This window comes from Equus caballus, chromosome 5, assembly GCF_041296265.1.
Source record: "Equus caballus isolate H_3958 breed thoroughbred chromosome 5, TB-T2T, whole genome shotgun sequence".
Lineage (NCBI taxonomy): Eukaryota > Metazoa > Chordata > Mammalia > Perissodactyla > Equidae > Equus > Equus caballus.
Window position 1 is genome coordinate 28,971,722 of NC_091688.1, and position 115,914 is coordinate 29,087,635.

Sequence of the window (115,914 nt, forward strand, 5' to 3'; positions counted from 1 at the left end):
ATATTAGTTGTCCCTGTTTATCAACAACAGAAATTGTTTTCTATATTATAGTTGCAGAATTTCAAAATATCATTTAGGTTCATCCCTGCGACACCATCATGGTAGTTATTAGACTTGCCGCTGGATCTTATTATTCCATGTGTTAACAAGGAAGCACATATATATCTATATCACAGATTTGTTTTTACATTTTCGTAACTATGTCTCAATACAGTTTATTTCCTTTGATGTCTTTGCATGTTATTTCATGTACGTAAAAACCTTACTCTGAGAGGAGGTCCTTAGACTCCAGCTTGCTGGAAGGGTCCATGGCACTAAAAAAAGATTAGAAACCCTAACCAAGAAAGGCGAGGGACTTTCATCAGCCAGGGTCCCAGCACATCCTGAATGGTGGGGACCCCTGCCCGGAAGGGGGTGCCAGGCACAACGTAGGCTGTCCCACTGAAGGTGCCCAGAGCCCCACAGAGTCTTCAGCTACAGGAACAGAGGACACGACATCTGACTCCATTTTGGCGCCAGGACTTTTTGATATTCATTATTTTGAGGTCCTAAAAAGCACACAGTTAAGTTTTTGGATCCATTTGAAATTATTGAATAATATGTACAATGAAGATCCTTCTTTACTCCATCCCTGAACCCAACTCATCTCAGAGCCTCACACCATGGGAAGCGTCAGGGTTGACAGAGGCCCAGAAACGGGTGAGTCTCAGTCTGGAAGGCTCCTCGCCCTGGGGTGGGCTAAAGCTGTGAACCCCATGGGGTATGTCTCTGCATCAAAATAGCCTGTTTTGGTTTTGCTAAACCCTCCTCTGGCAGCAGATGAGCTCAGCCAGGGGGCAAGGCTCTAGAAGTGGCTGCAGGGATATCTAGTTTAAGGATTCGTCCCCAAACCAGCCAGCCTCTCCCAAATGACTTGAGCTACAGAGGAGAAAAGGCCTTCCAGCGACTCAGTCTCACCATGCAGCCCAATCACTAGGAGCACAAAAAACAGTCACCACTCCCTGGGCACCTGATGTCCATGCACAGTCCTGCCTCTCTGCCCACATGCCCTCATTCAACACTGGGGACAAAGCAGGGGTCTTGTCCCTGGGTTACAGCCTGCCCAAGACCACACAGCTATTACATGAAAGGGCCAACATTGCAAGTCAGGCCTGTTAAGTCCAGAGTTACTTCCCCCAACAGGCTGCTTCCCTTTTTAGCCAAAGCCAGACAACACTGTAATCATTGAGCAGAAGGGGGGATCCCTTTTACAAAACGCAGCTGATACCAGCTAACCAAATGTAATTTTTAAAACATTTTCCATGATCTTCTCCCCCCATTCTCCCGCCTTCTGCCAACCAAGTGTATATAACCCAGGTCATCCTGATGAGGATTTTTAGGCTGCTTACTTTTAAATGAGGATTTTTAGGCTGGTTACTTTTAAAACTACAGATGAGAGGGAGGCTCCAAGGAGTAGAATTTGCTTGTCCCTTTGTTGGGAAACATTTACATTTCTAAGGGAAACCTCTACCTGTGTACTCTCCACCCAACTTTGCAGCAGAGGCAGCAGAAGCAGCAGAGGCAGCAGCAGAAGCAGCAGCAGAAGCGGCAGCAGCAACATGCGGCCGGCCGCAGCTCCGCCTGCCCATGGGTCCTGTCCCTATGCCAGCGGCGGCAGCAGCAGCTCCCCATGCCAGCAGCATCTCTGACTGCCCGTGGGACCTGTCCCCACGCAGCAGCTCTGACTGCCCATGGGTCCTGTCTCCATGCTATTCTATACTATTCTCTAAATAGAAGAGCACTACTGCCAGATCTTAAGAGTCAAAGAAATCTTTCTTTCAACTCCTCGGCTCACCGACCCCGCATCAATCCTTCCTGTAGTGGCCAGAAAGAATCAGTTCAAGAGCAGAAGACTCATCCCAACTTTCGCCACCAATGCCTGCCCCTGGGGACGTTCCAAGAGGTTGTGCAGGAGGAGAGCGTTGTTTTCTTTTAAGCCCTAATCAGGTCAACGCAGACCTAAAGCCAAGTAGTAGGCTCTCAACCCAGTCACTTTGCCTCTGGCCCCTTGTTTCCTCACCTGTAAAATGAAGGGCTTGGGCTTAAACGGTTTCAAAGAAAACCCTGAGGGGTCCAGCCTAGCAGTGTGGTGGTTAAGTTTACATGTTCCACTTCGGTGGCCCGGGGTTTGCCTGTTGGGATCCCGGGTGTGGACCTACGCACCCCTTGTCAAGCCATGCTGTGGCAGGTATCCCACATATAAAGTGGAGGAAGATGGGCATGGATGTTATCTCAGGGCCAGTCTTCCTTGGCAAAAAGAGGAGGATTGGCAGCAGATGTTAGCTGAGGGCTAATCTTCCTCAAAAAAGAAAAAGAAGAAAGAAAACCCTGAGAATTCTCCAGGGAGAGGCCGGGTGCGACTCAAGACGCGCTCTTGCCGGCTTTACTCACATTTCTGTTCTCTACATCGAGGCTCCAGGTAAGACCTCCAGGTAAGGACTCCATGACTACAACACGCTTGAAGACCACTGGACTAGACGACTCCTACAAGCTTGCCCAGCTCTGAGGACATCCTAAGAACTTCCCCAGGGCAGCTGTAGTTTAGAGTCTCGGGGGGGGGGGGGGGGGGGGGGGGGGGGGGGGCCTTACAACCTAAGAGGGCAGTGCTGGATGTGAATGGCTTAAGAGCAGACTCAAACCCTCTTTCCCATCCCCATGCAGGCAGAGAAGAGCCGTAAGCAGCACAGACACAGTTCTGGGAGGAACGGGCTCCTCAGTGCAATGAACACCACAGATCTGAATGGTCTACATGGCTCCACACACAGGGCCCCTGGTTTCCAACCCCGCCCATGCATCTGACACACCTGTACAGCTGGTTATAAGAGATTCTCTCCCTAGACCTACAGAATCAGAATTCAGGAATGGATCTCACTGATGGCTTTAACAAGCCCCCCAGGAATGATGATTGCCAGCTTGGGGATCCAGCACAATAGACTGTAGCAATAGAGAAACTAAGAGGGTCAGCACCTATCTGCCCTAGTGAATCCCTTGTAGGGGAGGAAGACATTTCCTCTTCCCAAATGCGGGTTCGTCTGGACGGAGAACGAATTAAATTCACATGAGACAGAATAGCAAGAGAAAATTAAACAAAGCTTTATGAGGAACCACGGCCCGGGGCCTTTCTTCCCGAAGGAAGAAAGGGCACCGAAGAAGTGGGGTGCACAGAGTGGTTATATACTCCCAAACAGGATGTTTCACATATGATTGAAATGTCCCTCCCACAATAGTCACAAGATTGCCCTGTCGGCACAGTGCTTGATGGACACGGCAGGTAGTGGTCTGCTGTCTCAGAGGGCGTAGAAGGAGGCAAGTCTATTGTCTGGAGCTGGGCGGTCACAGGTGAGCGCAGCAATCAGTTCCTAGCCTAAGGAAAGATGCTTAATCCTTAAAGAAATGCCAACGTTGGGAGGGGGAGGGAAGTCAGTTACAGGAGGTTACCAGACAAGCACAATAAAATGCAGATTTAAGTCCTTGCCTTTGGCATTGATTAAGAGTTTCTATTGAGAAGGTTATCTCCTTTCTTCTTCCAGGTACAGAGAGGGAGGCACCTTTTACAGATAGAGATTTACCTTACAAATGTAAATGTGTCCTAACAAAGGGCAAGTTCCATTCCTCAGAGCCTGCTTCCCTGTCCCAGTTTATCAAAAGCAATCAGCCTCAAATAATCCTGATGCCAAAGAGACATATCTTGGGATGACCAATTTCAGACCCCCACACCCTTAATAAAGACTTTCCAGGAAAAAAACAAAAAGGAAGTCACATCAGTAGTTATACTTCTCTGGGCACTGTGACAGCTCTCTTAGAAACCACGGCACCCAAGCAAATGACATTAGTCCAGCAACCCAAGGCAAAGCTCCTGTTGAGATGAGTCCCACCACTAGGTGGCAGACACGCACCGGACAGCCTTCCCATACAGCTTGTCCCAGTTATTAGCAGCTTTGGGTTAAGTCTCTTCCCTCAGAAAAACTAGAGCAGGACCGCATTCCTCACATACTTTGTAGGACTGCTTTAAGGATCAAATAAAGTGAAGTGAAAGTAGACTGAAGGCTAGAGAAGTCCGATGTGGATATTACCATGAAAGTTGGAAATTTAAGGAACTGAAAAGAAAGGACATGGAATCTTGAAACATCGACAACTCTACGTTGCTTGAAAGAATCCCAGGCTTTTCAGGATGAAATCTCATCATGACATGTGAGCTTTTCAGGCAGAGGCCATGCTGGCTTTCCCTGGCCTGGGAGTCAGTCAGTCAACAAACACTGCAGGGGACCCCATGCCATTTTCAAATTAGGCAACATATCACAGGTACCACTGATCTATTCCAAACAAACCTTCAGCACAAAAGGGGCACGCCAAGCCTGGACTGGACTGTATGAGCAAACAAGCTTGTGTAAGGCACAGTTTCATGTCCTCCCGCCCCTCACCTCCATTCACTAAGTGAGAATGTGTGTCTGGATTTAGTCTAGCTCCAAGTGATTCACGTGGCTATTTTATGTTATTTTAGCTCATAGTTTATTGAAAAAATATGTAAGCATATATTCAGGCATAGCCCGAGATTTAGCAAGTGGGTTAACTACATTCTGGGTTTTAGAAAATGATCTGTTTAAACTCAGCTTTAAAATAGAAATCTAAACATGCCCCAGATGATGATAGAAACGCGTCTCTCTGGACACATCCTCTCAAAGCAGACTTTCCCACATCCCAGGTCTCCTTCCCCAGCCCTCTTCTTCAAAATCTTTAAGCAGGTCCTAAGAGGTTTCTTTTAATCTCAGCTGATGAATGGTTTGATTAAAGCAGCACTAGTCAAACGGGTGTCTCCTATTGGGCAGCAGAAGGGTGGGCAGACAAAGCAAATTTGCTCAAAGATTTCACTGGCCGGCACCCCTGTCTCCCCAGTTATGACAAAGGAGCCGAACTGAGTTCTGAGAAGTGAGCTGAGTCCCAAGCAAAGTGCAAACTCCAAAGGTGGTCCACGGGGGACAGGGGAGATGTGACGGCAACACAAAGAGAAAACTGGATCACAGCTAAACTGGCTTGCACAACCATTACCTGTGTGACACCAGGCAAGCCACTTACTCTGTGATTCACAGGGTCTCCATCCATCTGAGGATGATGGTCACATCTGATAATACCAGCTCTCACAGAGGCACCTAAGTGTTAAAAACACGGCAGCCTTCTGAGGGTGCATCCTCTTAAACCCTTTGGATCTGCTTAATTCCTTGATGGGTTTGCATCCATCGGTGGAACGAGTAGGCTGGATAGAGCAGAGCTGCTCTGGACAATCACGAGGGCCATTTGTCACCTAGGAGGCAGTGGGGGAAGGGATGACAGGGAAGCTGAGAAAGGTGGAGAGGTGGTGGGGGGCTAGAGAGCTACCAACGGCACAAAAGCCAATTCTTTTAAAATTCTCAGGGGTGGGCAACCTAGGTCTTTAAAAACAGGGAGAGATATGAATACCTCTGTTGACTGACACACAAAGATCAATGAGATGTATTCGTTCAGAAGAATCTCATTCATATACGTGTATTCAACTTGAAGTTGTTCGCATCGGTATAATGTAAACTTTCCTCCAGCCACTCCCAAAAGTTTACTTTATTTAGGTTTTGTTTTGCTTGTTAGTGTAGAAGTTGAGGAAGGCGTAGTGAATGGCCCAGGGAAAGCAGTGAGGGGGAGACTGCATAAACTAGATGACATCAGTAAAAGCAGGGAGCCAGAACGTCCCAGAGAACAGAGCCTCCCAAAAAGGGACAGAGGAGAAATGTGTCAAGTCACTCATCCTGCGCCAGCTGACCAGCCCGGGATGGCGAGGCTTAGTGACAGCATAACCGTAACTGTATCCACTCAGCAAACTCGGGGTGCTCCCCTCCCATCAGCCGCGGAGCCCTCACAGCCCGCTGGCCTCGCTCACTGTGCCGCCTGCCCAAGCACCACAGAGAACGCAAGAGCTGGCTCATTTTGTTCAGTCTTTATTTACAGCAAAGTACATGATATGTGGTCATTTCGTAACTGCTAACAATAAAGGCAGGGCAGCAGAAAGAAAAGGGGAAGAGCAAGCATCTGAAGGAAGAAATACAAGCCTAAGTCTTGATTCAGCTACTCACCCTCTTCCTGAGGCAGGACCGGCTAGGCACTCCTGCCTCTAAGAGCAGCAAAGAAGCTGATCTGTAACACCAGCCACCTGGCCCGAGGAGGGTAGTAGAAGGCCCAGAGACAAAAGATCAAGGGGACTCTGAGCTCTAGGCTCCACGGTGATCTTCCCAACCTCTCTCTCCTTGGTTCATCTGATACCAAGACTGTCTCCCCTACTCCACCCTGAGCACAGGGTGAAGTGCAGGAATGGTAGAGAAGTCCAGTCGGCCCTTCCCAGCAGAGCTGTGGCATCGCTGACAGGCAGCGGGGAGACTCCAGGGCAGAGGAAAATCCATCCTGCAATGGCCTTGGGCGCTAGCACAGGTCTAGGCTGCTAAGTCAAGGAAAGGCGCACAAGGACAGCAAAGGAGGTGATGCAGAAAGCAGCTGGGCTCCAGTCCCTCCTGCTTCCCAACGACTCTGAGGAGCGTGCAAGCCTTCAGCCTGACCTAGTGGCCTAATGAGAGACTGGCAACCCACCCTGGGTGTGGAGACAAGCGCTCAATCCTAAGCCCAGCATCTGCAGGAAGCCAGCGTCCACACGACCTCTGAGCAGCCAAGGCCAGAGGGGGATGGTGCAGGGACGATTGGTCTGAAGGGTGACCTGGAGACCTTTCCCTCTCACCCTCCCCCAGATGGCTCTTCAGAGATCCTGTTGTCTAACCACCACCTCTTCGAGAGCTTATCCTATCCAGTCCAAATCAAAGGACATCTGGGGTCGCAACACTTGCATCTTCCTTATACAGACTCCCGTCTCTCTGCCCCTACTGGTCTCAGGCTGCTCAAGAAAAAGAAACCTGGGTCAGAAGCCCCATTAGCATGAAAGAGTGTGAGGCCAGGCCTTCCCATGACACGAGGCTTGGATGAGTGCGTCCAAAACACTTGGTCCACAGACAATATCTGGCAGGAAGGGAGAAGCAAGCACCATTGGTGGCTCTGAAGCTAAGGGATGCCCATGCACACAAGACCGACATTACCCCACTCTGCTCCTCGGCGTCTCCTCCCTGGACAGCAGAGTACCCAGATGACTCGTGTCATGATTTGCAGTCTAATGAGTCTCCCCCTGACTCTCCAGTGGAAACAGAGAGCTCTTAAAATACCAAGTCCAGGATTTGTCATTTAGAAAGCTCAAGTGCAGATACTCAGTTGGCTAAATGCTGGGGTCGCCAGAGAGGGGCAGAGCTTCCCATCCCTTCTTTGCCTCAGAGTGTGTCACAGAACCAGAGGATTCACCAGCGCTGCCCAGTGAGCACAGCTATTCCCCCAGCCAAGCCACCAAGAACTGGTGATGGTCTTACCAGGAGGCAGGACAGCCCTAGAGCTGCTCCCAAGCTAGGCCTGGGCTACTTAGAGCCACTGGAGGCTTGGTCCCAACACCACAGGTAGATGAAGAAGCGGCTTAGTGAGTCAAGGCTCAGAGATGAGAAGAATCCATCTTCCAAGGCAGTGGGATACACAGCCAAGGCACTAAATGGTTTGGCACCTGGGAGCTTCAAGTAAAGGGGAGCGTGCCACCCACCAAAAGGCCAGGGCTCCCCCAGACGGGGATGGGCTTCCCCTGAGCACACACCAGCCCCATGAAGGCAAGAGGCCCTCGGGTCCTCAGGATCCTACCCAGGCCTGCCATCCACCCTGCATCTCAGAACCCTACAAGGCATGACTAGAAAGATAACAAATACTGATTCTGAAACACACAGTCCAGAACGCATCCATCCTGGTGAGTCCCAGCCCTCAGAGAGGCACCTCAGGGGCCTTCCCTTGATCCAATCAGGCGGTTGCTGCTGCTGGGAGCTCCCTCCAGGGCCTGTAGCACAGTCTCCTGAATGTCTCGGGGTGGCAAAGCTCTGTTGCAGATTATGTCTGACTTTTTGAAAGCAGTGAAAACAGAGTTTAGAATCAAACTGAGTCCAGAAAAGGGGAATCGAAGGGGATGGTGCTGAGTTTAAAGGGACAGTTCAGGGTGACCAGAGAGTAATGGCATCAGATGTATCTGAATGGCTCCAATGGCCTAGGAAAGCAATGGAAGGAGAAAGGTTCCCCATAATGTTCTGGTCAGTGGCAGCCACATGAAATAACTCAGGGCGTGGCCTACCAGGCACTGAAATGGTCAACAGTGAAATGACAAGGCTCTGGCTCTTCTGCAGTTAAAAGCTCAGGCTTTAAGACTTATAATCATACTTTCTCCATCTCACTTGATGCCCCCACCCCCCCGCTTCCTCCACCCCTCCACCAAGAATCTTGAGGAATCTATACTTTTTGCAAAGAAGGAAATTTCCACCAAGAGGGAGCCCCCAGGAAAGCTGGAATTCATCACCCCAAGTGTTTTCAACCTAAGACTCCAACCTATGACTTAAATACTCTATTTCCTCTTCCCTGCTCTACATGCCCAAATCAGCTGGGCTGTGACGCTGCTGGTGACAATCACTGCTGAAAGGTGCATGCTATCTCGCTGCAAATCCCCACATCTTGGTAAACAAAAGCGACTACTCCCTACATGGGCAGAGCTCTCCTGCCACCCTGTGAGGGGCAGCCAGGTGTCCTTCTGCCAGCAGAAGTCCTCAACCCAAGCCCAGGCTGCAAGGGGCCAACTGTGCACTCCACAGTCCAGGGAAGAGGCCAAGGAATGTGATCAGAGACTTCCCTGGGAGGCAGGAGGACCACTCAACAGGCACGGTTCTCCTCCCTCCTTCTCCATTCTCTCAGGAAGCGACCCCATCCAACCTGTATCAGGTAAGAAGAGAGAGGCAGCTCTGGCTCTTGGAGAGACTGAGAAGTGGGAGAGTAAGGAAGGAGGTGTGGAGCTCCCCACGCAGCCAGAGGTGGGGCACAGGGCAAGAAGAAAATGCAGAAGACTTGTTCTCAGTGGGCCTCTTCCCTGAGTTTGATTTTTGAGTGGAGGTCTCACCCAATTTCAACTCAGAAAAAAAGAAAAGAGTATTTCTCATCGACTGTCATTGAGCTCCACTCCAAGAAGGTGGCATCTGGCAGGGAAGGCAATCAAAGGTTCCCAACTCCACTCCCACTGAGCCCCACAGGCACTTGGAGCAGTGAGACATGAGCCTCGGTCCTCGCCCCCCATCTCCCACACAGATGCCTGAGCCTGCCCCACCTGCAACACAATAGGCAGTTTCCCCTCAGTGAGACGCCAGCTCCAGTCCCAAAACACTCCAGTACAGGTCCTCCTGCAAAATACTTATGGCAAACAGCTTTACAGTATTTGTACATTTACACAAAAATAGATCCTTTTATATATATATGTATTTATAACTGGTTACACGTTGGATTCATAATTAGGCATCACCAGTAGTAGTTGGCACAGTTTGTCATTTAAGCTCAGGGTCAAGTTCTGTTTCATTTTGCCGCTCCAAAGTACAAAAAAAAAAAAAAAAAAAATCAAAGGCATTTCATCTCCATGGTGTTTTCTTAAATACAGCAATGTCATAGGAAACCATATGTACAGACGAACAGTGCCTTCTAACCCCTCCTCCTGTCTCTTGAAGATAGGGGCCAGGGTCTGAAGGAGACGGGGGTCAATGTGGCCGGCTGCTGGACTCTGAGGCCTGCCTCTTGCGTGAAGGGGTATAGCCGTTGAGATAGCCATTGGTCTGCCGTTTGGAGATCCCTCCATTCAGGATGTCCTGGATGTGCTGCACGATGAGGTTGATGGCCACTGTGGGGCAGAGACCGGCAAAGTGTTAGGGAGGTGGGGAGGGATGGGAGCACACGTGTAGGGCTGTGTGTCTATTTGGGTGGAAGGGCACACAGGACCCAGAGGCTCAGAACGCTTCCAGGTAACTGGCTCTGCCAGTTGTGGGCAAGTCACTCAAACCTCCAACATGGCTAATATGACCTCCCTCGCAGGAGAGTTCTTAAGACTCAGACAGGCAATACCTGGGACACAGCAAACCCTTAACGAACGGGCTTCTTATCAGGAGATGATCAGTCAGAACTGGATGAAAGCCATCAGCCAGAATTCTGTGGACATGAGGACTAGCCTTCATTCTGACACCATTGACTAGCTGTGAGATGCTTCCACTAGGGAACCTACCAGCTGCCCATCCCAAGTAGAGTGACCCCACAGAAGGCCCTTTCCTTCAAAGATAATAAAGATAGGACTCTCTTTTCTTAGCATTAGAGATAAGTTAGGCACCCTATGAAGTTACCAATGTGCACATCACCAAACATGGGATACACATCAAGTGCTTTCCGAGGTAATGCACGAAGAATATAACATCTCTTCTTGGTACTCTCCGGGCTGTATGCAGCAAATCTAATCATGAGGACACGAAGACAAACCCGAGTTGAGGGCCATTCTACAAAACAATGGAGCTGTACTCCTCAAAAATGTCAAAGGAGATTTTTATCAATATTATGTTTCCTGAATGTGATGATTGCACTGTGGATAGGCATGAAAATGTCCTTATCTTTAAGAAATACGCAGTGAAATATTCCTTGCTGAGATGAACTCCCAAATGACTCAGCAAAAATATAAACTTTTTAAATGGAGGAAAATTGAAAAAAATTATAAAGAGAATGAGAAGACAGGGTCTTCTTGCAGATCAACTCTGCCCCACTATGCCTAAGTCCGGAGATCTATCTGCTTCGTAGACAAGCCAAAACAAATAAATAAATGCACTAGTGGCAGCAACAAGCTCCCTTTAAGAAGGGCCACCTTGATGACAGGTCATTCTTAATTAGATTAAGAAGGAAATCTGCTTTTGCTTAAAAAAAATGGCCTCAGATACAAGGTATCCAATTGTCATCACTGGGGGGATAGACAGAGGTAGTCTACAGCCCTCTGACTTCTGCCAGGGAAGCACAAATTCACATCTGTCCCCATAGACATACATACGTATTCACAGGGGCCTGTTCCCAAGGCCAGACGTGTAGGTGGAAATTCCTCTCTGGCTCACAATGGCCGCCTGGTGGGTCAGCACGTCCATAGAGCCTTGTTTGGGCCACATCTTGCCCCAAAATATGACTTAACAAAGGGCAGAAGTTATGCCCCCACAAGATGACGCCCCATGAGGACTCACCTAGATTATCTGCACCTCTAGGAATTATCACATCAGCGTATTTCTTTGTCTGTGGAGAAAGATATTGACATTGCATTAAAGAGGAGTTCAGAGAGAAACTGGCCCAAGGCCCTCTCTCAGGGAACATGGGGAGGCGCCAGCCTTCTCAGGACTGATCCCAGAGGGCCACAGCTTGAGGCTTCAAACACAGTATTTTTTTACCCATTTTATCTAAATTATAATATATCAGCTTTTTCTTGAGTTCTGATTATTAATGTTCAACATTGTTTCAGCTTACAATGCACAGCTGCACACAGGACATGGTCTTTGAAACCAAACACGTAATTGCCTCTTCCCCACTAGAAAAAATATGAATTAGAAAAATGCAAACTAAAAAGGGAAGCAGTTCACCTTGGACTTCTACACACAGTCTGTCTAGCACAAGGGCAAACCCTGAAAAAGTAATCCCCATTGATGACCATTTTCATTGGCTCTGTTATTACATTATTTTTTTAAAAAGGCCATGATCAGACACAATCCTTTTTTTTTTCTTAATTGACTGAGATTTTGTGGACCATTTTACAAATAACTGTGTGCCGGTGTATACCCTAAGTTTAGGGTAGGAGGATCATATAAACAATGCCTTGGGTATGCGGGCATCTTTATTCTGCAGCATCCACACTAGAACTCCTGAAACGCAGCTGCGTCAGGCTCAAAACCAACTTGACCTGGGCAGACGATTGATCAAGTCCAAGCTCCTGGCTTACATGGGAATGAGTTGATCATCCTTGAGCACAGAGTGGCTGAACAGCGGGAACAAGGAGAAACAACCCAGAAAATGTGCAGAATTCTGAGCTCCATTATGACTAAGTTAAACAGCAGAAAATTGGTAGTTAACTCTAATTTGTGTCCAATAATAAGTTTACTTTGTGTTCTTAATATTAAGATAAAAAGAGTAGGAGAGGTCCTCAGATAGAGAGATGGGTGGATAGAATTTCCAGGCTCCTGGCCCCCTCTGTTCTCTTCCCAGAAACCTAATCCTGTAACCCGAGCCTCTCTAGGGGAAGGAATAGCACATCCAGGTTACTCAGGCTGACTCACAAAGTCTGTCGGTCCCTGATCTGAAACAAAGTCAGGTCTGGTTTGACGCAAAACCTGCTAACAGACCTAAAGAAACAAAGATGGTTTCAGATCTCATTTTTCCAGGAGAGGAGAAAGAAAGAAGTTAATTATTAGGAGAAGCAGAGAAATTCCCACACCCAGCCTCACTCTACACCTCTTCTCAATGCCCTCACAGACTCCGGTCTCCCAAAAGAAGTCACCCAAGCCCAGGCCAAGTCCCAACCTCTCCGGCTGTCCCTCAGAGCCGAATTATAAATCATTAGGGAGACAGACCCTGGTCTGGCCAACCTGGAAAAGACACCTGACACAGGTGTAGGAGTCTCCTGAATTAAATACTCTCATTCACAAACTAGGCTCTGTCCCACGTCTTCCTCCACCACAACCCCACCACTCCACACTTCTTGTCCCTTGGCTGCCTTCCCTCAACATTCACCTGTCTTTCCCTAGAAAGCTGAGGGTGTTTCCTGGGCTGAGGGCTAATTCACTGAAAATTGAGCATTTCCCCTGTCCCCAACCTTCTTTCTCTGAAAGCCACCTCACCAGAGAGTTCACAGCTGCCAAGAGGAGGACTGATGAGTCTGTGCTGTGGCACAAGGATGGAAGCATATTCCAACACGGCTCGACGCTTCCCAAATGGGAACTTTTACAGGGGCCCAAGACAAGCTCAAAGCAGGGCTCAAATGTAGGTGCAGAAGAGATTCAGAAGCGAACACCCATAGCTGAGCTCTCCCGGTACCAGCACTCCAACCATCACAGGTCCAATGGTCGAGTCTACCCTGAGATATGATGCACCCTCAATAAAGGGTCTCACACCATGAGTCCATGAAGCAAGAGGTGTTGAGCTTGCTGGAAATTAGACAGCAGGATCCTAAAGGGCTAGCCCAAAAAAGAGCGGCAGGACAGAGCTCCTGCAGAACACAATGGTAGGACCCAAAGCACCACAGGCTATCCTTTCCTGCGACTTCAGGATAGAGGGTCCCTCAGAGAGAGGAAAGAGATTCAGGCTGGGGAGCACCTTGCATACCTTTATTTGTATGATTAAATTTTAAATTCTAAATTCAACAAAAAACAAACGAAGAACACAACTCACTGGCAAGCAGAATTCCTCAAAGGCAGGCTTGACGAACGTAATGTACTGAGACAAAATCTGCTCAAGGTCCCTTCCTCTTTCGCTGATGTCCCTTAATACTATAAGAGAAGGAAAAACAACAATCAAGAAAATGGTGCGTGAGCCAACACATGTCTACCCTCCACGAGGCAGTCCGGGCTCACGCAGGCTCCACAATGATTCAAAAGCCAGATTCCTGAGAGAGTTGGCCAAGAGTAGGTCAGCAGCAGCTTCAGGAAAAACAAGTTACATTTTTATGTCTTACTGCAGTCAAATTCGGCTAGGACAAAAAGCTCTCTGAGGCAACAGGCCGTCTGGCCTAGGCCAACAGTCTTCTTGTGTCAAGCAACATGTGATCCAAATAAAATTGCATTGTGAACCAAAAAAAAAGCAGGACAGTTCTGGGGAGCTTCAGGAAGGAGATGGGGCTCAGAGAGGTGGCAGGGCTTCCTGGCAAAGGGGGCGAGTTGCCAGCAGACTTTCTCCTTTGCTCACCTTGGTCCTGTCCCCTTGCACACACTTACCTGTGTGCAGTCCAGTGACCTACTGCTGATGTGCCCCCTCATCACACCCAGCTCCCACCCACACTCCATCCCATGTGAGGCGGAAGGCAGGCAGAGGGTCCAGCTGCAGTCAGCCATTCCTGCTGACTTCAAGCACAGAGGTGTGCAGACGGAAAACCATGGTTTAGGAAACTCTGTGCTGGAGCTCTGAAGGAGCCCAGATTGACCCAAACTCACCATTTTCTACCTTCTTCATCCTGGGCAGTGCTATTCAGGGACCTTCATCAGACTTTTTTAATAGTCTTTTGTCAAAAAAATGGGATGGGAGGCTGGCCCTGTGGCCGAGTGGTTAAGTTTGCGTGCTCCGCTGCAGGCGGCCCAGTGTTTCGTTGGTTCGAATCCTGGGCACGGACATGGCACTGCTCATCAAACCACGCTGAGGCGGTGTCCCACATGCCACAACTAGAAGGACCCACAACGAAGAATGTACAACTATGTACCAGAGGGGCTTTGGAGAGAAAAAGGAAAAAAGAAAAAAAATCTAAAAAGAAAAAAAAAAAAAAAAAGGGATAGGGTCTGACCGTCTAAGGAACTGGAATCCTAGATCTGCCATTGTACATGAACCTCCCTGAGCCTCAGTTTCCCCCAAACACAGTAGTGAGTTTGGAAGACTTGTTTTAAATCTTAGTACCATGAGCTATTAAATCTTTCACCCCCACCCCAAAAGGGTATCCTAGCCATCTACAATCATTCGTGATGGCCCCTCGGCTCCTCTCAACCATTTCTCAGGATACAGACTCAAGCGTGGGTTGAAAAGCACTGTAAACAAACACAGGGAGCAGTTGTGAGTGAATTTCTGGAAAGCCATGCCTCTAAATAATTCAGTATTTATGTAGGCACATGGGTGCGTGCATACATGCACGGGCAGGGAGGGGCAGGAAAGAGGGCAAGTGTCATGGTTCTGATCCAGGCTGGCATGACGTCTGTGAGATGGGACAGCTAGGAAACTGTCAGGAAGACCACATGCCAGACAGCGAGGTCACACTGCTCCCACCACCTTGGCTTTTCTACCAGCTCCTCAATTTACAGGAGTTTGTTCCACAAGTGCCCTGGTAATAAAATGGTTGGCTGGTTCCTAATGCGTCAGGACTTGCCTCACAATTCTCCCCGACCAGCAGCGGAGCCTTCCCCAGCCAGGAAATAGTCTTCTCGGATATTTCGACACAGGCCCCGCTCTGGCTTCCCCAGCAGCTCTGCCAGGGAGACTCGGCCAAGAAGGAGCCCGAAGAGCTGCCACGTGGCACACCCCCACGAGCCTCTGGCACGCAGGGCTAATGAACTCAACTCGGCCAAAACACACAGCAGTGTGGCCTCCTGTCCTTCACACGTCTCCAGATAAAGTCCAAAGCAAAAAGGAAGCCAGACCAAAAGGGTATCAAAGCTGGGAAAAACCAAACACACACCCGCACTGTTTAAGCACACACAAGCCCTGGAACAGCCTGATGCCAGGCTTGTTTCGCAAGAATTGGATTTCACACAACTGTGGACAGCTTTAGCACAGTGGGAACCTTCGTCCATTCCCCCAGCACGCGCACACACGCACACACGCTCCTTTCACGGAGCTCTCCCACTGCCCTCAGCCCGGGTCTGCAGCTCCCTGCCATCTCGCAGACCTGATGGCTTCACCTGTTACATCACTGGAGTGAGGATGGACCCCCAGGGAGACGGCAGGTAGAACAAGTGAGTCACACTGAGTCTGCTCTAGAGTCCACGTCACTTCTTGTTCCACCATCTAGAGCCTAAGGGCAAAACTGACCTCGATTTGAATCCGGAACCCACTAACCACTACCTCTGTGATCTCAGACAAGTTCCTTAACCTCTTTGAATCTCATTTTCCTTAACTGTAAAATAGAGACAATATTAGTATCCTTCTCTTCAAGTTGTTACTTAGGAATAGAGGGAGATGTACATAAAAGTCTCTATTTAGCACTGTGGCTGGCACACATGTTCCATAAATCTGAGCTTCTATGGTGATTTCGATGACAACAGAACCTGAGGAAGCTTCAGGAGAGGGACAGCTCCTGATAGAGCAGAACTTTGGGAAACCACCGGGGGGCAGGAACTGTGAACTCGGGTAAACAGGTTAGACCCAGCTGAGAGTGGAGAGCCTGCAGAGCTGCTGGAAAGGTTGGGGTGGGAGCGTGGGAGGAGACAGCAGGACACAAACACATGGGAAGCCGAGAGGGAGACACAGGGAAGACAGGGAGGAGTCATCCTACGCTTTCCACCCTGGAAAAGGAAACAGGAAATGGGTCAGAATGTCGCCCAGACATCGGGAACGTGCAAAATCAAAAGGCATGGCCTGCCACTGCTCCCCAAGAGCCTTCCACCAAGTTATCACCAGACCGGGACCCTTCCTTGAGCCAAGGACAACACAGGACCAGCCAGTTCACTGCGCTGAAACGCCCTGCTCCTCTGGCGCAGGCAGGAAACGGGGCCAAGCCAAGGACTGAGTCAGAAACAAGGCCTTGGCACAAACCGGAAACTCCAGGGACTCAAAGCTGGCTCCCTCCTCATCCCTCTGACCCCGGCACATTTGCTGGGCCAGGACAGGCCCTTTCAGAGAATGAGTGAAGGGCAGAAAACTACAGGTCTACCCACCTTCTCTGCTTGGCTTCTACTTCAGCCCTTCCAAATCCATTAGTGCTCCTTCTGGTCAGCCAAAGCCAAGAAAATTTAGAAGGACCCCAAATAAATACAATTTCTCAATGGTTAAGTCCATTCACTTTAAAAATTAGTTGAGGAAACGTGTTAGTCTAGTAAAAGGACAGACTGACTTTCTCAAGACCCACTGCTGCCCTAACGCTATGTGAACTGAGCCCAGAGAACTATGGCAGGAGACAGACTAGGTGTCAGCAGTCCTAGTCCCCCAGCTCAGGTCTTCCCCGTCCCCAAATTCAAGGGTTGCTTAGGGGAAATAATGCATATAGAGGGAAGGGGAAGGCAAGCATAGCTGGAAGGAGACCGATCCCCTAGAAGTACAAGGGGTCTCCATGGGAAGGAGGTCTTTCCAAGGCTGCAGGACTCAAAGGCAGATCCCCCCTCCCACACGAGGGTCAACTGGTATGTGAGGGTCACATGCCCAGGAGGGTGTGACACACAGATGGGTAAAACCATGGGGCTAACTCGGGGAATGTTCTTATGCCCAACAGCTGCTCCTGACTAAGCCCCGCCTCTCCCTTACCAGGCACCCTCCCACACCACAAAGCAGATGCCAGGCATGGCTTTTGTCCTATGTGGACAGAGAATGAATTTGTAGAAATAGCACGTGGAAAAGTCCCACAAGTCCACCAGGATGAAGTGACTCTCCAGGGGTTGACATGAGAAGACAGCAGATCTCAAAAGAGAAAGCAGCAAGGAGTACCATGGAAGACAGGGGTTACAGAACTGACCCCAAGAAACCCCCAGGAAGACCACCACCACCTCAAGTCTTTCCCCCATTTCACATAAGGATCCCAGTACAAGAAAGGGAGGGAGAATTTTCCATTTAATCTACACCATGTTTATCTGTTTGAATTAGAGGCCAAGATTCATTTGGTTTCCAAGGACACTGCCACTGCACAACCCTGGTTCTAATTTCTTGTGCAACGCCTTGCACTCTCTCCTCCCTTGAGCATAACTGCATCCCCTGGGACCTTAGTATCACCTGCTGGACCAATGATGGTTCAGCCCTGAGGATGTGACCGCTCGTAGGTTCTGATCAGCCCAGACAGAAACTCAGGAACACAGAACAAAATCTACCCCCTCAGGTGAAGCAGATTTCTGATCCACCATGTCGATATTTATCGACTAATGCACTGCCAGGCATTTACCTACATTACCTCTAATCAGCACAACTGTCCTAGGAGTGCTAATCATTAGATGATCAACCAATAGAAAAATGAGGTACAAAGAGGTTAAAACATAATTTGCCCGAAATCACCCATCCACCAAATGCTGAAACCAGGATTTAAGTCCAGTTCATGTGACTCCAACTTTTCCCCCCAACACATCAAGCTGCCCTTCCTAATTTGGCAAGTTAATATGGACATGGAGCAGATCAACCCAGGCAGGACCTGGGTTTGTGGATTCAGGTGATAAACCAGGCCCTGGGGCAGATACATGAGGGATTGTCAGGCTCAGTTATCTCAATTATCTATGAAACCTCACCTGGCCAGAGTAACACCCTAAAAAACAGGCCTGTCTCCCTCATATTACCCACAAAGAAACCCAAGCCTGAGAGGTCTCAAGAACCACCAAAGTCACAAAGCTAGCTGAAGGCTCTGCTAGGACTAGAAGAATACAGGCCTCCCACTCTCCTTCCTTCTTCCATCACAGAGTCCTAGCCCCCCCCCCACCCACCTGGGAGCTGAAGTGTGGCTCCATCTGACTAATAGAGTGTGGATCCTATTACTACCTGGGAGGGCAAAAACCAGGGACTCGTTTCTCCATATTCTGCTGGTTCCGTTTATAGTTCCTGCAATCAGACTACTGAATTGGATAAACTACAAATTTGTTTCATGAACCGAGAAGAGAAAATTTCACAGACTTCGAGGTCAGAAGGCTCTGGACTGGAGCTTCCAAAAATCTGAATTTGCCAATGATTTGCTCTGTGACTAGGAGATTTCGCCTTGTCATTTCCTGTGCCTCTCTTCTCTTCCGCACAATGGAGACTCGAAGCCTTCCTCCCCCTCCACCCCTCTCTTCAGTCACCCCCACCCCACTGCCTTTGCTGGGTCCTGTCAGCTCTAACTCTGCTGGTATGCTTCTCATCTCTCCCAGCTCTCCTTCCCTCTCCCACCACCTATGGACGACAGCCCTACCTATAGTCCAGATCAGCAAAGAAGTCCCCAAAAAGAACCCCCAGCCGCAATCTTCACTTAGGTTTCCTCTGTCAGAATAATCTTCCAAAGGAGAGCTGAGGCCATGTCATCACGCTGCTCAAAACCCCTTGGTAGCTTTCCCTCTTCTACCAGGAACCAAACTGGAAGCCAAATCTTCACAATCTGCTCCAAACTACTTTCTAGTGTCTCTTCGTTTAGCCCTCTATGAACTCCAGCCACCTGCCTCTTGGAACAGGCCATATGTGCCTGTATTTGCACTGTGTACCTCTTGGGTTGCCTACGTCATCACCCTACCACATCCAAGACCTACCCTTCTTCCTCCTGAAGCCTCCCAACCTCCCTAGTGGAAGCAAGCTCTCTGCTCAGTGTCCTACAGAGCTGAATTCACAGGCTCAGCTCCCCAACCCACGAGCAGTTCTGTGTCTTCAGTACACAGGCACGGGGCCTCACACAGGCACACGCAGAGGCCTGCAGAGGAAACCACCGACTTTGCTCTGGAGCTGGCTGGACAGAGTGACACAAACTCTGTAGAGCTTTCTGGAAAATAAAGGGCTAGAGAAGCAGGCTAGTAGGATGAGCTGCCCAGCACTGCAGGCAGAGGATGTCCTATAGTTAGTTCCTGGCTTGATTGTAGTGCTTGGGAAAATCATAAGGAACTAAGCATTTAACCCAACTTTTTTCCAGTGAAACCAGAATGTAAACTTCTTCTTTCAGCTCTGTGATCTCACAGGGCTTGCGTTATCCAAAACAGTAAGTGACTAATCCCTTCTCAAATATCCTGAACATTTGGATAGCAGGACATCCTGGGGCTGAACTGACACAGCTGGGCTGGGCCATGCGGCCACAAGGCCACCTCAGGGAAAGCATGGGCTTCAGGCTCAGGGAGGCAGGGAGCTGTCACGGGCCACCAACAGGGCCACCAGAGGCTTTTAGAACGCACCTCTGCGGGAGAGCCGGGTGTCCGCATCTGTGTCCACGAAAAGCTTCATCTGGAACAGGTCCCGCACCTCCTGGGAGTAGAAGGCCAGGATCCCTTCGAAGAGCACCACGTCCGCGGGGTAGACGGTGACCGTCTCCTCCTTCCTGCAAAGCACAGAGCAGATGACGGGCCGAGCTGGGCAGGGTGAGCTAGAGGGGGAGAACAAGTGCAAGAGCATCTCTGGGGGCCTGGGGTCCTTCCCTTTCAGACTCAGAGTGGGCCTGAAAGGGTTTAACTAACAGGTGGCCCTCAGACCACCACTGAAGAGCCAAACAAGGGCAATCACAGCTGGGGCAAAGGTCTCCTTTGACCGGTTCTTCTGAGCTTTTGCCACAAAGCAGAAATAGAGCACAGCCCTCCTTCTCCCTGGGAGAAAAAACCTGCTGTTGAATGAAGAATAAAGACGGGCAAAAACAGATGTGATTTTTTTCTCCGAAGGCGTCTCCAGGAATGCTCTCAGGGCTGGCATTCCCGGAACCTAACACTGAACTTTCAAAAACAGAAACTCACAGTTTTCTCCCAACAACCCCACCCCTTTCCCCCAGTCCTGAGGCAGATGGAAGGAGGGAGGAAGGGACAGGAAAAAAAGAAAGTTCAGAAAAGAGGATGGAGGAGAGAAAACATCTACACGGAAGTAAAGACTCACAAGTTCTGTCCAATCTGGCTCCGCCATAAGCCAGCTCTGTGGCCGTGGGTCATTCCCCAAGCTCCCTCGAGCTCCTTTTCCTCATCAATAAAGCAAGGATATGCGCATCACCTCATCCATCTACCCCACACGGTTGGGAAGTCCAAGGCAGAAACTAATGAAACATGACTTTTCAAAAGCCAGGGGGGTAAAACATTGCTAAATCGATAAAAGGAGCTGCTGGGTCCAGCCCCACCTCGCCTCAACTTTCACTGTGTTCATATCCTCTGATTCTGTCCTAAAACTACCTTGCACGTCACCTACTCTCTCTTGCTCAAAATTCACTGAAAGGGAAGCAATGATTGCCACTGCAAGGTTACTACTCACCCTGACTAGCAGACCAGCAAACGTCTGTGAATCAAACCAAATAAAACAATTTTCTTTAAAGTTCCTTAAGACAATAGGGTTATCTGTGCAAACGTAGGGAGGTCAGCAGCAGCTGCCAACTAAAGGGGAGGGCATTCAAACTTCCCTCCCATAAACACTCTTGGATTCCTTATTAGCTCAGACCCTTGGCTTCCTGCCTAAATTCTAAGGCAGGCGCTGCTGGAGCAGCTACCACGGAGGCGGAATACCAGGCAGAAAAGGACCAGGGTAGTAAGATCAGTAAGATCTAGAATAGTGGTCTAAGTCCAGATGTACTCAGAATCATCTGCGGAGCTTTTAAAAAACGTTTACACCTGGACACTACCCCCCTGGGGCTCTGATTTCATTAGTCTAGGGTGGAGCTAAAACAATGATACTTTTAAAAGGCTCCCCAGGTATTTCTAACGTGCAGCCAGGGTTGAGGAGCCCCAGTCTACAGAATGTCAGCTACCAGAAAATAGGGTGCCCATTGTGGTTCAGGATAAGGAAGCACACTGGCCGAGTTCAGAAGGGAAATGGGTAGAAAAAAGGATCAATGAGTGAGTAAGTGAAATAATGAGCCACTCCAGGCAACTGCCCTGGGCCAAGGAGAGGATGGAAAGGATTTGCTGGGAAACAAATAACACGTGTGTGCAGGATTCCTAGGCTTCCACATGGAAAACCCTAACAGAAAATGCAAGGACGGTGCTGGGTTTAGATATATGGACGCTACCTCAAGCACTGATCAGGATGCCTAACTGATCAACACTAGAAAGGAACAGGTGGTTTTCCAATTCAACAGACCTCCCTTTTCAATCCTGGGAAAGTAAGGAGAACACAACTGCCTGTTTGTGGTTGGTGCCCCAAGAAGCTGGAACTGATCATTTCCCAAGTCCACACATAGGTCTGGGTGGGAGAAACTTTCCAAACAGCTCTGAGTTAAAAACATTTACTGAACAACTTCTAGCCCAGAATGTGCAAGGAGCCACATTCAGTGCAATATTCCATTTAAGAGTTTAGAGCTTGGCTGGGAAGTCCACATAAGAAACCCAGACTCTTAGAGCACTGCAGTAAACTAGTCCAACCTTCTCATTTGGCTTATGAGGAAGGGGAAGACCAGAGAAGAGTATTTACAGCAAATATGTGTCTGCTCAGCCTCAGTCCAACATTTGTTTGTATTGCACCATGAAAGGCCCATGGGTGGGACAGGATCAGTTAACTCTGAACAGCTGGGGCCCTAACAAGTGACCCCTGAGAGTAGGGGGCATTGCTGTGGTCTGGAGTGGGGGGTTGGGGGGAGAGTTTCACAGAAGAAGTGGGTCGTGGACCACTGAAGAACAGGGGTTTAAAATGTAAGTTATGAAAGGAATCAGGAGAATGAAGTGAACCATGTCTGGATGGGGAAATCTGCCGGGGTTTCTTTGGTTAATACATAAACTTGATGGAGTTCACGCTGCATAAGGCACTCATCTCCATCCCTTGACGCCATGCTGGTCAGGCCCTGACTCCTGCCAACTACCCTCACGTCCACTGCCTTACTTCAGGCCTCTCATCCGGGCTATTCCAAGAGCTTCATAAATAGCATCATAGATCCTCTCTTGCTGTCACCAGAATGACCCTTCCGCTCCTACACAGCAGCCATCTGTGGCTCCCTACTGCCAACACATTTGCACTCCTGGCCTTGGCGTCCATGGCCCTTCCTGATCTGAGGCCTGCCTACCTCCCAGCTTCCTCCTTCTCCTGAGGCTCTCCCCACACACTGACCTCATCCCTCTACATCCCAGCTGCAATTCCCCACCAAGCTTGTCCCTGAAGTGCCTCCCGCCCATTACCTTGGAAATCCCTTTCCCCAACAACTACTTACACTTTCCAATATACAGCGTAAGTATCGCCTCCTCCATACAACGTGCTCTAAATCCACAGCCATTCCTCCCTCCTTTACCCTCCTCCACAGGCCCTTTCCTTCGTTGTCATGCTGCATTTTAATTCTGCAGCAGTGCCCCTGCCCTGGACCTGAAAGGTGATAGGCTAGACTCTCTCTTGTCAACGTGACATCACCACCACTCCCTGCAAAGACAAGAAACTACAATTCCCAGAATCCCTTTCCCTACAGGGTTCCAGGTTACTTTGCCAATGAGAGATTTAGAAGATGAAGTGAAACAAAATCTATAATTTTTATGAGATCATAACAGCCAGACAAGGAAACTCTGCAGACACACCGCAAGTTCCCACTTGGACACTATGGGCCCAGATGTGGCAGCTTCTTGGACTTTCCATGAACCCTGGCTTCTTCTCTACTGCCTCAGGCTGCAATCAGTGACGATTATTTTCTCTGATTCTCTGGCTGCAGCCTCCCAGATCGTCACTCTCCCAGCCCCCTTATCATTCGTACTAGCTCCAGTTCCTACACTGAACCGCTTTATTCCTGCATAGTCTGTAGTGGTTTGATGCTGGAGGGGTATCCTGAACTGTGACTCTCCAGCACAGTAGACTCTGGTGCGTATTAGGAAGTGCTGCAGAAGACACTGGTGAGGGATAAAGGTGAGCACCAAAGCAGCCTGGCCTTCCATCTCAACGTGCTCTTTCTCTTCTTCCTCTTCCAACCAAATCTCTGCCACACCCTCAAATTCTGGCTTGTGAGACAGGCAGAGAACCTGTGAGGAAACTGCATTAAAGGCTGGCTGAGATGTGTACTAAAGGAACACGCACGGACATAAAGATTGGGCTTTTAATTATAGAAACATTTGGTAGGAAAAACCATATGAAATCTAATTTCACATTTAAAAAAAAAAAAATCTCACTTCCTAACACATTCTACGAGGCCAACGTCACCCTGATACCAAAGCCTGACAAGGACAGCACGAAAAAGGAGAACTACAGGCCAATATCCCTGATGAACATAGATGAAAAAATTCTCAACCAAATTTTGGCAAGCTGAATTCAGCAATTCATCAAAAGGATCATACATCATGATCAAGTGAGATTCATACCAGGGGCACAGGGATGGTTCAACATCTGCAAATCAATCAACGTGATACACCACATCAACAAATTGAGGAATAAAAACCACATGATCATCTCAATAGATGCAGAGAAAGCATTTGACAAGATCCAACAGCCATTTATGATGAAAACTGAACTAAATGGGGACAGAAGGGAACTACCCCAACATAATAAAGGGCATATTTGACAAACCCACAGCCAATATCACACTCAATGGGCAAAAACTAAGCGCCATCCTCCTGAAAACAGGAATGAGACAAGGATGCCCTCTATCACTACTCTTATTTAACATAGTACTGGAGGTTTTGCCCAGAGCAATTAGGCAAGAAAAAGGAATAAAAGGAATCCAAATAAGGAGGGAAGAAGTGAAACTCTCACTGTTTGCAGACGACATGATCTTATATATAGAAAACCCCAAAGAATCCATTGGAAAACTTTTAGAAGTAATCAACAACTACAGCAAAGTTACAGGGTATAAAATCAATTTACATAAATCAGTAGCATTTCTATACTCTAATAACAAACTAACAGAAAAACAACTCAAGAACACAATACCATTCACAATCGTAACAAAAAGAATAAAATACCTTGGGGTGAACTTAACTAATGAAATGAAAGACCTATACAACAAAAATTACAAGGCTTTTCTGAAAGAAATGGATGACGACATAAAGAGATGGAAAGACGTTCCATGTACATGGATTGGAAGAATAAACATAGTTAAAATGTCCATTCTACCTAAAGCAATCTACAGATTCAATGCAATCCCACTCAGAATCCCAATGACATTCTTTACAGAATTAGAACAAAGAATCCTAAAATTCATATGGGGCAACAAAAGACCCCAAATAGCTAAAGCAATCCTGAGAAAAAAGAACAAAGCTGGAGGCATCACAATCCCTGACTTCAAAACATACTACAAAGCTACAGTAATCAAAACAGCATGGTACTGGTACACAAACAGGTGTACAGATCAAAGGAACAAAATTGAAAGCCCAGGAATAAAACCACACATCTATGGACAGCTAGTCTTCAACAAAGGAGATGAGGGCATACGATAGAGAAAAGTCTTTTCAACAAATGGTGCTGGGAAAACTGGAAAGCCACATGTAAAAGAATGAAAATTGACCATTCTTTTTCACCATTCACCAAAATTAACTCAAAATGGATCAAAGACCTAAAGGTGAGACCTGAAACCATAAGGCTTCTAGAAGAAAATGTAGGCAGTACACTCTTTGACATCAGTATTAAAAGGATCTTTTTGGACACCATGTCTTTTCAGACAAGGGAAACAAGAGAAAGAATAAACAAATGGGACTTCATCAGACTAAAGAGCTTCTTCAAGGCAAAGGAAAACAGGATTGAAACAAAAAAACAACCCACTAACTGGGAAAAAATATTTGCAAGTCATACATCCAACAAAAGGTTAATATCCATAATATATAAAGAACTCACACAACTCAACAACAAAAAATCAAACAACCCAACCAAAAAATGGGCAGGGGACATGAACAGACATTTCTCCAAAGAAGACGTACAGATGGCCAATAGGCACATGAAAAGATGCTCATCATCGCTGATCATCAGGGAAATGCAAATCAAAACTACACTAAGATATCACCTTACACCCATTAGAATGACAAAAATAACTAAAATAAATAGTAACAAATGTTGGAGAGGTTGTGGAGAAAAAGGAACCCTCATACACTGCTGGTGGGAATGCAAACTGCTGCAGCCACTATGGAAAACAGTATGGAGATTCTTCAAAAAACTAAAAATAGAACTACCATATGATCCAGCTATCCCACTACTGGGTATCTATCCAAAGAGCTTGAAGTCAGCAATGCCAAAAGTCCCATGCACCCCAATTTCACTGCAGCATTATTTACAATAGCCAAGACATAGAAGCAATCTAAGTGCTCATGAACAGATGATTGGATAAAGAAGATGTGGTGTATATATATATACAATGGAATACTACTCAGCCGTAAAACAGAACAAAATCATCCCATTTGCAACAACATGGATGGACCTTGAGGGAATTATGTTAAGTGAAATAAGCCAGATAGAGAAGGATAATCTCTGTATGACTCCGCTCATATGAGGAATTTAAAAATGTGGATGAAGAGAACAGATTAGTGGCTACCAGGGGAAAGGTGGGGTGGGGGGTGGGCACAAAGGGTGAAGGGGTGCACCTACAACACGACTGACAAACAATAATGTACAACTGAAATTTCACAAGATTGCAACCTATCAACTCAATAAAACTTAAATTTAAAAAAAAAAATCTCAACTCAAGAGAGAATGGGATCCAGGAAGGAAGAATGAAAAGCAGATGGGAGAAACTTTCAAAACAGTCCATGGCTAAAAACAACATTTATTGAGCAATTACTAGCCCAGAATGTGGAAGGAACTACGTGTGGTGCCACTTAGAGTTTCGAGTCAGCCTGGGAAGTCCCAAAGAAGAAGAGAGTGAGCAGAGAGCTCTGCAGAGCTCTGAAGGAGCCTGGGATCTGGCCAGCAGGAGAGTCCTCCGGGAGCCCCTTCCCCCAACTCAGAGGGCAGGAAGATGAAATGGAAGTCAAGCCACTCCTCTATTCCTAATGAGCAACATGAACACAGATAAATGGAAAGGACTGGTCTGATGTGACTGAGAACCTCTTTGGAAGGTTTAGTCTTTGGTCTCTGGTGACCTCAGCGTCCTCATATCTCTCCAAGTTCTTGGTCCAACCCCAAGTAAACCATGAGAGCAGACAGAATTTTGTTGTTCTTCCTGCCCTCCCTCTGCCCCGCCCCCTAACATCTTATTCCAGGAACAACAATTCGAGGATGTGGATGGGGATAAATGTCCCTCACCTGAGCCCAAATTCGTTAACCCATCCTTTAGCATTAATGGAACATGATGATCGGACTGTTCCAGGAAGCGCCTGGATGAACTCTGCAACCCATACTCACCCACGGCGCACGCTACTGCCACTGCCCCTTCACAGACAGGCTGCAGCGGGCAGCGGGAGGACAGAGACCTGGCACTCAAGAAATGGGGACACTCTGAGGAGCAACAAGTAGCCATCGCTGGCCCAGAGCCGCTCACTTACCGGGAATGGGAGACAAAGTCATACACGGGAATCTGGACTGTTTTCCCTTCAGTGATTTCTTTCAGTGTTTTGAAGATGAGTTCATTGTCAAAGGCATCTGAAGGAAAGCAAACTGTTAAAATGTTTGTTAATTTTAAAATGACTTCTCCTATAATCATGCACAGGATATCCCTACAAACCTGTATTTCACATATGGATATCACAGCCTAGAGGAGCATATCACCGCCCCACCCAAAAAAGCCGGATTTCTACCCAAAGCAGAATGCAAATTCTCTGTGTCTCAAAACAGAATGTACAAATAAATTCTCAGAAATGGATTTCTTTTTTCTCCCTTGACATTGCTTCCTTGGCCTCAGACACCTCTCTCCCCACTCAAAATTCAGCTGCCCTCCCCGGAACTGGCACGTCAACCTGGACAGCCTGCCACAGTGAGGGGAGTGCAGCAGGCACCGTGCCAACAAGTTTTGATTCCAACAATTATACAAAACCCAAACCAGCTAAAGGGGCAGTGTGCTGATCTAGGACTGCCAGGGCAAAAGTCATTCAGGCCGCCATCCTGGACCATCCATCTCCCTCTCTGCTGGTCAGTGAGTTTCACACACATGCCATGTGCATGCGTGTGCAGGGTGGTGGGGGAATGTGTGACACAGGCTGCTTCAGATCAGAGCAGGCAGAAGAACCAGCCGTGTATGTTCTATCCTGTGTCTGGCCCATCTTGAGTAATAGGGCTCACAGAGAGTCCCCCCTTGTTCAGACACAGATTCGATCAGTATTTAAGGAGCCAAGCACTACGTGACGTGTTGCAAAATTCCTTCCTTCCCATAAGCCCCACCATAACCCTGCATGTACCTATTAGTCCTCTGTTTTGTAGATGGGAAACAGACTCAGAGAGGTTAAGCAACTTCCTCAATCAACCAACACACATACTCTTTCAATTCCCCAACTCACCCGGGTGATCAAAATTGAACTGGCCCTTCAGGGCTTTGGCCTTCTGCTCTGAAGTGAGGACACGGTAGAAGCTATCCTGGCTCAGGATGACCACCTGCTTCTGGCGATAGTCCACCTCATTCTGTCCCAGGAGCTGCACAATCTTAGCACAGACGGAAGACTGCAAGGAGAGAAAAGAACACCAAGGTATACGGGGAAGTCCAGAGTCACTAAGCTGAAGCGCATGCCTGAGCGAGGGCTTTTAGAAGGAAGAACCCAAAGGCTGCCATCTTGTATGATGGATTAGAAGGATACACCTGCTGAGAAGGAACTCTGGGCCTCCCAAAGACTCTTCCTCCCCTTCCTTAACACAACGTACTACTCTTGGGTATCTGCAGGAAAGGCAGGGAGAGGGGAGCAGTAATTTCTACCTCCTCTTCCATAAAGCCTTTCCCAAAGCCACTAATAAAAAGATTACACTAATTTATTCTTTCCTGCTTGTGCCCTGGCACAGATATACAAAAAGGGCAGCAGAAAGTGGAAAGAGGGCACATTGACAATGTACGGATAGGCCACAGGGCCTCTGGGTCATGAAGTGACTGGGCATCCACGGGACATCTCTCAGCCCCTCCACATCTCTCTGTATCAAGAGAATCAAAAACCATAGCAGAGAGCTCAGCTGGTCAGCAGTAAGGCCAAAGTCGCAGCTTTCGTCCTACTTCTGTTACTTCCGCTCTAGTCCATGGCCATGGACTTCTGCACCCTCACCGTAAACCACATGGCCTTTTCACAGATGTGTGTCACCACTTTCAGAGCTGGAGTGACATGGAACACAAGCATCATCAATACCTAAAACAAGTAGGGGTATCCCAACGAAGAGTGGAGATGTCAGTTCCAAAGGAACTCAAACCCACCTGCTTAGTGTCGTGTTGCTAGTAACACACATATCTACCTCTTTTTATCTCCAATAACATATACTCCTTGTAAAAGGAAAAGTATAAAAACAAGGGCACTCAAAAGCATGAGATAGTGAAGGACTGTAGTTACCAAATAACACAGTTCCCTTTTTTTTCACTTGATACAAGGATTAATTTAAAAACAAGAATGTCCACATTACAAAACCTCTAGAAGCTATAACCCAAGCCTCCTTATGGAACTGGTTGACCTAATTACAAGAGATGAAAAAATTAGCACAGTTAGAGTTTCTTGGGCTCAGCCTTAGGAACCTTACCATAACATTTATTTTCCCAACTGATTTTAACAGGGAAAAATCAGGAAACTTTTACAAGTTAACAATACCTTTTTTTGTTTTGCTGGGAAAGATTCGCCCTGAGGTAAGATCTGTTGCCAAGCTTCCTCTCTCTTTTTTTTTTTCTTTCCTCCCCAAAGCTCCAGTACATAGCTGTATATTCTAGTTGTAAGTCCTTCTAGTTCTTCTATGTGAGCCGCTGCCACAGCACGGCTATGACAGATGGGTGACATGGTTCCACACCTGGGAAGTCAACTCAGGCCACCAATGTGGAGTGCGCCGAACTTCAACCACTAGGCCGTCACAGCTGGCCCTAAAAGTTACTATTCTTATAAAGCTGTGTGTTTGATTTGTCCAAGCATAACGGAAACTGGCCATTCCTGTTGCACTAGTCAATGCAAATTAAACCAATTTGTACAATATGTTCTGTTGCACAAGTTGTGACACACATCGAATAAGGATCTTCAGAGGAACAATATTTTGACTCAGTTGTTAATTATTTGAAAACTACTCTACTTTTCTTTTTGACATTTTTGCATATTAACAGAGAAAAGCATTTAAAACTACTTAGGATTTTTGAAACAGCAGAGATGTCATAAAAAATGATTGGAAGGTAAAACTCAAACTAGATTCAAAAATGAAAATAATAAACAGAATCAAAGGCTCTATACAGTTAGAGTCATGCACCACAGAACGACACTTCGGTCAACGACGGACCACGTATACCACAGTGGTCCCATAACATTAGTACCGTATACCCTAGGCGTGTAGTAGGCTATACCATCTAGGTCTGTGTAAGGACACTCCCTGGTGTTCGCACAACATCGAAATCACCTAACAACACATTTCTCAGAAGGTATTCTCGTTAAGCAACACATGACTATATAAAGCATAAGTTTTTAAAGACATGTAGGACCATCCTAGTTTCCATCTACTTCTTATATCCTAAGGGTATAGGAAGGTGCAGTCTATACCTGTAACCTTTACCAGTACACAGAATCCCTTCTAAAGGTCCAAAGAACAAAAATGTAAAGAGGGATTCAGGGAGCCGGATATAGATATCCAGTTATTCAAATCATGGTATTTTTTATTTCTAGTTAAAACCTACTACATGTTTCTTTTTAATATGAATAATAATCCCACCACTGCCCCCGAGAAAAGCATATAAAGAAGTTACACTACTTAATTTTGCAGACAATCATTTTCCTTAACCCAGGCACAACCCAGGACAGAACCTATACAATGGGCCAATAAAATTGGGGTAAACAGCAGACAATAGGTGTAATTCTAGAAAGTTAGTGCTTATCACAATGCTTTCTTTATCAAGGGGAAAGGCCAGCTGTTTTGTTGGTTCACAGCTTCCATGTCTCAGTCCTATCTTTTCAAGGACTTGACTGGTGTTTCTTCTTTCCGCAAACACAGCCTCTCCAAAAGCTAACATTTTCACTGATCAATTTATTAGGTGTCAGGCCCTAGGCCAAGCGCCCCGTTACAGCCACCCTTAGAAGTCACAAGAGCTATCCTTCATAGATGTGGAAACCAAATTACATGACTTGCTTACAATCATACAATCCTGGTTCTTTTTCCCCTCAGCCTAAAGGTAGTAAGAAGTTCCAAGGCAGAAGAAACACTTTATCACTCAGGAGACAAACATCGCTGCATAAACAAGCAAAGAAACACTTGCCTCTAGATTAATCTAGTATTTTCTTCTTCCTGAAACTTGTTAAAAATGGGCCCCCCAAAAATCTAGATAATTACTGAATCAGGACATCTGGTGCATAGGAGTTCATTCTATTAGTCTCTCTGCTGGTGCGTCTGTTAGAATTTTCACACGATTGGGAGGAAGAAGCCCTACAGAGGCTCCACTCAGCATGAGTGAATGGCCTTTTCCTTACTTAACGCCCCCCTTTCATGTCTCCTTCACTTTCATTTCCCTTTTCTCCAATCCTGCCCTCTTCAAAAGGATGACATGGAGCTGTGAGGCGTGTTGTTCCCTTAAGGAAGGAAATAATTAATTAACGACAAGGGTTTGACAAGGCAGGCAGTCCTGAGGTTACAGAAGGCTAAAAATGGGAGAGGGTGCAATTGCTATGGTGGGCTAAGACTTAAAATAATTACAGTCACAAAAAGACAAACACTGTTTGATCCCACTTATGTGAGGTTTCTAGAGGAGTCAAATTCATAGAAACAAAGTTGACTAGAGGTTGCCAGGGGCTGGAAGGAGGAGGAAATGGGGAGTTCAATGGATGGAGTCTCGGTTTTACATGATGAAAAAGTTCTGGAGATGGGTTGCCCAACATTGTGGATATACTTAACCCTACTGAAATATATACTTAAAGATGGTTAAGATGGTAAATTTTATGTTACGTATATTTCACCACACTTAAAAATAATAATTATTATAATCAGAATCCACATGTAACGGGCAATTTCTTCCTATGTGCTCAGTACTGGGCTCAATATTTTAAAATTACGTCATTTATGTATTACAACCATATTGATGGAAATTATTAATATACCCACTCTACTTATGTTGAAGACTGAGGTGAAGAGAGGTTAAATGACTTGCCCAAGGCAAGTGGCAATGGAACCAGGATCCCAACTGAAGCAGTCCAGCTCCATCCTGAGCCCACCCTCTTAGCGGCTGCATCTCACAGGCAAAGTGATACTGCCCACTGGAGCTGGGGCTAAGCTTAATTATGCAGAATATCTCCATATTTAGAGCAATGCATCCAGAATATATTCTGTTGCTGCCACTTCCAGTACATTATTTTAAAGCAGGGTGGGGGGATAAGCCAGCTAGGACTGTGGGTTGCTGTCTGCATACAATGTTAAGACCAGGTCAATATGAGGTCATCTTTAGAAAAAGAGAGGGAAAAAGATCATATTGAAGAATCAGTGAAGGTGATTTACAATTTCTTCATTTGTATGGCATTTTGAAGACATTATGCTCATTTAATTCCATTACAACAAGATGTTATGATTTTATCTTTTTTTCCTCCCAATGAGGAAACTGAAGCTTAGAGAATCAATCACGTTAAATGACTTGCTCGAGGTCACAGAGCTGAATCTCAAACCACAGACCTTCTAATTCCAAATGCACAGTTCTTTTCACTCTTCCAGAACTGAAGCAGCTTTTGCAGCATCTCCAATAGTCTCCATAAACTTACTCCACTTCTGGAGAACGATGATGGCAGAAGGAGACATGGAGGAAACTGGTTAGAAATATAATACTGTTTTGTCCCACTGTAACATTAAAGTCAACATTTACATTAAATTTCATTGACTTTCATATAACTAAAGGTAGGCAAGTAATTTGTATATTCAAAAGCTCAGGGCCGGCCCTGCGGCCGAGTGGTTAAGTTCACCCGCTCTGCTGTGGCAGCCCAGGGTTTCGCTGGTTCAGATCCTGGACGTGGACATGGCGTCAAGCCATGCTGAGGTGGCGTCCCACGTGCCACAACTGCAAGGATCCACAACTAAAAATATACAACTATGTACCAGGGGGCTTTGGGAAGAAAAAGGAAAAATAAAATCTTTATTAAAAAAAAAAAAAGGACGCTGGAAGTACGTACACACACACACAAATGTTGAAGGTATTTGGAACCTAAATCTGGATTATGTTCATAAGAATCCAGCTGTTGGAAGCCAGTAATTATGGGGGGGCAGAGAATTCTCTGAAGAAAAACCTGTAGGACTAAATCTGATAAGCATCTCTGGTGATGGGAAGCAACCCACAATGACTTTAAGATTCCTTCCAGCGCTGTGATTCTGTGACCAGGCCAACATTCAACTTCATAATCAGGCCAGTCCACCAGATGTGCTGGACAATGTGCCAGATTCCTTTCTCAGAGACACTTCCCATTCGGGAAGCCCCAGGAACGGTCAACTGCTACTCCACAGGCCCTACAAGCTTGCGGTTTCCAACAGGGCAGCTGTTGAGTCTGCACAGGTTCCTACATTGCGATTGGAAGTATATTTCTCTAAAACGATTCTCACACAGGAGGTGGCTCAGACAGCCCAGAACACCATGAGTGTGCTATTTCTTTTTTTTCTATTTTTGAGGAAGATTAGCCCTGAGCTAACATCTACCACCAATCCTCCTCTTTTTTGCTGAGGAAGACTGGCCCTGAGCTAACAGCCATGCCCATCTTCCTCTACTTTATATGTGGGATGCCTGCCACAGCATGGCTTGATGAACAGTGCTTAGGTCTGCACCCAGGATCCGAATCGGCAAACCCTGGGCCACTAAAGTGGAACATGTGAACTTAACTGCTGTGCCACCAGGCCAGCCCCTTAGTGTGCTATTTCTAGTGTGTGTGTCTTCCAGGATCTAATTCTTAAGACCTCTCGTCCAGGTCCAATATTGCTGAATGAGTAAAACAAACAGGGCAATTGAGCTCTGACAGCCTCTTTGTTAAGAACCCTCCACCCCAACACCGAACTGCTGAGAACCTGGACGGAGCCCAAGCTGGACAGCTCAGAGTAGCTTCACGCTGGGTGTCTCAAGGAGAACACGCTGGTATTTCTCATGGGCAACTCTACAGAAGAGTACAGGGCCAAGGGCTATCCGCCTACCATTTCAGAATCCCATCAAGTCATCTGTCCCACTCTGAGAGCTGCTTCAGAATCAGAGGGCTGTTCAGAGCGAGGAAAATCTAGCAACTGCACAGCCCAGGGCTCACAACAACCAGCCAGCTCCAGGTGAAGCACATCAATTCATCCCTTCCTCCCCACCCTTCCCTATGGGTTGTGGACATCCATTAACACCTGCCCTGAACTCACCACCCAGCAGCTAATAGGGCAGGAAAGCCCGACACTTAGCCTCTTCGGACAGGAAGACTCCATCCAGCTCCTTCACTCTGGGACTGTGCGCAAGTCACCTCAATTACTCTTGACAGTGGCTTTCCCCGTCACTATCATTAAGTAAGAATCACCACTAACTTACATGGGGCCCAGCAGGTCCCCCGATGTGACATCACCCCTTTGGGGGCAGGGATGGCTCCCCACCAGCTCTGAAGCTCAATTTACAGGCATGAGAAAACCAAGGCACCAGTAATTTGCCCTGGGGGAGACAGAACAAAGCCACAACTTGACTCCCCTCTGGATCAAATCGACTGACAGCGTAGCAGCCAATAAGGAGGTGTCACTCCATGCTTCTCCGGGACTATCTGTAAGGCTATCCAGTCTTAGGGCCATGGATGACCCCAGAACCCATTGCTAAATTACAATACAATTACCACCAACACACACACCCACAAATAAGATCTAAATCAGACACTCACTACATTGCTATGTCATAAAAGGGTCTTAGATGCCAAAAAGCAGCCACAAGTTAAGCAGAGGGACCAGCTATGACTCAGCTTTTATTCCCAGGGCCTGGCAGGACGCAGCCCCTGGGAAGCTCACTCAAATGTGTGTTGAAGGGATTACCACAGGAAATGTCTGAATTGACCTAGCCATCCTCTTTTTCTTTCAGACCTGGAATTTCAAAATGACGGCTTGCCTTGCTCATCCTTAGCATCAGCCTTGATTCCATCCTAAAGTAAGTAACATACTCAGGCAGAGACAGGGAGTTGTATACCCAAATCTCAGTCCCTGAGTTTTAGCGAGGCACATGCTGACATTCTGCAGCCTCCCTTGCAGCTTGCTTTAACTGTCCTAAGTTCTGGCCAATTAAATAAGCACAAGTGTGAAGTGGGAGCTTCCTGTAAGGATCCCATTTTGACTGTCTTCTTCCTGTTGGCTGGAATGAAGATTTGATGAATGGAGCTCAAGCAGCCACTTTGCAGCATCAATATCATGCTAACTAAGGGGAGTGGAACAACTAAATAAAGAAGCCACAGACTCAATCATAGAACTGAGACAGGAATAAGAGTGAGGTAAACTATTTTGTTTAAACCTTATTGTTTGAGGTATTCTGTCACTTTCAACTAAAATGATCTTAATACTAATGTCAACATCCACATACCCAGTATACCTCAGTGTAAATGTTCTCTTAAAAGCTGGGGTAATCCTCCTCTCCTGGTGCAGGAGGCTGTCTTATTCGGTGCCACAAGCATCTCCTCAGCCAAGTTATTTCCACGTGAGTTTTAAACAGCGAGGTGAGGCGCATTTTCCTGGACCAGTATCCCCAGATGACTGGGCACCTCTCTGCCACCTGCCAGCCTCTATGTATTTACCCTGATGTGTCAGCACAAGATGAAACATCCTCCCCACCTTTCAGCACCTTGCTTGCGCTGCAGGCCAAGCTCTCCAGAGAGGAAGCAGTCCCCAGGAGGGGGAGACCCTGAAGATTATAAACAACACTCGATAAAAAATTCCCCAGAGTAGAAGCTCTCAGTGTTAATTCCTGATCCATATGCTGGTGCCACAAAGGTTGTCCAGCCTAGAAAAACCCAGATGTTAGACCGCATCCGAGAAAAAGTCTGGTTGATCAACAGTCACCAACATCAACACACTGCCAGGACTTTTCGGTGAATTGGCAAGCTCATTAAGCTCTATTCCTAGCAAAGGCATTTTAAAAATTCGCGTCTGGGTTTGTAAAATTACATGTTTGGCTCTGCTCTCTTTAGAGTCATGAGCACTTACTGAGAAACCGTCTCAAAGAGCACATACTCACGGAGCTAAACAGGTTTAGAGTCAACTGAGGGATGAGGAATAGCGAACAGCTAACACACAGAATACACCATCTGCCAGGAACTGTTCTAAGACTTTATATGTCCTACGTTATTTAATCCTCAAACCAACTCTGTGAGGTGGGTGTTCTTATTACGCCCATTTTACACAGAAGGAAATGGAGGCACAGAGAAGTAAGCTGAGTGACTTGGTCCGAGATCACACAGCTAGAAAGCAGCTGAACCAGTCTTCAAACTCAGGCAGGCTGGCTTCAGCGTGCACGCTCTTAACAACTACACACACGGCCTTGCCTCGCCACACCGTCAGAAGGGGATGAAAACCTCTTCTCTTTCCAAGAGCCACAATCACCCTACAAACACGGGCGTCGTGCCAACACTGGAGACACAGGAGCTGCCAGGAGCAAAACATTCTCAGTAGAACTCTGCAATTTCCTCCCCGTGGGCCCCGCAGAGCCCAGGCTTGTTGGACCTCCTTAGAAGTTAATTTTCTGATAAATATTTTACTAGAAAAGGGCTATGACAAGTCACTTCTGATCCCCTACAATTCGGTCTTTGGTAGGAAATGGTATCTAAGCACATGCCCAAGGGGGCTGGGACTGATGCTCTGGGAAACAGGCGAACCCAAGTAGATGTCTGGGGACAGAAATGAGCAAACTCTAAAACCTCACCACAGTGAAACAGATGCGCTCTTACTGGCTGGTGCGTTGTGAGGTGGCGATAACCTTTTAGAAAGCAGTACTGAGTAAGAATCATAGCAACATTCCTACCCTTTCAGCAAGTAAAAGACTTACAATGAGATCAGTGAAGGTTACAGGAATATGAGCAAAAGTGTAAGCAGAAAAGAGAGAACAGAAACTGGAGCATATACCGTGACTGAAATCATGTAGAAGATATGAGTAAACAGGAGGGGGAAATCAGGATGGCAAATTGGTCAAAAATGAAAATTACTGTATTTCTTCTATATCATCTTAACAAGAAAAGGCAGGGTGGGTGCCCATACTCCTCAGGTGAAGCCAAATTCTCATTTCACCCTCAGCCTGGTTAACAGCTGCCACCAAACAAAGGCAAAATGTCCCGCGAGACAGAACTGTGCCTGGACTCTGTGGCAATACAGGCCTCCCAAAGGGATTAAAATTACTCAGTATAAAACAATGGCTGATTTCAGCCTCCTCTTACTGATTCTGAGCCCGAATAAGGAATTTGTGGCTACTTCTCTGTATTTCCCACAGGACAAACATAAAAAGGTAGCACACACATACTCTCAAAAAACGGAAGGCATCTAGGCTTACTGCTAGCTTTGATAAAACTGCTGCTTATGAAGCCCTCTCGAAAGGTAGAAGCAAGGAGGCCTGCTGGAGGGTTGATTCCTACGGCCTCATGGGTGCAAGGGAGCTTGGGTCTATTGACTTCCCCTTTTTTTCTTGAGGGTTAGGAGGCAAGTTAAGCCCCAGCAACCTGAACCACTTATCCTAGGAAAAGAGGAGGACATCTTTGGACGAGGCACACCAAAACCCATCCACTTGCTGCAGTCTGGCTTCCCGAGCAAGGATAATATGCCTATTACAGAAACTAGGGCCCAGGACGCCAAGTCCTTCTGGGGGAGAGAGACAAAAAGAAAGTTGACTTTCCCTCTGTTTTTTAAAAAAATGAATGGATAAAGCGGAGCACAATATGCCAGCTGGATCCTCCGCTGAATCTTTTCAAATTGAAGGCCACACATGGGTAAACATTTAATGTGGCCCTAACAGCACAACTGTGCTTTGTTGTACAAAGTACGTTTGAGTTAACTCTTCCCCTCCAGCAATCCTTATCCAAACTGTCGAAAACCAGAAGTCAGACTATCTGGCTATCAAAAGATTTTTTTTTCTTTTAATTTCCTCTTAGGTCTCCTCCAGCACCCACATCTAACTATAGAGCAGCATGGGAGGAAACCAAAAGCATGTGCCCAGCACCCACTTCCCTTCTTTTTGAAAGTCTCTTTCACTGCCTTTGAAAACTCAATTTGCCATTTATTCCTCACAGCATTTGAAGAAAGGGTTCAGATCCCCTATCAGCAGACTCAATTCCCTCGAGTTGTTCCTTCTAGATTTTGACAGATTCCTCCTTCATCACCACCTCCTAAGTCTTCAAATTCCTCTGGAATCAAAAGAATAAATAAAAGGACTCCCAAAGCTACACAGACCATGTTACTCTATAAAGGATGAGGAGTTGACCGCACTGAAAGTCATCAAATTTTAGGGCTAATCTACTGTTGGCAAATAAAAGGAGCTGGAGCAAATAGCCTTTGTAGAGAATGGTATTTTTTTTTTTTTTACTAATTTGTGAAACTGAATGAACTATCATTAAATACAGGCCAAACTTTAGTTTCAGACCCATACAAATATGTCCAAGTGATTTGACAAAGGCACAAACGCAATTCAATGGAGGAAGGACAGCCTTTGTAAGAAATGGTGCTGGAGTGATGGGACACTGGTAGCCCAAAAGAATGAACCTTGACCTAAACCTCATACCTTCTACAAAAATTAACTCAGAATGGATCACAGGCTTATGCAAAACATAAAACTACAAAACTTATTAGGGAAAAACATAGGAGAGAGTCTTCAGGATCTAGTGCTTGGCAAGGATTTCTCAGACTTAATACCAAAAGCTTGGTCCATAAAAGGGAAAGTGGAGAAACTCAATTTCATCACAACTAAAATGTGCTCTGTGAAACATTCTCTCCTAAGAGGATGAAAAGAAAAGCTACAGACTGGGAGAAAATACTTGCAAAACACATATCTAACAAAGGACGGGGTACCTAGAAATATATATAAGAATTCTCAAAGCAACAGTAAAAAACCAAACAATCCAATTAGAATATGGGCACAGACATGAAGAGGCATTTCACCCAAGAGGGTATACAGATGGCAAATAAGCACACGGAAAGATGCTGAACATCATTCGCGATTAGGGAAATGGAAATTAAAACCAGGATGTCATGTCACCATACACCTATCAGAATAGCTAAAATAAAATAATAGCAACAACACTAAATGCTGGTGACAATGGGGAGAAAATGATCACTCATACACTGCTGGTGGAAATGCAAATGGTTCATTTACTCAGGAAAACAATTTGGCACTTTCTTTAAAAACTAAACACGCAACTACCATATATGATCCTGCAATGTACTCCTGGGCACTTATCCAAGAGAAATGAAAACATGTTCACAAATGTTCCTAGAAGCTTCGTTCATAATAGGCCAAAATTGGAAACCATCCAGATGCTCTTTGATGGGTAAGTGGTTAAACAAATTATAATGCATCCATCCCATGGAACACTACTGAGCAATTAAAAGGAACCAACTACTACCTGTATGAAACTCCAGATACTTGTGCTAAGGGGGGAAAAAAGGCAATCCTAAAAAGTTACATACTGTATGATTCCATTTATGTAACGTTTTAGAAATGACAAAATTATGGTAATGGAGAACATGTTAGTGGTTGATGAGGATTAGGGTGAGGGGGGAATGGCTGTGGTGAGAGAAGGCAGAGGCGGCTAAGAAAGGGCAACATGAGGGAGGGAAGGATGCTGTGCTGACGGGAAGGCTCTGTAGCTTTCCTTTACCAATGACAATACCCTGGTTGTGTTTTGCAAGATATTACCATTGGGGAAACTGAGTAAAGGATACATGGGATCTCTCTGCATGATTTCTTACAACTGTATGTAAATCTATAATTATCCCCCCAAAAATTTATCTAAAAAAAAGATCAATGACCATCTATCTCCTGCGCTTTGTCCTTTATTTAGTACCAGAAATTCAACCTCTCACCTTTCAAAATTCTTTTCTCCTCACAAACCACTGTCAATTAATAATTAATTGATATAGCGTGAATGTATTTTGTATGTAGGACAGACATGAATTTGGGTTGAGAAGGGGAGAACAGACTGTCACGGGTTGCATTACGGACCCCAAAGAGATATGACTATGACCCAACTCCGGGAACCTCAGAATGTGCCCTTATTTGGAACAAAGGTCTTTGCAGACGTAACTAAGTTTAAAGATCTTGAGATAAGATCATCCTGGAATAGGGTGGACCTTAAAGCCAATGACTAACGTCCTTATAAGAAACAGAAAAGGAGAAAATACAGAGACACGGGGGAACCGTCATGTGAAAATGGAGGCAGAGATTAGAGCGATGGATCTATAAGCCAAGGAACTTCACAAGAAGCTAGGAGAGAAGCACGGAATGGATTTTCCTTCAGAGCTTCCAGAAGGAACCAACGCTGCCAAACACCTAAATTTTGGATTTCTGGCCTCCAGAACTGTAAGAGAATAAATTTCTGTTGTTTTAAGCCAGCAGGTTCATGGAAATTTGTTACTGCAGCCCTAGGAAACGAATAAACCTGTCATTTTTTAAGGGGTGTGTTCAATTTCTCTCTCTTTTTAATTACAGAGGATGTGAGCACTTTCTTCAACTTCTACTTATGTATACCCCTGGACACAGTGTTTTCCTTCTTCCAGAGTATCTATGTCATAAGGATGTATCATCTCATTTTATAATCTTTTCCCGCAGAACCTTCCCTGGTGTGTGTTTGCTCTCATAGTACACTATGGCTAGCTGGCATTATCGGAGTGTCTACTGCATCAAATGTCCTGGTTAATAATTATCAGACATTCTCAACAGACTCAACCAATTTTTAAAGACTTCAACTATACTTAAAAGTAAAACTACACTGAGCAGTGGACTTAATCTCCTGTTTCCTTGGTAACCAAGAAGTTGCTTCCAGATCCAGCAATGTGCTTCAGGGTCTTCAAAATGAGTAGCAATTGCTAGGCTGCCGATGTATAAAAGTGCCATTCTACAGAGCTTTTATGTTTTGATAGAAATGCCCAACAAACTTCTGGACAAGACAGATTTTTTTTAAAAAAAAGCAAGATGGATGAAAATTACACACTTACCACAACGTTTTAAAAAGCGAAAAATGGGTCCTCCAGAACCAGGCTAGGCTCACAGGACCCGGCTTGATTCCTGACTCTATCACACCCACCCCTTTTATCTCGGGCAGCTCAACCTCTCAGACCTTACTGTCCCTGTCACAAACTGTGAGGAAGGATATCCACTCTACAAGTGGGCTCTAGGTGTTAACGGGCACTGGCTAACACAAAGTACATTTTCAGTAAAAATTATTCTCTGCTCTAAGACCCGTCAAATTTTCATTTAGGCAAAGATTTCCTGGAAACAACCAGTTGGAAGCTTTTGATTTTGTACTCAAGTTGAAGACTTCCTCATGATTCTTGCCCACTCTTTTTTTTTTCTTCACATCTATAAAATTCTACAAAAAAACCCCTACATCTCTCTCGCTCTTGCTCAGAATTCTGTAATTTGTCCCAGCTTCATTGTTAAATCTTCATGATCTTAAAACCTGAGCTGAAATTCTGGGTTTCTTTTTTTGTAGTTCTTACTTTGGTTTTTCTACTTACTTCTCTCTATTACCCTTTTCAAGGTAGTTAGCTTTTTGACTGGCAATATCTCCACCATGGTACAAAATTTAAAAGGTACAAAATAGCAGAGAGTACAAAGTCTATCCCCGTCCCATCCTACATCCCAACCACCTTTCTGACTACTTCTTGGCAGCCAGTGTTTTCAGTTTCATGCACATCCTTTCAGAGGTTGTTGGTCATTGCATATAAAAACATGAGCGTGTATAAACTTTTCAAACACTAACACAATGCTGTCTGTACCTTCATTCACTTATGTATTTTGAGGATTATCCCCTTAGTACATTTAAGACCACCTCCTTTTTAAGGGCTTCATAGTGTCCCATTTATGAAGGAACCACAGCTAATACTTCCACTGATGGACATTTAAATTGTGCTCAGCTTTTTCTAAAACAACTTTATGTATGGGCATATGTATCTATCTGTAGGATAAATTTCCATAGTAGATTTGATTGGGCAAAGAATTTTTTTTTTATATTTCCATACATAAGCCCAGATAGCCCACACTATCAATAGTTTACATATACCTATTTCCTCATACTCTTAATGGTATCTAACATAATGCTATCTAATTTATCTTCCTATTTTAAGTGAGGATAAACATCTTTTACACACCTAAAAGTGTGTTTTCTTTTTCTGAAACCAGTCTGTTGATATCCTATCCTCACTTCTCTGTTGAGTTACAGGTCTTTTCTTATTGATTTATAAAAGCTCTTTATATATTAAGAAAACCAGCCATTTCTCATTTGTATCACAAATATTCTTTACAGTTAACTGTCTTTTTACTTTAAACTGATGTTTCCTGAAGAAAATTTTTTATTATTTAGTTAAGTTGATTTTGTAATACTTTTTATTATATTTAGAGAAAAACTTCATCACACAGAAATTTATAATAAATTCCCCTAAGTTTTCTTTCCCTTAGTGACCCTCTCTCACCCTTTCTTTGCCTTCATCTCCCAAGATCCCAACCAGATCAAAGGAGAACCACAAGAGGGCACCAATCCAGCAGCTCTCTGAACCCTGAACCTACAGGCCAGATACCGAGGGAGCAGAGGGGAAACAACTGAGAGGAAATGAGATCTAACGGAGTGGCTTGTATGGAACTTCCTGTGCACATACAAAGAGTTACAGAAAAACCTGCAGCTGTGTCCCTCTGGAATTCATCCGGAAAGAGACACAGGATCTGCTTTCAACCCTCTGGCCCACAGCTGCACACGTGCTAAGGGATCAGGCTTGTGGCACCACTTTAAGAGCAGAAATCTGCAGCAAGTTTGGAGGACATCATAGGTGAAGGCCATTGCTAAAGTTATCTTTCTTTAAAATACAGGTATATTTTCCCACCTCGTGCAGGGTATTCTTTTAGGAGTGTGAAATCCTGTCTCTCCCTACCATGAAAAATAGCAAAAATAAGCACACACATACACACACCAAAAATTGCCACAAATTAAAAACTAGTGGGCAATTTCAGTCCAAAGAAGCCTTCAATAAATAATACATATATAATTGAAGACAGGAAATTAAGAAGCATATTAAATACCATGTTTCTAATCCTACCTTGATAATTTCCTTCTCCTTCCCTCCATCTCACTTGAAATGTCTTCGGGAGATTTCTAGGAAATCATACACAGAAAGTCCCCTCAGGGAAGCTTCCAGTGTGCTGTCTCTCCATAATGAAGTGGAGGCTTGAATCTCTTCCTCCCACATCATTCAAACAGAACCCTCTTGCCAGACACTGCAGCTCAGTAACTCCTGTGAACAGCAGCTAAGCATCTTCTTTCATATGGTAACATTATCTTTCAACAAATTGTACTGGGTAAACTGGATACCCACATGCAAAAAGAATAAACTGGAACCTTACCTTACACAAGATACAAAAATTAACTCATATGGATCAAAGCCCTACACGTAAGAGCTGAAACTATAAAACTCTTAGAAGAAAACATAGGAGGAAAGCATCGTGACATTGGATTTAGTGATGATTTGTTGGATATGATACCAAAAGCACAGACAATAAAAGAAAAAATAAATAAGACGGACTTCATCAAAATCAAAAACTTCTGTGCATCAAAGCACACTATCAACAGAGTTAAAAAAGCCATCTAAGGAATGGGAGAAAATGTTTGCAAATCACATTATCTGATAAGGGACTGGTATCCAGAATACGTAAAAAATTCCTACAACTCAACAACAACAGAAACCTGATTAAAAAATGGGCAAAAGATTTGAACAGACATTTCTCCAAAGATATATAAATGGCCAATAAGTACATGAAAAGATCTTCAAAATTACTGATCATTAGGGAAACGCAAATCAAAACCACAATGAGATACCTCTTCATACCCATTAAGATGGCTATTAACAGAAGGAAAAAAAAACCCACAGAAAACAATAAGGTGATTGAGGATGTGAAAAAAATTGGAACCCTGTGCACTGTTGGCGGGAATGTAAAATGGTGCAGCCACTGTGGAAAACAGGATGGCAATTCCTAAAAATTCAACATAGAATTGCCATATGATCCAGCAATTCCACTTCTAGGTATATACCCTAAAGAATTGAAAGCAGGAACAATGCAACATCTATTTACCCTTAAAAAGGAAGTTCTGACACACGCTACGACATAAATGTACTTGAGATAACTCCTCAAGGAATTAAGCCAAAGGAAATAAGCCAATCACTAAAGAATAAATACTGCACAATTCCACTTATATGAAGTTCCTAGAATAGTCAAATTCAGAGAAAGTAGAATGATGGCTACCAGGGGCTGGGGCGGGAGCGGGGTTGGGGTAGGCGGGGGTGTTATTGTTCAATGAGTACAGAGCTTAAGTTGGAGAAAATGGAAAACATTCTGGAGATGAATGGAGATGAAAGCTGTGCAACAATGTCTGAGTGTACTTAATGCCACACACACTTAAAAATGGTTCAAGTGGTAAATTTTATGTTATGTATATTCTACCACAATAAAAAAGTTATCTATGTTATTACTACTCTCCTCTCCACCACTAAACCACATAAATCAAGGGCAAGGATCTTATCTCAGTAATCTTCGCACACCTATCCCAGTCTACGAACTCAATAAAAGCATACTGAGCCTAAGTCACATTTCTCAGGTAGAGTCTCTAAAACCAAGATGTCCTTCCTCCAGGTTCAGGTTCAGCACCCGGAACCATGATGGGGGCGGGGAGACCTTGTTATAGAACGCTTTTCTCACTTATAGAAATCAATTCCCTCATTAAGAAATACTTTTTTAAAAAAATCAATAGCTTGTTTTACTAGTTATTGACTTCAAGCCAAGCTCTTCACAGCTTACTTCCTGATACAGGCTAAAAGCACGGCATAGACTCCAACCTCCCAGAGTTAACTTCCTCTTCCAGGAAGCCTTCAAAGATTGCTCTTTTGAAAGTACCTTTGCTCCCTGTTCCTCCTTTTCCTCCTCCCGCTACTCCCCACACCAGCCAAGGGCTCAGATTTCCGCAGCCCTTGCTCAGTTTCTAGCTATACACCAACCCCCAAGGTAGTGAAGGAGAACTAGATAGAATGAGATGTTTCTGCTAAGCAGCTGGAAAGCATTAGGCTTGGTCTCACCCCTTCAGAGAATCAAGAATCTTGACATGGGGTCTGTCACTCCTGATGGGAGTCAAGGCTGGTTAAGTGAGCGCTCTGTAATTAGTTACCATGTTCACCATCCCCCTCCCTTTTCCAAGCATTCTCATGGGGTCCTTGGCTGTGAGCAGGGGTGTGTTTATTTCAGAGCACCTTTCCTGTCTTCTCAAGGCAGACGCTTCGTTTAAAGAGCAGCCTAGTGAAACGGAATGGAGAGTCAGAAAAACCTAAGGAAGATATCAACAGGGCTGAATGAGAAAAAACACCAGTTGACCTTTCCACCCAAAAAAAGCAAGAGCAAAAACGGTTAGGAACAACAACAGTTTTTCTAGCCTTTTCTACTGTGGCTTTCAGTGCTGTACTTGCCGTGCCTGCTGGGGGAGCCTGACTGCACTGCCACCCCAGCAACACACTGGGTCTGGGTCCCAGCTCTCCCAGAAAACTACTCACAGCGCTGCCCACAGCAAGCACCAAGGATTTTGCCCACCCATTTGGCAAGAGTATGAAAAGTGTTCATCCTTTTAACCAATAATTTGACTTCTGGGAATTTATCCTACGGAAATAAAGAGAAGCAAAAATTTTACGAAGATGTTCATCACTGCAAAAAAGATGATGACAACCCACACAGTCAACAACGAGGGAAGTGGGAGTTGTTAAGTAAGTCTTGGTACAATGCATATAAAATATAAAACAGCTACTAAGCCATGTTGGCAAAGGGTATTTGATAATAAGGGGACATGCTCAGGGTACATTAAGTTTAAAAAATTAAGATACAAAACTATATTTTTTTTCTCAATTTTGTCCAAAACCAAAAATAAGTTCCATGGATGCATACATATTAAAGTTCAAAGAGAAACATAGCAGTTTTAACAATGGTTAGGTTTGGGTGAAGGAAGTGTAAGTCATTTTTTCCTTCTTTATACTACTCCATTTATTTTTTTACTTTTTTGGTGAGGAAGATTGGCCCTGAGCTAACATCTGTTGCCAATCTTCCTCTTTTTGCTTGACGAAGACTGTTGCTGAGCTAACATCTGTGCCAATCTTCCTCTATTTTTAATGTGGGGTGCCACCACAGTGTGGCTTGATCAGCAGTGCTAGGTCCACACCTGGGATCCAAACCCATGAACCTTGGGTTGCTGAAGTAGAGTGCACGAACTTAACCACTATGCCACTGGGCCAGCCCCTCTAATTATTTTTTATATACCAAATGGTAAGGCTCAAGCAGAAAAGAGGTCCAACCCAGAACCCCATACACAAGATGCTAATACCCATAAAAATAATAAAACATTTGTTTCTGGAACGTTATTTTTTTCTTAAAAAAAAATCATTCTATTTATAGTCCTTAAAAATGACTGCTAAGAGGAAAAGCTGTGTCCTCTGGTGAGGCTAAAATCCATTATCATTAGGACAGGTAGTGCTTGGGTGGAGACGGAAAAAATTCTGTGGTTTCCTATTCTTATTTGGCAGACTGAGTCTGACCACTACAAAAGCCAAGAATGCACAAAAACAGGGGGCAGATCCAGGACCCTGATTGTGTGGGGTCACTTACCTGGTTGTTGGAAAAATAAGGCAAGAACTATTAAAGAATAAACATGACTTTTTATGACACGTGTAAGGTGTGACTGCACATTTAACAAATACATAATTGATACATACCACATATGCTTTCTAAGTACATTTCAGAGATCTTTATCTTCATCACAGACCAAAAGAGCTTGCAAACCAGCAATTACGAAGCACCAGATGATCTCTATGACTCCACTACTAACATTCTGCATTTCTAGAACACCCTATTTGAGGTTTTTCAGGTTCAATTACACTCAGCTCAAAACTAATTTTGAGCATGCTTTTTTAGCATCTGGTTCCAATATGACTCCCCTTTAGCCTGCGGAAGGCCCTGGCCTAAAAAGGATGTCTCCTTCTTTACAAAATACCCTACAAGTAGTCCCCAACTTACAAACACATTGCCACCCAAAAGTTCCCCGGCTGCATAAAAGTGGGAACACATGTTGCCATACAAATGAGTGGGGATCAGGTTCTCAGCATGGCTTCTAATGCCAGTTTAACCCATACCGCTGATGAAATACCAAAGATCTATTAAATAGAGAAAACAGTACTGCAGCAATTCTAAAATTTAAGTAAAAAAGAACACCAGTCCAACCGAGTAAATGCTGGTGCTTAAGGATAGAGACCTAGGTTTCCTCTGAAGCTTTTTTCTTCATGCCACTCACAGAAAATGGGCAAAGCAGCTTGGTCTCCAGTACAACCTGCCTGCCTCCCTGTGGACTTCTCTACTCCAAACCTCTCTGCTCCACTAATTTTCTGTGTGTCCTCAAGAGACAAGCCCTCAGGTGCATAAATCGCTCTGATGGTCAACCTATAAAGCAGATGTCTAGCATGCCTGGGTGCCTGGCACAGAAGAAGACAGAGCCGTCGAACGGACATCCCAATGGTTCTAGGTTTCATTTCCCAGGGCCCATGGGCTCACACATAATTACACGTTTCTTATGTTCCAGATCTGCCTGAGGGCAGTTAAGAACCAGACAGTAAAAATTATCTTCAAGCAGCCAAATGCCTACCAAGGTCCCTGACTTAACTAAAGCTTTGTTTTTTCTACAAGGAGATCCTCAATTACAGGTCATTTACTCTCAATTTTTACAAACAAATCTAACAAGCTTCTCCTCCAGATTTCAAGTGAAACGGAAGGTAACTAACAATCGTTGAGCACCTCTGTGCGGCACTATTTTATTCTCATTTAAGGGTTTAAGTGTCTTGTCAAGGTCACTCAGCAATGACACTGGACCTGTGAGCTGAAACTGGACCCCACCTGGCTGGCTCTGAGGTCAGTGGAGGGAGAGTTGCTGCCAGGAGCCAGCAGCCACCTGACTATCCTATTAAAGTAGTAAGACAAGCTGCTGTAAGCCTCAGGCTGCGGCAGTTCCATTCACTAACTGCTCCTTAGGGAAACAAAGGGGTGCGTGGAATACTTTTCAATCATTTCTCTCTAAAATTAAGTTTCCCCAAGTGCTGGTACTTAAAAGGGGCTATGTGAAACACTATGAACCCCAAGATGCCAGGTGGGTGGGGTTGTTACTCCCAAGGACCTCGTACTGCCAATCACGTGAATCCAGCACGGCCTGGTACACCGAGATTGAGCAGTGGTGACATGGCCAGAGGACAGCCCTAAGGGGGTTTTCTCACGTGGATGCAGCAGCATCCTGGCCCTGCTGCCTTAGCAAGGACAGCTTCACTCTTCAGTGAGGGTTTGTGGCGCAGTAGGAAGACACACCTCAGAGCACAGGGGAAGGGCTTTGTTTCCGCGAGTTTTATCATCTGAGACTACGCAAAAGGAAGGGAAGACAGAAGGTATATGAACAAAGAAAGCGATGAGAATGCAAACCAGGTGACTTTTACGTTTTCAGTCAAGTATTCAGAAATCAAGGATTTCTACCAAGGAGCTAAGAGGACTTGGGATTTTCTTTTTAACAAGCAAGGACCTTCAAGTGGGAATCATTAAAGAGTAAAAAATGGTGAGGGCCTCTATCAGAACTCCTTCTATTTCCCAAGGGCCACTCAATAGTTATCAATCAGTTTACTAAAAATGATAACATAATTTATTGAAATTATAAAAGTGGCATCACAAAATTGGTGTGTATTTCCCTAGAGGCAGGATAGCAGGGTGAAGGGAAAATAGGCTTGAGTTACACAGATCTGTGGTTGAACCCAGCTGTGGCTGGGTGGCCTTGAGCAAAGTGGTTAGCTTCCTTTAGCCTCAGTTTCTTCATCCATAAGATGGCCAGGTAGGGGACACCTATCTCATAGGCATGTGGTATTCAGTCAACAAACCATAGCTAATTCATTTTACTGCTGCTAAGACACAAATTATAGCTGACAAGTTTTCTTTTCTTTTTCTTTTTTTTTAAACAAAAAGCAGATTCAAGCACCTACTTACACCTAGTAAAGTATTAGGCATTGAAGGCAAATCATGCACACTTAGTCCCTGCTCTCTTGGAGTTTATCATCACAATCCCAAGGATACTAACAAATAAGAGAGTGAAAAGATATAAGATTAAGAATTTACTCTGTATTAACATCCTGCATAATTGCAGGGAGGTGACCCAGAGTCCTTCGGTCATAGTCCCCTCCTCTTTCGTCAACAGTGGAAAGACTTAGAGAAACAGGCAGCTCAACTGTGGTGGTGTATAGCCTTAGAGACAACGCCAAGGAAGGAGGGCGCAAAGGTGGGGAAAAAAGAACAACTAAAAAGTTCATCCTGCAAGACAGGTGGTCAACACAGCCTGAAAACAGACAGTGGGACAGAGGGCAAACAGCTCAAATGTGCCCTGCGGTTCAACCAGTGCGAAAGGAGTTAAGGCCTGGGCGGGTGCTGAGGAATCCGGGGCTCCTGTGGGAGAGGACGGGTCTGCACCACAGCAAATACAACGGTGATGGGAGCCTACTGAAAGCTGTGAGGGATGAACACTGATGGCCCTGGCCCCACACAGCAACCCAAAGAAGAGTGCGACCTGGCCACCCACAAGGAGACTGGGGGCAAAGGGGAGGGTGCTGCAGGGGAATGAGAGGCCTGTTGTCCCGGGCAAGGGAAAGAGGGCAGGGAGGGCACAGCGTTCAAAAGAGGAAAGGAAGTCTCCTTGGGGTTTGAGTGTGGGAAGGACTTTCACTTTCAATCCAGTTGAACCTGCTAACTGGGTCCTATTTCTATCTGAAATGCAGGGGAAGGTTCAGAGGTCCATGCCCAGAAGGCAGACGACACTTGACTGAGAGCTGGGACACGTGTAATAAGGAAAGTAAATAAGAGACCAGGCAGAGGGCGGTTGAGATTGACCAATTCAGACAGCAGCCAAGGATGGAGGCCAAGAGCCTCCATAAAGAAGGAAGATGGTGGCTCTGAACTGGAGGGGCTCCTCCAGACATCCAGAAAATTCATGGGTAGCAATGGGCGTCAACCTCCACTCTCGAGCTGTCAGCAGCCTCCTCAGCAGGGGAAGATGGGAGGACGGCACCTACTCGGAACACTTGTCCCGGGAAGTTCAAAGCACCTGTGGGGAACATGACCTTTTTCTATAGTTTTAATTACAGTCCCCCATGTCCTGTGTCGTAAACATCGCAATTTAGTGAAGCGTCTTATCTTGTGCGCTCTTCCAAGCATACAGTCATGAAACAGGTTGTAGGAATAAAAAGCAATCCCAGCAGAGGATTTATCCAGCAGATGTCGATCTAGAGAACTTGATCCGTGGTTTTCCCAGCACTTTCAACACCCACTTCGCTAAGAGTCCATGAAGGCCTCACAAGGATGAGTACACATAAACCAGCACCCGTGCCGGCAGTTATTTCTGCTGTCTGGAACACAGCTGGAACGCCTGGCTACTCCTAATCACCTTGCCTCATGAGCAATTCATCTCTTCTCTCAAGAAGAGTCCCCGACCTGGGAAACTCTCCCTCCTGCAGTTGGGCCTCTCCTGGGCTGAGAGATGAGCACCAGGCAGGGAGCCGGCACTGGGACCACCTGTAAACTCACAGAATGAGAAATGAAGAACTGGGCACTGCTGGCTCGGCAGATTCTGCTAACATGCCCAGAAGCTTCTGCTGCACGGCCTGGCATAACCTTCCTGGACTTGGCCACTCTCTCTAGGGACACGTTCCCAGGCCTATCAGACCAGCTGGCTGCTTGCTTATTCATCTGTCAGCAAAACCAAGCTAATGTAAGCAAGGCTGCCAAGCGAACAAACTGGGAACCACTCTTTGCATGACACCCAGGGCAATACTAACAGACCCATGGACAGATGCAGAAGGCACAGGGCATGTAGGAAGCATTGGATAGCCCCACATGCGAATCCTTGGTTCCATCCCTTGTTGGCTGAGCAATCTTGGGCAGGTTACTTAACCTCTCTGAGCCTCCACTCCTTCCCATGAAACAGAGGACCAGGACCTCCCACGTCAGGATATTAGTAAATGGGCATCTTTTTATCCTTATGTGCACCTTGCACAGTGGCTGGAACACTCAGTAAATGCAAGTGGTGCCTCCCACACCCACCTCATGCACACACCTGATATACCCTAACTCGAGACTTTTTGTAACAGCCCAGAAGAACAAACCTTTCTCCAGTCCTCCTACCATGCTCACCTCCCTCAGTTTCTCAGAGTGCTAATTCTAGAGGCCAAGATCCTCAAAACTCCTTCTGGGCCACTCTCTTGATCCCTCCAGGAGACACCGATCTAGGGAAATCTCTCCTGGAGGACACAGCAGGCCTGGTGAGAGCATCTAACCATTTAACACGTGAGGCCAACACTGACAGCCTAAGGCAAAAGCTGGGAGGGGTAAAAAGGAGAAAGTAAGACAACAGGAGGTGGGGGAGCAGAATGACAGTCAGATAACAGCCGAGCAGCAGGTGAAGGACAGGTGGTGTACAGTGGCAATGGGACGTCATTCAAACACCTCGGCTTGGCACAGAGGGTTGTCAAGCTGGCCTTCAACTGCTGCTCCTGCCTCTCACTCCTACTATGTCCCGGGTGTGAGCACACACTCCTGTTCCCAGCCCTTCGGTTCTGTCTGGAATGCCGCCCTGCGCATGGCCCTGCCCCCCTTTCCAATCTGGCTAACTCCTGCTCGTCCTGCCTACTCCCGCTCAGTCATCACCTCCTGTCGTCTGCCTTCTCCACCTTCCCGCCCCTACAATTACATCTCCCTCTGGGTGTTCCCACCATACCCTGCACTCCTTATCATGCCACTTGCACAACTGCACTGTCATTGCCTATATTAGTTATGGCTTCTGCTGCCTCACTCATCTTTCTATGCCAGGTACTAGGAACACAACGGGCACTCCATGTTTGCTGAATAAATCAATGACGCAGGTGGTACTTAGGACCATAGCTCGCCTACCACTTTGATAGAGCCTCATCCGCATAGCAGAAACCAGGATTCAGAGAGTACAGCGTTCAAGTTCTGGCTCTGCCATCTGCTGTGTGTGCCTGGGGAAGACACTTTCATTTCTGAACCTTACATTTATGACATATTAAAAGAAGGAAGGATGAACACCACCGCCTTCTTCACGTGACTGTGGTTGACCTCAGGATCACTGAGAAAGCAGGTGTTGAGGGAACTCGAGTAACTGTTGTGTGCTCTGAGAGTCCACATGCTTTCCTGGGCCCCCAAAACCGTTCCCTCTGCAGAGAATGAGCCACAGCACGTGTACAACTGCCTTCCGGGTCTCATCTGTGTGAACCCGTTGCCAAACGTTAAAAAGAAAGCCCCGGAGCCTAGGAGGGCTGCATTTAACGCCTATCCTTCATTCTCAGGCTCTAAATACTGGTCCCAGTTGACATCTACAGCTGCCAAAGGAGTGACTTTTGATGCTGGAAGTGTTTTCCAATTAATTTATCTATTAAAGGTCTCCAGCTCCCACTAGCGAGGCCAAAGCCGAAGAGTTAGGAAAGTTAACAGTTAAATCAGCACCTGGCTGACTAGACACAGCGAGCCAACAGCACCATGGTCCCAGCTCCTAGTTCACTCACTGAAGTCATTCCAAGTCTCTCTTCCTAAGAGACACCCCTCTGCTCAGCTGCAGGATAAATAGACAAAGGAATGACAACTATGAAATTAAGACTAAGAACTAAGGCTGGAGTGGTTAAAAAGAGGAATATTTTTTGTTTTTAAACCCTCGTGCCTTTAAACCTCATTATAAGTTACTTAGGGGGGAAAAACCTAAAAAGAACAAACAAACAAAACTCACATAGCACCTAAAATGCATACAACAGGCGCTTAACCTCTGCTGAATAAATTAATGTATCAGATGGTACCTAGGTGCCCTAAGTTGTCTCTTGTTTTGATGGACCTCAATCAACTTAGGAGAAATCAGGTTTCAAAAAAGAGCAGAGTCAAGCACAGACTATGGCATTTACTAGCTGGGTGAGTTTGGGAAAGACACATTTCTGAGACGTAGTTTTAGCATCTAGTATAAATGGGGATGGGTATATATTGTATATAATACATAACATATTATCTAGAACACATAATACATAATACCCTCTACAAAAGAAGACACATACCATCTCATGGTTAGTTCTTTATGGTTTAAAATTATTTTCATACCTATTTTCACATTTTATTCTCTCAACACCTAGGAGCCACAGACACCTTCCTCTTTACAGAGACGACTGAAAATCGTGGAGGTTAGTCAGCTTGCACCAGGGCATACCCAGAGGCTGAGCAGATTCAGAGTTTTTCAACTCCTCTACTCTGCGACTCTTCCCAGTGTTCCATGCTGGCCAGAACCGGGAGACAGTATCAACGCTCCCCCACCCAGGCTGCTCTGTGATGCTGCGCAAGCTCTTTCGCCCCACCTCTGCACCCACCTGCTGTCCTGGAACCTCCATTTTCAACATCACAGGCGGCCCCTGCTTCCACACACCGCAGCTCAGACACTGAGACCTTCAGCATCACCCAAAGCAAGGTTCAAACAGTACACATTCTACTGTCCTGCATGCGTCCAGACATCAACGGAAACCCTGGGATGCACAATTCAGCTGACACAGGTTATGTGGGTCCCAGTTAGACAGGACAGAAGCAGCTTGTGATAGAAAATGCAAAAACTGGGAAGTGACCGAATATACACGTAAAAGCAGTTGTACTTCCTACCACGCTGGATTCTGTGCCTGCTGAAATGTGTTAAACTGTGAGCTGTTCTGAAACAAGATGCAAGGAAGTAGGTAGGATCTGTTGCTATATATATAAGCGCCTAATTTGGGGACATCTTTGCTGCAAAATAAATGGAGATTCAGACAGGGACTAGGAATAGGCATTTACAGAAGGAATTCAGAAAGCTTGACTCATTGCAACTAACCTTCATATACTCAGACCTACTACTTCTGGAAAGAAGTCCAGAAGAGAGACTCCTGGACCCTGCGAATTACAACCTATGTCCTGTCAGAGATAAACAACATCCTTTTCATTTACAAGTGTCCATCCCTCCAAGGTAGGACAGTTCAAAACAGGGAGGAAAAAGCACAAGCTGGCAAACACTGCACTACTTACTGTTCAAGGCGAAAAAGAGGCCATCGTCATGTTCCCCAGGGACATACCTTATTATAGATTCTGTCCCTTCTCTTTTCAGTGTCCCTGCATACAAAATACCTAGCAAATTATTAATTACACCTTCAGAAGGGACCTTATTTAACTTTCCAAACCCAGTTAAAATCTTCTCAATTATGTTCTTCTAAAGTAGGGTTCACTAAGTGTAGGAAAGACAGGAGTATAAGAGAAAGAGTGAGGACTGGGGTAGGGAAAGTAAGCTATTTTTTACAGACTAGAAAAGATATGGAGAAGAGCTAAGCGGGGAGGGGAGGCAGCTGCTTCTGAGTGAAGAGCTGAACAAAAACCAGGACAGAAACATAGGAAAGTACAGATTTTTTTTCAAATCTGAAGAGATTCAAAAGATATATTTTCTAAAAACAAGAAGGCTGAGTTAGCAATGTACAGTCTAAGAGATAGCGTTGGGGCCTGGGGGCAAGATACAGTTCACTGGAAAGGCCACTGGCACCCGGCGACACATTACACTGGTCCGCTGGTAGACTGGTACACACATTGCTGCACTGGCCACCCTGGCAACGGGGCCTTAGACTATCTGTCAGTTCTCGGCATCATTTGAGTGATGAGGTCCTGGAGGGAAACCAGAGAAACCAAGCTTCGTTTCCGTGGGATGGGTGGGAATCACCTGAATGAGGTGAACTGATATCGTAGGCCCAGATGCCATTTGCTCTCCCTCTCTCCCTGCAGCAGGGGTGGTATCAGCGGTGAAGCCCTGTCTTCTGTGTAGGATGCTGCAGGCATTCTCAAGCTTGCCACCATGCTTCACGGTGCCTGGGGGGGGAAGACATTCCTGAACCCGCTATTTTCCTGCTTCTTATCTCTCCCTCAGGAGCTCTCCATGGGTGTCCTGCCTCACAGCCAGAACCCCAAAACAAAGGGTGGTAACGAATGTGGCCTTAACTTTCACGCTTCCCAGAAGAGTGTGGAATTCTGACTGCACAGCTCCAGCTGAGAAGGCTAGTGAAAGTTCAGCACCCCAGCATCTAAAACCGCTCAGGGAGAAACTCTGAAAGATGAGATCTTTACATTCAAGTAACTAAATACAACCGCTCCCATAAATGGACATTCCAAAAGCCCTGACTATTTCTCCAGAGCCTTATGCTATGTGAGTCAAGAGCTCCCAAGTAGATAACTCAGTGGTCCCCAGTTGTGAAACACTCAAGAAGGGAGACACAATAAAGGCGTGGAGAAGGAAACGAAAAAGTTCCAGGAAATCACTGGTATCTAAACCTGGTAATAGGAGGGGCCCAAAATAAATACTTTCTATTATTTCCACAGGTAATAAGCACCAAGGGGAGGAGGGAATGGAGAAGAAAAGAAACACTCTAAGAAATACATACAGATTCAGGAATGACATTTGGGGGTGGGGAGGACAGAGAGGTTAAGCAAAAGAACTTCTCTCTGATGACTGAAATATCTTTTTGGATGAAGACTCTTTCTGCCAACACCTGGCAGGGGGCAGGGAGGTGGGGCAGAGAACCCACTGGATTTAGTAGGTAGACATAATACTTGGCCTGCTTTCAAAAATATAAATATTTGGCATGTTTTGTTTATTTTTCATGAAGAACAAAAATTCTCATAATTATACCTGACAAGTTAAGGGTTGGAAATGCAATAGGAGAATATCTTTCTCTTTTTACTTTGCAAATAGGGGTGGGCATTAAAGTCACTGAGCTGGTCTGCTCTACACTGAGTTGCTCCCTAGCACCTGAATTTTCCTATTTTCCCCATCTCTGATTGGATCCAGGAGAGACATCGTCAGGCGGTTCTGCTCTTTCTTGTGCCTCCTGGTGCCAGCCCGGAAGCCTGACAGTGGTCCACAGCTTTAGTCTGTTCTCCATGATCCACGTGATGCTGCCACACTCTGCTGGAAGATGGAGCTCACAGAGACAGGACTGGGACCCTGATGGTCACGTGACCGTAACCCAAAATGAAAGGGGCAACTGGAAGAAAAGAAACCAGAGCCAGGGTACTGGGAGGGGGACAGCCTTGGGAACAACAGCCTTTCCTTGATATTTGAGAGACATTTGATTCAAAGCAACAGCAACCGCTTTACCAGCTTGACCTTGATTCTCATCCCTCTGTATGAGGACTTTTCACAAAGTCCCATCTAGGCTAGGCTGTACCAGGGATCCAGCCGGGGCTCTGGGCTCACTCCTGAGAACCACACCCAGATCCCAGAAAAAGAACAGGGGCACAAAATGAAAACGTTCAAAAAGAAACTAAGACAAAGGAAAGAGCATGAGAATCTGTGTACTTGTGGGTGAAGCCAGGAGACAAAAGGATAACCCATAGAGAAAAGCCATCATCACAATGTCACCTTTTACACACTCTCCTGCTCCCCCCTGGGGGCGAGGGGGATGACATGATCTCAGAGATACCCAGGTGCGCAGGGTCAGCTCCAAAGTCTGAGACACAGGTAACAGAGGGAACAGAATCTTGTGTTTGCCTTTGCGAAGACTCAGACTATGTGACCTGGAAGGAACTTTAAGGGCTATCGAATCCAGTTCCCCTCAATTTGTACCTAAGGAAGAGAACTTTCTGGGGCACATAACGATCTCAGGTTCTTTTCCCTATTCCACATCATTTCTGGGTCATCCTGGTCAAAGCCCTCACCTGTCAATAGAGTCAATCTTTCTGAGTAATGCGTGTTATTAATTATGCCTACTTTACACAGATGACCTAGTACAGAGGCTTATGACTTTCAAGGAGTAGCTCCTCAGCAAAACCTGGGAAAGCCTAGGTGAAAAATGTGGAGTTAGGCACCATACCAAGAACAGAAAGGGAAGAAAAATGATATTGGACAAGAAAACCCTCTGCTACTCATTCCAAGAGACATGTTTTCCTGTCTAAAACGAGCTTTTCCAGTTTTTACAGATATTCCAGATTCCCTCACCACAATCACTTTCCAACACTGGTGGCTACCTCCCAACACCAAAAGTTTAGAGCCAAAGATGGGAAAAGGAGCAGAAATTAACCTCGTGTTTCTCCATCTATGCTGGATCTTATCATCTTCTATAGAACTATAATTGGTACCCAAGCATGGGCTTCTTCATCTTACTTCTGCTCCTTCCCACTCCTACCACCCTGCCCTGCCCCCTTGCCCTCTAAATCTCACAGGCCAGAAAGTCCCAGACCGGGGTCACTTCAGGACTACTTCATTAACTGCAGCCCCAGAGAGAAATTCTGCTTTGCTTCTGCGTTTCCCCCATCCCATCCCAAATCCAGAACCCGCAATTTTGCCATGTACTACACAAAGATGATGTCTTGCCTCCAGTTGGCGTTCTCAGAGCAGATGCAGTACACCACCTGACCTCCTCCACCTGGCTCATTGGTAAACACTCAAGATGCACAAAATCACAAGTCCCCCTTGTTCCTTATCCTCTGCCCCTCACCCGACTCTGGGTAAACCGTACAAAGCAAAAGGAAATCAATACTGACATTCCAACTATGAGAATCTGCCCAGTCCTTCTATTGAACGCACTTTTAAGAAATCTCTGCTCTTCCCTGCTATCATTCTTGTTCACTTTTCACAATCATATTAATTGCCTTTTCCCACATTGGGCTCATTTTGTTCCACGTGCAACTAAGCAGTCCCATCTTTGTGCTTTCCTGTGACATACCAAAGGCTTTCTATCCATAGATGACATCAGCCTAAGGATAAGGACACAAAGGGCAGCTAGTATCAAAAGCTGACACAGACCTACAGAGCACCATCCATTTCTACTCCAAACTCTCAGTCTATCTAAAAACCCAATATTTCTTCTAGAAGTTTAGGTCTACCAATTCTTTATAAGATTCCAGAATGGTTGTACAAACCAGTGAGGTAAAACTGAACGTTGGAGGAGAAGAATGAGCAGGTCACAAAATAAAGCTAAACTGACATCAACCACACCACCACTTTTAACTTCACTCATAATTAAAGCCAAAACAACAATACCCCATTCATTTTTTCCAACTCAGATTAGCAGTTAAAATGTTAGATAACACCCAGCACTCTCATACGTTGTCGTGCAACTCAGGTGTCAACAATGTTTCTACGACCATAATAATGTAAACACTAAAGGTCACTCTAACCAAAACTTGATAGAATTATATTAGAAGAAAGAGAAGATGTGTGGGAAAGGGGTGTCAATTAAAAGCTAATCATCTACAGTAGGAAATCAATAAAGAATGCCTAATATTGGGAGGGGGAAAATCAGGAAATGGCAGTATAAGTGTGATTTTTTTAAGAGATAAATAAGAAGAGAAATAACCAAGAGTTGAAAGTGGCCGTCTCTGGGAAATGGGATGGGGTGAAGGAGGAAGGATTATTGACGCTGGGTCATAGGCCTTGCAGCAGAGGTAGCTGTCCTTATTGTAGTCATCATCTTCCTAAGGGCTAACTTCTTCTGATTTCATTGAGGTCATACTGGTTTATAACACTGTGTAATTTCAGGTGCACATTATTATATACCAATTTTTGTATAGACTGCATCGTGCTCGCCACCAATAGTCTAGTTTTTATCCATCACCATAAATATGTGCCCCCTTACCCCATTTGCTCACCCCCCCCACCCTATTCCCCTCTGGTAACCACTATTCTGTTCTCTTTGTCCATGTGTTTGTTTATCTCCCACATGAGTTAAATTATACAGTGTTTGTCTTTCTCTGTCTGACTTATTTCACTTAACATCATACCCTCAAAGTCCATCCATGTTGTTGCAAATGGGACGATTCTGTCTTTTTTTATGGCTGAGTAGCATTCCATTGTATATATATACCACATCTTCTTTATCCATTTGTCCTTTGATGGGCACTTTGTTTGCTTCCACATCTTGGCTATTGTGAACAACGCTGCAATGGACATAGGGTTGCATAGATCTTTTTGTATTGTTGATTTCATGTTCTTTGGATAAATACCCCATAGTGGGATAGCTGGATCATATGGTATTTCTATGTTTTATTTTTTGAGGAATCTCCATGCTGTTTTCCCTAGTGGCTGCACCAGTTTGCATTCCTACCAGCAGAGTATGACGGTGCCCTTTTCTCCACATCCTCTCCAACACTTACTATTTCTTGTCTTATTAATTACAGCCATTCTGACAGGCATGAGGTAATATCTCATTGCAGTTTTGATTTGCATTTCCCTAATAATTAGTGACATTGAACATCTTTTCATGTGCCTGTTGGCCATCTGTATATTGGCTGCTTACCATGTACCAGGCAACATTTCAATTGCCTTCTCTGTATTATTTCACGTAAGCCTTACAATCTTTGAGAGGTGGGCACTATTTTGGTACCCATTTTACAGATGAGGAAAATGAGGCACAGCAAGTAACTTTGCCCAAGATTGCTGCACCAGGAAGAGGGAGAGCTGCAGCAGTCCTGTCTTTTTATACCACACACTTTTTTAACTTTTACCAAAGTAATAATAAATAGGCTAAATTGTAATCATGTCCATGCACACAAGCAGCAGCATTTGTAAACAAAAATGGCCAGTTAAATATGAGGGTGTGAGCTATTTCTAGTCTGCAAGATATAAGGCTCAGAAGGGGACAAAGCAGGTAAGACACTGCTGTCACACCAAAATGTGATTATTTAATCTGAACAGGTGCCCCGTGCATATAGGCTGAGCCTACACGTCTGCCCAACTAGTCAGAACCTCTGTGCCCTAATGAGGAAGAGTCCAAACTGCCCTCTCTGGAGTTTTACTCACACTCACCTCATTTTCTCAGACGGGGAAAAAATATTTCTAACTTTTTTTTTTTTTTTTTTTGAGGAAGATTAGCCCTGAGCTAACATCTGCTGCCAATCCTCCTCCTTTTTGCTGAGGAAGACTGGCCCTGAGCTAACATCCCTACCCATCTTCCTCTGCTTTATATGTGGGACGCCTGCCACAGTATGGCTTGCCAAGTGGTGCTATGTCTGCACCCAGGATCCAAACTGACGAACCCAGGGCTGCCAAAGCAGAACACGCGAACTTAACCACTGCGCCACTGGGCCAGCCTCTCCATCTTCAAAATGGAGTCAGCTTCCAGGATTCTTGTAGCCTGAGACTGAGACTGTATTAATATCCACACCAAAAAGGGCTCTTTGCTGTCCTCATGCTTGATCTGGGATGGAATGTTCTCCTCAGCAAAATGTCCACACGTAACAAAATTCTACATACAGTTTCAAGAGATTGATGGCCCTTCTGAAGCCCATCCATGGACCCCAGGCTAATCTAAGAACCTTTGCCCTGCAGGAAAACCCTCTGCTCCCACTGGAGGGGAAGAAAAGGAAAGATAAGACCGAACCACCTCCCTAATGTTACTATAAAAAAATTTTTTAAAGAGTCCTTTTTCTCTCATCAGCACAATTATAGGAACTAGAAAAAGACCACACTCAGTAACCAAGATGTTCAAAACTCCAAATAAGGTATATCCTTAGAATTCTACAACATTGACTTTCTTTACAGGCACAGCATCTTCTAGTAAAAATTACCTGAAAACAGATGGCAGCCGCCATTGCAGGAGCACCCTCTCCTCAGGATATTGCTGATGAGGCAAAAATTTGTCCCAAACCTCAAGGAAATGCACATTCAGCTAACGTAAAACCACCTCAGATCCTGTTAACTGTTGCACAGCTAAGATAATGTCACATCTTGAGGAACACGGTCCCCAAGAAGTTGTGGAGAAAAAAAAAAATATTTCCCGAGACGGGTAACATGAGCGTAAAAAGGACTGTATCTGTGCCTAAGTATATGATCATAACTGAAAAGAAAAAGCTTTCTAAGGAAAACAACCAAATTGTACTGAGGAAGGCTGCTGAAGGGGGATTTTACTTTTACCTTCCACTGGTATATTTCGTGTTCCTTCCACACACCTGAGGGCCAGCCTCCTGCTGGCTGCTGCTTCCAGGTGCTGCCGGAAGTGGGCTCACCTGTCCTGTCAAGGTCACACTGACACTCAGGAGAGCAGAGTGGGTTTTTGGACTCTGGAGGGAGGCGACTTGGGCTTAAATTCCAGCCCCAGCACTTAGTGCTGATGGCACTGTGGATAGTTACTTAACTTCTCTGTCCTGAAATCTCCTTATCTGGAAATCGGGGATAATTACAGGAACTTCCCTCACTGGGCTCTTAGGACTAAAGGAGCTAATGCATATAAAACACTTAGAACAGCATGTATCCAGTGCTCAGAAAATATTAGCTATTATTAGTAAAAGCATTTTGAAAGGAAATAGATAATAAACACACATACAAATAATTTCAGATCATAGTAAGTGATATGAGGAAAATAAAATAAGGCAGTGGAATAGACAACTGATGGTGCTCCAACAGTACGCCCATGTTCTAGAAGAGCATGTGTTACTTTTGATTAAGAAAACAAATGTGGTAAAAGGTGATAAAAGTCTTTCTTTCTAATAAATTAAAAATCTCTGCCATCCCTTAAAAAAACCTCAGCTGAGATCTGAAAATGAAATGTCTGCCGAAGAGCTCAATAGAAAAGCAAAGGTTTCTGCTATAAATACAGAGTTCGTGTAAAGTTGCCTTTTCCATGCTTATATACAATAACTCCTGACATAAACTACTAGCTTTTAAACTCATGAGGTCGAAGTCCCAAGCTCCAATCATCAGTCAACAGTCCATCTGCCATCCCTACACCCCATGCCCATTTCTCTCACCCCCTACACTCCTACACACTCACACGCCCGTGTCATGTGGCAGGCAGGGCGGAGGGTAAAGTACATCCAACATAAACAAATGCACCTCCTGCAAGTACACTTGTTACCGACACCAGCCTAACGTTCAGCTCTGTAGGGAGCAACTACCATGAAAATCAGTCGCATCATCAACCAAGGACTATATAAATGAGATTAACTCTTCAGATCTCAAATTCTGATATTAGAATGAAAAAAAAAAATGACCATATGAACCTCTACGTAACTCAATCCCACACCCATGGCAAAAAAAAAAAAACAAAAAAACCTCCTGGGGCTGGCCCCTGGCCGAGTGGTTAAGTTCATGAGTTCTGCTGCAGGTGGCCCAGTGTTTCATTGGTTCGAATCCTGGGCGTGGACATGGCACTGCTCATCAGACCCTGCTGAGGCAGCGTCGCACAGGTCACAACTAGAAGGACCCACAACGAAGAATATGCAACTATGTACCAGGGGGCTTTGGGGAGAAAAAGGAAAAAAAAAATCTTTAAAAAAAGAGAAAAATACCTCCTTACATTCACTCAATGTTATTTTTGAGCGCCTATGATATTCTAGGTATAGTGGATAGAGATGAAAGACATTGCTCTTAAAACGGTCAGTCTACTGGGAAGACAATTAAGTAAACAGCAGCACAGGGTGCTGGAGCAAGAAAACATAGGATGGGAACCTCACTGCAGACTGTAGTGGACTGACAGAGAACACTCCCTAGGGCTTTGAAGTGACCAGACCAAAGGGGAGGGGACGCTATTTCAAGCGGAAGCAGCAACACATCCAGAGGTGTGAAGGGGAGCTCTCTGAGATCTGAGAACTGGAAGAAGTTGACAGTTAGGATGGGAAAGGACAGCCATGGCGTATGGGAATGACAGGAAGTAAAGCTAGAGAGACTGAGCTGTAAGGCTTAGGTGGGAGGCAGTGCTGACAGCAAGACTGAAGGCAAAGAGCCACTAAAGAATTTTTAGGGGAGTGACAGGCATGATCAGAGCTGCATTTTTTTAAAGATCACTCCAGCAGCAATGTGGAGAATGTTTTGAAGGAGTTCCAGATTGGTGGCTGGGAAGTCAGCCACCGGAGAGTTATCTAGGCAGGAAATGATGGACGGGGGCGGGAGGCTAACTTCAAGAGAAATTCAGAAAGTAGAACTGACAGGACCCTGGAAGCCTGGATGGATGCAGGAGGATGGGGGAGCACTGGCTGGAGAGCAGCAGAGATGACACAAGGTTTGTGTCCTGTGCATTTGTGTGGAGAGAAAATACAGGGAGCACAGCAAGTGTGTGGTTGGGAGGAGGGGAGGTTAGGTATTAGGGATCTAGTTCTGAACAAACTTAGTTCAAGAACATCAAACAGTGTGCTTGTTTCGGCAGCACATATACTAAAACTGGAATGATACAGAGAAGATTAGCACGGCCCCTGTGCAAGGATGACACGCAAATTTGTGAAGTGTTCCGTATTTTTTTTAAAAAAAAAAAAGAACATCAAATGGCAATGCCCAGGAGACAGCTGAATAAGCGGGAAAGGAAGCCAGGAAAGGACCTACGGCAGGAAATAACCTGGGAGTCATCAACAAATGGAGGAAACAGAATATGGAGAGGGAGGGGCCAGCGTGGTGGCACAGTGGTTAAGTTTGCACGTTCTGCTTCGGCGGCCCAGGGTTTACCAGTTTGGATCCTGGGTGCAAAAATGGCACCGCTTGTCAAGCCACGCTGTGGTAGGCGTCCCACATATAAAGTAGAAGAAGATAGGCACGGATGTTAGCTCAGGGCCAGTCTTCCTCAGCAAAAAGAGGGGGATTGGCAGCAGATGTTAGCTCAGGGCTAATCTTCCTCAAAAAAAAAAAAATATGGAGAGAGAAAAAAAGGTGAACCAAGGAGGGGATTCTGACACATGAATATTCCCAGGCAGAGAAACACCCACAGAGAGGACTGAGAAAGAATAGTGAGAGGTAGAAAGAAAGCCAGCCAAGAGCGAGAAAAATCAAGAAAGTTGCCCAGAGGAAAGGGTCATTGTCAAACTTACAGAAAAGTAAGATAAGGAACCAACAACTTTGAGGGGATTTAGGGATTAGGTGATTATTGGCGATTTCAGCAGGAAAAGCTTTATCATAGCCATTAACACTCTCCAACTCCTCTTGACCTCTGACAGCACTCACTGACTGCAACACTTACTTGGCACTTATCACACCTTCAATAATCAGACAGAAGCCCTCTCTAGGCAAGAGGCTTAGAATACAAAGATAACCTGTATAAGTCAGAGGTATGATAGCTGACCACAATGCAAGAGGACGAATGCCACAGAACGGAAAAGGGAATATATTTAGTTCGGTTTGGCAGACATCTCTTAAACACCTACCACGCGGTCAGGTACTATGTTAGGCACTGGGTTAGGACAGATGGGCCAGACCTAGACATGTAAGCTCCACGAGGTCAAGAGTTTATCTAATGCACTGCTGTATTCCCAGCATCTAAAAGAGTGCTGCCTGGCACTTTGTAAGAAATCAATAAATATTTACTGAATGAACAAATGAATGAAGACACAGACCTTTTCCTTCAGGGACAGACAAGGGTGAAAGCTTCAGGAGACAATTTGTGAGCTAGATTAAAGGAGCAGGAGGATTTTGCTAGGCACATGGCGACTTTATTTTCATATTTATGTATCTCCTACACAAGACTACCTTCCTACAGTCATACAAGTCTTGGTAACCCTACAGCTATAAAATGCTGCCTTGTCTCTACTAGGTCATCAAGAAATCATTGCCAGGAGGGGGTAATGATGGGAGGGGCTTTCTGGGGTGCTGGTCATAATCTATTTCTTGACTTTGGGGGAACTTACACAGGTGTGTTCACTCTATGATAATTCACTGAACCATACATTTATAATTTACACACTTTCCTAGGCATTCTATTTTTTTATTAAGATTATGATAGTTAACAACCTTGTGAAATTACAGTTGTACATTATTGTTAGTCATGTTGTAGGTACACCACTTCACCCTTTGTGCCCTCCCCCCACCCTGCCTTTCCCCTGGTAACCACCGATCAGTTCTCTTTGTCTACATGTTAACTACCACCTATGAGTGGAGTCATACAGAGTTCGTCTTTCTCTGCCTGGCTTATTTCACTCAACATAATAGCCTCAAGGTCCATCCATGTTGTTGTGAATGGGACGACTTTGTCCTTTTTTATGGCTGAGTAGTACTCCATTGTATATATATACCATATCTTCTTTATCCAATCATCAGTTGCTGGGCACTTAGGTTGGTTCCACGTCTTGGCTATTGTGAATAATGCTGCGATGAACATAGGGGGGGCATGGGACTTTTGGAATTGCTGATTTCAGGTTCTTAGGATATATACCCAGTAGTGGGATGGCTGGGTCATAAGGTATTTCTACTTTTAACTTTTTGAGAAATCTCCATACTGTTTTCCATAGTGGCTGCACCAGTTTGCATTCCCACCAACAGTGTATGAGGGTTCCTTTTTCTCCACAGCCTCTCCAACATTTGTCACTCTTGGTTTTGGATATTTTTACCATTCTGACAGGTGTAAGGTGATATCTTAGTGTAGTTTTGATTTGCATTTCCCTGATGATTAGTGATGATGAGCATCTTTTCATGTGTCTATTGGCCATCCGTATATCTTCTTTGGAGAAATGCCTGTTCATGTCCTCTGCCCATTTTTTGATCAGGTTGTTTGATTTTTTGTTGTTGAGCTGTGTGAGTTCTTTATATATTATGGAGATTAACCCTTTGTCAGATAAATAACTTGTAAATATTTATTCCCAATTAGTGGGCTGTCTTTTTGTTTCAATCCTGTTTTCCCTTTAGGCATTCTATTTTTAATTAAAAGGGTTTAAAAAAAAAAAATAATGTTGGGGCTGGCCCCGTGGCCGAGTGGTTAAGTTCGCGCGCTCCGCTGCAGGCGGCCCAGTGTTTCCTTGGTTCGAATCCTGGGCACGGACATGGCACTGCTCATCAGACCACGCTGAGGCGGCGTCCCACATGCCACAACTAGAAGAACCCACAACGAAGAATACACAACTATGTACCGGGGGGCTTTGGGGAGAAAAAGGAAAAAATAAAATCTTTAAAAAAAAAATAAAATAAAATAATGTTAATAAACTGCTTTCCTTTCCCCTAATTACCCATTATAAAACAAGTCCACTTAACTCTTTTAAAGAAAAGATCCAACTTAACGACAGAAAAGGATTGCTAAGGACTACAGCAAGCTGATAACAAGAGAAGAAGAAAACTGAAAGGTCAGTCATAGAAGAGAGTGGCCAATATCTGGCCAGTCATGGGCCTTATCAGAAAAGAAAGGTTACTGCCTGAAGTAAATAACATCACATTAGTGAGACTCAAACTGTCCCAACAGGTCCTCATCGCTATCAATGCCAGCACACCTGGACACCCGTCAGGCTCACGTGCCGGGGCAGCCGTGCTGGTTAGAAGTGGACAGCAAGGTGGCTGCTGTGACAGCACACCTGCCCCAAGGCACCAACCTTGGTGCCGGCAGACGAGTTTGCTCACGCAGAAACATGGCTATGTATATACTTTTGCACACATTTTCTCATTGAATCCTAACAATAATTCTACTTACTAGACATTATCTCCTTTTCACAGAGGTAGAAGGGAGTTCAGAAGAAACAGATTAAAAGTGGTCAAGCTGGGATGTTAACACAAGCCGCCTGGCTGACTCCGAAGGCCATGATATTTCCACCCCATTGAGCCATTTGGACTTACAGCAAGAAAGCATTTTCCAACAAACCAGGGAGCTCTAACTTCAATCTTTGTTTGAAGTAGAGACATCCTGAAGCTTCCATTCTGTTCCACACCAAAAAGACCTTAAACTCCACCAACACCTGCCAAAGGAGTCTCGTGGCAGGACTTAGCTCTTCTCAGAGCACATGTCCAAAACACAAGCTTTTCCACCTCAAGCTTGACATCTCCTGATCACGTCCTCCAAAAGCCAAATGGTCAATCCAGTGCACACTCCACTCCGCATCCTCCAGTCAGACAAGCAGAGGAGGGCTCCGCCTGCATCTCCTTCCAGAAGAGTATTCACCGCCTCTCCCCTTCAAATACTATGTGTCACTCCATATTCTCCTCTGTCTGCTTTCAAATGTTTACTTCCTCTACAAAGGGGGGGTGGAGAAAAATGAAGCTATTGACTAATCAAAATAGCGTGTTTTATTTCAATAGAAAAATCAACAGAAGAGGCGCCTCACCCGAAACAGCAGGAGTCTTAGCCAATCTCCTCATCAAGCTCAGTTTATAGAGAAATTCCAGAGAAAGCTCCCTCAGATAACCAATATGCCATACAATAGAAACGTACCCTCAGGGGCCAGCCCACGGCCGAGTGGTTAAGTTCGTGCGCTCTGCTTCAGCTGCCCAGGGTTTCACGGGTTTGGATCCCGGGCACAGACATGGCACTGCTCATCAGGCCATGCTGAGGTGGCGTCCCACATAGCACAACCAGAAGGACCTACAACTAGAGTATGCAACTGTGTACTGGGGGCTTCGGGGAGAATAAGGAAAAAAAAAAAAAGGAAGATTGGCAACAGATGTTAGCTCAGGTGCCAATCTTTAAAAAAATAAATGCACCCTCAGAAACCCTCTACTGAGACAAAGGGCAGTCACACCACAGCTGCTTCAATAAACATCCACTGATCCCAGCACACCTGTTGGCAGAGATGCCAACCTGTGAGTCACACAGATGGGACAGGCTACCCAGGGTCCCCTGGGTATTTTGCCCTGGGTTCTGAGTTCTATTCCTGCTCAGAACTACTTCTTATTACCAATCCTATCATAAATGTACTAGAATAGTAAAGACCATAGCTGCTTCAGTTTACAGAGTGCTTGCATTTGTTAAATGCAACTTTGTTAAAAAAAGAAAATGTTTTAAACAGCAGCACCTCAGATCTTGACACTGCTGTTTTACAGCAGAAACTAAAGTTTATAATACGTATAATTATACGTCATCTGTGTTGATGAAAGGAAGTACACAAATAATCCCAGTGGGACAACACAAAATTACACATAGCTTTGGAAAGTGTCTTTGTCACACCGTGTCTCTCCAATTCAATAAGGACATACCCTATTCCCTACAAGCCACACTAAACTCAGAGGAAGCTAAAAAGTTACCATGTTTGCCTACTTTATAGCTCTGCTCAGCACTTTCCCAACTCCAATCCATGCTACAAAAGGTCTATATTCAGGCTAATGCAAGCTTTCCAAAGCAGAGACAGCTTTTCTCTAGATGGATCTACCTTCCCCTAAGATAGGAAAGATAATCATTTTGGCTTAAAAGAGCTCCTCTTCTAGCATTTCTTGAGTTAAAGGAAAGATCCAGTTCGTATCAACAAGCATTTAATTAAACAAAATAGGTGACATCCCTAGTAAGAACTTGATAGCAAGATGTTAAGCTTACTCGTCAGTCGATTTTCTATCTTTAAAAATGCACCATTAGGGGCTGGCCCCGTGGCCGAGTGGTTAAGTTCATGCGCTCCGCTGCAGGCGGCCCAATGTTTCGTTGGTTCGAATCCTGGGCGTGGACATGGCACTGCTCATAAAAACCACGCTGGGGCAGCGTCCCACATGCCACAACTAGAAGGACCCACAATGAAGAATATACACTATGTACCGAGGGGCTTTGGGGAGAAAAAGGAAAAAAATAAAAAATCTTAAAAAAAAAAAATGCACCATTATGTTTACAATAGCCAAGACGTGGAAGCAACCTAAGTGCCCACCAACAGAGGAATGGATAAAGAAGATGTGGTACATATATACAATGGAATACTACTCAGCTGCAAAACAGAACAAAATCATTCCATTTGCAATAACATGGATGGACCTTGAGAAGAATTATGTTAAGTGAAATAAGCCAGCAAGAGAAAGATAATCTGTGTATGACTCCACTCATATGAGGAATTTAAAACTATGGACCAAGAACAGTTTAGTGGATACCAGGGGAAAGGTGGGTGGGGGGTGGGCACAAAGGGTGAAGTGGTGCACCTACAACATGACTGACAAACATTAATGTACAACTGAAATTTCACAAGATTGTAACCTATCAATAACTCAATAAAAAAAAAACTGAAAAAAAAAATGCACCATTAAACAGGCGCCTAAGCCATCTAGCATGTACAGCTACACTGAGCTCTGTGGATGACAATGTGTCAGCAGTCCTATCCAGGTGAAGGGACCGCAAGAGGAAGTGCAGTGTGCCCAGCAAAGGGACAACTACCCACATCTCCCAGCAACAGCCAAAGCAACCAGGTCTAAATGCTAACTAACATTAGAAGAGGTAACTGAGAGAAGGAATGCATTCTCCAACCACTTCTTCAACAAATATTTGAGGGCCTACTGAGTGCAATTTTACATAGGGTGACTGCAAGAAGGTGAGAGAATTAATCAGACTGATCTCTGAAGGAAGTGCTGTCCTCGCAGAATTAACAGCCAATGCAAGACCCATCTGTAGGACCTTGTGGATCTTTGTAAGGACTGTGGCTTTTATTGGGAGTGAAATGGGAGGCTATTGCAGGATTGTCAGTGGAGCAGGGAACTTATTATCCAATCTTCATGTTAACAGGATCACTCTGGCTGCTCGCTGTGATGAGAATAGAGCATTTAGGGACAAAGGCAGAACGGGGAGATGTGTTAGGACACTATAGCAATGACGTAACTGAGAGATGCTGGTGGCTTGGACCAGGTGGAGGAAGTAGAGGTGAAAAGTGGTCAGTTTGTGGACATATAAGCAAGAAGATCAAGATTTCTCAATGGCTTGGATAGAAGTGAAAGAGAGTAGTCAAGAATGACTCTAAGGCTTTAGGCCTGAGCAACTAGAAGGATGAAGATGTCATCAACTGAGATAAGGAACGTTACACAGGTTGAGTACGTTTGAGGGGAAGCTCAAGAGTTAAATATTGGACATACTGAGATTCCTGATATATATCCAAGTGAAGATGCCAAGGAGTTTGAGAAAGAGGTCCTTAATATTTAGTTATTCAAGAAATATTTATTGAAAACCTACCTGGGCTGTTTTTAGCCCATGCATGAGTCTCCAACAACAGTGAGGAAAAACACAGTCCCTGATCCTAAGAACTCAGTCTAGAGAAGAGAATAGGCTAAACAAGCAAGGACCACACAGGGTGGAGGGAATTTTATCACTGAGGTCTGTTAAGATGCTTTAGCAACACAGCAAAGGGACACCCAATCACTCCAGGGAGGACTGCCTAGGAGAGGCCATGACAGAATGCATACAGAAAGATGAGCAGGGGTTATCCAGGTAAGGAAAAGGAAGGTGGGTGGAGGGAAGGAAACTAGGAAAAAGGAACAACACCTGTGAGAGTAGGACACAGGGTCCTAGGACCTATGAGAAATCCAGTTGGTATCCAGTTGAGGGGAATGTTGGCAAGTGGCAAGGGATATCAGTCCTTCAAGACATCACCAAAAGATTACAAATGCCGACCACCTTATGCAGGTTTGAATTCGAGAAGTACTTGGTATGTGCAATCAGTAGTGAGAAAACAATTATAGGACACTCAAGGCCAATTACAAAACTGTGGAATGTTAAGGGCTGAAGGAACCCTCTTCTATAGATAAATACTGATACTTAGTAAGTAACTGGCAAAGATAGGCAGGAATCCAAGTTTCCTAAATCAGTGGCCATAGAAACAGATGATGTGAAATACTAGTGCTGACACTAAAAAGTGAATGAAAAGAAAAGAAAGAAAGCCCTGAAAAGAAAGGGCATTAATTAGTAACAAGAACACATATGAAAGAATAAATTTCACTGTAAAGGTAAATGTATCATAAAGGTAGTGAATTAATCACTTATAAAGCTAGTATAAAGGTTAAAAGACAAAAGTAAAGATAATTATGATTATAATAATTAGTTAAGGGGTACACAAGATAAAAAAGATGTAAAATGTGACATCAAAAACAAAATATGGGGAGGAAAATAATAATGTTGAGCTTTACAATGGGATTAAACTTAACTTGTTATCAACATAAAATAGACTATTATAGATGTAAGTTGTTACATGTAAGCCTTATGGTAACCACAAAGCAAAAACCTATAGTAAATACACAAAACATAAAGAGAAAGGAATACAAGCATACTACTAAAGAAAGTCATCCAACCACAAGAGAGGAGACCAAGAGAAGAAACAAAGAGAGGGGAACTACAAAAACAGCAAGAAAACAATTAACAAAAAGACAATAAGCACATACCTGTCAATAATCACTTTACATGTAAATGGACTAAATTCTCCAATCAAAAGACATACAGTGGTGGCCAGCCCAGTGGCGTAGTGGTTAGGTTCGTCTGCTCTGCATTGGTGGCCTAGGGTTTGCCGGTTCAGATCCTGGGTGCAGACCTACATACTACTCATCAAGCCATGCACCAGTGGCATCCCACATACAAAACAGAGGACGACTGGCAAAGATGTTAGCTCAGCAACAACCTTCCTCAAGCAAAAAGAGGAAGACTGGCAATAGATGTTTGTTCAGGGCCAATCTTCCTCAAAAAAAAAAAAAAAGATATAGAGTGGCTGAATGGATAAAAATTTTTAAAAAGACCCTTGCCGCCTGCCTACAAGAAGCTCACTTTAGATGTAAGGACACACACAGACTGAAAATGAAGGGATGGAAAAAGATATTCCACACAAATGGAAACCAAAGTAACTATACTTATATCAGACAAAATAGACTTTAAAACAAAGACCGTAATAAGAGATAAAGAAGGGTGTTATACAATGATAAAGGGGTCAATCCAACAAAAAGATATAAAATTTGTAAATATTTATGCATCCAACATAGGGGCATCTAAATATATAAAACAAATATTAACAGGCCTAAAGGGAGAAATAGCAATACAATAATAGTAGGGGGCTTTAATACCCCACTTACATTAACAGGTAGATCATCCAGACAGAAAATCAATAAAGAAACAATGGCTTTAGATGACACATTAGACCAGACGGACTTAACAAATATTTACCAAACATTCCATCCAAAATCAACAAAATTCACATTCTTATGAAGTGCACATGGAACACTTTCCAAGATAGATCATATGTTAGGCCACAAAACAAGTCTCAATCAATTTAAGAGGACTGAAATCATATCAAGCATCTTTTCTGACCATGAGGGTATGAAGCTAGAAATTAATTACATGAAGAAAATTGGAAAATTCACCAATAGGTGGAGATTAAACAACATGCTACTAAACAACCAATGGGTGAAAGATGAAATCAAAGGAGAAATCAAAAAATACCTTGAGACAATTGAAAATGGAAATGTAATGTATCAAAATTTATGGGATGCAGCAAAAGCAGTTCTAGGAGGGAAGTTCATAGCAAAAATGCCTACCTCAAGAAACATGAAAAGTCTCACATAAACAACCTAACTTTACTAGAAAAAAAAGAACAAATGAAACCCAAAGGTAGTAGAAGAAAAGAAATAACAAAGGCTAGAGCAGAAATAAATGAAAGAAGAGACTAAAAAGACAATAGGAAAGACCAATGAAATTAAGAGTTGGTTCTTTGAAAAGACAAATAAAATTGACAAGCCTTTAGCTAGACTCATGAAAAAAAAAAGAGAGGACTCAAATAAATAAAATCAGAAATGAAAGAAATGTTACAGCTGACACCAGAGAAATACAAAGGATCATAAGAGACTACGATGAACAATCATACACCAACAAATTGGACAACCTAGAAGAAATGGATAAATTCCTAGAAACATACAGCAAATCTAGAAGAAACAGAAAATCTAAACAGACCGATTACTAGCAAGGAGATTGAATCAAATAATCAAAAGCCTCCCAATAAACAAAAGGACAGGGCCAAACATTTAAAGAATTAATACCAATTCTTCTCAAACTTCCAAAAAGTAAAAGAGGGAGGAACACTTGCAAACTCATTTTACAAGGCCAGCATTACCCTGATACCAAAACCAGACAAGGACACCACAAGAGAAGAAAATCACAGGCCAATATCCCTGATGAACACAGATGCAAAAATCCTCAACAAAATATTAGCAAACTGAATTCAACAATACATTAAAAGGATCATACACCAAGATCAAGTGTGATTCCAGGGATGCAAGGATGGTTCAACATCTGCAAATGAGTCAATGTGATATACACCACATTAACAAAATGAAGGATGAAAATCATATGATCATTTCAATACATGCAGAGAACGCATCTGACAAAATTCAACATCCACTTACGATCAAAACTCTCAACAAAGCAGGTACCGAGGGAACATACCTAAACATAATAAAGGCCATATATGACAAGCTTACATCTAACATACTCAAAGAGAAAAGGTGAAAGCTTTCCTCTAAGATCAGGAACAAGACAAGGATGCCCACTCTCACCACTTTTGGGCATAGTATTGGAAGTCCTCGCCAGAAAATTAGGCAAGAAAAAGAAATAAAAGGCATCCAAACTGGAAAGGAAGAAGTAAAACTGTCACTATTTGCAGATGACATGATATTATATATGGAAAACCCTAAAGACTCCATCAAAAAAACTGTTAGAACTAATAAATTCAGTCAAGTCGCAGGATACAAAATCAGTACACAAAAATCTATTGTGGTTCTATACACTAATAATGAATTACCAGAAAGAGAAATTAAGAAAATCTCACTTACAATTGCATCAAGAAGAACAAAATACCTAGGAATAAATTTAACCAAGGAGGTGAAAGAATTGCATGTTGAAAACTACAAGACGCTGATGAAAGAAATCGAAGAACACACAAATAAATGGAAAGATATTCCATGCTCATGGATTGGAAGAATTAACATTGTTAAAATGTCCGCACTACCCAAAGATTCAATGCAATTCCTATCAAAATTCCAATGGCATTTTTCACAGAAAGAGAATAAACACTGCTAAAATTTGTATAGATAAAAGATGCCAAATAACTAAAGTAATCTTGAAAAAGAGCAAAGCTGGAGGCATCATGCTCCCCAATTTCAAACTGTATTACAAATCTATAGTAATTAAAACAGTGTGGTACTGGTATAAAAACAGACACATAGATCACTGGAACAGAATAGAGAGCCCAGAAATAAAACCACACATATATGTCAATTTACAACAAAGAAGCCAAGAATATACCATGAAGAAAGGACAGTCTCTTCAATAAATAGTAATGGGAAAATTGGACAGCCACATGGCAAAAGAATGAAACTGGACCACTATCTTACACCATACACAAAAATTAACTCAAAATAAATTATAGACTTGAACATAAGACCTGAACTTATAAAACTCCTAAAAGAAAACACAGGTGGTAAGCTCCTTGACAGAGGTCTTGGTAATGAGTTTTTTTAATCTGACACTAAAAGCAAAAAGTGACAAAAGCAAAAATAAACAAGTGGGGCTACATTGAACTAAAAATTTTCTGCACAGCAAAGGAGACACCACCAAAATAAAACAGTAATCTACAGAATGGGAGAAAATATTTGCAAATCATATATCTGATAAGGGGCTAATATCCAAAACACATAAAGAACCATATAATTCAATAGCAAGAAAACAAACAATCCAGTGTGAAAACAGGCAGAAGATCTGAATAGACATTTTTCCAAAGAGATATACAGATGATCAACAGGTACATAAAAAGATGCTCTACATCATTAATCATCAGGGAAAAGCAAATCAAAATCACAATGAGATATCACCTCACACCTGTCAGTACGGCGGTCATCACAAAGGCGAGAGATAACAAGAGTTGGCAAGGATGTAAGAGAAAAGGGAATCCTTGTGCACTGTTAATGGGAATGTAAACTGTTGCAGCCACTATGGAAAACAATATGGAGGTTTCTCAAAAAGTTAAAAACAGAACTGTCACATGATCCAGCAATTCCACTTCTGGGTATTTATCCAAGGAAAATGAAAACACTAACTTAAAAAGATATACGTACCCCTACCATCACTGCAGCATTATAGCCAAGATATGGAACCAACCTAAGTGCCCATCAACGGATAAATAGATAAAGAAACTGTGGTGTGTACACACACACAGGCACACACACATACACAATGGAATATTATTCAGCCATAAAAAAGAATGAAATTTTGCCATTTGCAGCAACAAAGATGGACCTCAAGGACATTAGGTTAAATGAAATAAGTCAGAAGGAGAAAGACATTATCTTATAATATCTTATACGTGAAATCTAAATATATATATTACAAGCTCTTAGATATAGAGAACAGATCAGTGGTTGCCAGAGGCAGGGGGTGGGGTGGTTAGAGAAACTGGTGAACTGTTTTTCATTTTTTTTAGTTTAAAAAAGGAAAATATATATATATTTAATCCAATACATCCAAAATATTATTTCAAGTTAAAATCCATATAAACAATGAATAAATAAAAATTTAAAATATAATTTAAAAAAGTGAATGAGAATGACTGAGTAACAAATCCTTCTACAAGTCTGGAAGCTTCTAGTTTTCTGCTTTCAATAAAATTAAAGGGGATAAGTGGCAACTGGTTGATTCATAAAAATACATTCAGTTCTGACCTATAATAGGAAAGGTAAAAACTGAGTGACCTTGATATAACAAAGTCCTTCCATTCCCATCTACTTATGTCAACAGCATTTCTCAAAGTTTCTATCTATACAAGTGAAAAAATCTTATTCTAGCAACGTAATGATCCACTAATACATGAAATACCTGGGTGGGAAAGCTCCATCTATCTCATCAAGTTGCTTTTCAATGAAATTCTACCTTTTATGTTTAATTACTTATCAAAATGTATATCTACTTGCTTTGATTAACTTATGCTAATAACTGTAGCAATGCAATCCAAAAGAAATTAACACTGAAGAGACTTATGAGAACAGGAAATAAAATCATTCCAATGTATCTACAGATTTTTGCTACAGAACGATGAAAGACCAATCAAGAAAAAATTTTCGAGCACAAAAATAATTGAAATTAAGTTAACATTTTTTGGGGAAAGTGGAACTGAAATATGATTTCAAGGAGAAAAAAGGAAAAATGAACATTTCTGACTCAAATAAGAGCTTCTTCATGTATTTTTAAACAAATGAAAATAGGGCAAATTATTACAGTATTTAGAGCCCACCAAATACATTTAAAAGAATTGGACCAATTATTTTAAAATGTTAATATTTACAATATGTCAGAAATTAACATCCTTTACAACTCTTTACTCATATGGTGAAAAAAGCTAGCGTCAAAGCTACATGATAGGATAAAGAATTTTCCAAAATTCTCTTAGCACTTATGGATGCAAACATGTTTGAAGACCACTGTCCAAAATCACAGGTCAGTGCTCTTAGCACCCCATTCTACCACAAGCTCTCTCTACATAGCCTGAGAGAGACTACCAACCTGCACAGGACAGACTGCTCACCCTCCACTCTCTGGAGGAGGCAGTCCTAGAGAAGTCTGCAACTGGAACTTCCTAGAGGACAGAAAACAGAGGGTGTTTGCTGAGATAAGCTAAAATGGCTCTTGAGCCAAGAAAAAATAAAAGGCCAAAATGTCAGACTAGATAGCATACTTATGGAATGATTAAAACAATAAAGGACAACTCTACTTTACCTACACACAAAATTCTTAGGCTTCCACCATGTATGCACCAGGCAAAATTCTTACAAAATCCTCATAATAACATGCCGCAAGTCACACAAACGGCATGTGGCAGAACCTTCTGTCACTATTACTGTGAAAATGAATGTTCTATCAAAATGAAGTGCGGGACCCCACGGGACAGGAAGGAAAGGCACTGCTGGGCACATGTTTCATAAGGTACTCGAGGTTACTAGGTAGGGTATTGGAGGTTACTATAGAAAGTGTGGGAGGTTCAAAGATACTCTGACACTTTTCTTACAGTTTCAGAGTAACCATGTACACCATGGTTCTTTTTAACCATGTTTTTTAAACCATGTTCTTTAAAGAACCATGTTCTTTTTAAAAGAAACCCATGCAACAGAAAGATCATTTCCAATAGCCACGGGGAAAAACAAACTGATATTTTTAGAAATATTACCCTCTACCATCGTCATTCAAAATTCTCAAAGCATACCAAATTTGTTTTATAACCAATGCCCCCATATCCAACAAATTACGACTGATGAGAGGCCTGGAAGCACAATGCTTTATATGATTCTTTATATTTTTCAGGCTATTGTGTTAAATAGTCTATTGTTGGTACTTTTACAGTTGTAAATACTTTGGCTTTCTCTGCATGAACTCTCAAGGTAGATTAACTCTTGCGGGCATGTGAACTGAATGCTGATTAGGACTTTTTCTGTCAACACCTTACAAGTGTTACGTCTTTTATTTTGTCTTTTAGGAAATCCTATTTTTTGCCTTTATTTTCACGTAAATTTGGCAGCTACTTGTTCATTTGGAAATATTTCACTTTCAAAAATAAAGTTTTGCCTTGCTGTTTTATGTAGGATTGAAAGAAAATTAATACATTTATGAAAATCAAATGATCAAATTACCTGTTAAAAAGATACTTGAAAATGTTTCCACTGTTAAGCCACTTTGTTGCTAAAAACTATGTGTGCACCTATAAAACTCATAAATGGAAACAAACTTGCAAAATACTCCAAATGAGGATTTTCAGTGGGTTTTGAATCCACTAGTTGAAAAACTTTAAATGGAGTACCCGGGTTTGCAAAAACAACTGATAAACAACAGGGAAGATGAAAATTTTCTAGCTGGTTTTTAACAAAAGCCACTGCATAATTGGGGGATGGGTGTATTGTGATTCAGTAAACACAGCAAATGATGAGTTTCTTGTACTTGGATCTTTTTAGGGGATAACTTTTTCAAACAGTCATTAAATCAAGATTTAAAAGACTAAACTTAGAACCAAAAATTCAGCCTTGTATTATCACCAAGACTAATATTACCAAGATTTTCCAAGATCCATGAATCATCATGTATGAAACAAGATTTTGAAAAATAAAACATTCTTTAGTCACAAACAAAAAAATACTTTAGTAAAAACCAAAAGGTTTTATGCTGTTTAAAAAACTCACAATTTTAAGTGTTTATTTCATTTTTCTCATCCTTTCATAATTTCTATTTTTGTTTTATATTTATATATATATTATACTTACATAATTCATATATATACATGCTACACTATGATAAGAGATGATCAAATGCGTTAATGATAAGTTGACTTAGTGATAAAAATGGTTTATTGGACAAGATAGCACATGCATACACACACTCACACCAAGTATACCCTTCAACAATTTTTATTGCTGTAAAAAATTGAGTCACACATCTAAAAGACCTTAGAAATCTACAGCAGTTCCAACAGCACCATCTCAAGCCCACTAGCAAAAAAGGTAGAGTCTTCAGCAGTGAAATTCCCAAATGCAATCTGTGTCTATCACAGAACCTCATAAAAACAAGACTCAACAAAGAAGTGATGACATCAGGCAGAAGACCTAAGCAAACACCATGTAGTGAGCAGGGGTTAGGTGACCACAGACAGAGTGAGCATCAGAAACCACACTTCCAAGACAAACAAGGAGTAAAGGAGGAAGCAGCTAACCACAGGCACAGCTGAGGAAAGGCAACAGCAGGAGAGGAACTACTGAGGCTGTAAGACCTGCTGTTTCTTCTTCATTCCACTGCGCTAGGCACTGGCACAATGAACACGAGAGTTTCAGGCAGAGCAAAGAGCAAGTGGGAAGATCCTTGGGCAGGGGGACAGCATGGGGTGCCAAGCATCGGGTGTGGCTAGAATAGAGAGAGCAAGGGGGAAAGTGGCAGGAGGTCAGCAGGGCCAGATCAGACCAGGCCTTGATGGCCATGACAGCAATTTGGGGTGGCAGAAAGCACACAACACCAGCTCTGAGAAAAAGAACAGAAGGACCAAACCAGTTCCACGGCTCTGGGAGCACCTGATAGAAGGAGGCCATGGAATGAGTGGGCTGGCCAGATGGGGATGGCTGCTGAGGCTCCCGGAACAGGGCAATGGGAGCCAAGGAGACGTAAGTTCAGAGCACATTCCAGAACACTCCCAAAGCAGATGCTGACTCACGGTCAAGCTGAGCTGAGATGACAGCTCACATCTCTGAGGGGATTGCAATTTCCTCTCTTGGTCCATATTACTCATACAGTCAGACCAACCTCCCTAAAAATACCTATAAGGACTGCTCACTCCTTGTGGAGAGAGTTCAAAACAGGTATAGATTTGGAAAAGGGAAAATCCAAGTTCTATCACTTACTAGCAGTGCAATCTCAGGCAAGTCAAAAGTTCTCCTGACCTCATCTTCCACTGTCCCCCACCAAGGGGATCACATCTGTCTGACTTCAAAGGGAAGAGAAAAGCAAATGCTTTCATGATAAACTGACTTGAGGATAAAAGTGGTTTAAGCAGCTTAGAACTATAAAATACTGACAGAGACTTTCTCTCCTGTTTCCTTATATCCTGACTTCCCCCCCACCCCAAGCATCTAATCCAGTGTTCCGCACAATGACATCCACTCAACAAATATCTATTTAGTAATAAATACTAGGCTCTGAATAAGCAATATCCATGTATTACGGTTGGAGGGGCTTTTTATTTCTTGGTCATTGCAACATGAGTAACACAGTTAAATATGGTTTCAACTGTGGCTTCAAATCCTAATTCAAATAGTCTTAGAATTAAAAAATAAAAGGGTAGTTATAAATTACGGTCTGCCTAGCTCAGTACAGTAAACACCAACACTTTATCAAACATTGTAATGGGCATTAAGGCACAAATAAACGAGCCACTCTTATAGAACTTTTATTATAGTGGCGGAGGCAGTCCACAATTAACCACAGTACAAGGCAAAATGTGGAAAACTCTGGGAACATTAGAGACAAAAAATGACTCTGATTAGGGAAATAGATAACAAAGTTCCCTGGAGGAAGTCTTAGCAGAACTGAAGCCTTAAAAGGATTAGATAGAGGCCATTCCAAAGAGAAAACCACAAAGAAGGTTTCAGTGAAAGCAGCTCCATAGATGTGTTGGTGTGCATTTGGGTGTGGGGGAGGGGGATAAACAAAAGGGGGGAAATAAACAGTCTGGGACCACATCTGGGGGCTAAGGGGATATGCGCTGTGCTGAAATATATGACCTGTAGTCTGGGCAAAGGGGAGTCATCCAAGAAGGAGAATGACACAAGCAGAGCTCTAGCTAAGGAAGACCACTCTGAGAAGCTATTTTAAATTGGCCAAAGAAGTCACAAGGGCAATAACAGCAAAAATGAAGTGAGAGAATGGCATCTAAAGTTATGGATATAGAGGCCGGCCCCGTGGCCGAGTGGTTAAGTTCGCGAGCTCCGCTGCAGGCGGCCCAGTGTTTCGTTGGTTCGAATCCTGGGTGCCGACATGGCACTGCTCATCAAACCACGCTGAGGCAGCGTCCCACATGCCACAACTAGAAGGATCCACAACGAAGAATATACAACTACGTACCGGGGGGCTTTGGGGAGAAAAAGGAAAAAATAAAATCTATAAAAAAAAAAATAAAGTTATGGATATATATGCAAGCAAAGAAATTTAAACTGTTTTTTTTTCCCCTTCCAGGGTTAACTTCTTGCTCTCTCTAGACTTGTCCTTTAGGAGGAAATACAAGAATCTGGTTTTTAACATAGATCAGACTAACTTTCTCGACCCACTACAAAGTTTTAAGATGAGCTTTTAACAATGATCTGCCAGGTCAGCCTAGCAAAGCTGACTGTAAAGTTCTCTAATTCATCTTCTTTTATAAAAGAAACTAACAAATGTGATATATGGAGCTGCAATCACTCTTTTTGCCTTCTACAACCGAAATAATTTAGTCTGAGATAAAATACTTGTACTCAGGGCACTGACAACATTAAGACAAATTAGAGCCCTCAAGAGAAGCTGAAGAAGGAGTTGTTTTTTTCTTATAAAGGAGGGATGGGAGAGGGGAGAAAACTATTAAGATCTCTACTGCGGGTCCGCCAGTACAAAGCAATCCGCATTTCCGTTTCCTTTCGGGTCAAGTATCTCTGACACCATTCTGTAGCTATTCCCAAGCAGCCCCTTTCCAAGCCTAAGGTATAAACATGTTCTTCCCAAACGCCTTAGTCCATTCCTAAACCAGGCAATGGCAAGGACGGAGCAGGGCTGGTCTAGCGCTGCCTCTGCCACCAAATCTATGATCTGAATACATTATTTCTCTCATCTATAAGCGATGAGACTAAGAGTTGAACTCCAGAGGCTCTGAGGTTCCTTCTAGCTCTAAAATTGTCATTTCTGATGATGCTCTTAGGCCCTTTCCCTTCTCCCAAATTCCCTTAACAGACAAACAAACAAATACCCAGGGGGCAGAGAACCAACCTTGCTTCTAGAGCTTCCTACACCACAAGATTCAAGCTTGAGACTTCCAAAGGAGGTCCAGTTTGTTGATGCTGACCATCCTTTAAAAAAAAAAAAAAAAACTCCTGTCCTTGGAGTAATAACAGAATCAAGATATAATTGCAGCAAACTGACTACAATATGGAATTATTTTATTATTATTTTTTTTTTTTGGTGAGGAAGACTGGTCCTGAGCAATCTTCTATTTTATGTGGGATGCCACCACAGCGTGGCTTGACAAGTGATGCTAGGTCTGTGCCTGGAATTCAAACCTGTGAACCCTGGGCCTCCAAAGCAGAGCGCACAAACTTAACCACTATGCCACCAGGCTGCCCCAATATAGAATTTTAGAATTCCAATGCTCCTTTGGACTTTTCTTCACAAAAACAAAAAATTATAAAATAGTCTTAAACGGTGACAAAGTATTTATCAATGCCCAAAGTGTATAACATGCTTTGAAACCTACATGCAAACGGACTCGTTCTTGGGAGTTTCTATAGTCTTCCTCCTTAAGGAAAAATGGGACAGCAGAGTTAGCCACTCCCACGATGGCTCCCACTGGACAGGTTAGGGAAGTAACTCTTGCAACTTAGATTATCAACCGAGAACAGGTGATGACTGAGGAACACACAAGAAGAACAAGAACAGGGTAATTTCACCTTTCAGGATCTCAGTTTCCACCTCTGTAATGACTAAATTACTCAGAGAATTACCAAGGTCATTTTGTTTCTAAATGCTACACTCACCTGCCAATTTTAGTCTCCGTCCCCCTAGGAGGACTGGACCTCAGTTTAATATTTGGGACCAACTATATGCCAGGCATTGTGGTAGGAGCGCTGGGAAGACAGCCAGGAACAACGAAAAAAGGTCCCTTGCAACAGGAATTGCTATGGAAAGTGGGGGGTCAAGAATAATTCCAGAAGAACAGGTAAAGCTTCCTGAAGGAGCCAGCATCCTGGTTTTGCTTCCAAGTACTAGTAACAGCAGTGGTAAAGAACAGGCTAAAAGTTGAAAAATGAAAAAATGCATTCAACTAGGGGCAAATGCAACATCAACTTCTGGGACCTAGGCAGATACCTAGCCCTAGGAGCCAGGGACGAGATTAACTTAAAGAAGTTCCACGGAGCCAGCTGCCGTGCCTGGGCCCCAGGCGCCAAAGTGGTCCAGACCTGGAGGGGAAAACGTAAAACCAAAATGGAGGAGGGGCTACGGCAGAGCCGGCTCCGGAGCGAAAACCTCGTGGCTCGCTTCTCATGGCGCCAACCAGCCTTCCAGCTCCGCTCTCCCCAGTCCTGGGAGGCATCACCCCGCCTCGCCGACCCCAGCGCGCAGCACCCATCTCTCGCAGGAGCCCCTTGAGGAGCCCGTGCCCTAAATGAAGTTGGAGGTTGTTAGAACGGTAGGGGAAACAAATAGCCACATCTTAAAGGCAGTTAGGGGAGCAAAGAAACATCTGGGAGGACTCCAGCCTTCTCTACTTGCATTAAAAGCCCAGGGTAAAGCTAGGAGAGCATTTCTCTAGTCTCTCCTTGCCTTGCTGATAAAACAAAGCAGGCTCCGAGGGGAGTCATTCCCCCAGAGGGTGACCCCTTTCCGCGGATGCAAGACGGGTACGCCCCAGACATCGGAGAGCACAGAGCCAGTACAACTTTCTCATTGAAGCCGACCACGCTTCCTCTTATCACCATAAAACAGAGAAGCCCCGACTACTCTTATGTCATTGATGTCACCGCACCTATTTGGGTCTCAGGATTTTACCCGGAAACCCCTGCAATCCCCAGCTCCAGCTCAAGTCGGGCTCCCCTTCCCCGGGACGCCGCCTCGCGCGTTCTCGCAGCCCTCCGGGCTTTCCGGCTCGCTCCGCCCTCGGCGCCGGAGCTGCGCGGCCGGGCAGGCTCACCCAGGCAAGGCTGGGGGAAGGGGGTGCCTCGGGGGCTCGTTGGGGACCCCGTTTAAAGCCCTCTCCCCCAACATCGCACTTACAAAACAATAAGCATCCGCTTTCTCTGCCCCTCCCCCACAGGACCCCCGCCACGAGTTACCGCCGCGGGGGAGAAAAGCGAGGGGGAGCGCGCCAGCCCTGTGATCCGTGGCCGGCGTACCCCTGGAACCTCAATGGCCCGGGTCCCTGCCCTCCCGTCCATCCCCCGCCGCGGAGCCCAGAGTCCGCACCGGGAAGACTCGGCGCTGGAGCGCGGCCAGGAGCCGAGGCGCGCGGGCCACGCGGTGGCTGCAGCAACTGACACGGCCCGCGGCCGCCGGCCACATGCGCCGCCGCCAGGCCCGGGCCGGGGAGGGGAGTGCGGCCCCGCCGTACCTTGCCGCTGGCCGTGCCCCCACTGACGCCGATCAGGAAGGGCTCGCCGCCGTTGGGCTGCTGGTGGTTCTGCAGGGTCTGCTCGCTGTCCCCGGCCATGGCTCGCGCCGCCCCTCCTCCCGCTGTCTGTGCGAACGGACGCACGCTTTCCCGCCCGCGCCCGCGCCCGCGCCGGGCTCCCTCCGCTTCCCGCAGCCGCCGCTGGGCGCTGCCCGGCTCGAGGCTGCCGCCGCTCGCTGCGAGCCGCTCGGATGCCGGTGGTGGGGCTGGGTTTCCCGAAGCCGACGAGAGCCTTCCTCTGCCCGCAGCGGCTGGCCCGGTTTACATCCCAGGCAGAGGTCAGCGTGATGCTGCTGCTCCAATCCGGGCGGGCACCGCGCTGCTATTCGCCGAGGCGGAGGCGGCGAGGCGTCTGGCCCCAGCCTCCGCCCCTCCCGGGCCCCGCCGCCGCCCGAGGTCTCTGGGAAAGGTGTGCGCCCGACCCTCCTCCCTACCCACCCGGTTAACCCTTTTCCCGACGACCTTCGGCGGACGAGGGAAAAGAAACGAGCGTTCTGCCTTTGAATGTGGTATGCGACCACCTACTTCAAAAGGAGTAAAAAGCTACAAGGGCAGATGGAATAATAGAGGGGATGCCCCAGGTCTGAGAAGCAGAATTAGAACAAGCTTGGAAGATGAAGATGAAACAAAGAGTTAATCTCATTTACCCATTATCCAAGCTAAAAACTTGTGTTTTCCGAAAAGGAGAATTTTTTCCCCTTCCATTTGCCAGAAGAATATGTCAGCCGCTGGCTTTAAACATTTCCTCTCTTGGAAACCCCCAAACACCATCCTCCTAAACAGGCGGCTCCCTAGAGTCCTTCTCCCTGAGAAGGGTAGTTTGAGGGGTTTATCTGAAGGGCGCCCCCCCCCTCCTGACATCGACGCCCTTTTGAACCACCGTTTGAAATCCCAAATACTGAGGTTCCTGCGGAGTTAGTGTTTGTGGAAACATGAAAATAATATGTAATGCCATGTTGACCCATTAATACCTTTCATTGAACTGGTTTTTAAGAGACGGGCAATTAGTCACTTGGTTGGAAAGGCGGTACTTGCTGGTGACTCGGGGCAGTCTCCACCTCTGGAGCCAGATTTCTGGGTTCACGTGCAGTTCCTTGAGCAAGTGGCTTAATCTCCCTGTGCCTCAGTGTTTTCATCTGTTAAATGGGAATAATAATGGCTGTCACATCCTAGGGTTGTTATATTAAATGAATTATATTTAAAGTTCTTAGAATAGTGCCTGGCACAGTCTACACTGTATATAAGTGTTCGAAGAGAAAAGGTCCCTAAAGGGCTGAAACTGGAAAGGGAACTTTTGTTGGGGTACAGGGGAGAGACGTAGGACTATACTAGTAATTTGTAGCCTCTGTCCTGTGAACCTAGGACTGGTATCAATGAGCTGATGGGGGTCCTACAGATATTAGCATTCTGTTTTTAAAACTTAGTAAATTACCTTAAATTCAGAAATATTTGAAAAAATTACTAAGGAAAGTTAAGAGTATTAGAGAACACAAATGTTCTTTTCACTTTTGAAATAGTTCAGGTCACTATCCCAAACTAAACTCCACAGAAGCTCAGACAGGAAACAAACATGGGGAGAGTGGCTCCCTGGTACCCAGAGGCAGGCATTTAGGAGAGGTTAGCTGGAAGGAGGGTATCTTACCAAATGGCTGTGGAGTAGGTGGGTTTTAGCTGATTCATGAGTCTGCCTCTTCTCCCCCAAAGTCTTTTCTCCAATAAAGAGATGTAATGGGCCTTCAAGGACTTTTGCAGAGTCTTTCATAGCCCAAGATAAGGCCTGTTGGAATTTGGAACTTGATGGATCCATGGGTAAGGGTAGCTTAGAGGAAGAAGAGGAGGTTAAAAGGACACCACATCCTCCATGAGCTTTTCCCAAATCCCCACCTTCCTTATCATTCCTATCACTTTTTTCCACTGTATTTTATTGTACAAATTTTCAAACATAAAGTTGAAAGATTTTACAGTAAACACTGATATACCCACCACTAGATTCTACAATTAATATTGTACTATGCTTACTTTATCACACTAGTCATCTACCCATCGCACTATGCATCACATTTTTATTACAGTATTTGTTTCTCTTTGCTTTGTTAGTTTTAAGTGGCTTACTCTGAACTGGTTGATACATTTCTTGCTTTTTTTTTTTTTAATTACTATATCCTCAGTACCTAGAACAGTTTCTGGCACATAGTAGGGTCTTTACATTTGTTTAATGAATGACAAGACACCAGGTCTCATTTCTATATTCCCAAGGCCCACTGAGCAGAATGACTGGCAAGTAGGAAGCATTCGATACATTTGTCAAATGAATGAATGAATGAACAAATGAACGAATATGGAAGAGGTAACAAAGTGCCAACAAGTAAACTTCACTTTCACCATTTTGGAATGAGAAGTGGTATTTGCTAGATTGTATTTATGTGACTACTACTCTTCTTTCTGAATGTTTTGTTTGCCTGGCATTCCAGGTAACTGTTTACATCTAGTCCTAGTGTGTGCATCTCTTAACTAGTTGAACTAACTTATTAACTGAGCTAAATCATTACAGTTATCTGTATCCTGTTTAATAATAATAATATTTGACCTCTGTGCATGAGTCAATATACATAAATGTGCTCGGACAGAAACAAAAGCTGTCTACATAAATCTGAGGCCTGATTAGCAAAGGACGTCCAGCTGCACTCCCTGTTTTCACTGTGCTGCTTTCCTCTCTCTTCTCTGTTCCTAGTGCTGGCTTACCCACACATAAGGAAGTTACCCACGTCCATTTAAATTAATAAGGGTATTCACAGCACTGGTCGCCTCAACAAGGACTTTTGCATCTCTGCTCTCTATAAAGCAAGGCAGGCTGTCTGTGCTATTCCCTGTGCTGTGTCATCCTCTCTTGGGAGCCTGGTCACCAAATCCCATAGCTAGGGATGTTCAAATCACGCTGGAGCCTACTGTAGCAATTACACTGCAGATTCTGAATTAAGTGATTTCCAGCTGTCCTTCCCCTCCCACTAAGAAAAAAACCAAACATTTTCACTAAAATCCAGAGTTAGAACAGATTCAAGGGAACACATTTTCTCGGTATCTGTGACCATTTTTTTTAAAACATATATACAGATTTCAGTCTGATCAAGTTCTGGCCTGGTTAACATTTGGGTATGAAGTCAGCATGAGTATGCAACTGCAGCTGTAGCCAAAGAACAATTAGAGACATTGCTGTTGACAGTCATCTGTCTGCCTGCCTTCTCTCCTTAAGTTGCCATAGTTCCGAACCAGACAAAAAATGCTACATTTTGTCTCTAACTGAAAAGTTCCACCTCCAGGTGCCTCATGCACTATGGTTAATTCTCTGATTGCTTATCACATTTCCCAACCGGAAAAAATGTTATCACACTTCAGCATGTCTCTGAAGCATTTTTGTTCTCTGTATTGCCTTTCTAACTACCTTCTGCCTTTTATCAATCAGCAATTGCTTTGACGGATCATAAATACAGTTCTGAAAAGATGAACAGATGATATTAAAGCTACTTCATCATCTAGCTCTGTGATCTTAATCAATCACACTCTCAGATACTGTTAGGCAACACGATATAGCACAGTCTCAGACCAGCAGCATCAGCAGCATCTGGGAATGCAGATGCTCGGGCTCCACCCCGGGACTAGGGGATCTGAAACTCTGTGGGTAGAGCCCAGCAGTCTGTGTGGTAAGCCCTCCAGATGACTCTGGTGCCCACAAAAGTTTGAGAATTACTGATCTTGTGGAAAGAAGACAATGAGCTCTGTTAGAAAAGCAAGGTTTACATCCTTGCTTTGTTATTAACTTTGTAACCCTTGACAAGTTACTTAATTTCTATAAACCTCAGTTTGTTCAACTGTTAAAAGATAGGCTTGTAGGACGGTTGTGAAAATCATGGATCTATATTGGCACATAGTAGTTGTTAAATAAATATTTCCCTTCCCCTTCTATCACAGCTCTCTGATTTATCACAGAAGTTCCACCATTTAGGGATGAGGAATTCCAAAGGCAAGAATTCCTAATCCCCAAGGACACTTTAAAGTAAAAATTAAAAGATAACATTGAGAATAGGCAAATTTATAGAGATGGTAAGTAGATTAGTGGTTGCCTATGTCTAGGGAGGTTGGGGGAAATGGAGAATGCCTGCTGATGGGTCCAGGATTTCTTTTTAGGGTAAAGGAAATGTTCTAAAATTGATTGTTGTGATCGTTGCACAACTTTGAATATCATAAGAACCATTGAATTGTACAATTTAAATTGGTGAATTGTATAGTATGTGAATTATATCTCAATAAAGCTGGTTAAAAAATAAGTCTCAACTAGCAGGCTAGGAGGGGAAAGAGATTTTTTTTTTTTTTTTTTTTGAGGAAGATTAGCCCTGAGCTAACTGCTGCCAATCCTCTTCTTTTTGCTGAGGAAGACTGGCCCTGAGCTAACATCCGTGCCTATCTTCCTCCACTTTATAGGTGGGACGCCTACCACAGCATGGCGTGCCAAGCGGTGCCATGTCCGCACCCGGAATCCGAACCGGCGAACCCTGGGCCGCCGAAGTGGAACATGCGCACTTAACCATTGTACCACCAGGCGGCCCCAGGGAAAGAGATTTTTAGGAATTGGGAACAGAAATGGGCAAAGGCACAGAGAAAAGACTGAGAATTAAAAAGATAATGTCATAGGACTTCGTAGCCTATAAAACATTACACAAACACAAGTTTTTACTTTTGTTAAATTCAACATAGCGATTTTTGCAAGTACACCCTTCCCCTCAAAAGATTAATAGTTATACAAGGGCCTTTAAATTTTGGTTGGCCCAACTTCAGAAATCCCATATGCCCCAAGAAGGCTTCCCAGACTTTGAAAAAGTTAACATACTTTTAACAGATTTTAGTTCTGTCAAGATTTTCTGATTTTCTCTCCCCTCCCCATACCAGGATCTATTTTCTAATGTGATTCTATGAAACTAAGGCTGAGATAAAGAGTTCAGTTGTCTTGCCCAGCCAGCTACCAGCACCTGATAAGAGCAAGCTCCCGGCATCCTTACTGCGTCCTCCTCCGCGTTCTCAGCCATTGAGCGTCATCCTGCTCACAGGCCTTATCCCAGACCCGTATCTGAGGCTTTGCTTCTTTTCCTATCTCCAGACTAAATCCTTGCTATCTACACTTTTCTGCATGACTTCCTTCACCTTCCCCAATTAGCTCCAAGGTTACCTTCTCTATGCATAATCTACTTCTACGCCCTCCCTCCCCCTGGGTCTGATGCTGTGTCCATCGTATCATAACGGATGCATTATAGTTGGTGCTGTACAATGCTGGGACTAGGATGAGACAAGGCAGACCCCCTAGGGTACAGAACCTAAGGAGACTCTGATTCTTGGATGGAGCAAGTGCAAGTGTTCCGTGGGCCTTAAAAAGGACCACCTCCTTACACATTTGCCCTACACGCCTTCCTTGCCTCACCCCAGTCCCAGCCTTTGTGATTGTCCACAAGAAGAGAAGCAGAGGATGGTACAGTTGATGGCATCAACCTCAGAGGAGTAGTTACATTTAGTCTGGTGGTTTGTGTTTAGACTGGTGGCCAAGGATGGCAGGTTGGATCGTCCTTGAGATGCTGGGCTGAGGTGCCAATTGGTGTTGGACGCCAAATGAGATTAGCAGATTTAACAGATCAGTCTTTGCTCGGGGTTCAAATAGTATGTTGTTGAAAAGTTATTTTAGCATGTTGAAGCGAACTCTCCCCAGGTCATTAGGAGAGAAAATTAGTTCAGTTCTGCTTCATAATGAAATTACCATTGTTCCTAGTGGCAAGGAGGCCTAAAGCTTCAAGAGGTGGAACCTAGTGTTTCAGAAATATTTTCAGAGACTAAAAAAACTATCAAAAGCAACAAATTCCCCAGGAAAACACGTGTGCACACACACACACAAGTAGAACTTTGAGTATAATTTTCTGAGGTGCAACGTAGCTCCAGTTGTCAGCCTAGTAGCCAGAAGAGGAGGTGGGGGTGCAGGCAGCTTCAGAGGAGAGCACTTATTGCCAGCAGAGTGGAACTGTTAGCTCTTGTTAGGGAATGTGGGCCATCTCTGCAAGCACAGAGTGTCTAGGGGCATGGTGGTTGCTGAAGCAATATCCTCAAAGGCATCCATCCAGATGTCTGGATCCTAGGATTTTACTACCAAGGCCCTAACATTCTCCTAACACTGCTGCCTTGGCTGACCAATGCAAATAACTATGACATTCTATGACTCTGACAATTAGGTCTTCAGCATACTGCTCAAATGTGCCTGTCCTTCCACTGCAACAGATCAGGGCCTCTTTGTAAGTTACCACAGAGCTTCTCTGACTCTCACACTTAACCATTAACTGCCTGCTAACAGTAGTGTTTCGCCACAACTTAGCAGCAACCAGCCAACTCCACTGTCTTTGTAGGGATTGGTCCCCCACGTTTTTGAAAGGGCTGAAACATTGCACCTGCCACAGCTTTCTCTTCTACTGGGACATTTTCCCAGGTCACCACTAGTGAAATCTTTAGCAACTGAGCCACGACCTTATGCTGTGTCTCACTCCCAACTCTTCATCTGAAGGGCAGTAGCTAAGTCAGTCCCAAATCCCCATCTGACCACTTATTTTCTTGGACCATTCTTGGTATTGTTTGTGCTAATCTGGGTCCTCTAAGAAGCAGATGCCAAGATGGGATTTTATTAGGAGAAATGGCTGTGAGAGGAAATAGGGAGCGAGCTGGAAAAGCCTGAGAGAGAAAGCCTTCAGTCTGCAATACAGAGCTGACCCCGAGTGAAGGGGAGAGACAAGGAAGGTTGGGCAAAAGCATCCTAGACTACCATGCAGACTAAGAAAGGTTCAGCCAAGCCATTGGGAGTCCTCAGGTCAAAGTTGTTGACAATCATCAGAGCCTCACGTCTCCTAGGAATGGATCCACCTTAGTATTCCAACAACATACAGTCATTGGCTGGGAGTAGCCTATGCGAAGCATCGTCAGGGAACAAGGCAGCAATTTATTTGAGAGCAGGTTAGCAGGGGCTCCTGGTCAGTTGGGTTCCTTGTAGGTGGAGGTCTTTGAGGTACTTCTCCTGGCCACCACATACCAAGAATGAAGTATTGAAATCTCTCACTAAAATTGTTGAATTATCTATTTTTCCTTTCACTTGTCACTTTTTTGTATCATGTAGTTTGGAGCTGTTTTGTTAGATACATATACCTTTATGATTGGGTTGAGTTTTTTTTAATATATTGATCCTTTCTCATTATGTTTGTTTGTTTTGTTTTGTTTTGTTTTGCTTTTTTCGAGGAAGATTAGCCCTGAGCTAACTGCTGCCAATCCTCCTCTTTTCGCTGAGGAAGACTGGCCATGAGCTAACATCCGTGCCCATCTTCCTCTACTTTATATGTGGGACACCTATCACAGCATGGTGTGCCAAGCTGTGCCATGTCCACACCAGGGATCCAAACCGGCCAACCCCGAGCCCCTGAAGCGGAACCTGTGCACTTAACCGCTGCGCCACCCGGCCTGCCCCGATCCTTTCTCATAATGAAATATCCCTATTTATCTCTAGGAATATTCTACATCCTAAAGTCTATTTTGTCTAATATTAATATAGTCACTCCAGCTCTTATGGTTGGTGTTTGTGTGGTATACCATTTTCCGTCTTTTAATTTTAACCTATTTGTGTCTGTGAACCTAAAGTATGTCTCTGGTTGGCAGTATATAAGTGGATCTTGCTTTTTGATGCAGCCCCACACTCTACAGTACATCTAGCAGTACGGTAAGTCTGCTAGTAATGTGTTCTCTCAGTTTTTGCTGAGCTGGTACCGCTGTTATTTCAATTTCCTTTCTAAAGAATGGTTTTGCTGGATGTAGAATTCTTGGTTGAGAGGTTGGTGTTTTTTCCCAGCTCTTTGAATATGTCATTCCACTGTCTTTCTGGCCTCCATTGTTTCTAATGAGAATATAGCTATTAATTGTATTGTTGTCCCCTTACGTATGACCAGTAATTTTCTCTTGCTGCTTTCAAGATTTTTTTCTTTGTCTCTGGCTTTCAGAAGTTTGACTAGGTATGTTTAGGTGTGGTTCTCTTTTAGTTTATCCTGTTCAATTTTCAGTGAGCTTTTGGTTCTGTAAGTTATGGTTTTTCATTAAATTTGGGAAGTTTTCAGCCCCTATTTCTTGAAATATTTTCTTCTACTCTTTTCTTACTCCTGTCCCTTCCAGGACTCCCATTACACTTAAGTTAGAATGCTTGACTCCAAGGTTTTGTTTATTTTTCTTCAATCTTTTTGTTTTTCTGTTCTTTGTATTAGATAATTTCGATTAGTCTATCTTCAAATTAACTGATTATTTCTTCTGTTATTTCAGATCTGCTGTTGAGCCCATCTAGTGAATTTTTCATTTGAGTTATTGTGCTTTTCAACCCTAGAGTTTTCATTTGGTTCTTTTTTATACTATTTCCTTATTTAGATTCCATTTTTGTTGACTCGTTAGCATCTCTAAAATTATTTGAACATACTTATAATAGCTGCTTTGAAGTATTGGCCTGCTAAAGCTAAAATATGGGGCCACTCAGAGTCAGTTTCTTCTGGTTTTTTTCCCTGGATATGGATCACATTTTCCTGGGGTTTTTTGGCATGCCTAGTAGTTTTTTTTCTTTTTTTTGAGGAAGATTAGCCCTGAGCTAACATCTGCTGACAATCCTCCCCTTTTTGCTGAGGAAGACTGGCCCTGAGCTAACATCCATGCCCATCTTCCTCTGCTTTATATGTGGGATGCCTACCACAGCATGGCTTGCCAAGTGGTGCCATGTCTGCACCCGGGATCCAAACCAGTGAACCCTAGGCCACAGAAACAGAACATGCAAACTTAACTGCTGTGCCACTGGGCCAGCCCCATGCCTAGTATTTTTTGATTAAAAAAGTGGATGTTTTAGGTAATATATTGTAGCAACTCTGAGTTGTTTTATATTTTACATTGCTGGTTGTTGGTTCGTTTTTATTTTTAAATAACATGCCTGGATTTAAACTGAAGAATCTGTCTCCCTGGTGTGCAGCCACTAATGTCTCTACTATTTTGTTTTTGTTTGTTAGTTTGTTGTATTTCTTTAGCCTGGTTCCCTAGGTATTGCCTCTGTGACTGCAGTCAATGGTTTGGGCAGAGGTTGTGCTCAAACCTCTTCAGCCATTTAGGCTTCCACCCTCTGCTGGTTGACATGTGTGGATTGAGGAATGCATTCAAAGTTTCAGCCACTTCTCAGGTCTCCTTTGTCCTTTGCTTTTTCCTGGGCTCTCCAAGGTTTCTTGGGTCTACTCCACCTATGCATGGTGTCCCAGTCAGCCAAGATGCGTGGGGAGCTTATCTCAGCCATTCTATGCCTCTCTCATTTCCAGGATTTCTTTGTGAAATTTCTGGCTGCTTCACCACTTGCTCTGAACCAGTACCTCATCTCCAAGCTGGCAGAGCTGCTTGAAGCATTTTCCCTCTTTGTGCCCAACTAAGTCCACCGTTCATTGCTGGCAAGGCTGTGGAACTCTGCCCTCCACAATGAATGGAATCTGACTCCTCTTGCAAAAGTGAAATCCTCTTGCAAAATTGAAAACTTTCCAGTGAAACAGAACACAACAAAATAAAATTCCTGGCCCTGATACTTTTACCAGTGAATTCTACCAAACATTCAAAGGAGAGTTAACACCAAGATTACACAAACTCTACCGGAAATAAGGAAAGGATGGAACCCTTCACAACTCATTTTATGAGACCAGTGTAACCTTAACACCAAAACCTAACAACATATTACAAGAATGGAAAATTAAAGGCCAGTTCCTCTAATGGGCATAAAATGTAAAACTCCTGAACAAAATTTTAACAAACCAAATCCAGCAATACGTAAGAAGGCTAATACATCACAACCAAGTTTTGTTCATTCAGAAAATGTAAGGTTAGTTTAATATTTGAAAAATCTATGCTTTAAATAATCTAGATCTGCCTCAAAAACAATGTGCAATGAGCAGTGTGAATCTGTGATAAGAAGGAGCCGAGCCCTTCATTACCCCTCACTATGAAAAGAACTCTTTCTTGAGCACCCTAAAGTGGTGTTTCCCAAAATAAGTGCCTTGAATAGTTGTTCTGGGGGGAAATAAGATATTGGGAACAAATAAGTTTGGAAAAAACTGTGAACTACACTCTCTTCCCACTTTACCTTCTTGGAGAGAGTCACAATGTGCATTAGCACATTCAACACCCTGAGAAATACTGCAGTAAAGAAGCTTATTTAGATTTGTTTAAACCAGTGTTTTACCAAAGTTACCAAACCACAGAATCCTTTTTTCTGGTATGCCTATTACCGAGGGGCAGAACTAATGTTCTGTGGAGCTCACCCTAAGAAATGCTTCTCTATAGTACCAGGTGTCCATACAGCAAATTAACTCTTAACCAGAAAATAAACAGTATTTTGGCTTCTTGGAATAAGTCCTAAGAAACCTATTTATATTAAGAAGGATATTTACTGACTTTAGCTTTCTATTAGACAGATGTCTCATGTTTAATATTCAGTTATTAGTAATTTATTATGATTGAATTCTGGCTTAAAAAATTATAGATGTTTAGTGTAAAAAAATAAAACAATGCAGAAAAATTTATATATATATAAATTTATATAAAATTTATATATAAATTTTATATTGAAAGTTAAATACAAAAGGGAAGATTAAAAAAGAAACAAACCCTCAGGAAAAGAAATCTGAAGATCGTGGAATCAATAACTTAAAACAAGAAATAGGGGCCGGCCCAGTAGCACAGTGATTAAGTGCACACGTTCCGCTTTGGTGGCCCAGGGTTTCCTGGTTGGGATCCCAGGTGTGGACGTGGCACCGCTTGGCATGCCATGCTGTGGTAGGCGTCCCACATATAAAGTAGAGGAAGATGGGCATGGATGTTAGCTCAGGGCCAGTCTTCCTCAGAAAAAAACAAACAAACAAAAACAAAACAAGAAATAGAACACACCCAGGGCAGGTGGGTGATGTAGCAGTTAAGTTCGCACGCCCCTTTGGGGTCCCAGGTCTGCTGGTTTAGATCACAGGTGCGAACCTATGCACTGCTTATCAAGCCATGCTGTGGTAGGCATCCCATGTATAAAGCAGAGGAAGATGGGTATGGATGTTAGCTCACAGCTAATCTTCCTTAAAAAAAAGAGAACACACCAAAAATGTGAAACAAAGGGGTAATTTATTTATTTTAGGATACACAAAACACTTACCTTTGGAACGCTTTGACAGTATCATAAAAAGAGTTTCCAGGGGCTGGCCCCGTGGCCGAGTGGTTAAGTTCGCGGGCTCCGCTGCAGGCGGCCCAGTGTTTCCTTGGTTCGAATCCTGGGCACGGACATGGCACTGCTCATCAGACCACGCTGAGGCAGCGTCTCACATGCCACAACTAGAAGGACCCACAACGAAGAATATACAACTATGTACCGGGGGGCTTTGGGGAGAAAAAGGAAAAAAAAAAAAAAAAAAAGAGTTTCCACTATAGCGATTATGAATCAAGACATACTTACACAGGAAAATATTCATAGTCACAAAACTATTGTTTATACCAAAAAGAGAAAATGAATAAAAGACATCAGTAGTTGATAGTTATGATTGATGAGGAGGTGTATCTCATCCATAACAACCTAGGATTTGGAATGAAATGAAGATTAACAGAGGAGGGAATCCAGACAAGTGTCATCTTGTTGACACCTGAAGCATCACTGATGGTCACCACAGCAAACAACAACCAGGTATTTATTTTCCCCTCTCCATTGATGGTGCTTCTGGGTACCAAGAGGAGTTTGAAATGACAAGAAAAGGAATTTCGTAAATAAGACCATATGAATGATCATACTGGATCAGTCTTATGGATCATTTAATTCATGACAGAACATCTGACAGGAGCATCCAGGGATATTTTGTGGAAGGGTCTCATTTTCTTCTATGCTGACAACCTCAAAGGTTCAGGTGCAGTCCCATCAATTACATTTTCTTTAACATCTCAGGCTGAAGTGTCAGATGTTTTTATCCTATTCTCAGTCCTTCAAACTCTCAGATCAATTTCATTTCCCCCTGTGACCCTTCACTAGCTTTAGTGTATTTTTCTTTCCGGTTTGGACACAGAACTCCTACAATATTCCACATGTGGAATCTTATTTTCTGTTTCCTTTACAATGCCATGCCTAATGACCTCAAATTTTTGTTGGTCTTTGTGGCTGAAAAGCAAATCTGGACCAGCACGTTCAAAGAGTGAGATGATCGTCTCTGACCCTTTTTTCCTGGACTTCACTGATAGTCCATCCTTCTTTAAGTTTGATGGAAAGGGAATGAGACCAGCAAGTCAGGAGACCTGGCTCACCATCTGGTATTATCAAATCAATAATGAGCATTGTGACCATAGAAGTTATTTAAATTGTATTGGCTTCAATTTATTCATCTATTAAATGAAGGGATTGACTTTTAGATGTTCTAAGTTCCCTCTCAGCTCTGAATTTATATAATTATAACATTGTAGCTTATATACATTGTAGCCACTTTTCTCTACATTATTATACCTCATAGGGACTTTTAGTAGTACATTTCTATTTTGGCCTTTCATTTACTGGAATTGGTTAGTTTCAACTACAAATGTAAATATTTCATTTTAAAATCTCAAATCTTAAATGTAAGATACACTTCTTCATCAGTATGTAATGAACAATCTCCATGGTGCTTTTTAAAACTCCCTCCTTTTATTTCCTAGCTCTAAATCGGAACTCAATCCATTCATTTATACATTCTTTCATTAAATATTAAGTTCTTATTATGTGCCAGTAAGACAGACATCATTCCTACTTTTACTGAGCTTACAATTCAGAAAGAAAGACAGGTACTCAAACAAGCCATGACAGTAAAATGTGATTCTAGAGAAAGTGCTAGGGAATATACAGCAGACATCTAACCAAGTCCGAGAGGAACTTCAGATTTAAAATAACCTTTGGGTTCGCTATCTGAAACTTTGAAAATGTAAATAAGTTACATCTGCTGTTCTCCTTTATTCAAGATGAAGTAATTAAATTAATAACATTTAGAAATTCTACTTTCCCTAAAAAAGTAGCTACATTCAAGCACTTCTGTATCAATAACACCTCACAACCCAGGAGAATATTTTCCTTTTTTTTTTTTTGAGGAAGATTAGCCCTGAGCTAACTACTGCCTATCTTCCTCTTTTTGCTGAGGAAGACTGGCCCTGAGCTAACGTCCATGCCCATCTTCCTCTATTTTATACGTGGGACGCCTACCACAGCATGGCTTTTGCCAAGCGGTGCCATGTCTGCACCCAGAATCCGAACTGGTGAACCCCAGGCTGCCAAGAAGTGGAACGTGTGCACTTAACCGCGGCACCACTGGGCCGGCCCCAGGAGAATATCTTCCAAATGGCCTTGCATTTCCTAGTTGTTGGGGAACTGCTTCCTTCCTTTTACACATTAGTTGGTAAACAACCTGGCATTTTCCCCAAGTATTGTGCAAAAGTGGCCTGACATAGGTGAAATGAATCAAATCCAATATAATTTATCCGTTGTTCACAGAAATGTTTCGGCCGTATTCTACACGGAATGCCCCAGAAATCAGTGTAATGCATTCTCTACAAATGGACATAATGGCCAACACAGACAATAGTCTTTTGTGTATTTGAGAGAGTAAGGCTTCACTGTTGTTGTTATTGTTAAATTTTTTTAATCTTAAATTTAATGGTTTTGACTTTTATTATTCTCCATTATTTAAGTAATATAGAATTATAGACAAATTAGGAATTTTTTTTTAAAGATTTTATTTTTTCCTCTTTCTCCCCAAAGCCCCCCGGTACATAGTTGTGTATTCTTCGTTGTGGGTCCTTCTAGTTGTGGCATGTGGGGCACCGCCTCAGTGTGGTTCAATGAGCAGTGCCATGTCCGCACCCAGGATTCGAACTGACGAAACACTGGGCCGCCTGCAACGGAGCATGCAAACTTAACCACTCAGCCACGGGGCCGGCCCCAGGAATTCTTAAGTGAGTGAAAAGAAAACAATCACCTTGAAAGTCCCAGTCAGAGATAACTACCATTAATAGTTGAGTGTATAAAGTCCTAGATGATTTTTCCCTTCCCTTTCTCTTATTTCTTTAATGGACTTCAACTATACAGATTTGAAATGATTGTAACCCTTATTTTGTAACACATTCTCATCATTAACCCTCTTTATTATTTATTTAGTAAGCTAATAAACATCTGCCACCCTATGCTAGATCTAGAATATTGATAATAAATTATGTTATTGTCAATATTCTAGATTTTTTATACATAATATATATATAACTTTTTTAAAAGTGGTCCTTTTTAGCCAAAATTTCATTAGCCAAGTCCCCACAGTTAGGAGATTGCACTAAGAAGCAAAGATTGTCCCTACACACTTAGCAATGAACCAATATAGTCACATGATATATTGTGAACTTTCAATACAAGCAATATATATTTATATTATTTTAAATATTGAACAATATTCCATTGCATAAATTTGTTATAATTTATTTAACCAGTCCTCTTTTTTAACATTTAGATATTTTGCTTTTTTAATTAGGTAAGAATATGAAAACATCCTTAAATATGCTTCTTGGCCCATCTGTCTTATTATTTCCTCCTGTTGGATCAAAGGATATGCACATTTTGAAGGCCTTTGATGCATTCTGCTAAATTGCTTTTAAAGCTTAAGCCAATTTAGGCTCCAGTGGCCTCACTACGGGGACAGAAGTTCCTGATGCCAGAAGACCTCAGGCAGCTGGAAGTTGGCGGAGTAAATACAACAGTCAGACCCAAGGGTGGGCAGGGTACTGACAGAGTCTGCTATGTGTTAGGAAAAAGTCATACAAGTCATTTAATTTGGGATGTTTTAGCATATTTTTAGGTTATATGTGCAAGAGTAACAGTAAAACCTGTGATAGAATAAAAAGTCACAGAAACGAAACTTAGTGTGGCCAGGGGTGCAACTTTCTATCAGAAAAACCAGATTATATGATGAGTTTGGAAATCATTTATAAAAACAAAAAATTTAACTGTTAATCCTCACCAATTTTTATGTATCTGTAACCCTTAGGCCAACTTGAAATGTGTAATATTTAAGCTTTCAGGTAGATGGAGACCTAGAAAAAATATTTTTAAACTCTTATTTGTATATGCTTCTATATATGAGTGTAACAAACTCATTTAAATACTTTTCAAATCCAAATTTAGTAATGTTCCAACATCATTCCTGTCCTCCTGCTTACTAGTTATTTTAGGTGTCATAAGTGGTAAAAAAAATTGTAAAATAAGATTTATATATATATATAAATCTTATATATATAATTTATATATATATGTAAATTGAATAGGTAATATATGTACAAGGTAAAAAACTTAAGTAATAGTAAAGAGTATACAGTAAAAAAAGTAAATCTTGGGGCTGGCCCCATGGCCGAGTGGTTAAGTTCTCGCGCTCTGCTGCAGGCGGCCCAGTGTTTCGCTGGTTCAAATCCTGGGTGCGGACACGGCACTGCTCATTGAACCATGCTGAGGCAGCGTCCCACATGCCACAACTAGAAGGACCCACAACGAAGAGTATACAACTATGTACCGGGGGGCTTTGGGGAGAGCAAGGAAAAAATAAAATCTTAAAAAAAAAAAAAAGTAAACAGAATTCAAAATACGATGTACATCCGAAAAAAAAAAAAAAAAGTAAATCTTTACCATATGTATTCCCAGCATTACTACCCAAAGGCAGTCACTCTTACTGGTTTCTCATGTATCCTTAAGTTAGTCTGTGGCATTTAAGAAACCCAGTACACACGCACACCCACAAATATATACATGAGTATGTGTATGCGTGTATTCTCCCTCCAGTGAAAAAGAAAAAAAGTAGCATATGCTACACACTGTTGTGCATTTTGGTTTTATCATTATACCTTAGAGAACATTCCATATCAGTACAGAGGTATTTGCCTCATTAAAAACAAAACTTTTTTTAATTAAAGGCTCAAAACAAAATAGTTTCAAGGCCTAGAAGAAATTACTTTTGAAGAAGGCTAAGGAGATATTCTGAGATATGTTATTGTAACAAGAAAAAGATGAGGCAGATAGCCATTCATTCATTCCTTCATTTACTCATTTAACATGTTTTGAATGTTTACCATGTATGAGGCACTTATTGGGTATTAGGAGTATAAAGATGAATTAGAAACCACTTCTACCTTCTAGGAGTCACAGACTATTAGGAAATACACTCACATAAACAATTAAGCAATGGTAATACTGCATGATGTGATATTATGGTATACGGTGGCAACAAAAAGGATTAAGTAATCAACTCAACCTGTGCGAGGTACAAATGCTAAGAACTTCATGAGCATTATCTTATATAAGACTCACTGCAACCCTATTTAATGCCTGTAGGGGGTCCTTATTAGTCACAACTTCATTAGCTAAGTCCCCACAGTTAAGAGATTACACTAAGAAGCAAACGTTGCCCTACCATATATTTACCAATGAAACAATCATTTATAAAATTAGTCATCAAACATCCCTCTTCACTTAACATACCTTTCTGTTCCCATTCATCCATTTGCAAGTTCATTCCAAGCTGTTTGCAAAGTGAAATTGCAAATCTCTTGCAAAAGATGTAGGGCTTCCATAAAGTCACAGGAAGTAATAGTGGAGAACTGCTCGAATAACAAGCAAGGCCACTGAGAAAAATAAGGATGTTGTGGAAGTAGACAAGTTAATAATTAAAGAAGGGAGAATCAACAAGAGTAGTAATATAAACTGACATTTCACAAGAAAATGATTTCAATGGAAAAGAATTCAAAAGTAAAACATTTTTCTGTTTTATGTAAGCTTCATGGTAACCAAAGGCAAAATCTATAGTAGATACAGAAAAGATAACAACAAAGGAATCTAAGCACAGCCCTACAGAAAATCGTTAAATCACAAAGGAAGAGACCAAGAGAAGATGAAGGAATAAAGGAGCTACAAAATAGCCAGTAATAATTAACACAATGTCAATAGTAACTACGTACCTATCAATAATTACTTTAAATGCAAATGGACTAAATTCTCTAATCAAAAGACATAGTCTCCAAAAGGATTTGAAAAACCCAGCAAAACAACTGTATGCTGACTACAAGAGACTTACTTCAGCTCTAAGGACAAACACAGACTGAAAGTGAAGGGTTGGAAAAAGGTATTCCATGCAAATGGAAACCAAAAGAAAGCAGGAATAGTCATACTTAAATCAGACAAAATAGACTTTAAGCTAAAGACGGTAATAAGAAACAAAAAAAGTCACTATACAATGATAAAGGGGTCAATCCAAAAAGATGATATAACATTTGTATTTATGCACCCAACATAGGAGCACCTAAATATATAAAGCAGATATTAACAGACCTGAAGGGAGATATAGCAATACAGTAATAGTAGGGGACTTCAATAACCCATTTTCAATGATGGATAGAAAATCCAGACATAAAATCAATAAGGAAACATTGCACTTAAACTACATGTTAGACCAGATGGATTTAACAGACATTTACAGAACATTCCATCCAACAGCAGCAGAATAGGCATTCTTATTAAGTGCACGTGCAGTATTCTCCAGGATAGATCATACATTAGACCACAAAACATGCCAGAATAAATTTAAGAAGAACAAAGACACTAATTTGAGAAGATATACGCACCATAGTGTTCATTGCAGCATTATTTACAATAGCCAAGATTGGAAGCAACCTAAGTGTCCATTGATAGATGAATGGATAAAGAAGATGTGGCATATATATAGAGAGAGATATACTCAATGGAATATTACTCAGCCATAAAAAAGAATGAAATCCTGCCATTTGCAACAACATGGATGAACCTAGAGGGTATTATGCTAAGTAAATTAAGACAGATAGAGAAAACAAATATCATATGATTTCACTCATATGTGGATTCTAAAAAACAAAACAAATAAACAAACATAATAAAACAGAAACAAACTCATAGATATAGAGAACAAACTACTAGTTGCCAGAGGGGATGAGGGGGTGACAGGTAAAATAGGTGAAAGGGATCAAGAGATAAAAACTTCCATTTATAAAATAAATAATTCATGGAAATATGTACAGCATAGGAAATATAGACAATAATATTGTAATAATGCGTGGTGACAGATGGTAACTAGACCAAGCACAGGGATCATTTCATTGTATACAAAAATATCAAATCACTGTGTTGTACACCTGAAACTAATTTAATATTGTATGCAAATTATACTTTAATAAAAAACAAAAAAGTTATAAATAATGTCAGAAAATAAATTTAGAAAGATTAAAATTATAACAAGCATCTTTTCTGACCACCAGGGTATGATACTAGAAAAATTACAAGAAGAAAACTGGAAAATTTACAAATATGTGGAGATTAAACAACATGCTACTGAACAACCAATGCGTTAAAAAAAAATCAAAAGGCAAATTAAAAAATATCTTGAGACACATAAAAATGGAAACAAACATACCAAAACTTATGGGATGCATCAAAAGTTCATAGCAACAACACCTACATGAGGAAAAAATAAAGATATCAAATGACCTAACTTCACACCTCAAGGAACTAGAAAAAGAACAAACGAAACCCCCAGTTATTAGAAAGAAGGAAAAACAAAGATCAGAGTGGATAAATGAAATAAGGACTAAAAAGAGAATAGAAAAGATCAATGAAACTGAGAGCTGTTTCTTCACACAGATAAATAAATAAAATAGACAAACCTTAAACTAGACTTTCTAAGAAAAAAAGAGAGAGGACACAAATAAAATTGGAAATGAAAGAGGAGACATTACAACTGATACTACACAAATACAAAGGATCATAAGAGATACTTTGAACAATAATGCACTAACAAATTACACAACCTAGAAATGGATAAATTCCTAGAAATATACAACCTACCAAGACTGAATCTAGAAGAAAGAGAAAATCTGAACAGACTGATTACTAGTAAGGAGACTGAATCAATAATCGAAAACCTCCCAACAAACAAAAGCCCAGGACCAGATGACATCACTGGTGAATTCTACCAAATATTTAAAGAGGAATTAATACCAATCCTTCTCAAACTCTTCCAAAAAATAGAAGAGGGAACACTTCCAAAGTCATTTTACAAGGCCAGTATTACCCTGATACCAAAACCAGACAAGGACACCACAAGAAAAGAAAATTACAGGCTAATATCCCTAATAAACATAGATGCAAAAATCCTCAACAAAATATTAGTAAACCAAATTCAACAATACATTAAAAGGATCATACACCATGATCACGTGGGATTTATTCCAGGGATGCAAGAATGGTTCAACATCTGCAAATCAATCAATGTGATATGCCTCATTAACAAAATGAAGGATAAAAATCACATGATCATCTCAATAGATGCAGAAAAAGCATTTAAAAATTCAACATCCATTCATGATAAAAACTCAAGAAAGTGAGCATAGAAGGAAAGTACCTCAAAATAATAAAGCCCATTTATGGTAAGCCCACAGCTAACATCATACTCAACAGTGAAAAGCTGAAAAGTTTTCATCTAAGATGAGGAACAAGACAAGGATACCTACTCTTGCTACTTGTATTCAACATAATACTGTAAGACCCAGCCAGAGCAATTAGGCAAGAAAAAGAAAGAAAGGCATCCAAATTGGAAAGGAGGAAATAAAACTATCTCTATTTGCAGATGATATGACATTATATAGAAAACCCTAAAGACTCCATCAAAAAACTGTTACAACTGGGGCCGGCCCCATGACTGAGTGGTTGGGTTCACACACTCTGCTTTGACAGCCTGGGGTTTTGCCAGTTCAGATCCTGGTTGCAGACATGGCACTGCTCATTAGGCCATGCTGAGGTCGCATCCCACGTGCCACAACTAGAAGGACCCACAACTAAAAATATACAACTATCTACTGGGGGGATTTGGAGAGAAAAAGCAGGGGAAAAAAAGGGGCCCGGCCTGGTGGTACAGCTGTTAAGTTCGCACGTTCTGCTTTGGTGGCCCAGGGTTTGCCAGTTTGGATCCCAGGTGCAGACATGGCACCGCTTGGCAAGCCATACTGTGGCAGGCGTCTCACATATAAAGTAGAGGAAGATGGACGTGGATGTTAGCTCAGGGCCAGTCTTCCTCAGCAAAAAGAGGAGGATTGGCAGCAGATGTTAGCTCAGGGCTAATTTTCCTCAAAAAAAAAAAAAAAAGATTGGCAACAGTTGTTAGCTCAGGTGCCAGTCTTTAAAAAAACAAAAACAAAAAAACCCTGTTAGAACTAATAAATTTAGTAAAGTTGCAGGATACAAAGTCAATATACAAAAATTAGTTGTGTTTTAAAACACTAACAATGAACTATCAGGAAGAGAAATTAAGAAAACAATCTCATTGATAATTTCGTCAGAAAAAAATAAAATACCTAGGAATAAATTTAACCAAGGAGGTGAACTATCAGTACCCTGAAAATTAGAAAACACTCATGAAAGAAATTGAAGAAGACACAAATAAATGGAAAAATATTCTGTACTCATGAATTGGAAGAATTAATATTTTTAAAAATGTTCATACTACCAAAAGAAATCTAAAATTCAATGCAATCCATATCAAAATTCCAATGGCACTTTCCACAGAAATAGAAGAAACAATCTTAAAATTCATAGGGAACCACAATAGACCCTTAATAGCCAAAACAATTTTGAGAAAGAAGAACAAAGCTGCAGGCATCACATTTTCTGATTTGAAACTGTATTACAAAGCTATAACAATCAAAACAGTACAGTATTGGCACAAAAACAGACACATAGATCAATTGAACAGAATAAAGAGCCCAGAAATAAATGAACACATATATGGTCTATTAATTTACAACAAAAGAACCATGAATATACATATGGGAAAGAACATTCTCTTCAATAAATGGTGTTGGGGAAACTGGACAGCCACAAAAATGAAACTGGACCCCTATCTTACATCATACACAAAAATCAATTCATAATGGATTAAAGACTTGAATGTAAGACCTGAAATCATAAAACTCCTGGAAGAAAGCATAGGGGGTAAGCTCTTTGCCATCAGTCTTTTTCCTTTTTTTGTTTTTTGAGGAAGATCAGCCCTGAGCTAACATCTGCTGCCAATCCTTTTCTTTTCTTCTTCTTTTTTTTTTTGCTGAGGAAGATTGGCCCTGAAGTAACATCTGTGCCCATCTTCCTCTGTTTTATATGTGGGATGCCTGCCACAGCATGGCTTGATAAGCAGTGCATAGGTCTGTGCCCAGGATCTGAACTGGCAAATCCTGGGCCACTGAAGTGGAGCATGCAAACTTAACCACTACACCACCAGGCAGGCTGCTGACATCAGTTTTAGTAATGATTTTTTTGATTTGTCACCCAAAGCAAAGGCAATGAAAGCGAAAATAAACAAGTAAGAGAACATCAAACTAAAAGATTTTGCACAGGAAAGAAATCATTAACAAAATGAAAAGGCAACTTACTGAATGGGAGAAAATATTTGCAAATCAAATATTTGATAAGGGGTTAACATCCAAAATATATAAGGAACACATACAACTCAATAGCAAAAAAACCCCAAACAGTCTGATTAAAAAATGAGCAAAGGAATTGAATATATGCTTTTCTAAAGACATAAAAAAGGACAACAGGTACATAAAAAGGTGCCCAACATAACTAATCATCAGGGAAATGCAAATCAAAACCACAATGAAATTTACACAATGCTATAAGCCAATATGACTTCAATAAAAAAAATCCACACAATGAGATACCACCTCACCCCTGTTAGAATGGCTATCAATAGAAAGACAGATTACAAAGTGTTGGCGGATGTGGAGAAAAGAGAACCTTTGTGCATTGTTGGTGGGAATGTAAACTGGTGCAGCCACTATGGAAAATAGTACGGAGGTTCTTCAAAAAATTAACGTGGGGGACTGGCCCCCATGGCTGAGTGGTTAAGTTTGCCTCTCTTCGGCTGCCCAGGGTTTCTCCGGTTCAGATCATGGGCGCAGACCTAGCACCACTCATCAAGCCATGCTGAGGCAGCGTCCCAAACAGCACAACCAGAAGGACCTACAACTAGAATATACAACTATGTGCTGGGGGGCTTTGGGGAGAAGAAGAAGAAGAGAAAAAGAATATTGGCAACAGATCTTAGCTCAGGTGCCAATCTTTAAAAGAAAAACCTAAAGCTAGAACTACCATATGATCTAGCAATCCCACTTCTGGATATATATCCAAAGGAAATGAAAACAGGATATCAAAAAGATAGCTGCACTCCCATGCCACTTCTGAATTATTTATAATAGCCAAGATATGGAAACAACCTAAGTGTCCATCAATGCATGAAAGGATAAAGAAGAGGTGATACACACACACACACACACACACACACACACACACAAATATTGTGCAGCTTTATAAAGAAGGAGATCTGCCATTTGCGACAACATGGATGGATTTTCAGTTTATTCTGCTAAGTGAAATAAGCCAGAGAGAGAAAGACAAATACTGCATTGTATCATTTATATGTGGAATATTAACAAAAGAAAGGCAAACTCATTGAAAAGAAAAGTTATTGCCAGGGGCTGGGGGTGGGGAAAATAGGGAGAGGTTAGCAAACGAGTACAAGATTTTAGCTATAAGATGTATAAGATCTGAGGATCTAATATAAAACATGGGGACTATAGTTGATAATGTCCTACTCAAATTTGCTAAGAGAGCAGAACTTAAATCTTCTCAACACACACATACACAGGATGTGAGGTGATGGATGTGTTAATTATCTAAATGGGGGGAATCATTCACAATGTGTATACATACATCAAATCACCATGATGTACATTTTAAATGTCTTACAATTTCATTTGTCAATTATACTTCAATAAAACTGAAATGAAAAAAAAAGTAAAACATCTTTCAAAAATGATCCATTTCAAAAAATGTCCCCTCTAGGGACATGATGGCAAACTTGGGCTGAAGTCTTCCTCTTCCAATATAGTTGTAAAGATACCATAGTAGCAAGAAGGATGTTGTTGGATTCCAGAACTTAACATAATTATTGCTAAGAAACCTCTGGGGGAGAAAAAAAAAACAGTGTGTCAGTTCCTAAATGGGAAAAAATGGCAGGCTGAACATGTACAAAGGCCAGTACCATGAAAGTGAGTATTCTGGGTTAGAATTTAGTCGTTTTTTTCTTTCTCCCTCACATTGTCTCTTCAAGATGATTTCCTAAAAATCGATTTGCGTGTGTAATTTTATTAGATAATGCCAAATTCCCTTGAATGAGGTTGTACAATTTTGCACTGCCATCAGTAATGTATGAGAGTTTCTGATAACTCAAGCCATGCTAACAGAGTGTGTTGTCAAATTTTTTTATTTCTAGCAGTTTGATCGTTGAGATGAGATGACAGTTGAGAAATGGTGTTGTTTTAAACTGACTTTCTCTTACTATGAGTGAGCTCAACTATCTTTTCATGTGTTTAAGGGACATTCTTCTGTCTTTTTTGTGAACTGTTTGTGAATTTTGTCCATTGTCCTATCATGCTTTTGTTCTCATCATTTCAGTTTTTTATGTAAACCAGCCTTTGGTCTGTGGTACAAGTTGCAATTATTTTCTCTCAGATTTTCATTTGTCTTTTGCTATGCTTTAAAATTTTTTTTTAATCCTTAAGTATTTAAGCTTATCAGCCTTTACTATCATTTCTTCTGATTTTGGGTAGTAGTTAAGATTTCCCCTCGTCTAGTTCTAAATGAATTTATGCTGGTTTCTTCTAGGGCTTGTATAGTTTCATGTTTTTTACATTTAGATCTCAAATCTATTTTGCTAATAATGTTTTTCAAGTATTTTATATCCTGACTGATTTTCTGTCTACTTGTATCAAGTTATAATTATGGATCTATTTATTTTTTCCTTTCCAGACTGTTTTTACTTCATGTATTTTGAAGTTCTGAATTAGGTGCATATAGCATCAAAGATTGTTGTCTTTATGTTGAACTGACCCTTTTATTGTTATGAAAGATCCTTTTATTCCTGGGAATATACTTGTCCTGAAGTTTACTTTGTCTCATGTTAATACAGTCATTCAGCATTCTTATGAGTAATATTTGCAAGCTATTTCTTTTAACTTACATGTGTTTTAATATTTAAGAATATACTATATTCTTGCATACATATATTGTTGTGTTCTTGTGTAATGACATAATTGGATTTTTTAATTCAGTATGAAAATGCCTTTTTAGTTTTTAGACCATTTATATCTAATGTAATTTTCCATATGATTAGGTTTAAATTTACTATCTTGTTGTTTGTTTTCTATTTTTCTGATCTATTCATTGTTCTTCTTTATCTTTTCCTGTCTTTTTTGGCTTTATCATCTTTTTATTATTCTATTTAATTTCCACTGCTGGCTTATTAGCTACGTTTTTATATTGACTTTTTAGTGCTTGATCTAGAGTTTACACTGTGTATTTTTAACTTATACTCTACCTTCAAATATTATTATACCACATCATAAATTGTAAAAATCATACAAGAGTATTCTTCTTTTCTCCCATCCATCTTTTGTGCTATCGTTGTCATACATTTTACTTTTACATATGTTATTAACCCATTATACAGCTAGTACTTTTGCTTTAAACAGATATTTTTTAAAGATTTAAAATATTTCTTTTAAAAACGTTATAGTTTCTTTATGAGAACCATTATATTTACCATATTTGTTATTCCTGGGATTTTCATTCCTTTGTGTAAATCCAAGTTTCCATCTTGTATCATTTGCCTTCAGCCTGGAGAACGTCAATATTTCTTTTAGTGTCATAAAATCTTTTGGTGAAAAACTCTCTCAGATTTTCTGAAAATATCTTTATTTTACCTTGATTTTTGAAGGATATTTTTGTTGCACAAAGAGTTCAGACAGTTTTTTTTCTTTCAGCACATTAAAAATGGTCTTTTTATTGCATAGGTTCTTTTCGTGTGTGTGTGTGAGGAAGATTGTCCCTGAGCTAACATCTGTGCCAATCTTCCTTTATTTTCTATGTGGGACATCACCACAGTATGGCTTGATGAGTGGTCTGTATGTCTGTGCCTGGGATCCGAACTTGTGAAACCTGGGCTGCCAAAGTGGAGCATATGAACTTGACCACTATTCCACCAGGCTGGCCCCTAGATTTTTTTTCCTGAGGAAGATTTGCCCTGAGCTAATATCTGTTGCCAAGTTGCCAATCTTCCTCTTTTTTTTTTTCTTGAGGAAGATTAGCCTTGAGCTAACATCTGTGCCAGTCTTCCTCTATTTTGTATGTGGGTTGCTGCCACAGCATGGCTGATGAGTGGTGTAGGTCTGCTCCTGGGATCTAAACCTGTGAACCTGGGCTGCTGAAGCACAGCACACTGAACTTAACTACTAAGCCATGGGGTTGGCCCTGACCTGCATAGGTTCTAATGAGAATGTTGTTGTTGTTTTAATCTTTGTTTCTCTGTGTTTTTTTTCCTCTGTTTGTTTTTCAATTTTCCCTTTATTAGAGGTTTTCAGCAATATGATTATAATGTGCCTTGATGTGCTTTTATTTTTCTTTTCTTTTCTTTTCTTTTTTTGAGAAAGATTAGCCCTGAGCTAACTGCTGCCGATCCTCCTCCTTTTGCTGAGGAAGACTAGCCCTGAGCTAACATCCGTGCTCATCTTCCTCTACTTTATATGTGGGATGCCTACCACAGCATGGCATACCAAGTGGCGCCATGTCCGCACCCGGGATCCGAACCAGCGAACCCCTGGCCGCTGAGAAGCAGAACATGTGAACTTAACTGCTGTGCCACCAGGCTGGCCCCAATGTGCTTTTCTTTTTACATGTGTCCTATTTGGGTTTACTTGAGATTCTTGGATCCAGGGAGGTAGTTAAAAGCAGTATAAAACAGTGTTATATATCTCTGTATTCCATATGGTCAAGAAGCTAAAGGAAAGACTGAATATGTTAAGTAGAGACATGAAAGATATAAAAAAGTTACAAATTGAACTCTTAGAAAAGAAGACCGTAATGTCATAGATGAAAAATACACTGGATAGAAGTAACAGCATATTCGACATTGCAGAAAAATCATCAGTGAATTTGAAGATAAAGCACCAGAAATCATCCCATAGGAAACATGGAGAGAGGAAATTTACCACAGATTACCTTAAATTTCTGAGAAGAAAGAAATGAGGTTACCGAATAAAAATGAGATGAGCTCCAATGTGGTAAAAGATGTGAGAGAGGTGGGAAAGATTCTAAAAGGGAGATGGGATAAGGCTTTAGCAAAGGAGATCAATAAAAAGATCGGCAAAGAGCATACAAGACCAAACCGAGTTTGTATTATATGGTTTTTGTTATGGATCCATTTTCCCATCAGCTACACCAGAAACACCAGAGTAATTTTCACCACTTCTCCTTTCTCTATACTCCAAGCCATGCTAAATTAGTCCCATGAATTACCTCTTGGTTTCTCTAGAATTCATCTTTCTTTTCAATGACACTCTAGTTCTGGCTCTTTTTTCTTTATGTCTAGACTTCAATAGTTTTCTAATTGATCTGCCATCCAACCTGAATTGCGGTGCCAAATTCATTTTCCTAGGGTACCACTTTGATCACGTCACTTTTTTTGTTCTAAAATCTTCAAAGGCCCCACTGTCTTCAGAATAAAGTTTGGACTGTGTTTTACCTGCAATTCAAAGTCCTACCTGTTTTTCCAGCTTTTTAAGTCTTATGACATATCTGTACTAATTATGTGTTATCTCCAACAAACTTTCACTTCATTGCCTCTTACTTAATCATTAACTTAACAAATACTTACTGAGCACCTACTATGTGGCATTAGTCTAAAAACCAGGGATAAAGTCACTTTCTCTCAATCTAATTTAGTGGAGATCTGATCACCTTCATATGAATCCATAATAATCAAGTTCCTGAACTTTCAAAGTTGCACATCAGACCTCAGATAGAGGTAAAATCCCTATGGTTCAGTGACTTCAGGAAGTTTTACCTGAAATAGCCAACTGGCCTCTCTCCATGTTCAGAACCCATGAATGACTTATTTCCATAGGGTTCAAGAGAGAGTACTGAGAACAGACCACTGAACAATAAGTGAGAATCATATTGAAGTGAATGAAAGCAGTCTAACTAGAGCTGTAGAGAGCAATTTCCCTCTGCCTGGGAAAGGTAAGTGATCTGTATCACATGAATGGAACGTTAAAAACTCCCTGTGCTTTGGTGGAGTGCTTTTATATGTAGAACATGCATTTCATCCCTTTCACAAATATTTTTGAGTATCCACTAAGAGGCCTTGTGCTTGATGTATAGGTCAATTTGAGACTGAGCTCTGGAAAAGGCCTAGAGTCAGAGAAGTGAAGCATGGACATTCAATACTATTACTTATGGTATTTATGTTTCTCTGTGAATAAAATCAATGTCTTTTTGGCAGCAAAGTGAATCACTCAGGTAAAGGGTATGAGTCTAAATAGTGAGTGAATGTGGATTATTAGGCAACAGTATATCATAGGAATAGTGAGTAAGCATGACAGTATGTATTTGTTCCTCAGACTTTGGGCTTCTATTAAGATGACCCAGACTCATGCATGAGAAAAGGAATGTGGATTTGTTTAGGTATTTATGTATTTTCAGAGGGTCTTCCTAAGTCTAGTGTTATAGAAGTCTATGGTCAAAACTGAAGTTTTATATTTTCCTCTCTTAAAAGGCTATCCTTCCCAGCCACTTTGTGTCAGGTTTGTGACCATATAGGTTAAAATCCAAAGACAGATTTACCATGAAATTAATGAAACTCAAGCACCTGAGATCCTCATCTGCACTGGCCCTTTCCAAATAAGTACTCACTTTTGTACCTAATTTTGACAAGTAATTCCATATTCTTTTTCTTTAAGAGTCCCAATAATGTATAAACTTCAGGTCACATACAACCTAGAAATGCCCCTGGTAGAAACCTTAGAATTATTGTAGTATTCTTCTTATTCACCTCTTCATATTTAATTCTAAGAATTACTATCTCATCCTTCAAAATTCTCTTGGATTTACTCTTTCTTCTCAATTTCTGCTGATACTACTTATTTAGTTCAGGGCTTCCTCACTTGAAAACTGCATCATGATTATAGTCTGACAGTTGGTTTTCCTGACTGCAATCTCTCTCCCAAATGACTCTATCCTATATAAAACTGCCAGAGCAATTTTTTTAAAAAAAGAAAACACTGCTTATTTTGCAAAATTCCCATCTAAGCTCAAGATATTTTGGAGACTTTCGGCTATCACTGATCTTCTAAAATTGGGGTGCTTAAATGCCCAGGCAAAAGTGGCAATCAATCAGAGGATACTTGAAGCCACAAGAGAGATGTGACACATTTTCTTAGAGTATCATTTTCACTTGATGGCAAGTAATTTAAAAGGTTACTTTTCTCCCCTTTCCTCTCCTTACTTATCTCAAACAAGCAGAGTTGAATGCAAAAAGAAAAAGTTTTTTTTGAGTTCAGAGGCAGAGAATTAGATTCATCATTATTTTTGGCTCATGACACATTCTGGTCATTGGTGCATTCATCATTTCATTTAAAGTAATACAACAAATACCCGTGAAATCACCACCAACATGAAAACTAAGACATGAATTTACATTTACCTTCACCTCTTTGATCCTCTATTGCATCACCCAACCTCTTCCCATTCAAGGTAACACTATCTAAATCATTCTCTTGCTTTTCTTTTTAATTATAGGTAAATATATTCCTAAACAGTGTTGGTGGTGGGGGGGTTAGATGTTATTAACTTTATAAAAAGTCTACTGTATGCTGTATATAATTCTTAAAGACTTACTCTTTTCACTCAATATTATATTGCTAGGATTAATCCATATTGTGGCATATAACTGTAGTAAATTCACTTGGAGTCCTGCATAAATATATCCTAATTTATTTATCTATTCCTCCACCTATAGATGGGGCATTTGGGTTGTTTTCAGATTTTAGTATTAAGGAGAGTGCTCACATGAACAATCTTGCACGTGTCCTAGTACCTGTTCAAAAGTTTCTTTGGGGTGTATACCTAGGAGCAAAATGGTAGGTCAAATGATATGCAAATGTTTATCTTTACAGGGTAATGACAGACTTTCCAAGGGGGCTGCACCAGTTTACACTCAGCAGACCTCTAGATATGGCCAACTTAAAAACAAATTTTTTTTGAATTATGGTAACATATACATAACATCAAGTTTACCATTCTAACCCTGTCTGAGGGTACAGTTCAGTGGTTTTAAGTACATTCACATCGTTATACAATGATCACCCACCTCCAGACCTTTTTCATCTTCCCAAACTGAAACTCCGTACCCATTAAACAATAACTCTCCAGTCTCCTCTCTTCCCAGTTCCTAGCAAATACCATTCTACTTTCTGTCTCTATGGATTTTACTACTCTAGGTACCTCCTATAAGTGGAATCATACCATATTTGTCCTTTTGTGACTGGCTTATTTCACTTAGTATAATGTCTTCAAGGCTCATCCATGTTGTTACATGTGTCAGAATTTCCTCCTTTTTAAGGTTGAATAATATTCCATTGTGTGTATGTATGTACTATACACAAACACATTTTGGTTATCCATTTTATCCATCAATGGACACTTGGGTTGCTTCCACGTTTTGGCTATTGTGAATAATGCTGCTTTGAATATGAGTGTACAAATATCTGTTCAAGTTCCTGTTTTCTTTTGGATATATGTATACTCAGAAGTAGAAAGAAGTAGAATTGCTGATCATATGTAATTCTATGTTTAACTTTTTGAGGAATCGCCATACTGTTTTTCACAGTGTTTGCACCATTTTACATTCCCTCCAGCAATGCATAAGTGTTCCAATTTCTCCACATCTTCACCAACATGTTTTTTGTTTTTTGTTTTTTGTTTTTATAATTGCCATCTTACTGGGCGTGAAGTGCTATCTCATAGTTTTGATTTGCATTCCTATGATTAGTGATGTTGAGCATTCACTCATGTACTTATTGGCCATTTGTATGTCTTCTTAGGAGAAATGCCTGTTTTAAGCCCTTTGCCCATTTTTGAATTGTTTTTTTTGTTGGTGTGGTTGAGTTATGAGTTCTTTATATATTCTGAATTTTAATCCCTTATCAGATATATGATTTGCAAATATTTTCTCCAATTCCATGAGTTGCCTTTTCTCTTTGTTCATTATGTCCTTTCATGCACAAAAGCTTTTAATTTTGATGAGGTCCTATTTATCTATTTTTGTTGTTGTTGCCTATGCTTTTGATGTCATATCCAATAAATCATTGCCAAATCCAATGTCATTCAGCTTTTCCCCTATGTTTTCTTCTAAGAGTTTTATAGTTTTAGCTCTTATGTTTAAGTCTTTGATTTTGAGTTAATTGTATATGGTGTATGGTAAGGATCCAACTTCATTCTTTTGCATGTGGATATCCAGTTTTCTCAACACCATTTATTAAAAAGACTGTCCTTTCCCTATTGAATGGTCTTGGTGCCCTTATTGAAAAACATTGACCAAATATGCAAGGTTTATTTTTGGGCTCGCTCTTCTATTCCATATGTCTGTCTTTATGTCAGTATCACACTTTTTTCATTCCTGTAGCTTTGTAATTCTTAAAGACAGGAAGGACTAGACCTTCAACTTTTTTCTTCCTATTCAAGATTGTTTTGGCTATTCAGGGTCCTTTGAAGTTCCACATGAATTTTCGGATGACTTTTTCTATTTCTGCAAAACATGTCAGAACTTTGACAGGGATTGCATTGAATCTGTAGTGCTCTTAGAGTAGTATTGCCATCTTAACGACATTAAGTCTTTCAATCCATGGATGCAAGATGTCTTTCTATTTATTTGTGTCTTCTCTAATTCCTTTCATTAATGTTTTGTAATTTTCAGTGTACAAATCATTCACCTCCTTAATTAAGTTTATTCCTAAGTATTTTATTTTTGTTGCTATTGTAAAAAGAATTGTTCCAATTTCCTTTTTGGATTGTTTGTTGTTATAGAAAACAACTGATTTTTGTGTTGATTTTGTATTCTCTAGCTCTGCTGAAATTTGTATAGTAGTTCTAACCGTTGTTTTTCTGTGTGGAATCGTTAGGGTTTTCTACATATAAGATCATGTCATCGGCAAACAAAGATTAATTTTAATTGTTCCTTTCCAATTTCCAATGGCCCACCTTTTTGCCAACTCAACAGAATGGACCTGAATTACAGTTCTCCTAGTCACTAATGAGACTGAATGTCTTTTGATATGGAAGCATTAATACCAGGTGCTTAATGCAAAATTCACAAATAATATTAGGATAAATATAAAATCCCAATCTTCAGGCTCTACCTCCAGATCTTAGGCTCTCATTCCTACCCTTCTGCTCCTAAGGAGTACTGTAGTCAAAAATTTTTGGACTGGCTACAGCATCGAGCTTAACACTTTTTATCAGTCTCTCAAATGTACAACATAAATAATTCCTAACATTTATTGGTTTATAAACTTTGATAATTTGATGAAAACTATGAATCCTCAATTCAGAAAAAAGTGCACATCCAAAGTTCTGCATACAGTATCAGGAGATTTGTGGATCTCCTGAAGTTCAACCATGGACCTCTTACAGATATAATCCTTATTCACCTTACATAGTCAATCCTATTTCTACTGAACACAGCCTCTTCAGACATTTGTTTATTTCAACTACACACCAGCTCTGATGTTCTGCCTCTTTCTCGTTCCTAACTCAATGCTTTTGATCACTGCTTCTCCCACATCCTAATTAAATTTTACTTTATCTTCAAGGTCCCACTAAAATTCCCAATTCTTCCAAGATATCTGTCCAACCTGTCATCCTCTCTTCCAACAGTATCATTCATTCATTCAATAAATACATATTGAGTAGCTTCTCTGTGCCAGGCCATATTCCAAAAGCTAGGGATACAACAATGAATAAGACACAGTCTCTGTCCTCAAAAACAGTGTTCCGTTACCCAAAAGGCAGATTAAACATGTACTTAGGACACACACATAGACTCACAGAGAGAAAATTATTTAAAAAAATTTTTCAAAAAGTAATAAACTCATTTTCATTTTAGTATTAGTTTTATTTTTAATTCTATTTTGGGAAGGGACTTCATAATCTTTTCAGGGCTTAGGGTGTCCAAAGGTTTTAATCTAGTCCTGCGAGCTAGTAGGAAAAAAAAAAATCATCTTCCCCTAAAACCCTGATACCTCTCCTGTTTTCTCTGATTTGAATATATGCATGTGTCCAAGAAGAAAATCTGAGAGCTGCCTTCAACTCCTTCCTCTTCTAAATTCTCCATATCCAATGATCTTTGTATTTGAGAAAGATCACTATTGGCTACATGAAAAGAATGTCCTGGAGGGGACAGTAGGTTGGTGTATAACTAGAAATCAACCAGTTAGAGCTGGAATACAAAGGAAGACAATGT

At 42.6% G+C, this 115,914-nt stretch overlaps 1 protein-coding gene and 1 non-coding gene across 5 annotated transcripts; one reads left to right on the forward strand and one right to left on the reverse strand.

Moving 5' to 3' along the window:
- Window positions 1-5,986: 5,986 nt before the first annotated feature.
- UCK2 (uridine-cytidine kinase 2) lies at window positions 5,987-83,750 on the reverse strand. Of its 4 annotated transcripts, none has more exons than XM_023640802.2 (7): window positions 83,276-83,750; window positions 27,852-28,011; window positions 26,904-27,000; window positions 19,737-19,879; window positions 13,393-13,490; window positions 11,202-11,250; window positions 5,987-9,835 (listed from the first exon to the last, which is right to left on the reverse strand). In XM_023640802.2, exons 1-7 carry the CDS (start codon window positions 83,372-83,374, stop codon window positions 9,696-9,698), a joined length of 786 nt encoding a protein of 261 aa, XP_023496570.1. In that variant the 5' UTR covers window positions 83,375-83,750; the 3' UTR covers window positions 5,987-9,695. The 4 variants fall into 4 exon arrangements, with proteins under 4 accessions (XP_023496570.1, XP_023496569.1, XP_070123996.1 ...); XM_023640801.2 differs by having other exon boundaries at window positions 26,904-27,015; window positions 83,276-83,656; XM_070267895.1 differs by lacking the exon at window positions 83,276-83,750 and adding an exon at window positions 53,173-53,494.
- Window positions 62,928-63,034, forward strand: LOC111773670 (U6 spliceosomal RNA). Its single transcript, XR_002808366.2, has one exon. It is a non-coding gene; the product is annotated as a U6 spliceosomal RNA (small nuclear RNA).
- Window positions 83,751-115,914: the final 32,164 nt, after the last annotated feature.

Bases quoted from the DNA above. Each gene is read 5' to 3' on its own strand.
- UCK2 (XM_023640801.2), bottom strand. From the start codon at position 83,374: ATGGCCGGGGACAGCGAGCAGACCCTGCAGAACCACCAGCAGCCCAAC. The intron at 13,491-19,736 runs GTGCGTTCTAAA...CTTCTCTTATAG, and splicing joins CACCCGGCTCTCCCGCAGAG to TATTAAGGGACATCAGCGAA. The intron at 11,251-13,392 runs GTGAGTTGTGTT...CTTTCTCCACAG, and splicing joins TTGAGGAATTCTGCTTGCCA to ACAAAGAAATACGCTGATGT.